The sequence below is a fragment of the Trachypithecus francoisi genome, unplaced genomic scaffold (genome assembly GCF_009764315.1).
Source record: "Trachypithecus francoisi isolate TF-2019V2 unplaced genomic scaffold, Tfra_2.0 Contig01461, whole genome shotgun sequence".
Lineage (NCBI taxonomy): Eukaryota > Metazoa > Chordata > Mammalia > Primates > Cercopithecidae > Trachypithecus > Trachypithecus francoisi.
Genome location: NW_022681433.1, coordinates 12,665,873 through 12,810,051, shown reverse-complemented (window position 1 = coordinate 12,810,051; position 144,179 = coordinate 12,665,873). Strand labels below are relative to the sequence as shown.

Genomic DNA, 144,179 nt, shown 5'->3' with positions numbered 1-144,179 from the left:
AAGTTATTACCAATGTGAGCAGTGCTAACGACTGAATGAAATGAGAGCACATAGCCTCCTTGACATGGTGGGGAAGGATGTCAAAGGAAGGCTCTTAGACATAGAATCAAAATCGAGTCCTGGTGTTTGTCGTATTTCCTTGATGCAGGGATTCTCTCTCTGTAACTACCTATCATTCATTTGCCTCTTTGCTCAGTTCACCACCTGCCAAGGGAACTGCTCCGATGCCGAGTGACCCTCTGATGACACACTTGGGCCACCTCCTCTTTTGCCTGTGTGTTTGCAATATCTAGGTGAGCTTGGCTTTGGTATCATATCTGTTCTGTCATTCCTGCTCCAAAGCATAAGACTCACTCCCAAGAGGGAATTTTTGTATTTGAAAATTCAAGTTGTATGAAATATAAATGTTTCCTCCTTTGTACGTTCTTTAAATTCATGTGTCATATATTACATTTACTAAGAAGTAGAAATACGTGTACTTTCTAAACTGAGAAAACTAGCTGGTGAAAGACAAAACTGACTCTAAACCCATCTGATAGATTCTAAAAGTGAAGGTACTTTAAGTGGCACTACCCTGGCACATGTTCACTTTGGATTGCCAGGTAAACCAGTCCAACAGGTGTTAGGAGACAGATGTTCACCAAATGCTTAGCCCTCAGGGAGAAAACATTAACAAAACTTACAACATAGTTCCCCCGAGTATCAGCAACTGAAGAAAGCATTTTACCATCTACTATCATGATTTCTAAACACAGTTTAAAAAATTTTATTGAATACCTACTATACTGCAAGCAGTACTAGTTATGGTGACAAAAGATAAATAAACCCCTGATGTACAAACTAAACACCTTAATTCATTATTTCATGGTTAAATACATTCTAAAACTAAACTTTTTCCTCCACAAGTCTTCCTTCTCTTTGGGGTTTAAAAGACTCATCCCTGAACTGAACCAAGTCCATCTTCTTAGGAACTCACCGAGTGTAGGGGATTGCCAAGTCCTGTTGACTCTTCTGCCCTCTGCAGTTTCAAAGCTGTCTTTACTTTATCTTTGGCACCATTTTCCTGTAGGCCTATAGAATCTGTCAACTACTGTCATAACATAAAAACTAATCTTCCTGCCACAGTTTTGGGCCTTTCGAATCCATTCTTATTAAACTGCTGCTAAAGTGACCATCTAAAACATAAAAGATGCATGAAATTATTCAATGTCACCTAGGCCTTCAGGATGCAGCCCAACACTCTAGCATAGATCACTCCCTTCTCTTGTCCCATTTTTGTTTTTTCTCTATCATGAGCATTTACGTCCCACGGTGTCCCACTAACCACTGCAATTTATTTACTTTTCGTAGAGAGAGGGTCTTGCTCTGTTGCCCAGGCTGGAGTGCAGTGGTGCGATCATAGCTCATTGCAGCCTCGAACTCCTGGGCTTAAGCAATCCTTCCACCTCAGCCTCCTGAGTAGCTGGGACCACAGTCATGTGCCACCATGCCTGGCTATTTAATATTGTATTTTTTGTGGAGATGGGGTCTTGCTCTGTTGCCCAGGCTGGTCTCAAATGATCCTTCTGCCTTGGCCTCCAAAGTGCCGGGATTACAGGTGTAAGCCGTTGCGCCTGGCCAACCGCTGCAGTTTAAAAAATGCCCCAAGTGTCCTCAGGTGTTGCTGTCCCTCTCACAAGCCCATCCCAGACTGCTCTTCCCCAGCCCCTGCCCATGGCCTTCAATTAATTAACTTTCTCCCCTCCTTTTTTTATTTCAGAAAATTTTAAAAAGTTATAAGATTAGTGCAATAAACACATACATACCCTTTACTTATATTCACCAGTTATTAACATTTTGCTACATTTGTGTTCACTTGCTTTTCCCCATCCCCAAATATTTACTGTGCTGAATCATTTGAGAGTAAGTTGCAGACATTATGACACTTTACTCTTAAATTTTTCAGCACATATCTCCTAAAAACAGGACACTCTCTTACATAACCACAATGATCATACTTAGGAAACTTAATATTGAAATACTAAAATTTAATTTGAATATAGAGCCGATGCTCATATTTCTCCCCAGTTGGCTGACTTCTATTTATCTTTCAAGACTAAGCTCTAGAAAAATGACCTCCCTTCTCCCCACACCCCCTCTCTGTCCACACACAGAATACAGTGGGTATCTCCCTTCTATACTTTTACTACCTTTTAGTATACTTCTATTGAAGCACTTAGAACACACTATCACATTGTCTATTTTCTTTTCTGTAGTATCTGAAACTCAGCTAGACTCATTTTAATTCTTCTTTCACTTCATATACTACCCAGCATTCACTGGTGACTGAATGGATAAATGAATTAATGCATGCATGATGAGACATTGAAGATTCTCATTCCACTCTCTCATAATAACTGGTCATGTGTCTCTCAACAGTCTGGGCAATATATCACGTGTTCTCCATTTCACTTCTAATTTCAAACACTGCTGTGGTGCCCAGGCCTGCGTGGTGGGCTTCTTTCATCTTGTGTGGATGCAACCTCACAGCACCTGCTTCTGGCCTCTGCCCCTGGTTTCTGGCCCCAGGGCTATGCTGGAGCTGTGACACAGGAGTCCCATGGGAACCACGTGGCACTCGGGCATGGACAATCTGGCAACGGGGGACAGTTAAGGCCTATAACCTTGCCCTTGACCACTGAGGGACAGGAGCTCATAGAAAGATGCTTGTCTCATTTTTAGCCCTGGGTGGCCAATTCCGAGAGACACGTTAAAAGGTTCCTCAGAAGCTCCCACAGGATCAAGTAGCAGATATTCATAATGTTTGCTAATTTGAAAGGGACCCTTGGGTTGGCTTTCTCTCCTTCCGGGGGGTCACTCTTCTGTCTTATCAGTCTATTCCTTGGTGTTACATTCCCAAATAAACTCCCTGCCTACCTCCAAGTTGTCTGTACAGGCTTTGCTTTCGGGAGGGCCCAGACTAAGACAATGTGGTAACGTAAAACACCAGCAGCTTGGGAGCCAGAGAGACCTGACTGCTAAACCAAGTTTGCTCATTCACTAGGCCATCACCTTGGGCACATAATTTAACTTCTCTCAGCCTCACTTTCTTCACTTTATAATGAAGATAATACTTTATAGGAGTATGGTAATTACTTCATAGGAGTAATTACCATAATTAGAAATTTACCATATACATATATGAATAGAATACATACAAATTCCTTGAGTAATGATTGACTATAATCAACCACATTGGGTGTCTGTCCAGCTTAGGAGCCATCCTCACTCTTCCATTTCTCTTAAGATTTACGACTCGTCCCAGCCATGCCCACCATCATCGAGCGGGAGTTCGAGGAGTTGGATGCTCAGTCTCGCTGGCAGCCACCGTACTTGGAAATTCGAAATGAGTCCCATGACTATCTTCATAGAGTGGCCAAGTTTCCAGAAAACAGAAATCAAAATAGATCCAGAGATGTAAGCCCATATGATCACAGTCGTGTTAAACTGCAAAATGCTGAGAATGATTATATTAATGCCAGCTTAGTTGACACAGAAGAGGCACAAAGGAGTTACATCTTAACACAGGGTCCACTTCCTAACATGTGCTGCCATTTCTGGCTTACGGTTTGGCAGCAGAAGACCAAAGCAGTTGTCATGCTGAACCACATTGTGGAGAAAGAATCGGTTAAATGTGCACAGTACTGGCCAACAGATGACCAAGAGATGCTGTTTAAAGAAACAGGATTCAGTGTGAAGCTCTTGTCAGAAGATGTGAAGTTGTATTACGCAGTACATCTTCTATGATTAGAAAATATCAATAGTGGTGAAACCAGAACAACATCTCACTTTCATTATACTACCTGGCCAGATTTTGGAGTCCCTTAATCACCACCTTCATTTATCAATTTCTTGGTTAAAGTGAGAGAATCTGGCTCCTTGAACCCTGACCATGAGCCTGCGGTGATCCACTGTAGTGAAGGCACTGGGTGCTCAGCACCTTCTCTCTGGCAGACACTTGTCTTGTTTTGATGGGGAAAGGAGATTATATTAACATTAAAAAAGTGTTATTGAACATGAGAAAATACCGAATGGGTTTTATTCAGACCCCAGATCAACTGAGATTCTCATACATGGCTACAATAGAAGCAGTAAAATGTGTAAAGGGAGATTCTAGTATACAGAAACGGTGGAAAGCACTTTCTAAGTAAAACTTAGCTCCTGCTTTTGATCACTCACCAAACAAAATAACGACTGAAAAATAAAATTGGAACAGAATTGGTCTAGAAGAAGAAAAACTGACAGGTGACCGATGTACAGCAAATGCAAGATACAATGGAGGAGAACAGTGAGAATGCTCCACGGAAACGTATTCGAGAGGGCAGAAAGGCCACCACAGTTCAGAACGTGCGGCAGATGAAACAGAGGCTAAATGAGAATGAATGAAAAAGAAAAAGGCCACGATAGGCACCTAATGTTCATGACTTGAGAATATTCTGGAGCTATAAATTTTGAACCATTGATGTGCAAAGCCAGACCTGAAGCCCACTTCGGACACTAAAGTGAGGCTTGCTAAACCTTTAGATTGCCTCACAGTCATTTGTTTACAAAGTAAACTTTACATACAAGGCATGAGGAGCACCCACCAGCAGAAGACTTTGCAGAACCTTTCATTGGATGTGTTGTTAACTGTTTTTAATGCATGTATGAAATACAGAAATATGTAAAAAAAAAAAAAAAATTAGGAGAGATTCCTTTGTATTGTACTGCCATTCCTACTGTATTTTTATACTTTTTGGCAGCATTAAATATTTTTGTTAAATAGTAAAAAAAAAAATTTACTACTCATCCCATCGGTTTCCTGGGGATGGGTTCATGTACTCACATTTTTACTAGATTTTGTGACTGTCAGCAACCACAATTCTAACTACTGCATTGACTATTACACTAATATACAGAATAAACAATGCCTAGAATTATTTTTAAAAATAATCATCCTAAATGTACAAAAAGACAAAGCACATTTCTATAATATATTGTCTAAATTTCAGGAAGAAACTCTCAACCTTTGAATGAGAGATTTAAGAAAACTAGGTATCAACATCTCATTGGAATATGTTGTTTTGTTTATACCTAAGATTTGCAAAGCTTTGGGACCTCAAAAGTTTTCCTTATTTAAAAACTTTTACTCGTAACCATAGTCTCCATTGTCAAAAAGGAATGTATAAGGATTATTATGCTTGAAATATGAATCTGTATGGATCTTACAAGATACTCCAGGTTGCTTATACGCTTAGTGGGAAATGAGAATTATTCAAAAGAAAAATTCTATTTTCCCAATAGAAGTGTCCAAAAGTTTCAAAGACCTCAGAAAAATCAGCTTTTGGATGCTTGCTGCCACAGCTGTCAATAAGCAGGAAATAGCAGTAAGTCTTCAGAGAGAGAATTCAATTAAAACAAGTCATTGAGGCTGGGCGTGGTGGCTCACGCCTGTAATCCCAACACTTTGGGAGACCGAGGTGGGCAGATCACCTGAGGCTGTGAGTTCGAGACCAGCCTGACCAACATAGCAAAACCTTGTCTCTACTAAAAACACAAAAATTAGCCAGGTGTGGTGGCAAGCAACTGTAATCCCGGCTACTCGAGAGGCTGAGGCAGGAGAATTGCTTGAGCCTGAGAGGTGGAGGTTGCAGTGAGCCGAGATCCTGCCATTGCACTCCAGCCTGGGCAATGAGAGAAACTCTGTCTCAAAAAACAAAAAACAAAACAAGTCACTGATAGTATGACAAAGAGACATCTGCATCCCATGTCTATTGCAGCACTATTCTCAATAACCAAGATATGGAGTCAACCTAGGTGTGCAACAACAGAATAATGAATGAAGAAACTGTGATATATACACACTATGGAGTATTATTCAGCCATAAAAAAGAGTGAAATCCCATCGTTCATGGAATATAGATGAAACTGGAGGACATTATTTTAAGTGAAAAAAGCCAGGAACGGAAAGTTAAACAGTGCATGTTCTCACTCATATGTGAAAGCTAAAAAAAGTTGGTCTCATAGAAGTAAAAAGTAGGACAGAGGATACTAGAGGCTGGGAAGGGAGAGTGACAGAGAGATTTGTTAAAAGATACAAAATTATAGCTAGATAGGAGAAATGAGTTCTAGTGTTCTACAGCACTGTAGAATGACTATAGTTAACAATAATGCAATGTATAGTTTCAAATAGCTAGACGGATATTGTACATTCTCAACACAAAGAAATGATAAACATTTGAGATGGTGGATGTGCTAATTACCCTGATCTGATAACTATAAATTATATGTATGGAAATATAATTATGTGCCCTCAAGAATATGTACAATTGCTATTTGTCAATTTAAAAAATAAATTTAAAAACTGTATCATTGAATCCTTAAGATGCTAAAGTTAATTTACTTATATAACAAATTAAAAAATTATTTCTTATGCTAATGTTTTTCAAAAAGTATAGCTTTTATGACTTTATATAAATATATCTAAAATAATTGTATGATATGTTTTTGTAGTCTAATAAAATTTGCACTGAATTCCAATTTTTTAAGGGTATCTTTTTCCATGTTTTCATCTTTATTTTTATATGGAATTTCTAACTGAAATAAGTTGCTCCTCAAGTTCTAGGAGTTGACCCTAAAAGTAACCAATGTGATCCTCAACACGAGTTCCAGAACTAAAAAGAATGCCTAGTCTATGTTCCTTTGCATTTTTATTTCATTTAAATATCTGTCTACCTGGTCCCCTTGATTAGGGAGCAAGCCTCCGAGGGTCAAGACCATGTTTCACGTCTTTGTGGCCCAGTGCCTAGCACAGAGCTCTGTCCATATCTGCACTCCCAAAAATGTTGACCTAAGACTCTTAGACTTGTAGATTCACCTTGTAGTTAAAAGGGCTTTGGAGGTCATCTAACCCATTCCCTTAACTCTCCATCCTACTTCACCAATAACCAGCTTTTGCAAGACACTTCCAGGGGAACAGTCTATGCTGAGACATATGATTTCATTAACCATCACAAAGCTAATTGTTACCTGATTCTTACTTAAACTTGGTCCAACCTTGCTTCTTTTTAGTCTTTGACTGAATGGCTCTAGTTCTCACCTAAAGAATTATGTGAAATCCAGTTCCAGAAAGAGAGGGGGACGTTGAGAGGAGAGAGCAAGACAGGGCACAGAACAGACTTGAGCCTCAGGTCTATCAATTCGATACGTGTTCACGTGGTTTCTGACTCTAGAACAGTCATACAGTGTCCCCGAGGTTCCTGTGCTTGGCTCCCTCCTTTTTTCACATGTCTGGCATCTCTTGTGTATGCCTGAGAAGGATCCATGCTAAAATTGTAATGACATATATACCTAAATTAGCAGCATACAACTTCCAAAAACTGAGCCTATGCAAGAGCTATTAAAAAAAAAAAAGGATAATGAAGAGAACAGGATTTGAGTTGTTGCTTCTTGTATTTCCCTTGGAGCCTTCCCAGGCAAATATGGATCAGAAAGCTTTTCTTGTCAATTCTAATTTGTGGTAGTCCAGAAATTTAACCCTTGCTACTTTGATCGCCTGATTACATCTTTCAATGGAAAGGTGAAAATGATAAAAGAAAACAATATTCTAGATACTCTGTTCTCTGTAATTTGATGCAATTCAGTTTATATTCACTTGGCAAAAGTGAACAGTGCTGAATTTTAAGAACTAGTGTCTGTATCTTACATCTCATTCGTAGCCAAAAGTGTGGAGTTTAAAACCATTTGCTCACCAAGACCTCAACAGAAATTTTTTAAAAAAAATAATTGAAATGAAAACATAAGTCATATAAAAAAGATTTTTTTTTTTTTTTTTAAGATGAAAAAATGTTCAACCTTACTGGCTTTAGAGAAATAGGCAATAAAATGTCTGGGCTTTTTAGCAGTAATCCTAGTTGTTAGTGAAACACCAAGTCTGTCTCTAACAGCCATGGGCTATGAAACCTTCGTTTTTCCAAAGACATTCTGACAGATACAATCAGACTGTTCAGGTGTCCCACAGATACTGCAAATGTTGATCCTCAGAACCACAGGAGCTTTCTTTCCTTATTCCCCTAGAGCAAGTATGATCCTGAACTTGTTAGAAATGCAAATTCTTGGGCCCCACCCCAGACCTACTGAATCAGAAACTCTGGGAGTAGGGCCCAGAAATGAGCTTTTCACAAGCCTCCAAGGGATTCTGATGCGTGGTAAAATTTGAGGACCACCAATACCTCAACAGGAGATGGATTATAATCTCCTTGGGGACAAGGACCAAGCCTGTTGAAGGTTAACCCTGGCTCGTGACTCATAGTAGGTGTTCAGAATGTGTTGAATGAATAAATGATCTGTACCCTTTTCCAGAAAACTCTGAGTCTATAGTTACTTTCAATTTTAAAAATACCTTTTGAGGACTTCTCTAGAAATAGGTGAGTCCGTTTCTCACACTGCCAAATGTACCTGGGGTGGAGGTTGGGGGTGGAGGAAAAATCACCCCTGTTTGAGAAGCACTGCCTTAGATCATTCCTTACCGAGGTAGGTTAGGCACTGGCCTCATTCCAAGGCCAGTTGCTTCCTGTGCTTCTAGAGTGGCTAGGAAGCACACTGTGGGAGAAGCGGTTCCTCACCATTGACAATGGTCATTGACAAGACCATGGCCTGTTTTACAGGGTGAACTCCCAATCCCAGTACGATGGCCCGAGTTTCAATGCTGGTTTACTAGTTTTGCTCCCTTGGGCAGTGAATTTAAATAACCTGTCAAAAGAATGAAGTGATGGAGGCCAGACTCAAACCAACTGTGTACTCTGTCCACACCTCTTCAGCAATATGGCATATCACAAAGTAGTGTTCAGAGATGTGCGTGTAGTAGGCTGCCTGCTCTAACACATGAGATCTAAATTTAGATAGCCACATAGGGAAATCGGATTTTAAGAAAGCGGATGGAATTCAGCTGCAAATAGATGGACACCTGGAATTCTGGGAAGTTCTAGCTGCTGCTGCTCAACTAAGGCATAACTGAACTCAAGATTTATAAAAATGTATTTCAGCCCAAGTATCTCCATAACTACTAACAAGGGACTGAGGAGGAGACTGTATATTAAAAGGCTAAAAATATCTACACTTGGAAATAGCAGATTGTGAAAGGGTATGTGACTGACAATTATTAAATAATTAAGAGTATGACTAAGATGAATATGCATTCATTCACCAAAATCTCATATTCCCAAAGAGCAGGAAAGGTAGTACAGTGAGATGGATGACGCCTTCACCTGACTCAGATGTCATGTGTTTCTCACCAATGAGACTGGATCAGACCCCCAAGGCACCCCCTCCCAGCATTTACCAGAATGTGTGTGTAAATACAGTGATTTGTATAATTATTTAATTGTTTCTCTTGTATCCTGTACCAATGAGGGTAGAGATTGTATCCCACTTATCACTGCAGCTCCAGGATCCAGTTTCATAAACATTTGTTGAATGAATGAATAAGAAAAGAGGACACCCCCAAAGAGGCTGCAAGGGAAAAAGCTAGAAAGACAGAAGCATGAGGAAAAATTAGGGTCATGTAAGTCAAAGGAGGAAAAAAGTTCCATGGTGGGGTGCTTAGCAGTGTCTAATACCACGAAGGCATGAAGTAGGATAAAGGTTAAAATTTAGCCTTTGGTTTTGGCAAATATGAAGCTTATTGGTAACCTTAGCAAGAACAATTCCATCAGAGAACAGAAGCTAACTGCAGTGGGTTGAGTCATCAAGCAGGCATAAGGAAGTAGGGCTACCCAATTACAAGCTACTCTTTCAGGAAGCTCAAATCTGAAGGTTAGGAGAATTAGGTCAGTAGCTAGGAGGAAATGTGGAGTTGAGGGGCTGTTTTTCCTCCCAAGGGGTATAAAGGTATAACATTAGATGAAACTACTTGAGACAAAGGCCAATATCAATAGAGAAGTTAAAACGCATGCCTCAAGATTCGGGAAGGGATGGGGTTGGGCTTAAAAAGGTAGGAGCCTATTTCTTACCCTAGGAGAAAGAATAAAGAAGAAAGGATAGGTTCCCATGGAGATAAATTTCTAAGTGTTGAGGAAGAGGCTCAGAAAATTCTAGCATGATAGGCTCACTTTTTTCTTTTTCCATGAAGGAGATGGCAAAGTCAACTGACAGGAGAAAGGTGACAATAGTGACGGGTTGAAGAACGATGGACATTTGAAATAACTTCTTAGACCAGTAAAGGCTGGAGTTCATAAATCAGAACTGACTTCACGTTATACATGTTTTTCTCCAGCAGCATAAGATAACAAAGCGAGGTCTGCAGAAATGAAAGAAGGGTCAGACGAGGATAGGTGGAGCTAGTGCAAGGAGGGAAGCACCACGGTGGGAACCAGGTACCCCCTGGATTTATAATTTACACTGAATTCCAACAATAGAAGGGCTCTAAGCAGGAGAGTGACAGATTTCAGAAGACTAAGACACATTTGGTAAGAAAGTTGGAGGAAAACGTGACTCTGGAATCAGGTCGGCCAATAGACGGCAGTATTTTCACAGAGGAGGGGATGGTCAACAGTGACTTTCTAGTCTGAAGCTCAGGAGGAGGAGGCAACTCTACCTGATGGTATGAAGATCATGGAGGTAGCCGAGATCACCTAGCCTGTGTGTGTCGAATGAGAAGAGAAGAAAGACGAGGAGTTCCTGAGGAGCAAAGACTTTAAGTGGGGCTGTGGTGACAACACAAGAAGAGAGGCTTGCAGAGGAGACTGAGCAGCTGTCATGAGAGAGGTAGGATGGTGGACTCGGAGAAGAGGCAGAAGATGTCCTTAAAGGAAAGACACTGCTGCCAAGGAGTCAGCCAGTTGGTGACAAGGAAAGACCTTGTTGCGAGAAAAAAGTCAGTGAAGTCGTAGGAACGGTGACAGATGACACTAGGTTGAAGAGTGGAAACAGAGGGTAGACCCTTCTTCTGAGACACTGAAGAGGCGTAGTTAGAAATAAAGGGGAGTCGCCAGAAAGGGATTTGTGGCTAAGCAAGAAGTTTTCTTTAAGATTGAAGATACGTAAGCATGATTTAAATGCTGCTGGGATGCAGTTCACAGACCTGGAAGACAGAAGAGAAAGCGGGTCATCAAGAGAGTGGAATTTACTGAAATGAGAGAGGAAAATCCCATCCACAGGAAATGCAGACATGAGGGAGGGGCCAGAAGGACAGTGAAACATCAGCAATGGGTCCACCAACCTCTGAGTGAATGTGGAGATATAATCAGGCAAAGGACTGCATCATCTCCTGGTTAATGATGGAGTCAGAGAAAAGAGTGTCTTATATAGAAGTTGTGATATATTTGGCCGGGTGCAGTGGCTCACGCCTGTAATCCAAGCAATCTGGGAGGCCAAGGTGGGCGGATCGCCTGAGGTCAGGAGTTCATGACTGGCCTGGTCAACATGGCAAAATCCCGCCTCTACTAAAAATAAAAGAAAATTAGCCAGGCATGGTGGTGCATGCCTGTAATTCCAGCTACTAGGGAGGCTGAAACAGGAGAATTACTTGAATCCAGGAGTCAGAGGTTGCAGTGAGCCAAGATCACACCACTGCACTCCAGCCTGGGCAATGGAGCTAGACTTGGGTCTCAAAAAAAAAAGTTTATTATCACTGCATAAATTTCTGTATAAGAAATACTCTCTAATATGAAGTGAATTTATATATAAAATTATATAGAACCACTATAAAATACTCAGAGGTTTATAAAATTTATATATAACCTTATGTTTACATATAAAATTCCACGTAAATGACTATAAAATACTTATATGAAAAGTACATGAATTAAATTATATATCAGCTTACTTTTTATATTACAGTAGTTTTGTTACACAGAAGTTCATATAGTGACAATAAATATTTCTCAAGAACGATTTCACATAATAGAAGTGTAAGTTATCCATTTCCAATAGTGAAAAAGAAAAGCAGTCCCACACCAGTGACAGGGCTATGAATCTGAGAGGTACAAAGACTTCATTCTTAGAGACACTGAGGTCAGGGTATGGCCAACACATCTGAAGTTGACAGAATTGGCGCTGGGTTGGTTGGAGGAGGTACAGCATTACTATTACAATGGCAGATGCTTGGCCTTGATAACTAGCAAAGCAGGGGGGAAAATTCTGGTTTTCTCTGTCAGTATCTGAACTAGTGTGTTCCTAAAGGGTGGTGGTGAAGATGGTTTATGGAAGGCACAAGATCAGTAAAGGATTGGCTCCAAGGAGGAAGGAAGTAGACCAAGAGTTAACGACAGTGCCATGTAAAAGCCAGGTCTGGGATGTATGTTCTACATAGTTTGGGGGGTGAAAAAAGTGCCAGCCTATAGAGCACAGGGCTTTAAGCCTCAAGTACTGTTAACAGCAGTTTACTAGTCTACAGCAGGAATTATAACTAGTAATTCTAAGGGCAATTACTCAGGCAAGTTTTATCAGAACAAGGAAGCTCTGCTTCAAGGTCCAATCGATTTCTGCATTTATAGAAGTGTCTAGATATTCTCTGTTCAAACAATGGGGTAAAATCTCCACAAACTTAATTTCTGATAGAGTGTTCCCCATATTGCCTGGCCAGTAGTGATAATATTGCTTGGCTATTATTAATAAAACATTTCTGTGGTTGGGTGCAGTGGCTCACAGCTGTCATCCTGGCACTTTGGGAGGCTGAGGCAGGAGGATCACTTAACTTCAGGAGTTCAAGAGCAGCCTGGACATCACAGCAAGACCCCATCTCCATAAAAAATTTCAAAATTGGCTGGGTGTGGTGGCAGACACCTGTAGTCCCAGCTACTCAGAAAGCTGAGGTGGGAGGAACACTTGAGCCCAAGGAGGTTGAGGCTGCAGTGTGCCGTAACTGTGCTACTGCACTCCAGTCTGGGCAACACGGTGAAAGAGACTCTGTCTCAAAAAAAGAAATACAATAAAAATTAAAAACCCATTTTTTTCTTTTGGTACATTATAGCCATGCACTTCAAAGGCTAGTACAATTATTTTTCTGCAGTTCTATATTTAGATTCCAGCTAAAAGTAACCTAGGACCTTCATGTTAGAGGTGTCTTTGGCAAAACTGTTACATGAGTGAAACGATTAATCAATTGAGGATAAAGATGCCTCACAGCTAATGAAGATGTGGTTTAAGGATTTTATGCACCCAGTTCATTTATTAACAACTTGTTTAAGCTTTATTAGCTGGGTCTCTACTTTATAACTGTGTTCTTTAATTTACAAGACAATAAAAATTAAAATGGTAAATGGAAAACCTATCTTGCTTTTCAATAAATAATTTATTTTAATAACTTCATGGGCATGCGGGCCAAAACATTTTAGCTGTGAAAATAATTTCAATTCACATTTTTTGGAATCAATGCTAAAAGGTGACAATATTCTCAAAGGAGAAGTGGACAAATGTCCAGTTATAGGACATGATTAAGAAACGAACCACGGGCCAGGTGCAGCGGCTCATGCCTGTAATCCCAGCGCTTTGGGAGGCCCAGGTGAGTGGATTGCTTGAGCCCAGGAGTTCAAGACCAGGCTGGGCAACATGGCAAAAACCAGGCTCTACTAAAAATGCAAAAAAAAAAAAAAAAAATTAGCCAGGTGTTGGTGGCTCACACCTGCAGTCCCAGCTACTCGGGAGGCTGAGGCATGAGAATCATTTGAACCCAGGAGGCAGAGGTTGCAGTGAGCCAAGATCGCACCACTGCACGCCAGCCTGGGCAACAGAGAGAGAGACTCAGTCTCAAACAGACAAAAAGAAACCAACCACTGCCCTGTGCTTGGAGAGATCTGTTGATCTTTACCACTAAAGACTGTTGGAAGTAAATTTTAGAAGGTTTATAATACCTAAAAGTAATGACTTCTGTCTTACGAAAGGTTCTGCTGATATTTTTCTGTTGTGGCCAGTAATGGCAATATTCCAGAAGTCATATTTAGGGAATATCTTTAGTGGATTCAGCAGTTTTTCAAATATGTACTTTTATCTCTCCAACATTCATGATTGCAATTTATCAAACTGACCTCATGATATAAACTGTACTCTATAATGCCTCATGGTACAGAAACTGGAGGCAGAACGAGAAGTTGAATGCCTAAGAATCTGTAATTCTAAAACTCAACATAGACCATTCAGCATTAGTGGTTCTAACAATCCCACTGCAAAATGAGCTGATAATGTGGAACACTTTAGTGAACTAAAGCATAAAGAACCGTGTCCACCTAATGCAGCAAATTAAAACACATGATAGCTACAGTTAATGAAGCACATAGTCCTGGCTGGGCACCACGGTGCGTCCTTTACATAGATTCTCTCTTAGATTATTAACCCCATTTTAGAGATAAGAACATTTGGGCTCAGGAAGGTTATGTAAGTTATATAAAAATCACAAAATAAGAGACAGAACTAAGATTTGAATCCAAGTGTGACTGGGTTCATATTAAGCTTTCATTTCTGAATTCATATTAGAGGTCAATAACTCACCTTTGTCCTTTTAAAATAATTTTTGGTTCTGTGACCTATATGGGCAAGCTGTTATTTACAAACAACCCACACATCTAGATGGCCACTGTCTCACCATCCACTTTTACCATCAGGGCTACTAGCGTGCTATCAAGGGGAATGCTGTAATTTTTGAGTTGTAAATCCGAGGGCTTAAGAAAGAAAGAAATTGGAAAAAGCAGGCATTACTCAGGGGCACAGATTGCCAGGCAGATCTGTCATGCTTATGGGTAACCTCCTAGGGCCAAAAATATATGTGCCCAAACTGCCTAAATACTTCCTTTCACTTCATAATACTGCCTGAAATCCTGCCCAATTAGAACTTCATTTGCACTGCTTGTCAATTTTTAACACATAAGCAAATCACCTAGAGATCTTGTTAAAATGCAAATTCTGATTAGGTTAGGTCTGAGTCTGCATGTCTGATATGCTTCCAGAGGACACTGATGGTGCTGGTCCATGGACCGCACTTAGAGTAGCAAAAAAGACGTCTGATATTTACTCTCCGGCTGCCTAGCAGGGTTTCTCATTTAGGTGAGATCTCTTTGTGCATCATGATGGGAGGGATGAGCTGAAAAGCAGCAAATTAAGAGTGAGTTAAGTGTCTGCCTCACTTCCCTATTATCTGTAACAAGTAGGTATGGGCATTGTGGCCAACCAGAAAATTCTTTCCAGGGCCATGACCCTTGAGATGATGTTGCAAAGATGCAAGGACAACTTAGAAATAATTTCCGGCACTGGCAGCGCTGGGTGTCTGTCAGTGGTGCTGGTGGCAGGGTCCTATTCAGCTTGTGGCTTACCTGCCTGGCCCATTTGGTTATGGGCCATTTTCTGAGTACCACTGAGCATCGCCCAGCTGACAAGGGCTTGTACTCCACCCCTGGTGCACAGAAGGGAAGCGTGGCTGCTAGTAAGCTTGGTGCAAAAGTAATTGTGGTTTTGCCATTAATATTTGATACAGTGAGTCGCTACTTTCCTCAGGTGAAACAAGAACTTGAGGGGACACACTCAAGTTCTCATTATACAGTACTAAGGTTCAAAAATCAGCAATTTTATCAAACACACGCTCAACAGCAGTGGTCAGCCAACTTCTTCTGCAAGGGGCCAGAGGGTAGATGTTTTAGAGTTTCTGGGCCCCATACGGTTTCTCTTCCAACTTCTGCCACTGTAGGCCAAAAGCAGCCCTCCACAATCCATACATGAATAGGTGTGTTCCAATAAAACTTTATTTGTGGACCCTGAAATCTGAATTTCATACATTTTTCATGTGTTATGAAATATTCTTCTTTTGATTTTTTTCCCCACCTTTTCAAGTGTAACAACCCTTTTTAGCCTGTAGGCCATATAGAAACAGGCAGTGGGCTGGGTTTGCTGACCCTTGCTCTGAAGCAATGACATCTTGATCCAGTTTATACCCACAAATTTTTCTCCTTCAAACCATGCATTTAATTCTCATCTCTTCTGACCATGACAATAAGACGTTATTCTACATAACAAAGAGATTGTATCCACCCAAGTCGGCATTGAGATCATGTCATTGGCTTCCTCAAAATTTTGATCTTTATAAAAATCAATTAAAGCACCTTAAAAGGTAAGCAGTGATGAAATATATGAAATAATGGGCTAATTAAACATCACCTAAATAGAAACTGTGAGAACCACAGATGCGAAAAGGAACCATGAAGTAACCAACGTGGAGGATATCTTGGTTTAGAGATTTGATGAACACGAGTTTTGATTTCAAAAAATGTGTGCAATACTCAGTGCTTTGGTGGGCAGTTTGCTACGCAAGTTGGTAGAAACATTTATCCTGAAGTCACAGCTCTCTACCAGTCTACATTTTTCTTGAACTAACTACCATTTCAAACCATTTTAGGTAGAGTTTCTAGTTCCAAGTCTCAGGCAAATTGCCCTGGTATTAGCACTGTTCTTTCTGTGGTCACAAGTCAAACTACTGTGGTGAATACAATTAGATGATTTCTTTACTCTTTCCTTTCTCAGCCCCTGTAGTCAATTTCCAGTGCTCCATTCAAAGAAAAACCAAAAATGTCCAGAATATAACCTTATTTTAAAACTTGTTAACCACTGATTTCACTTGTTAACCAAATTTTTCTTTCTTTTTTTTTTTTCTTGAGACTGAGTCTCACTCTGTCGCTAGGCTGGAGTGCAGTGGCATGATCTTTATTCACTGCAAGCTCTGCCTCCTGGGTACTGGTCCAAGCAATTCTCCTGCCTCAGTCTCCCGAGTAGCTGGGAATTAGAGGTGTGTACCCCCAACCCAGCTAATTTTTTTTGTAGTTTTAGTAAAGGCTGGGTTTCACCATGTTGGCCAGGCTAGTCTTGAACTCCTGATCTCGTGATCCGCCCGCCTCGGCCTCCCAAAGTGCTGAGATTACAGGCATGAATCACTGCGCCCAGCCTGTTAACCAAATTTCTAATCACACACACTTGAGGCCCAGTAAATGCCTGCTGAAAAGAGGGTGGTGGTGGTGAGGCAATTGAGGGACTAACATACTGACAGCTGCTGAAATCTTCTACAGCTCTTTCTTGTTAGAACACTCCATCACGGCTCCCAGGCCCACACTACATGAAGGTACTTTTAGCTCCCCTGCTTGCTCTTTACCCAAATATAGTTAGCAAACCCTGGGAACTAAATAGCATTGACACACTTGAAAAAGACAATCGGGCAAATCCCAACTGCTGTGCTCCTGCAGCTAAAGATGAAGACTCGCCCATTGGGCAGGTGCTTAACTGTACCTAGAAAATTAATTTCAGTGGTCCCATGACAACATACGGGCAGTGAAGCTCTAGTGTTCCCCCTGGGTGGAATCTTCCAGGATGTAGAGTTTCCCATCCCAGCTCATCCTCCCATTCTTCCATTCTTCCAGATTCCAGTTCTTCTCTTACCTAGTGTGTAGTGGGCCAAATGGTGGCCCCCCAAAAAGATATGTCCATGTGTTAACCTTGCACCTGTGGATGTGACCTTATTTGGAAAAATGGGGCCAGGTGCAGTGGTGTGCACCTGTAGTCCCAGAACTTTGACAGGCCAAGGTGGGTGGATCGCTGGAGCCCAGGAGTTCAAGACCAGCCCAGGCAGCATATTGAGACCCCTGTCTCTATAAACAATAAAAAAATAGCTAGGTGTGGTGGCATGCACCTGAAGTTCCAGCTACTTGAGAGGCTGAGGCAGAAAGATTGCTCAAGCCCAAAGAGTTCAAGGCTGCAATGAGCTATGATCATGTCACTCCACTCCACCTGGGTGACAGAGTGAGACTCCCTCTCTCGGGAGAAAAGAAAAAAAGGTCTTTGCAAATGTAATAAAGAATCTTAAATAAGATCATCCTGATAGTCCTTACAAAAGAAAGGTACAGGGAACTGTGAGACAGACACAGAGGGGAGGGCCTTACGAAGTGGGAAGCATAGATGCAGTTACAAGTCAAGGAGTGCTAAGGACTGTCTACAACCAGAAGGCAGGAGAGATGTATGGGATGGTTTCTCCCTCAGAGCCTCCAGAACTTCTGGCCTCCAGGACTGTGAAGAATCAATTTCTGTTGTTTTAAGCCACCAAGTTTGTGTGTCATTTGTTATGGCAGTGGTAGTATTAGGACTCTAATACACAGTATAAAAAAATAATCATAGGGCCAGGTGCGGTGGCTCAGATCTATAACGCCAGCACTTTGGGAGGGCAAGATGGGCAGATCACTTGAGGTCAGGAGTTGGAGACCAACCAGGCCAACATGGTGAAACCCTGTCTCTATTAAAAATAAAAATTAGTTGGGCATGGTGGTGTGCACCTGTAATCCCAGCTACTCAGGATGCTGAGGCAGAAGAATTGCTTGAACCCAGGAGGTGTGGGTTGTAGTGAATGCCACCGCATTCCAGCCTGGGCAAAAGAGCTAGACTCCTTCATCCGAGGACATAGCCAAGTCTTGAGAGCTTGTTTGGAGGTTCTAGCAAGGGAGCGCAGCTACTCGTATACCCTTGACCAAAGACCGGTCCTCCTCTAGCGGGGATGGTCGTCCTCTTCGACCGAGCGCACAACTTCGGGAGGGACGCCCATGGAGCGGTGAGGGAGGAAGGGGACACCCGCCTAGCCAGCCAGATCAGCCGAATGAACCCTGGCGATCAATGGGGTGACAGATGTCGCAGCCAGATCGCCCTCCCATCCAGCCAAGTCTTAAGTAGCAAAAAGAAGTTGTTAAACGTCTGTAGTTCTGCATGAAGCAACACAGGCATGTACCTATGAGTACATGATTATAAAAGTCCTGGGACAGGCCCACTTCAAACATGGCCTCTTTCCACCAACTGTGTACTATTTCCCATTCCACAACTAGAGATTATGTCTTTATATTCTGTCAAAAAAGTGAATTTTTGTGGGTAAGACATTATCCTTGTGTTAAACGCACCAGTCTTAGTGTAAATAAGCCTAGCTCCTTTTTCATTTTGGCTATCTAGTATGCATTTGCATATGCTAGGCAGTGTACTAGGCACCTTAAATACATTACCTTGTTTAACCTCTACAGGATTCTGGGAGGTATGCATTATCCCCATTTTATAGATGAGAACACTGAGAAAACGATGTTCATAAATGCCTCACTTTATGAGACATATAAATACGTCTGAGATGACATATTTACTCAGTGGCAGAACCAGGCATCGAGCTACTCTGAGTCTGATTTCCAAAGCCCCTGCTCTTAATCACGTCAACTTCTTTCCTATATTACCTTTCCCAGAGTGCGCTTTCATGGACCAACAGCAGAAAGCGTAAGTTACTAGGCAGCAGAAAACTGTAGAGGTGGGAAAATCAGATAAAATATGTAAAGAAGAAGACTTTAAGACACCAAAACCAAATGTAAATACTTTACCACCTGAATCAGTGCTTGTGTTCATGAGGCTAAAGGTCATGCATTTTATCTCTAGGTCTGGTGATGTCAATCCTGATCTACAGCCAGCAGCAACAGTTCCCTAGTCTGCCTAGAAGTTTGTAAAGGCGTGGGCTTTGGTAGGAGGTAGACGAGAGAAAGCAGAACAGATTATTACAAACCCAGTGCATTCCCCCTTGATGGGTCAACAGCGATTTCTTTGTAACTGAAGGACAGCACACTGGTTGTGATGACTCACGAAAGAGTAGGAGGGAAAAAGAAGTCTGAGGCATTGCCTGGAAGCCTCGCTCTGCTTAAACAAGTACACTAATGGCTCATGCCTGTTACTCTCAGCACTTTGGAAGGCCAAGATGGGTGGATCACTTGAGGCCAGGAGTTTAAGCCCAGCCTGGTCAACATAGCAAGACCTTTTCTCTATTTAAAAAAAAAAAAAAAAGCAAGCAAGTAATAATGATTCAAGTTCTCATTCTCTACAAAATTCACTTATGAATTTCCAAATGCTAGTGAAAATTTTTAGGTATTGCAAAACTGTCTTAATGCATAACTGGATTCTCATTTTACTTAGTCTAAGATGACTTTTTCACCTTGAACCTCTGCATCTTTATGATCACTTAGCTTTCTGACAAGCAATTTCAGTAAGTGTTTATCAATTTGCATCCACACGCTGACACATAGTGGTCTACTTACATATCCTTCACGTAACCATCTTTCTACATGGTACACTTCTGATTTTGTGTGCAGCTTTCTTATTTAAGCACTGTATTAAATGCTCTGCTTCCTACACCCTTAGGAACAATGAGAATAAAAGCACAATTTTGGTTACTTCTTCATATCAAAGGAAGTTCATCTCCCGGTTATTAAAAGCCATTATTAAATGGCCATCTTTTTGTGCCCCTGTGTTAAGCACTCTACCAATACACCATTAAAAAGATAAGGGCCATACTCCATAGAGATGACGGTTCTATATTCTGTATTTTCTGGGGGAGTTCTAATTTCATGCAATTCCTTCTTCTTAAATAAAGGCAATTCTCTAAATATATTACCTAATGTGCTTTCATTTTCATATTCTTGTAAGATTTTTCACATAAATCAATTCTCAAAAAATAGTATCATAGGCCTTTTAAAAATAGTCATGTTCAAAAGTCAGGCTCATGAATAAATGTGTGCATTCATTATATATATTTTCATAAATTCAAATTTAAAAGAATAAGAGTAGCTAGAAGGTGGAAAATCTTATTCTGATTAGGAATGCACAATCACAAGGAAATTTTTGATATATCTAGTCATTCTATTCTGTATTGTTTTATTTTGATTTTGGTAAGACAAAAAACAATGTAGAAAGTTTGACAACTTAAAAAAGTAATATGAGTGTGAGAAAGCCCTCTTCCAGGATTAGCAAAAAATGGCTTTTTTTTTTTTTTTTTTTGAGACGGAGTCTCGCTCTGTTGCCTGGCTAGAGTGCAATGGTGCCATCTTGACTCACTGCAACCTCCGCCTCCCAGGTTCAAGTGATTCTCCTGCCTCAGCCTCCCAAGTAGCTGGGACTACAGGCGTGCACCACCATGCCTGGCTAATTTTTTAATTTTTAGTAGAGATGAGGTTTCACCACGCTGGCCAGGCTGGTCTCGAACTCCTGACCTTGTGATCCGCCTGCCTCAGCCTCCCAAAGTGCTGGGATTACAGGCGTGAGCCACCGCACCCGGCCTAAATGGCCAAGTTTTATTATGGACAATTAAGCTGTAGAATAAAAATCTACTTTTAATAGCTGGCATAGTGCCTAGTGGTTTTGAAGCCACAAGCAGGTTTACAAAAAAACATTTAAATCTATTTGAGTCTACAGAAAACTAAGATTAGCTAAGCAGAAAATGAAAATAGTTCAGGATTAAGGAGTCTTAACAAATGAAGAGTATAGGTATTTTAGAAGTATTACTTTATATTTTTATAGCATCCTAATAGTTAATATTTACATTCCTACAATTTTAATGAGTTTATCTATATTAAAATAATTTAATGGATTAGTATGTTTATATTTGCTTTTAGTAAATTTAGTGTAGGATAAACTCAGCTGTCTACACCCTAAGACTATACCTGAGGCTGTTTCTGTGTCGATATATACCTGAATAGCAGACATTACTTGAGAGGAAATAAAATAGCTTCAGGCCTAATTTTGCAAGTTTATGATGGGAGAGTAAGCACGACTTCAAAGAACTGACTGACTTAAAACTTGAAGAATGAATGTGACGACAGCAAGTATAAAACAATGCCAGGCAGAGGTGGGACTGTTCACAGGTATTAGGGCAAGTGTGTTGATAAATGATCAAAGTAGGAAATACCTTTCTTCCCCTGTACATGTCGGAAAATAACTGCAATAGAATGCAAGGACATCTCAGAGATAAAGTGTTCAACGTAGCTTTTAGAGACCGTTCAGTTACATTTTGTAATGACATCGGAATTGATTGCATTTTGAAGGGAATTCTAAATGCAAAGTCTTCATTTTGTTGACAGAAGCTGGGTTATTTATTATGAAAATCCAAAAATTGAGTAAAATATCTATTTAGGATTATACCAGCAAAGGCAAACTTAGAATTCAAGACTTCACGATCATGGTAGGATTATTTTAACGTAACTCTGCTAATTAACTGAAATTTCCTTTAACTCTCACATCTGCCTTTTACTTCTTAAGACATTTTTCTAGTATTTCACCACAGCAAGATATCAGAAGGGTAAATCTCTTACCAATGAACTTTGCTAATTCTTAGTGACTCCGTGACTCTGGTGTAAGGATCAGGAAAAAAGTGAATGAAATACATTTTAATATATTTCTGCTTTCTCTAATTCCAAAGACCACTCGAAAGAATAAGTTATTTGTGGGTATTATTTAAAACTTGAGATTAAAAGAGACCATGATTAGCCTTCATGGATTTGGCAAAACTTAAGCCATTTCATTAGAAGAGCAAAGCAAGCCTCCCACACTCTTGGCTTATTCTCACAATTATCTAGATATCTAGCAACAAAACTCAAGTAGTTTGTTAACTACAGATGCCAAGGGCTGACAGTTTCACTTTCAGTTTTCAGAATATCTTTTGTTTCAGTGGTGTAAGCACACCACCAGAATCTCTACAAAATAATTAAGTTACAATTGTAACTTCCATCAGATGTAGTACTTAAAGGAATCTAGAAGACACAATTCATTAATTATAGGAATTGGACTGCAAATTCTTCTGGGGGGTCTGAATTTCAAAGGAGGTATCTTTGTAAGTCAGACTCAACTCATTACTCTGTGATGCAGGCTCCTCCAAATGGCAGCAGAAACGTATTACTCTCTAGAAACACTACAGTAGTGCTACAATTTTAGGGTTCTGTAGAGATAAGGACAAATTAACAGAAATACATTCTTAGAAGGACAGTATCATTTAAAATTTAAAAAAAATGTCATAATTGTATACCAGGATAGCTTCTCTATAATACTTTGATTTTCTGATTTTTCGAAATCAAAATTGAACTTTTTAATGTGAAAAAAATGAGTGAATTGCTTCAAAATAGGACATTTCTGTGTATAATTTAAAAATTTTTAAAGTATTTGATTAGTAGACTGATATACTCAAACACTTTTGATAAGCTTTTCATTATGGACAAACCATATAAATTGTAAAAACATTGGAAATTATTCAAAACTTCACATAACCACAGTGACCAAATAAATATTGGAGGGGAAAGAAAAGGAGTCAAATGAATCTAGCACTTTCTTATTTTCTTTCTTTCTTTTTTGTTTTTTTTGGGGAAAGGGTCTTACTGTGCCACCCAGGTGGGAGTGCAATGGCACAATCACGGCTCACTGCAGCCTCAACCTTATGGGCTCAGGTGATCCTCCCACCTCAGCTTCCCAAGTAGCAGGGACCACAGGCATGCGCCAACACGCCTGGCTAATTTTTTTTGGTATTTTTTGTAGAGACGAGGTTTCACCATGTTGCTGAGGCTGATCTAGAACTCCTGGTTTCAAGTGATCTACTCAACTCAGCCTCCCAAAGTGCTGGGATTACAGGTGTGAGCCACCATTCCCGGCCTAATCTAGCATTTTCTAAAAGGAAGGACCCAGGGGTGAACGGCAATATCAGTAATCATGTTCAAGACAATCAGACATGCCGGCTGGGGGTGAATGGAAGGGGAAAATGATGAATAAATTATGAATACACATACGTACACAGTGGATTAGAGATGCCCAAGATGCCAGTGAGATATTAAAAGTTTAACTCAAAAGCCACTTAACATGTGAAATCTTGACAAACACTCCTACCTCCAACTGGAATTAATTTCTCTTCTGGGCTCCCACAGCACTCTGTATTTTTCTTTTTTTTTTGGTTGAGACGGAGTTTCGCTCTGTCGCCCAGGCTGGAGTGCAGTGGCCGGATCTCAACTCACTGCAAGCTCCGCCTCCCGGGTTTACGCCATTCTCCTGCCTCAGCCTCCCGAGTAGCTGGGACTACAGGCGCCCGCCACCTCGCCCGGCTAGTTTTCTGTATTTTTTAGTAGAGACGGGGTTTCACCGTGTTAGCCAGGGTGGTCTCGATCTTCTGACCTCGTGATCCGCCCGTCTCGGCCTCCCAAACTGCTGGGATTACAGGCTTGAGGCACCGCGCCCGGCCAACACTCTGTATTTTTCTAACAGCATAACACTATCTTGTTTGTTGATGTTTCCATGATAGCATTACTATCTTCCCCCTTTATCGCAGCTGTTTGAAGTTCTTTTGCCTCTTCCATCCACTGTTTCCCAATCCCACTCCTTAAAGGCTGGTCTTACTAAGTTTTATATTCCTAGTGCTAACACACTGTCTACACACAGATGATGTTCAATAAATGGTTGCTAAATGAATTCTCTTGTGATAATAGCACTATGGTAACATAATTGATGGTGAAAATTTCTTCTTACTGTTTACTTTCAGCAGAAAGCATTCATTTAATAAACTTTCATTGAGAACATGCTAATTTCCATGACCCTAGTAGGAAATAGGAAAATAAAGATGAATGTAATAAGGTGCCCATTCTACTGAAAGTCTTCACTAGTGCAGAATTATGGATCAAACTTTTCGTGAAATGCCTTCAGTGATAAGAGTTCTAGTATTTGGAATAAAAAATGTTATGGGTTGTGCCAAGATAGCTACATACTTCGTAATTTTGTAGAGGGCTGTCCTTAATACAGAAATGTATACTAACATAGTTGTATGTGGAAATTCTTTTTTTTTTTTTTTTTTTTTTGAGACGGAGTCTCGCTCTGTCGCCCGGACTGGAGTGCAGTGGCCAGATCTCAGCTCACTGCAAGCTCTGCCTCCTGGGTTTACGCCATTCTCCTGCCTCAGCCTCCCGAGTAGCTGGGACTACAGGCGCCAGCCACCTCGCCCGGCTAGTTTTTGTATTTTTAGTAGAGACGGGGTTTCAGCGTATTAGCCAGGATGGTCTCGATCTCCTGACCTCGTGATCCGCCCGTCTCGGCCTCCCAAAGTGCTGGGATTACAGGCTTGAGCCACCGCGCCCGGCTGGAAATTCTTTTTATGATGCTAACTGCATGCTAACCAGACTTTTTAATTTAATACTTGCATTAAATAAACCATGCTAGGAATCTAGGAATCTAGCTTGGTTTATTTTCCATAGAATGTACTCTTTGTAGTATGCATATAGTACATAAAAATTCTATTAATGGCCTGGTACTAAAGATGTGTCTGTTGGGGAATCAGTTATTCTGTATAATTCTATGTTAATTGATACATTAAAATATACCAAAAATGTAAACTCCAAGTAAAAGTATCCGCGTGGTGTGCATATGTTTATTATTTTAAATATCAGCATATACGTTTTCATGCCATAAAGTTATAAAATGAAAAAATAGTAGCCTTTTATATTGCGTTACGTTCATGCTTATTCAGCTAGTAAAAACAAGAAATCAATTAACATATAAACCATGATGGTGGTTAAACTTGCTTTAGTTTGTGTTTTTTAAAATTTGAAAATGATAAATACAGCTCGAAGTCAGCTCATATTTTCAGCAAGTACTGAAGAGGATGTACTGGCCCTATTGACTACACTGACCCCATTAAAATATTTGTGAGTCTAAAGGTTCATATGATGTTCCTTTACTCTAGCAACACGCCATACATGTCTTACATAGGGACTCTGTTCAATTCATTAATACCTCCTGAAGTGCTTAACACTGTGGTTCATTTATAGTAGATACTCAATATATACTTCATTAACTGAATTCTAAGATAAACTGTTACTTACAGAAATTTTCACATAAGGGAGTCTCCGCAGCTGAAGGCAATTTTGAAATCCTGTAAAAGAACCCACTCCTCTCTCCAAGTAATGAAGTTTGTCAGCTTCAAGCCTGTAATAAGGTACTGACTTAAATTTTCTAATACAGTACTACTATGTATCTAATGTGGGGTTAGTCAACGTTAGGAAAAAAACATAAGGAGTCACATTAAAAAACGTGTGCTCAGGGGCATGGTGACGCCCGCCTGTAGTCCAGCTATTCCAGGGCCTGAGGCACGCGGATCCCTTGAGCTCAGGAGTTTGAGGCTGCAGTAAGCTATGATTGTGCAACTGCACTCAGCCTGGGCAAGAGAGTGAGACCCTGTCTCTAAAAAGAAATTCGTTTTAAGTGTGCTCAGGGCACAACAGAAGCCACTGGTAACATGCCATTTCCACTGCGAATATGGTAAGGACAGAATCCCTGTCTCTAGGCCCTCTTCCACTAGTCAATCTCATCATCACCATTCAAGGTCAACACTGGTATTCTCTCGTCTTAGACAAAGTCTTTGGCATTTTCTATACTATACTATGTCTTCCTCTCCCCAAATGCATATACAAATAAAACCTGAATGCTTCTTTCTCCATTTAGTGTAATTTTCTTTTTATAACATAGACCCAGTTTTCAAACCCCACAATGGTGGATTTTATTTGATACACTGTAAAAAGCACTGGATTGAAGTCAAATGGCTTAGGAGACCTAAATTCTAGTCCTGTTTCTACCATGAAAGAGACAAATCACAAGGCTTTGCAGGGCTTCAGCTTCCTTGTGTGTAGAATAAGGAATCATAGAATCATCTCTTTGGTCCTATTGGGCAATGAAAAGCTATGATTCTAAGCCTGTTCCCTTTTCTCACCTAAGAATACAATCTGATACAAAGAGGCCGCAGAATGTGTCAACCCCTCCCTACTGCTTCGAATTCTCTTCCTTTAGGTTCAGGGATAAAGGGATGTTATTTCTTAAGTCTCCCTTTGCTTTCTTCTGCTTGCCTCGTAAATATTTTTCCACCTTGGCAGTCCTACATGTCTTTTCACTCTACATGTCTTCCCTGGGTGATGTGACCCAGCCTGTGGCTTCCACTGCCATCCACACACATTGCTGCCTCTCTTCACATCTGCATCGCAACTATCTCCTGGAAGCTTTCCAAGTGCTGAGCCACAGTCACCTCAACCGGACTGCTGTTCATTCTCCCCCCGGGCCAGCCCCTCCTCTGTGTCTTGGTGAGAAACCTAAGAGACATCCTAAATTCCTCCTTCCACCTCACTCCCCACATCAAATCGATTACCAACTTGTGCTGATTTTATCTCCAAATATTCTCCAGAATGGTCGCTGTCATGGACTGAATATTTGTGTCCCCCCAAATTCGTATGTCCCAATCCCTGATGTGACTGGGTTTAGAGATGCGACCTCTAAGGAGTAATTAAAGTTCAGTGAGGTCAAAGGTGGAGCCCTGATCTGATAGGATCAGTGTCCTTATAAGAAGAGACTAGAGCTGGGCACAGGGGCTCACACCTGTAATCCCAGTATTCTGGGAGGCCGAGGTGGGAGGATCACTTGAGGCCAGGAGTCTGAGACCAGCCTGGGCAACATAGTGAGACCCCAGCTCTACAAGAAAATAAAATAGTCAGACATAATGGTACACACCTGTGGTCCCAGCTCCTCAGGAGGCTGAGGCAGGAAGATGGCTTGAGCCCAGGAATCCGAGGCTGCAGCAAGCTGTGATCACACCACCGTGCTCCAGCCTGGGTGACAGAGACCCAGTCTCTAAAAAAAAAAAAAAAAAGCCATACATAGCCCAGAAAAGCGTCCTCACCAGAACCCAATCCTGATAGGACCTGGAGGACTTCCAGCCTCCACAGCTGTGAGAAAATTTCTGTTGCTTGCGCCGCCCAGTCTGTAGTATTTTGCTGTGGCACCCCAAACTGACTCATCAGGGACCTCCTCTCTGTTACCGCAGGGTAGCTCATGATCCTCTCTTCCTTAGAGTCCAGCCACTCTCTCACATCTGTCTACCTGGAAGTATCACTGTGGGTTAGAGTCAGATCACTGGGGATTAAGTCCTCATTCTGCCACTGTCTGTGTACATTCGAGCAAGTTACTTACTCTCTCTGTGTCAGTGACCTCCCTGTGAAATAAGGCTAATAATAGGGTTGTTTCAACAAGGCGATACATGTATAATGCTTCCAACACAGCTTGGCATATTATAAGCATTCAACGAAAGTGAGCTACTATTATCTCATCCGTTACCAGAATAAGCCACCTAAGCCACAAGGCTGCCCACATCATCCTCATGTTTTAAAACACTTCAGTGGGTTCTCCACCATCAACAGGATAAAGTCCAAGCTTCCTTAGCATTTCTTAGAGGCTCCATATGAATCCACAAGTTCCAATATGGGAACACAGGTGAACTTTCCACTCCAACTTCAGGCTCCTTCATGTCACTCCTCATCCACATGGAGGTCAACAGCACGAGACTCCATGCAGTTCCTGGTAGTTGCTACCCTCAGGCAGACTCTCCCCAGCCCTCCGCCTGCCACATCCTTGCCCTTTGCTTCCCTTGGCCAGCTCCCATTCATTCTCCTCGATTCTGCTTGGGCGTTTCCCTCCCAGGAAGCCTTTATGAACCTTAGTGTGGGTTATGAACCCATCTTTGCTCCTTTCATACCGTTTGCAAGCCTTTATTACTGACACTTAACCATGATCATACTGAAGTGACCTGTTGGTGTGTCTTTGTTCCCCACTAGACAGAAAACTCAAGATCAGAGATCAGTTCTTGTTCTTTCTTTTTTTTTTTGTTTCACAGTGTTTAGCAGCCTGCTATATGGTAAATGTCAGTAAATGTTTCACAAACTGAATGGAATTGAACCCTGGAATCTAGACCATCTTTTCCATACCCATCACTCCTGTCTTAGCTGAAGTCCTTATTTCCCATCTGAAGCAATGCAAAGGATTTCCTAACTCTAATCTCTCTTTTCTCCACACCATCCTTTAAACAGCCGACAGAATGGCCATCCTAAAGCACAAATATCCTATCTTACCTATCCCAGATTCAGAACCTCTCTGGGTTTCTCACCATATAAGAAGAAAGTCTAACCTCTTTAGCAAGGTGCATAGATCTTCAATGGGCTCCACCTCACTTCTCTATATACACCTATATGCTTGCTATGCTACACTTCTTACTGTTGCTGGAACAAGTTCAACGCTTTCAAACCTCCCTGACTCTGCATATGCAGCTCGCTCTGTCAGGTAGGCCCTTCTCTCTTATGCCTGGGATATTCTCATTCATTCCATATGACCTATTTCAGAAGTCACTCCTTTATGAAGCCTTTCTTAGACATCCACTAGGAGAATCACCTGCTTGCTCCTCTCTGTTCCCACAGCACATACAGATAGCTCAGTACTTACCACAACTTATTATAATTTTGTCTGTCTTGCCCGTTTAAATCCAAGGGCAAGGACGGAATCATTCTCGTCTTTGCATGTCCTGGGAACTAAACTGAACCTGAGACATAATAAACACTCAATATGTTTGTAGTTTTTAATAAGTTAATGAATAGAATGGCTAGAAAAAGTGAGAAAAAACTGGCTTATTGTGTAATATACTGTCACACTAAGAATATATACTGAGGACAGAATCACATTGTATCATCACTTTTCACGCTATTAGTCATGATCCATTATGAAAAAGAGAATAGTAAAAAAATCACAGGGCACAATTTTTGTTTCCATCACACACATGTGTACATGTGTATTGGGCTGAAATGTAAAATGCATGTTCCATTGTACAGCGTGGTTTTAAAAGAGGCTTGGAAAACACTGTATATGGTCATTTCTTAGTTTAGTACAATTTATTATTTTCGTAATAACCTCAACTATAATATAAGTCTGCCATGAAGCTTTGTGGGAAGGTTAAATGATGTGAAAATAAATTTGTTAGATACCCTAAGTTCATATCATAGCTTGCTCTGATACTTTACAAAACATTTAACCTTACCCACAAGTTTTAGTTTCCTCATTGAAGTCACCCTAAGGACAGTAATAGGATCTTCCTCATAGAGAATTGTGAGGAATATATAAGAGAATGTATGTAAATACCTGGCATTAGTATTTATTCAATAAATCTTAGCAATGATAATGATGATAACAACATGGTACCTGGCACGTAAGAGAGTTTAAAAACGTTAGTTTCTTCAGTCAAACGTGCTTACATTGATAGTTGATACTAACGGGTTAAGAGGTCATTGCTGGCATAAGACAGATTACAGTGAAATAAAAAATGACTCCTGTTTAAAATGAATGAAGACTTACTTACAAAGTCATGTTCATCTGGTACAATAGTGAAGTGGCTCAATTGGGAGAAAAGGAAAAATAATACAAGTGAATATATAATCTTACTTCAGACAAAAGAAATAGGACACCGGACTATCAGTCTCCTAAACCACAACTTTATTTCTGATACAGAGAGAGTGAGAAAACCAGGGCTTCCCTCAAATAAATTACTTAATCTCTGATTCAGTTTTGCATCTGTAAATATAAATAACTACAATTTCACAGTATTTCCATTTAAAAAGTTCTAGTGCAACATCAGAAACAAGAACTTAGTAGGTGATCAAAAAGAATATAAGTTCTGCTTTGTTAGCCGCCAAAGAGTTGCCTGTTTCTAACCCGCATATTAGCCCTCACTTCTTTTCTCCTAAATCCCTATATTGTATTCATTTAATTTAAAGTGCTGGATGTGGCACTATGAGAAATGAAAAGATATTTGGTAATCTTGTTAAAATCATTAGACATCCCAGGCTATTTGGAATCACCTTAGGCTCACGGTTGGACAGCAGTTATGGCTCATTTTATGTATAAATTCATCCACTGAAGCATGATAATGGAATTCACAAGAGAGCAATTTACCAAAAAAAAAAAAAAGAAATTTATTGATTTATAATGTGAGATATTAATTTAGCCACAAATATTTATTGAGCATCTCCTACATGCCAGGGAATGGACTATTTATGGCAGGAAAACAGATACCAATCATTTGTATCAGGCATTTTTTTTCTAATAGAAAGATATTCTCAGGAGACAATGTATAGCACCATGTCTTGCACATAATAGACATTTAATAACTATTAGTTGAATAAAATTAGAGACTAGAACGACACACAAAGAGGCAAGAAAGAGCAAAGATAAGCCTTTTTGAGAATTTCTATCATGTCTTGCTCAATAGCTTGTCTTTATCCACTGCCTGTATTTTTCCATGTAGCTAATCCCTATTGGTCATTAGAATTGAGACACCCTTTCCTTGAAATCAGCAGCTATAGGAGGCCATTCTTCCTACTGGGCATTTTCTTTTTGGGACAGCGTCTCTCTCTGTCACCTAGGCTGGAGTGCATCATAGCTCACTATAATCTTGAAGTCCTGTGCTCAAGCAATCCTCTTGCCAAAGAGATGGGATTATAGGCATGAGCCACCATGCCAGCCTATTTGGCATTTCTACTATAGACAAAGCAGACTTATAGCAGTAGGTCTACCTGCCTAATACAAAAAGAAAAGAAAAAAAAATAACGCAAAAGAGGGAATCAGATCCAGAAAGTGATTCTTATAACTTAGATTACTTAGAAGAGTAGATCTATAATCTGCTCTAGATCCATTGCATACAGTGGGCCCTTCTTATCATATTCCATAAATAGCACTTTTCTCAGCCCAGCTTTTGATGATAGCTGAACAGACTAACAGTTTGTCTAACAAAGGCTAGAGAAGGGGATAGCAAACAATGGCCCACAGGCTGAATCCTCCCTGCTGCTCATTTTTGTAAAGTTTTATTAGAATACAGTCATTTCCACTCATTTTGACACTGTCAATGGCTGCTTCCGCGCTACAGCAGCAGAGCTGGGTGGTTGGGACGGGGTCATATGGCTAACAAAGACTAAAATACTTATCATCTGACCTTTTACAGAAAGTTTGCTGATCCTTGGAGTGTACAAGTATTCTATATTGCTGATTAACAATAGAACCACAAGTATTAGAAGTTAGACCAGCAGGTGGTAAAGCTGTTCACCTATTAATACAATGGAAACGGGGGTTCCCAATCAGGACTCTTGCTTTGATAGAAGGCCATCTTAACGAGGAGGGAGACACCTGCAGGCAAAGTCAGAATTTTCTGCAGGAAAAGTTTTGAGTCCATTTCCCCTTGTGAACAAGTGCTCAGCTCTGTATTTCATCTTCAGTAACCATGCTTTGATACCTGGTTCTCCTTGGTAAAGACTGCTTTCTTCAGTAAGTCTGAAGACTTTTGGGAAGGTAGGGAGATATGGGAGTAAAGTGTCCCAGGGCTTACTGAAGGAAGTGGTTTATGATTATCTGACAGAATCACTGTATCATGGTAGGGAAGGCAAACAGAATATAATCTGAAAAGAGAGCTAAGGGTGAACAAATGGACGCTAACACTGAACTCAGCATCAGGAAGGTAGCAAAACAAGACACAGTCAAAGAAATGGGGTGACTGAGACCTAAGGAAGCTCTAACGTGGGCTGTTTCTGTGTGCCAGCAGCTGGACACTTCAGCAAGAGGAGATCCAGGAATGCTGGTAAAACCATGGTCTCCACACTTCATTGGAATTAGCACAACTTATCCTTGTTTCTTTCATTTTGCAATCAAAATCTTTAAAAATGATTTTAAAACACATTATTTTAAAAGCTAGAATGAAAATTATGATACCATTTAGGTGGTTTAAAAACCATCCACCAGCTGGGCGCGGTGGCTCATGCCTGTAATCCCAGCACTTTTGGGAGGCCAAAGTGGGCAGATCACAAGGTCAGGAGAGTGAGACTATCCTGGCTGACACGGTGAAACCCCGTCTCTACTAAAAATACAAAAAATTAGCCGGGCATGGTGGCGGGTGCCTGTAGTCCCAGCTACTTGGGAGTCTGAGGCAGGAGAATGGCTTGAACCCAGGAGGTGGAGGTTGCAGTGAGCCGAGATGGCGCCACTGCATTCCAGCCTGGGTGACAGAGCGAGACTCCATCTTAAAAAAAAAAAAATCCACCAAAATGGGAAGAAGTGATGAAAAATTACAGTCCAAGAAGAAGGGGCATAGCTGTTTTAAATCAATTGGTATATTTGTTATCTAATATAATCGCACATAAGGACAGGTATTTAACAAATGTTTCTGCTGAATTTGATGATTCTATTTCCCCTACACCCCATATACAATCCATCAGCACCCCACATCCAACCCACCAGCACCCCACATCCAACCCACCAGTACACCCTCTCAGCATTGACTTCCAAATATAACCTGAATCTAACACATATCCTACCATCTCTGCTGCTACAACTTCAGTCTGAATTCTCATAATCTCTCACTTGTACTACTGTAGATGACTCTGAATGAGTCTTCTTGCTTCCATTCCACACAGCATCCATACGGATCTATTTTTTTAAAAAATTTTTTGTAGAGACAGTGTCTTGCCATGTTGCCTAGGCTGGTCTTGAACTCCTGGCTTCAAAGGATCCTCCCACCTCAATCTCCCAAAGTGATAGGATTACCGGTGTGAACCACCGTGCCTAACCCTGACTGATCTTTCTAAGCATAAATCTAATCATGCCCCTTACTTGATTAAACCCTTCAATGAATTCACATTACAAAAAAACCTGGCCAGGTGTGATGGTTCATGCCTGTAATCTCAGCACTTTGGGAGGCCAAGATGGGAGGATCACTTGAGGTCAGGAGCTCGACACCAGCTTAGACAACATGGTGAAACTCCATCTATACAAAAAATACAATAATTAGCTGGGCATGGTGGTACACCTGTAGTCCCAGCTACTCGGGAGGCTGAGTTGGGAGGATCACTTGAGCCCTGCAGGTCAAGGCAGCAGTGAGCTGTGATTATGCCACTACACTTTAGCCTGGATGAAGTGAGATCCGGTCTCAAAAAAAAAAAAAAAAAAAAAAGAAGCGGGGCAAGGTGGCTCACCCCTGTAATCCCATCACTTTGGGAGGCCAAGGCAGGTGGATTACGAGGTCAAGAGATCGAGACCATCCTGGCCAACATGGTGAAACCCCCATCTCTACTAAAAATACAAAAATTAGCTGGGCATGGTGGCACACACCTGTAGTCCCAGCTACTCGGGAGGCTGAGGCAGGTGAATTGCTTGAACCCGGGAGGTGAAGGTTGCAGTGAGCCAAGATCGCACCACTGCACTCCAGCCTGGTGACAGACAGAGCGAGACTGTCTCAAAAAAAAAAAAAAAGAAAGAAAGAAAGAAAAAAAGAAGAAATCCTCAGTCCAGTCTTAACTACTTGAGAAGCTGAGGGAGGAGGATCCCTTGGACCTAGGAATTTGAGGCTCCTGTGGCCTATGACAGCACCACTGTGCTCCGGTCTGGAGAGAGTGAGACCTTGTCTCTAAAGAAGAAAAAAAAAAAAGAAAGAAAGAATGAATGAATGAACACAAAGAAAGAAGGAAAGGAAAAGAAGAGAGAGAGAGAAAGTAGGAAGGAAAAGAAATAAAATAATAAATAAACCCAAATGCAACTTCTTTACCCTAATCAACAAGAATCAAATAATCTCATGCCAACGTTCTGAACAGCTCCTTCCGTTGTATTCCCAGATTACTCCATCTTTCAGCCACAAGACCTTTGTATCTTCCTTTTACCAGCCAAACACAATCCTACCTCAGAACACGTGCACTTTTTCTTTTCTCTGACTTGAATCTCCTCCACCCATTACATAATCTTAGCTCAAAGAAGCTTTTCTTGACTACTTAGCAAAATTATTTATCCCAGTCATTCTCTGCTACATTATTCCATTTTATTTTCTTCATAGTACATTTCAGTATATAAACATTTCCTTAGAATGTGCTTGTTGTCCTTCCCCAACCTCCTAACATATCTGCATTCCTTGAGGGCAGAGACTGTTTCATTCCTGTGTCATCAGCACCTAAGACAGTTCCTGGAACATACCAAGTACTTAACAAAAATTTGTTTATTGACTAGCTATGACACATTTTACTTATATAGGTTCATTTTCTCAGCAAAATGAACACTTTGAAATGTAATTATTACTGATTTTTGCAGGTATATTCTAATTATTTAAATAAAATATTTACTATTTTGGTCAAACAGAATTTCTACATTATTTTAGCACCCAGGTAGCTTCTAAAAATGCTTACAATTAACACAATTTTATCTAGCAATATGTATTCATCACTAGACAGAATACACTGAACTCTTTTTCACTAATAAAAAGCAATCCAGGCTGGGTGCAGTGGTTCACGCCTGTAATCCTAGCATAGTGGAAGGCCGAGGGGGGAGGATCACTTGACACCAGGAATTCGAGACCAGCCTGGCCAGCATGGCAAAACCCCATCTCTATAAAAAATACAAAAATTAGCTGGGTAGAATAGCAGACATCTATAGTCCCAGATACTCAGGATGCTGAGAGGTAGGAGGACTGCTTGACCCCAGGAGACTGAGGCTGCAATGAGCCGTGATTGCATCACTGCACTCCATCCTGGGCTATAGAATGATACCTTGTCTCAAAAAAAAAAAAAAAAGTTAGCCAGGTATGGTAGCATGCACCTGTAGTCCCAGCTACTCAGGAGGCTAAGGTGGGAGGGTCACCTGAACCTGGGAGGTAGAGACTGCAGTGAGCCCTGGATAGCCCATGCCACTGCACTCCAGCCCTGAGTGACAGAGACTCAGTTTAAAAAAAAAACACACAAAAAACAGAAAACAAAACAAACAAACAAAACCCAATGCATTGTTGAAATGTTAAATCCAGTATAAAGAAAAGTATAGGGGCTGGGCGTGGTGTTTCATGCCTGTAATCCCAGCACTTTGGGAGGCCAAGGTGGGCAGATCACTTAAGGTCAGGAGTTCGAGAACAGCCTGGCTAACATGGTGAAAAATGCAAAATACAAAATAAGCCAGGAATGGTGGTGAATGCCCGTAATCCCAGCTACTCGGGAGGCTAAGTGGGGAGAATCGCCTGAACCTGGGAGGTGGAGGTTGCAGTCAGCCAAGATTGAACTCCAGACTGGGTAACGGAGACTCCATCTCAAAAAAAAAAAAAAAAGAAAAAAGAAAAAGTACACAGTTGATTCTGCAGGGACTTAAAAAAGTATAAATATCTTTTCTAACATCACAAAGCTCTGATGTCTGCAGCTTTATGACTAACTGCTAGCTCACTCCCATGAACACACGTATGTAAACAGGCTCTATACAATCTACAATCCCAGACTAAGGGAAAAAACTGTCCTGTCACTGCGGTTTCCAACCCTTGGCCCATTTCTTTCCTCTTGACCACAAAACGTCTCAGGAGTTGTCTGTTTCCTCTTGATCCACTTATCTTTAGCCGACTCCAATCTGGCATCAGTTCTCAGTACTCTCCACTAAAACTGCTTTTATGAAGGCCATCAATGACGTTCATGTTGCCAAATCCAGCACACACTTCCTGTTTTCTAATTTTTTTTATTTTTTATTTTTCAAGAGACTGGGTCTCGCTCTGTCGCCCAGAGCAAGAATGCATTCCAGGCTGGAATGCAGTGGTGTGATCATAGCTCACTGCAGCCTTAACCTCCCTGAGGTTCAAGAGATCCTTCCACCTCAGCTGGGGCTACAGGCATGCACAGCTATGCCTGGCTAATTACTCAATCTTTAACACAGCTGACAATTCCCTCCTTGAAACACTCTCAACTTTTAAGAAACCCTATTATTTTCCTCCTACATTTTTAGCCAGTTCTTCTATCGGCTTCTCTTTATCTGACCTTTAAATGTTAAGAACATTAAGAAAGACTGAACCTAGATTTTCTTCCCCCTTACTGTACTGCTCCTGGGCGATGTCAGTCCCATTACCTTAGATACTATCTATTGAAACACTGAAATCACTATTTTTTTTTTTTTGAGATGGAGTCTCACTCTGTCGCCCAGGCTGGAGTGCAGTGGTGCGACCTCGGGTCACTGCAAGCTCCATCTCCTAGGCTCAAGCAATTTTCCTGCCTCAGTCTCCTGAGTAGCTGGGATTACAGGTGTGTCACCATACCCAGCTAATTTTTCCATTTTAGTGGAGACAGGGTTTCACCATGTGGCAAAGCTGGTCTCGAACTCCTGACCTCAGGTGATCTGCCCACCTCAGCTTCCCAAAGTGCTGGGATTACAGGTGTAAGCCCACTGCACCTGGCTGAAATAACTATTATATCCCAATCTTTTCCCTATGATTTCTTAATTGATCTACTTGACTTATCCATTTGGACTTTCAATGGGCATCTCAAACTTAATGTGTTCAAAATACACCTCGTGACTTTCCCTCCCAAACCTATCCCTACCTCCCTCAATAACTAATATTATCATTCTTATACTCATATATTGAATAAATGTTTGTTCCCCAAGTATTTGTTGCTGTAAATTTATGAATAATTCTTTTCTCCCTAGTTATTATAATTAAAATGTAATATTTGTTTTCTTTAAAAAGTTTACGGCCGGGCACGGTGGCTCAAGCCTGTAATCCCAGCACTTTGGGAGGCTGAGACGGGTGGATCACGAGGTCAGGAGATCGAGACCATCCTGGCTAACATGGTGAAACCCCATCTCTACTAAAAAAAAAAAAAAAAAATACACACACAAAAAAGTTTACTTTGTAGGATTGTTATTTTTTAAACAGAGACCAACAATAAATAATATAACTTCTCTACTTGATTAAAACTAGGGCTTCCTCTTGTGTCCCTCAGGACTATTTCTTCGTAAAAACAACAGCTAAATCAGTACTGGTGTCAAAGAAATCATAATCTCATAACTTTATAAATATAGTATGTGGCAAGGGATTTTCCCATCTTACACAGTAATAAAATTTTCAGCTGTGCCATGGCTAAAAGTTTACCATCCAAGTTGGAATTTTAAATCAGAAGTAGTCATCTTTCTTTTTTAAGAAATGGAGTCTCACTATGTTGCCCAGGCTGGAGTGCAGTGGCTATATGCAGACCTGACCACAGCATGCTACAGCATCCTAGCCTCAAGCAATTCACCTGCCTCAGCCTGCCAAGTAGCTGGGACTACAGGTCCCTGTCACCATACCCAGCAGAAATATTTAGCTTTCTGAATTTCTCAAGTGTGTGTATGATAAGACTAGTGGGGTCTTTAACCAAGATTCACAGTATTTTTAGTGATTTATTAAATAACTTGGATTTACATCTACCAGAACGTTCTTTGAGGTACAAGTATATCTTTTATATCTCCTAATATAGTTATTACAATGCTAAATACTAAGATGTGATGCTCACACACTACAGAATAGCCAAGCAAATGAACTACTTATTCTCATAGGGCTATTATAATGAACAAACTCTTATATCACTCCATCATTAGCAACAACAACATCATAGGATTTCCTTTTATCTTGAAGAGTCTGGAAAAAGAGTAACAGAGAGATATTTCTGAGGAACAAACTGGTAATGAGGGAGCTACTGTGTCCATTACAACACTCCTTCTAGAGGCTCAATACATAATGACTAATCTCTTGAAAAGAAGCAAATGTGAGAATGGAAGGCTCTTCTCCAAACTATGCAAAATGAATCAATCAGCAGTGAACAAATTTATGAGCAAAACAAATTCCTGTAAAAATTACCATCATATGCTGTCATGCATGTCTGCCAGTCTATTTATTATATTATTTAAGAAACAAACATTTATTGAAGATTTATCATGTGCTCAGCCCTGCCAAAGAGTAAATAAAAAGCATAATATCTATTCTATCTATTCTTACAAAATAACATTAACACAAATAATAGAAAACAAGAAACCATGTTAAAAATATTACATAGCAACACAGAAAGATAATGTATAATTACACATACGCACTCAAGCAAAGATAACATAATTTGTAAATTATGAGGTACAGAATAGTTAGATCCTGAAAATTAAAATAATCAGGAAAAACTTCATGAAGGAGATGAGATCTGGGTTGGATCCCGAAGGATAGGCAGGTGGATCATGTAGAACAGGGGAAAGGAGTTCCTGATCGGGGATACAACATACGTAAAAACTAGGACACAGGGCTGAGCGTGAGATGTTAATGGAACAGTAGAGAAATCTTCCTCTGTGCGGGGCGGGAGGGGGAACAGAATAATGGGAAACTGCATGGTTAAAAGGTTTGATGTTAAGATAGTGCTTGGATACAAAAGGTCTTAAAGTTGAGTCAAAAGAGTACAATGAAAGCATTAGAAATAGAAGATTAAACACAATTAGACTGGGCACGGTGGCTCATGCCTGTAATCCCAGCAAAACTTTGGGAGGCCAAGGTGGGTAGATCACTTGAGGTCAAGAGTTTGAGACCAGCCTGGCCAACATGGTGAAATTAGGCGGGTATGATGGCTCATGCCCGTAGTCCCAGCTACTTAGGAGGCTGAGGCAGGAGAATCGCTTGAACCCAGGAGGCGGAGATTGTAGTGAGCCGACATCGCGCCACTGCACTCCAGCCTGGGTGACAGAGCAAGACTCCGTTTAAAAAAAAATGATAAAAATAAACAACATTTACTATTGTTTTCTGATGATATGTATGGTCTCTAATTGTAAAGCTGAATGCCTAGTTTACCATTCTTTTTTTTTTTTTTGAGACCGAGTCTTGCTCTTATTGCCCAGGTTGGAATGCAATGGCACGATCTCAGCTCACCGTGACCTCTGCCTCCCAGGTTTAAGTGATTCTCCAGCCTCAGCCTCCCGAGTAGCAGGAATTACAGGCATGTGCCACCACGCCCAGCTAATTTTGTATTTTTAGTAGAGATGGGGTTTCTCCACGTTGGTCAGGTTGGTCTTGAACTCCCAACCTCAGGTGATCCACCCGCCTCAGCCTCCCAAAGGGCTGGGATTACAGGTGTAAGCCACCACACCCAGCCTACCATTCTTATTTTATGCATTAGGAAACTAAGGTTCAACAAGATTAAAGCTGTCTAAGGTCACAAATATTGTAAGTGGAGGGGCTAGAATTCAAAATGAGACCTGCTTGACTCCTAAGCCTGTACCATTTCCACTATATTTAGAGTGAAGTAGATGGACTGAAGAAATATTTAGGAGGTGAAATTTCAAAAGTGTACAGTCAGAAGAGAAGACATATATGTAAACCTAAATTTTCACACAATAAAGTGTCAGTAATAAAGGCATAATGCCAAAATGACAGAGGCCGTGCATGGTGGCTCATGCCTGTAATCCCAGCACTTTGGGAGGCTGAGGCAGGAAGATCACTTGAGCCCAGGAGTTTGAAACCAACCTGGGCAACACAGGGAAACCCCATCTCTACTAAAAATACAAAAAATTAGCTGGTAATGGTGGTACACACCTGTAATCCCAGCTACTCAGGAGGCTGAGGCACGAGAGTCGCTTGAACCTGGGAGGCAGAGGTTGCCGTGAGCCAAGATTGTGCCACTGCACTCTAGCCTGGGCAACAGAGTGAGACTCTGTCTCAAAAAAAAAAAAAAAAAAAAGGAAGACTCGAGGACTAGAACCCTGAAATTGGGAATGAGCAGGACTGGCTGAAAATGCTTCTTGCACCTGATATAAATCTTGAAGAAGAATGCTTTAAATAGATACGAAAGGAGAGAGGTGGGCAGTGAGAGGAGACCACCCTAAGTAATCAGAGATTACTTAGGTTGGTTACTCAGGCTGGTCTCTGAATCTGATTATAAATGAAATAGAGATTACCTGGAACAAACGGCTGTAAGGCAGCACAGTCCAACAGCACTTTCTACGATGCAAGTGTTCGATATCTGCACTGTCCAATAAGGTGCAGCTGCTAGTACGTGGCCACTGAGTATTTGGAATGTAGCTAGTACAACTGAGAGGCTGAATTTTAAATTTAATTTAATGAATTTAAACAAATTTATTTTTAGTACAGCATTTTAAACTTTATTTTATTTTTAAATTGTAATCTATTATTTATTTAGAGACTGGGTTATGAGACTGGCTAATTTTTGTATTTTTGTATTTTTGCATTTCACCATGTTGCCCAAGGTAGTCTCAAACTCCTAGGCTCAAGTGATCCACCTGCCTTGGCCTCCCCGCAAAGTGCTGGGATTATAGGTGTGAGTCACCACGCCTGGCCTAAACTTAAATTTAAATAGTCACATGCAGGTAGTGGCTACCATACTGCACATGCAACTGTAAGATGTGAAAGTCAGATGTGAGCAAAGAAATGAGAAGCCGTTCAATGCTGTTCGAGGATGAAATTCAAGGTTGAAATGATCTGAACTTCTGTGTCTCCTCAAATCCATATGTTGACATCTTAATCCCCAATGCAACAGTATTAAGAATTCGGGGCTTTAGGAGGTAATTTGGGTTTGAGGGTGGAGCCCTCATGAATGGGATGAGCACCTGAGGTAGCCTCTTTGACCCTTCCACCATGTGAGGACACACCACGAATGCACCATGTTGGAAGCAGAGAGTGAGCACTCACCAAACACGGAATCTGCCACATCCTGATGTTGGGCTTCCCAGCCTACAGAACTGTGGGCAATAAATGTCTGCTGTTTATAAATTATCCAGTATAAAGTATTTTGTTATAGCAGCCTGAATAGACTACGACAAAGGTGGACTAAGGCAGGAAGCAGGTTAGAAAAGGAGGCAGAGCCTTTTATTTTTTTTCTTTTTTTTCTTTTTTTTTCTTTGAGACAAAGACAAAGCCTCACTCTGCCATCCAGGCTGGAGTACAATGGCACGATCTTGGTTCAACCTCTGCCTCCTGGGTTCAAGCAATTCTCCTGTCTCAGCCTCCCAACAGCTGGGATTACAGGCATGCACCACCACACCTAGCTAAATTTTTGTATTTTTAGTAGAGACGGGGTTTCACCATGTTGTCCAGGCTAGTCTTGAACTCTTGACCTTAAATGATCCACCTGCCTCAGCCTCCCAAAGTGCTGGGATTACAGGTGTGAACCACCGCACCTGGCCGAGGCAGAATCTTTTTACACATAAGCCTGTTCAAGGTTGAATCATACAAAATGTATGATATCCAGTAAGTCTTGATACAAAAAAGAAACACCTGGCAATTTTATATAATATATTGTGCTAAGGAATTTTAAGCACTCTACATTCTGCTCTCTAAGCTCTGTAAAGAGCACCAGGGATTTTTTTTTTTTTTTTTTTTTCTTTTTGAACAGGGTCTTGCTCCGTCAGCCAGCCTGCAGTGCAGTGGCGCAATCTTAGCTCACTGCAACTCTGCCTCTCGGGCTCAGCGATTCTCCCACCTCAGCCTCCCGAGTGGTTGGGACCACAGGCGCATGCGACTACATCCAGCTAATTTTTTGTAGAGATGGTGTTTTGCCATGTTGCCCAGGCTGGTCTTGAACTCCTGGGCTCAATCGATCCTCTCACCTTGGCCCACCACGCATGCCCGGTCGCAACAGGGATTTTAAAATGTAGGACAACCTAGTCAACTCTTATCCTATATTAACAATATAGACAACAAATAACCTCTAAGTAATCTCTATTTCATTTATAATCAGATTCAGAGCTTCCCTTGTGCTTTATAATACTGTTCTATTGTGGGTAGCGCAATAACTAAGGTAATCTGAAAGACCAGTTATAGTATATACTATAATTTACTGCATTCCCATTGCATGGGAGAAAGCAACTATGTTCTTTCCTCTCAATTTTAACAGAAGGAAAATTGTCAAAATTAGCTTATTTAGAATGTCCTATCAGAATTACTTTGATTAAAATATATTTTTAGTCAATAAAATACTTCTCTTTGGTCAATACTTGCCAATATAGAAGTAAATAATATCATCACAAAATTGAAAAAAAAAAAAAACCTTTTTCCCCATATTACATTCATGGGTCTTCTTGAATTCCTGTTATCTAGGTGCTTTCAAAAGTCATATTTCTGACAATATGAAATCACAGCTCCTTTTCTTTGGCATATTTAGTTACTATATTAGGAAAATGTATAACACAGAATTTAGAATGGATAACTATTATATTTTCTTTATTCTTACACTGAGAATGACATGACAGTTACCAGTCTTCCCAAGTAATACAATTTAAGTTAAAGAACATCTACATAGTACAACCAATACCCATTCCCCTATGGTACGTTTGGAAAAAAATAGAAGTATCTTTAGTAGTACTCTTAGAAATTATCCCAGGTTCAGCATATTGGTATTTTATTTCCAGGTTTAAGTTACAGTATTTTGGGCACCCCAAGTTTAATGAACTATTCCCTGCAGAAACCAGAGAAATGAAGTTGTGGCTTAGAATATGCTAGTCTTCAGATAAAATGACCTGGTTAAGACTTTGCTAAAGGTTGTAAAGCATCTTTCTTAAATCTTAAGAAAGTAGGAACAAAGCCACAACTAGGATCATAGCATCAGAAGATGCAAAGTTGCTTTGTCTTCAAACTAAAAAAAATTTTCCATTTTAAAATAATTTTACTGTTTACCTGTGATACTGTTGGAAATGATGAAAAAAAAATTTAAAATTTAGAGTTTAAAAGAAAAAAAAAGCGAATCCCTAGGACATTTCATATTGTACAAAACAACAATTCAAGAATTCAAGCATCGAAAGAAATCATCTCTTATCCGCCAGTCTCTGAAAAGGATTGCCTGTACTAAACTATTCAGTATGGCTTAGTCATTTTTAATGCACCAGAATAGGTAAACATGCCAAGCACCAGCCGGAGTTTTTTTTGCAGACAGATGTGACTCTTACAGGAACAACAGGGATTTCCCACTTTGGGCAGAAAGTAGCATTTAGGTATTCCCCCTCCAGCGCAGTTACAGACCATCCCCCCGCCCCCCAACCCCCCACAGAAGCTGCTCCTGTCCTCTGTGGCACGTTAGCCTCTGATTATCTTTTAATAAACAGTGTGGCATATTAAGTCTCTGTTATGCCCTTCTTTGTATTCCCAGGTTTCACCTCAATGTCAGGATAATAAGAATTTAGTAATGTTTGTTGAATAAATGTAGCAGAAGTTGAAAGAAAAATACTGTTTCTACAGAAAGATATCACTGGCTTTTTGGGGAGCCAGAGCTCATGATGAAGCTAAAGAAAGCCACCTAAGTTCACCTCAATGCTAGGACATTTCTCGATTTTGGAAAATCCAGTCGTTGAACCACCATCTACAGAAACGTGAAAGACTGAAAACTATCGTACTCTAAACATTTTCTAGGAAGTTGATTCTACAACACGTTTTGGTTTTTCGATTTGGCTTCTAATAATTCTTTCAAAGTTTGTGTGACCTAAATTTTTACATTGATCCTTTGAATGGAATACTGTTTCCACATTTTAGAACATTTAAAAAGATATCTACAACCTGAGTCTAGTCATAAAAAAAAATCAGATCCAAAATGTGGAACATTCTACTAAAAAAGGAGTGGGGAGAGGTCTTTATTCTTCCAAAAATATCAATGCCATAAAAGACAAAGAACGGCTATGGAAATGTTACAGATTGAAAGAGACTAAAGTTAAATGCAAGAAGGGAAAAAATGGCATATAGGACCATATTGAATTGACTGACAAAATTGGATTACAATAGTAAAGCATCAATGTTAAACTTGCTGAAGTTGCTAACTGTATTTCCTAGGAATTAGTCACCTAAGAAATTAGGCACACAGATATATAAGTATGTAAGTTACCCTTAAATGGTTTAGACAAAAATGTGCATATATTCATTAACATACGTACCTACATACACGTGTATTAGCGGAAGAGAGCAAGGCACACACGTGCATAAGCGATAAAGCAAATGAGATGAAATCTTTATTTTTAAATTTAATTTTTTAAGTGTCAGCTTTCTAAAATTTTAGATTCAGGGGATACATGCGCAGGTTATTACATGGGTATATAGTATGAAGCTGAGGTATTGGACCTCTAATGTTCTTGTTGCCCAAACAGTGAACACAGTACCCAGCAGGGAGTTTTCCAGCCCTTGCCCCCTCCCTCCTGCCCTCCCTCCTCGCTTTTGGAGTCCCCAGCATCTACTGTTCCCATCTTTATGTCCATGTGTACCCAAGGCTTATCTCCCACTTACAAGTGAGAACATGCAATATTTAGTTTTCTTGTTCTCCGTTAGTTCAGTTAGGATAATTGCCTCCAGTGACATTCCTGTTATGCAAAGGATTTGATTTCATTCTTTTTAACGGCTGTGTAGTATTCCACATTTTCTTTATCCACTCATCAGTTAATGGGCACTTCCATTGCTTTCATGTGTTTGCTATTGTGAATGGTGCTGCGATGCACATCTGAGTGCAGGTGTCTTTCTGGTAGAATGATTGATTTTCCTGTGGGTATATACCCACTAATGGGACTGCTGGCTCAAATGAGTATTTCTATTTTTAGTTGCTCTCCACAGGGGTGGAACTAATTTGCATTCCCACCAATGGCATATAAGTGTTCCCTTTTCTCCACAGCCTTGCCAACATACGTTCTTTTCTGACTTTTTAATGGTAGCCATTTTGAACTGGTGAGAGATGGTGTCTCATTGTGGTTTTGATTTGCATCCAAATAAGACAAAATCTTAATGACAGGTGAATCTAGGTAAAAGGCATACAGATGTTCTTTGTGTTTTTTTTTTCAACTTAAGTTTGAAATTATTTTCAAACGAATAAAAGCAAGCAAAAAAAGGTCATTCTTTAGTAAACTCTTCCAAGATTCCCGCCCCTTCAACAGTTGTTCCTGGTTCTAGTGAGTTTGCCCCCATTTGTTTAGATCTTTGTTGAAATGTAGCCTCAGATAAAAAATTGTATTTTTATTTCCTTTACATATTTCAAACGCTCTAAATTCTTTTTAAAGGAAACTCATTTAAAATACTGCATTTGTTTCTAAATAAAATGGTAGAGGTAACTTGCACCTTTCCAAACAGAAGCAATAGGAGCAACCCAGATGTTCTAGCCATGATCCAAGTCAACCACATTCAATGTAAGAAGTATCTGAAGGCTGTAATGACTTCTGTAAGGCCTACAAAAATGAGTTCAGACACAAGCTCTGCTCGGTAAAAATCTAGTGGCAGACGATATAAACGATGATCTGAGAAAAAGGCAGAATCAACAAAGGTTGTATTTTTATCTATTGTTGTGTAGCCTATTGTTGTGTAGCATGTTGTGTAGCATATTTCCCTAACTCTTAGTAGCTTAAAACAAAACACATTTATTATTTCATAAAGTTTCTGTGGTCAGAAATCCAGAAGCAGCTTAACCGGGTGGATCCGGCTCAGCTGCAGACAAGATGTCTGCTGGGACAGTCGTCCTTGGAGGGCTTTGAGGGCTGCAGGATCCACTTGCAAGATGGCTCCCTCACATGCTGGGCAAGCCACTGCTGGGTGCTGGGAGGAGACCTTAGTTTCTTATCACACGGACCTCTCCACAGGGCTTCTGGAATGTCCTCATGACCTTCCCTACAGTCAGTATTCCAAGACAGGAAAGTGAAAGCCACAATGTCTTTTATGACCTAGCCTCAGAAGTGACATACTGTCATTTACACAGTATTCTACTGGTTGTACAAGCTAATCCTATTTAGTCTGGGAAGGGACTTCAAAAGGGCATGAATAATAAGAAGCAAGAACCCTTAGGGGCCATCTTGGAAGCTGGCTACATAGAAGAGAAAACACCAGGGAAGTGCAAAGAAGGTGCAGTTAAACTCAATTCCTTGGTATATGCCAACAGTAAGAACTATTAGGTGATCTCTGGGGCGTAACCTTTTTAATTTAGTTCTTCATTGAATAATCTGGCCAGTAATTACAATACAAAATATGACACTCTGACAATATTCTCTCCCTCTTATAATCAATTACACACCAGAATAAATATAAAGACTTACAAAGTCACAAGTAATTGTTTGGTATTATTTTTATAATCAGATACTAGGGCCCTACAATTAGCATTCACAAACATCACTCCATGTTGGCCAAGTAAGTCTGTCTTTAGAGTGGTTTACCATACACGCCTTAGCCTGAAGTTACATGTACTTTCCTTAGCCATCAGATGCTCCAAATGCAAAAATGTCTCACCACAGTCACAGAATCATAGAATCCTAAAGTTACCTGGGGTTTTTGAAAATCTCATGGGAACAACTCATGAGAATTAAGGCTTAAGAAAGTGATTTATCAACGGACAAAACCAGCAAGACTTGAGTTTAGAACTTGTAGCGGAGTTGTGACTAGAACCTGTTGAAATAGGCAATGGAGAAATCCAGACCAAAGCGCATTATCTACAACTTTACTATGCAAGTATGCTTAGATACTCCTTAGCAACAGCAGGCCTTGAGTAAATTCTTTCAGAACTGAATACACAAAGGATACAGAATGGAATACACTAACAATGGTGCATGATGTGCTCATTTCTGTATTGGAAACGAATTAATTCCGATCCATCTGTAATTTATTATTGCTCCATGATTAATGGAAGGCATAGGAAAGATGACTGGAATAGTGTAACTGGTACAAACAAGTATTACACTTGATTGAACCTCATTACACTGCAATTGATTATAAAGTATGTGGGTGAACAAATACTGGGTTGGTCAGTGGACCTACATTATAATACTGGTTCTGCTCCTAGGCAGCTGTACGATTTGAATGACTTCTTTATACTTTCATAGTTTCTCTGTTCTTGTCTGTAAAACAAAGGCCTAGAAGATATTATGGGTTGGATTATGTCCCTTCCAAAAGATGCTGAAGTCCTAAACTGCAATACCTGTGAATGTGACTTTATCTGGAAATAGGGTCTTTTGCAAGTGATAAAGATGAGGTCATGGAGTGACCTAATCCAATATGACCAGTGTCCTTATTAAAAAAAGGAAATCTGGATACACACAAACAAGGAGAATATCACATGAACATGAAGACAGAGATCGGGTTGATATACCTACAAGCCAAGGGACACCAAAGGTTTTCAGCAAATCACCAGAAGTTAGAAAGAGACATGGGACAGATTCTCACAGTCCTCAGAAGAAACCCACCATGTCAATACATCATTTTAGACTTCTAGTCTTCAGAACCATGAGACAGTAAGTTTTTGTTGTTCAAGCTACCCAATTTGTGGTACTTTGTTACAGCAGTCCTAGCAAACTAATACAAATGAACTCTTTTTTTTTTTTTTTTTGAGACGGAGTCTCGCTCTGTCGCCCAGGCTGGAGTGCAGTGGCCGGATCTCAGCTCACTGCAAGCTCCGCCTCCCGGGTTTACGCCATTCTCTCGCCTCAGCCTCCCGAGTAGCTGGGACTACAGGCGCCCACCATCTCGCCCGGCTAATTTTTTGTATATTTTAGTAGAGACGGGGTTTCACCGTGTTAGCCAGGATGGTCTCGATCTCCTGACCTCGTGATCCGCCCGTCTCGGCCTCCCAAAGTGCTGGGATTACAGGCTTGAGCCACCGCGCCCGGCCACAAATGAACTCTTAACACTGGGCTAAAAGAGGATGATTCTATGAAACGCTACAAATGTTTGGGAAGATTTCTCATATTCAACTGTTTACAGTATACCACAAGCCTGTCAGTTGAAAATACAAACAGACCCTCATAATCCTCTATACTCATATGCAAGGAATAGCACACTTTTTCTGCAAAAGGTCAGATAGTAAACATTTTAGGCTTTGTGAGACAAACAAGGTCTCTGTTACATTTTTTTTTTTTTTTTACAACTGCTTAAAAATCCCAAAGGACTGCAAGAACAGACCTCAGGCCACATTTGACCCATAGTCTGACCCCTGGTGTGTAGGGTTAACAAGCCTCCTTTCCCTTGGGCTCCTTTTTTTCAGCGTTCCAAGCCAAAGGAAACTATCTTTTTCAAATCCTTTTCTCTCCTAAGTGGGACACCTTACACCAGCCCAGGCATGCTTCCGATAGCCTTAGAGTAGCTGTCCCTTCCTCAGATTACTGTCTAATTGTCCAGAAGTTAGTAACTTTTTCCATTTTTCCTTCAATTCCTTTCCATTAAGAAGGTATGCACCAGCAAATTACTTGTGACTATATCAATGACGTACTCTCAGAAGCACCAGCGTCCCTGCGTTGCTTCTAAACCCGTTCTAAAAGACACATACCCCAAGGTTATCTTGCTTTCTCGTCTCACAAAATGACTTACATCTAGAGATTTAAATAACTAAGGTACTTTTCATATCTACCAGGTACAGTAGATCTGATAATGGCAGAGCTAAGCACATGTACAGAAAGTAGGGCAATGGCCAGACACTCATTTTAAAGCAATGTTACAAGATCGTCACTGTTGCTTTTCATTTTTCTAAATGTGGCCACTGCTGTTTTCTCACTAAAGGAAATGTTTTATGTAAAGTGAATAACAGTACCTGGCATAAAATAGGTGCTCAATAAATGTTAAGGCCTTCTCTCCTTCTTTAACTGGCCTCCTCATTTTTTACAGAGTGAAATAGAAAAACAACATGGAAGATTATCCTGTTGCTTAGGAAAAATAACTAAAGCTTTCTAGACAGAATATACCTGAAAATATACGAAGTGAGGGTAAAAGGGCCAGCTCTAGCTGGCCTATATGCATGTATGTCGGAACAGGACAGAACAGTGTAGGGTAGGGTGAAGAGGACAGAGAAATGGAAGGAAAGGGGCTATAGCCTTGGTGGCAAAATAAAGGATAAGAAGACTATTTTAAAATGGTCTGTTTCAAATGCTGGGTTGTGTAACTTAATTTGATTATTTAATGAGAAACAGCATCTATAATCCATCCCTGATTTTTCTACAACAAAAATTTATTATTTATTTTATATATTTGTGTGTAGATCTTTTATATATAACACATGTATATTTATATATGTATATATTATATATGTATCTACATATATATGTGTGTATACATATACAATACATTGTACGTGTCTGTATGTGTATACATAATTTTTTTAAAAGAATGGAGTCTATGTTGCCCAGGCTGGTCTTGAACTCCTGGGCTCAAGCAATTCTCCACCTCAGCCTCCCAAGTAGCAACAAACAGTTTTGGTTTTGAAAAAATAACAAATGTTAAACACCCATGTGGAAGGGTCGGTACTGGGCCCTGTGTTAGTTTGCTTGGGCTGCCATAACATAACACTACAGGCCAGGCACAATGGCTCATGCCTGTAATCCCTACACTTTACGAGGTCGAGGTGGGTGGATCACCTGAGATCAGGAGTTTGAGACCAGTCTGATCAACATGGAGAAACCCCGTCTCTACTAAAAATACAAAATTAGCCATATGTGGTAGCACATGCCTGTAATCCCAGCTACTTGGGAGGCTGAGGCAGGACAATCACTTGAAACTGGGAGGCGGAGGTTGCGGTGAGTTGAGATTAGGCCATTGTACTCCAGCCTGGGCAACAAGAAACGAAACTCTGTCTCAAAAACAAAAAAAAACAAAAAAAGCCCCAATAACACTACAGACTGGGTAGCTGGACCAACAGAAATTTATTTTCTCACAGTTCTGGAGGCTGGAAGTCTAGGATAAAGTTGTTGGCTGGTTTGGTTTCTCTGAGGCCTTTCTCTTTAACTTGCAGATGGCTGCTTTCTTGAAATGTCTTCACATGGCTCTCCCTCTGTCTGTTTCTGGTATCTCCTCATGTATCCACATTTCCTCTTCTTATCAAGATACTAGTCATATTGGATTAGGGTCCACCATAAAGACCTCATTTAAACTTAATCACCTTTTTATGGTCCAAATACAGTCACATTCCGAGGTCCAGGGGATTAGGGCTTCAACATATGAATTGGGGGTGGGGCACAACTCAGCCCATAACAGGCCTAGACCTTAATTTGTCAACACTCCAGCTGGATTTATAGTATAGTAACTGCATCTGTGCTTATCTAAATGTCATACCCAAATGAAATAATATAGCATGATGATCTGAATTTATTAAAAAGCATTTTTTTCCTATAGAAACCCAAATCTATAAATTATATACAAACTGTGGTGAGTTACTTGATACCTTGCCAGGACTCATCTATGGTGGTAGATAGACCACAAAGATCACCACTGAAAGATCCCTTTCCTAATCATAGTTTCCTCACTGGCTTGCCACAAAACCTAAAATTCTTCTACTCTATTCTTTCATTGGCATTTTATTTCCCCTGAAAATGTAAACAATCTCTGGGAGAGCAATCTATTAAGTGATCATCAGCCACTAACACCTCAGGGTAGAAGAGTTCAGATCACAGTCTTAAAATAAATTCCATCAGTATGAAATTTTCTTTATTACTGCTCTACTACTGGAATGTTAAATCACTGTCTCCTTTAATAATAATTCTGGTGTAGGTCATTTAAATTTTGTTTAAGATAATGAGACAAATAGCAGGTATAAAAACATTTCCTCATCTAATAAAGCAACCTGAGAACAGTAAGAAGAACGTGATGAAATTAACATTTTTGAGTACCTGCTAGGAATCAAGTATTCACTAGATATTTTAGAAATGATCTCGAGGTCAGGAGATCGAGACCATCCTGGCTAATACGGTGAAACCCCGTCTCTACTAAAAATACAAAAACTAGCCGGGCGAGGTGGCGGGCGCCTGTAGTCCCAGCTACTCGGGAGGCTGAGGCAGGAGAATGGCGGAAACCCGGGAGGCGGAGCTTGCAGTGAGCTGAGATCCGGCCACTGCACTCCAGTCCGGGCGACAGAGCGAGACTCCGCCTCAAAAAAAATAAAAAATAAAAAAATAAAAAAAATAAAAAAAATAAAAAGAAATGATCTCAATTCAATCTTAAAAATTATTCTGTATAATAGTATAGGCTGAGTATCCCTAATCCAAAAATCTGAAACTTTTCTTTTTTTTTTTTTCTGAGATGGAGTTTCGCTCTTATTGCCCAAGCTGGAGTGCAATGGCGCAATCTTGACTCACTGCAACCTCCGCCTCCCGGGTTCAAGTGATTAGGGATACTCAACTGGCTAAATATAATGCAAATATTTCAAAATCTGAAAAAACCCAAATCTGAAACACTTCTGGTCCCAAACATTTCAGGCAAGGGACACTCAAGTTGTATTAATCCCATTTTACAGAAGAAGAAACAGGCTCAGATAAATGAACATCTCAGAGCTTGTTGATAGCAAAGGAGAGACTGAAACCCCACCTGGTTCTGTGGCTTACCTGTTGGGGGCCTGTGGTCAAACTACTAGTACTGAGTTTTAGTGTCCTCACTTTAAAAATGAGGGTAATAAGGTACTTACCTACTTGTTACAGCATTGTAGTGAGGTTGAAATGAATTAATCCACATATATTATAGTGGGATAGAATGCAGCAGAAATGATGATGTGTGACTAAGACTACTCCTTAAGAGACCTGCAGTTTTCGCTTTTGCCCTCTTGGAACACTCCTGTTGCCATGTTAAAAAAAAACTCTGGGGAGACTATGAATGAAGAGAGCATACTCGGAGCAGGGGGTGAACAGGACGTGCACATGCACGAGCATACAAGCCAGGTGACACCAGCACCACAGCCTCAGACATGTCACCGCGGACACCAGCACCACGGCCTCAGACATGTCACCGCGGACACCAGCACCACGGCCTCAGACATGTCCCCAAGGCCCACTTAGACCCTTCAGCCTCAGCCCAGCTGCTGACTACAGCCACATGAACAGAACTAGGCGAGACCAGAGGAATCTTCCAGTCACCTACTAGATCATGACAAATAATAAATGTTTTTTAAACCACAAAGATTTGGAGTGGCGTTTGTTACACCAAATTAGATAACCATTACAGTTGGACTAAAAACATGTTCATTTACAATATTAAATTAAAAGTGTAAGAATGAGAGAAAAAGAACACTTCATACTTTAAAAGTTATTTTTTCCTCCAAAAACTTCCAACTTTGAAAAACTGATTTTTATAATGCATAAAAATTAAAATAACCTTAGAATTTATATGAGTAGCACAGCTAGCTGGCTTTATTATCTGTTGTACTCAACACTTCAACAATCACTGAGGTTTTAGAACTCTTCAGATTTAGAACTCTTTCCCTGGCTTTAGTCTGGTTTAAGCTAAATAATTGCTCTTCCTCAAGAACAAATAACCTTATCTCGTTTCGTTTTCCTTGTCTGAAAGAAACACATTAGGAGTCTCCCGTTTTGTTTTACCTTTTTCTGTCACCCAGGCCAGAGGGCAGTGGTGTGATCACAGCTCACTGCAGCCACGACTTCCCCAGGTTCAGATGATCCTCCCACCTCAGCCTCCCAAGGAGCTGGGACCACAGGCACATGCTACCATGTCCAGCTAATTTTTTAATTTTTTTTGGTAGAGATTGAGTTTTGCCTTTTTGCCCCAAGTTGATCTTGAATTCCTGGGCTAAAGCAATAGGCCTGCCCTAGCCTCTCCAAGTGCTAGGATTACCGGTATGAGCCACCGTGCGGCCTTCTATCTTAAATTTTCCTCTGTATTTTTCTCTCTGGCAAATTGTTTAGGGAGTTTCTTTAGTTTATCAGACTAAATCTCAAGGCTTTCCTTCTGATTTTGACATGTAAACAGTCCCTCATTTCTGCTTATCTAGTGATTATTCCCAAATCTGTGTTTACAGTCTAGCTGTCTCTCCTAAGATCAAGACTCGTTTCTCTAACTACTTGATGGCAGAATCTCCTCTTGAAGTCTCTCTCCTCTTGCAAGTATCAAGGAGGCAGTTCAAAACTGAACTGGGCATTGGCTCCACTCCTTCTCCTCTTTACTATTATTCCCTTTCTCTCCTTCTACACGACCACACTAAGCCTTATTTAGGCATCGTTTCTTCTGGGAGACCTTTGTAGAATCTCTGAGGTTATGTCAGGCGCTAAGGTTTTCTTGACATTCTCAGATTGGGTTAGGTGAACTTTTAGCAACTTATCTTTTTACTAAAAACAGTCATCCCTCAGTCTCTGTGGGGAATTGGTTCTAGGACTCCCTAAAGATACCAAAATCTGCATGAGCAGCCCAGGTGAGACCAGCAGAGGCACTTTATAGTCACCTACATGATCGTGACAAATAATAAATCATGTTTAAGCCACAAAGTCCTTTATATAAAATGGTATAGTATTTGCATATAACCTACATGTCTTCCTGTATACTTCAAATCATCTCTAGTTTACAATACCTAATTCGATGAAAATACTAAATAGTTGTTACACTGTATTGTTTAGGGAATGACAAGAAAAAAGTCCACACGCGTTCAGAATAGATGCCTTTTTTTCCCCTCTAATATTATGGATCCACAGTTGATTGAATCCACAGATGTGGAACCCATGGATACCAAGGGCCGACTGTACACATTTTGACAATTATACTTCTCATCTTACCATGCATTCAACAAATCGAACATGTAAAGTGGTGATAATGCTGTGATGAAAAACAAAGCAGGGGAAGAGGCTGCATCCATCCAGTGGAAATGATGCCCTTTTCGATCTGCACAAAGAGAAAAAGCTGCTCTCCAAGTTGGGGGTTGGGTGGGTCAGGTATGTACGTTGGGTCAGGAAGGCATCTGTAGGCACTTATAGATTTGACGCTAACGAGATGGGAAGCCACAGGAAAGTTTTGAAGAAAATAAATGACATGATCTGATTCATGTTTCTATCTGATACACTGGCTGCTAGACGGAGAACAAGCTGTATGGGGGCAAGAGAGGAAGCAGAGACGATAGGAGGATTTTGCCATAATCCAGTGGTCCATAATCCAACGTCCTCCCAAGGAACAGTTTGGCAATGTCTGGTGACATTTCTGGCTGTCACAACTGTTGGGGCGGGCTGCTAATTGCATCTAGCAGGTAGAAGCTAGGGATGCTGCTAAACATCCTACGATGCACAAGACAGCCCTTCACCCCAACATTGCTGGCCCAAAAAGTTGATAGTACCAACGTTGAGAAACTCTGTTATAATCTGTCCTAGAATGTACCCTGGATTGAGATGGTAGTGGTAAGATCTGGAGAAATGCTTAGCTTCTGAATTTTTTTTTTTTTTTGAGATGGAGTCTAGCTCTGTCGCCCCAGGTTGGAGTGCAGTGGTGCAATCTCAGCTCACTGCAAGCTCCGCCTCCCGGGTTCACGCCATTTTCTGGCCTCAGCCTCCCGAGTAGCTGGGACTACAGGTGCCCGCCACCACGCCTGGCTCATTTTTTGTATTTTTAGTAGAGACGGGGTTTCACCGTGTTGGCCAGGATGGTCTCGAGCTCCTGACCTCATGATCTGCCCACCTCGGCCTCCCAAAGTGCTGGGATTACAGGCGTGAGCCACTGCGCCCGGCCTGAAGGTTTTTAAAGTATGGCTGACCATATTCGCTGAGGGATTAAATGTAAGGTATGAGGGGAAAATATTAATCAGACACCAGGGTTTACTGCCTGAGCAATTAGAAGAATGAAGTTCCTCATATGGAGATGAGGAAGAACGTGGAACAGCAGATAAATAGCACGTGCTTGCTTTGCTGGGGCGTGTGCAGAAGAGACTGATGGCACCAATGTGCTCAGTTCTGGATATATTAAACTTGAAATGCCTATTTGGCACCAAGTGAACATATCAGGTAGGCAGATGGATAAATGAGTACGAAGTTCAGGGGAGAAGCTGGGGTGGCAATATGAACTTGGGAGTCTCCACATCTAAATACTATTGAAAGCTATAGAACAGGATAAGGTGATACAGGAACTAAACACAAATCGAGATGAGATCTGAGCCCAGAGGCACTCCGATGTTTAAAAAAAGAGGACACCAAAAGATACTAAGGAGAAGTCAAGAAGCAGCAGAACTGAGAATCTGAGAGAATCATTATACTCATTTGATCGACTGCAATAAATGCTGCTTAGAGGTCAAGCAAAATGAGGACTAAGCAAGGACCACCAGGTCTGGCAACATGGAGGGCAATGCTGATGTGGAAATGAGAGTTTTGGTGGGAAGACAGCAATACAAGTCTCACAGGTCTGAATTCAAGAGAGAGAACAGCAGAGGAAGGGTAGAGGTGGTAGCCATAAACAATGATACATTCTCTTGAGGTCTTTTCTTGCAAAGCTGAATGAAGAAACAGGGTTCCAGAGAGGGATTTTTTTTTCTCTCGTTTTACATATGCAAACATATAAAAAAGCTGAAAGAACTGTTTGACAACCACACTTATTTTTACCACGGATTCAACATTTAATGCCATATTTGTTTTCCCTGTATGTACTGTGTATTGTTTGAAGATAACTTCCCCTGTAAATATACCTCAGATATACCTCCTAAAATAAGTCCATTCTCCTACATAGCCATAGTAACCAGGAACACACCTAGGAAAATAAAAAATTTATTCCCAAATATATTCTATAGCTGGATATATGACAATTTCCCCAATATGTGATTTGCAAACCAGGATCAAGTCAAAGTCCATGAACAGCATTTGGTCGTCATGTGTCTTTGGTCTCTATTAATAATAACGACTTTTTGAAAAGACCTGTCTTATAGAATAAATCTGACTGATTATGTCATTTAACTTGTTTTTCTATTCTAGAAGGATAGTTTTTTTGGGTAGTGAATACATTTATTACTATTGGCACAGTAGTCTAAAATTAACATTTCCCGATTTCCTTATACCTCTCTGCCCTTTCATTTTCAGAAAATCAATTATTCCAAGATTTGTTTTTCATTTATCATCACTTATTAGCTCTGAAGACTCAACCGAGCAACTTTCAGGGTTTATATACTCTATATTCAGAAAAAAACTACTATCATCTCTCATTTACCCTAAGAATTCAGAGGAGAGCCTGTCTTAAAGCTGATCAATAACCAAACCAAACATTTTATTGATCATGACAAATTACATTTGGAAAGCAAAATGAATTTCCTAAAATTTCTTCCCTGATTAGCAAAATAGTGCCTCCTAACACTTGGGGGTGAAAGTTGCTGTCAAATATGCCTACATGACTGGAAATTACGACATCCAAATGAGTTCACTGGGTCTGGTAATAATATGCTCTACACGCTTATGTCTATGTAATAAACAGCTTACATCTGGATGAGAAAATGGATTATACAAATATTTGGGTTTCTACAACTGGTCATTCATCTGTAAGGACTCAAAACAACTTAACATACAAACTGACCTAACAATGCTTATGGTTAGAATTCCAAAGAATGTTTAGGCATTGTCAGGTTATGTTAAAACATCTTCTGTCACAATCTTCAAGTTATTATCTTTTCTATTGTGTTGAGTAGCTATAGAGGACAAATGAATTGTGCACTCCTGAATTCAATGAACATTTCAAGTTTCCTCACTTACACTGTAGTATTTTTTGCTATCTTACAAAAACTAAGATTACTTAGCATATTTTAAGAAATAAATTATAATCATTTTATTTCACTTATTGAACTTCTTTTAAGCTTTGACAATAGAATTTTAATCAAAGCACTGCCACTTGCTTACAAGTGGTTTTCGGCTCCTTTGGGCCTATGGACTATTTCAATGACTTTCACTAGCCATCTAGTCCACCTTATTCTAATTACCACTGCAAAAGAAACCTTCACTTGAATAAATCAGTAGATGGGAATCAGACTTCATGAGGCACCTCCCAAGAGACCAGAAGTAAATATTAACTCATACTAAAATCAAAATTGTAGCTATTATCACTCATGGTTTGGCTCTGTGTCCCCATCCAAATGTCATTTTGAATTGTAATCCCCAAGTATCAAAGGAGAAGCCTGGTGTGAAGGGACTGGATCACTGGGCTGGCCTTCCCCCTTGCTGTTCTGGTGATGGAGTTCTCACAAGGGCTGATGGTTTAAATGCATGGGACTTCCTCCTCCTTGCTCTTGCTCTCTCCTGCCACCATGTAAGATGTGCCTTGTTTCCCTTTCGCCTTCTGCCACAATTGCAAGTTTCCTGAGGCCTCCCCAGCCATGCAGAAGTGTGAGTCAATTAAACCTCTTTTCTTTGTAAATTACCTAGTCTCAGGTAGTTCTTTACAGCAGTGTGAAAATAGACTAATACAATCACCTTATGGTAAGTCTGTCTATAAATCACCTGAACTTTCAGAAACTATCTAGAAGAACATGCAACCAGAGTAGTTCTTGATCATGCTATATAAATTTCTGATTCAGAAATAGAACTAGACAGGAAGGGGCTGGGAGTACAGAATCCTCTGGACATACTCTCATAGCCTGATCTCTAGGTAGGAAATTTTATAATATATATAAAAATACAATTATTTCACAAAATTACCATTAAACAATTTTATTGGGATATTAGACATTACTGAATTACTTGTTCTGTGAGATATAAAGTGAAACTAACACGTTATAAAAGTGTGGTAGTCGGCCCTCAAGATGGCCTCCAACGAATCCTACACCTCTTGGTATTCATACTCTTGTGTAGGTAGGTCTGTGTAACCCACAGAATACAGCACAGTGACAGTAGGTCACTTCTAAGGTTAGGCTGTAAAAGACACTGTGGTTTCTGCCTCTCAGATCACGTGCTCTGGTGCCATGTTGTGAAGACACTCAAGCAGCCTTTAGATGACTGCAACCACATAAGAGGCTCCGAACTGGAGCCACTCAGCTAAACCACTCCCAGATTCCTGACCACATATCATTTCATGCACCATGTATGAAATGACAAATGTTGTTTTAAGCTGTTTGGGAAATAATTTGTTACATAACAAAATATAACTAATACAATAATATATACTGGTCTAACTGAAGTTGTAACTTCATAACTTATTTAGGTACTAAAAATCATAGCAATCCAATGCAAAGTATTAAAAAAAATCCATTAATACCTATTGAGTATTGTTGAAGGCATGAGGAAAGCTCTTTCATACTCCACATAAAATTTCCTTACTGTAATATTCATGGCTGACCTCTACTCTTAACTTCTTTCTAGGATAGGAGGGGCTAAATGATCTGACAGCAAGCTTGGGAGAAAAAATTCAGAGGCTCGGCCAACTTTCTCTCTCCTTTCCATTTGGGATTTGGCTGACTGAAGAGGGTCATTTGTTTTGGCCTGCTCTGTTACACAGTAAATGCAGTGGGACAAGCTCTATTCTTGCTGATAGAAAAACTCTAATTTTAAATCTGCCTAGTTCTTTGGAGCTCATTGTTGCTGCAAATCTCAGCTACCTTTTCCAAACAACTTTTTTCAGTAAACTTACATTTCAATCTTCATCTATCTGATTTAACTGGATCCAAACATAGGCAGATAAAAAAGGTGGGGGCATTACTTATCAACCTCTAAACTAAGTTTAATTTTGTGCCCTCACGGAGTTTATAGTATATTTGAGGTTTAAACTAAAACACCTGAATGGTTTTAAATATAAACTATAAAAAACACATGATTAACAAACAAGTGAAAAACGTGATCACTGGTAAGCGTAAGAAAATCTGAGGGAGAAAAAAGTATAGATGCCCAGGACCCATGCCAAATTCATGGAATCATGCATGGGAGCCAAGCAGCCGCAGTTTTAACAAGTTCCCAATACATAGTTGACCCTTGATCAATGCAGGTTTGTAACTCCCTGGGTCCACTTATAAATGGATGTGATTTTTTTCAATAAGAGTTACACCAAGTGTGCCTGCCTCTCCTCCCTCCCAACATGCTCCTGCTCTTAAGCCTCTGCCATGAGGCTTAAGACAGCAAGAACAACCCATCCTCTTTATTTCAGTAGTTTTGGGGGGTGCAGATGGTTTCTGGTTACATGGATAAGTTTGTTAACGGTGATTTCTGAGATTTTGGTGCAACTGTCACCTGAACAGTGTATACTGTATCCAATATGTAGTCTTTTAACCCCCTTCCAACCTTCCTCCACAACCCAAATCCCCAAAGTCCATTGCATGATTCTTACGCCTCAGTGTTTTCATAGCTTAGCTCCCACTTTTAAGGGAGAACATACCATTTTTGGTTTCCCATTCCTGAGTTACTTCACTTAGAATACTGGCCTCCAGCTCCATCCAAGTTGCTGAAAAAGATATTATTTCATTCCTTCCTATGGCTCAATAGTATTCCATGGTGTACATAAACATTTTCTTTATCCACTCGGCTCCTCTTCTTCAGTCTACTCAATGTGAAGGTGACAAGGACGAAGATCTTTATGATGATCCACTGCCACTTAAGTTTTTTTTGTACTTTTCCTTATTATTTTCCTTATTTACTTTTCCTTATGATTTTCTTTTCTTCTTTCTTTCTTTCTTTCTTTATTTTTTTGAGACGGAGTCTGGGTCTGTCGCCCAGGCTGGAGTGCGGTGGCCGGATCTCAGCTCACTGCAAGCTCCGCCTCCCAGGTTCACGCCATTCTCCTGCCTCTGCCTCCCAAGTAGCTGGGACTATAGGCGCCCGCCTCCTCGCCCGGCTAGTTTTTTGTATTCTTTAGTAGAGACGGGGTTTCACCGTATTAGCCAGGATGGTCTCGATCTCCTGACCTTGTGATCCGCCCGTCTCGTCCTCCCAAAGTGCTGGGATTACAGGCTTGAGCCACCGTGCCCGGCCTCCTTATGATTTTCTTAGTAACTTTTTTTCTGTAACTTCCTTTATTGTAAGAATACAGTATATAATACATATGAAATATAAAATATGTGTTAGTCAACAATATATGCTATCAGCAAGCTTCCGGTCATCAGTGGGCTATTAGCAGCTACATTTTCTGGGCAGTCAAAAGTTATATGCAGATTTTCAACAGCATGGGGAAGGAGGGGGTGGTCCCTAACCCCTGTATTGCTCAAGGGTCAACTGTAATAATACCCACTTAAGAATCCATGGTATATATGGTAAGTGCAACAACTCTAGAAGAGAGTGCTAGGAGCTGGCAAAGGAAAGAGAAAACAGAGTTTAAAGCAATCTGTAAAGGACATGCAGGGTTTAGACGAGGTGGAAGCGTGAGGGAAAACCAACATCTGCTGTGAGGGCATACGAACTGCCAGACATTGTCCTATGTCTTACCTCGTTTAAGAGAATTTCATTTCATACATGGAAAAACTGAAGCTCAGACAGGTTAAATAATTTGCCTGAGGCCACAAAATTAGTTAAATGACAGAAGTGGGATTAGTAGATGTTTTCATTTTATCAGTGAAACTGAGCCTCAGGGAGGTTACATATTTTGTATGAAGTAACAAAACTGGGATTAATATATGGCCAACTTTAAATGAGATCTGTAAAACTAATACCTACACTAAAAAAAAAAAAAAAAAAAAAGAGTGGGAAGGTCTATATTGCTTAGCAAAACAGACATAGGGAAGCAAAAATAAACTTAAAAAATCAGATTAGACCACCAAAAACCAGTCCCCATTTTAACTTATGTGGTCAGAGAACTATATATTAAAGACCACCAAGTGGCTAAAAAATCTCTTTTTAAAAAATGAATCTGTTTTCATTATTCAATAGTTTTTGTCTTAATTGATACATTTACTAAACAATTACTAGCTCCAATTAGCACTCAGTTACAATTCAATCATGAAATTGAACCTCAACTTAGCTGTCAACCTAGTCAAAACAAAGTGATTTTACAGTCATCCTCAGTTGCAGAAGTATAATATTTATGGCTGGAGTCATTTTATTTTTAACTAATTTTTTAAGATTGCTTTATAACAATGCATTGTAAGAGTTCTTTGCGGTCAATACTGCTTTTTTTTTTTTTGAGACGGAGTCTCGCTCTGTTGCCCAGACTGGAGTGCAGTGGTGCAATCTTGGATCTGAGGCTCCTGCCTCAGCTTCCTGAGTAGCTGGGACTACAGGTACGTGCCACCATGCCCAGCTAATTCTTTTTATTTTTAGTAAAGATGGGGTTTCACCATGCTGCCCAGGCTGGTCTCCAACCTTGTGATCCGCCCACCTCAGCCTTCCAAAGTGCTGGGATTACAGCTATTTTAAGGACTTTTTAAAAAGTGAGGCTAAACATTTATTCATCCCTATTCTTCATCTATAGGGACTTGTGCTCTATTTTTCTTTGAAGACCAAAGTAAAAATTCACCTTTGTGAGGGACTGCCTATAATTAAAATTAATCATTTTTTCCTCCATAGCTTCTACAAAACATTGCTTGTACAACTCTATTTAGCACTTATTTCATTCCACCTTGTATGAAAGCTATTTGTTTACAAACATTTCTACTTCTCTTTAGGAATAAGGACTACGCATTATTCACCATTGTATTCTCCCTGCATTTATGGCAGCCCTTTGCACATTCAATACAAGCTTTTCGGCCCTGTGCATCTCTTCATCTGGCTGTTCATCTGTACCCTCTAAAACATCCTTTATAAAAAACAAGTGTAAAAAAAAAAAAAGCCATTGATGAATAGTAGGTTTCTCAATAAGAAAAGCATATCAATTATGCATACATCTGAACTAACAAACATGAAGGAAATAGGCTATTTAATACATTCTGTTTTAAATGTAGGTTTGATCAACCATGTAAATTGAAAATTGGGAGTCACCAAGATAATTCATCAACAAATATGCACTATGTATACTAGACACTACACAGGTGATGGTGAACCAAAGAGATGTCGTCCTTGCTCTCACAGATCTCACAACCTACTATGGGGCCAAAAATATATGTATACATATATACACACACATACACATATATATACATATACACATACACACACACACACGCTATAAGGAAAACAAATAGGTGGTAACAATTAGAGTGGGGGTAGAGGACAGAGGGCTCCTCAAATAGGGTAGACAGCTTGACACAAGACACTCGAGCTAAGACTCCAAGGATGAGAAGAGTCAGTTACGTAAAGAGAAGGGGACTAGCATGGTCAGCAGGTAGCTGAGGCCCTAAAGGGGAGGGTCATGTGCTGCAATGCCAGCTTCAAGTGAACAGTTACTAAAGCATATCTAACCTTCTATGTGAATGTAGTTACTAAAGCATATCCTCCAACTTTCTATTTTTCTTTTGCTATTGTTTCTACTACCACTTCTCCTTTTCTGGTGATAATTATTTTAAATTTTCTGGCTAAATTAAAATGATGGTATGAACTCTGGGGAAACTAAGACTACCTATTTCCAAATAATCCTAAATTCCTTCCAGTCCTCATGACTGATCAATTCATCTTGAAGTGACAACTACGTCCCAATTAGGAAAGAGTGTTTCTTTATATGCACTTAATTTTTTGATTTGGAGGCTTCCTGATTGCTAATCAGCATGTTGTGTGATTACTTCAACAAGTACTTACAGAACGTTATTCTGTCACTGGAAAAACGCTCTGCTGCTTTCTGAAGTTTAGGTTGCTCTACAGTCTAGGAAGAGTGAATGTACCTAAAGCAGTTCCTAATTACTGGACATTCTCAAATCTGCTAGAGCTACACATCAAATTATGAGAATATACTGGATTAGAAATGAGAGGATGTAGGTTTTAGTACCAGGTCAGCCACCTTGTTAAAGCAAATTTGAATAAATGGTTTATTTCTTTTAGGCCTTGTTTTTGTTTTGTTTTGTTTTGTTTTGACAGAGCCTTGTCTCTGTGCTCCACGCTGGAGTGCAGAGGCACGCGATCGGGTCACTGCAGTCTCTACCTCTCAGGTTCAAGCCATTTTCGTGCCTCAGCCTCCTGAGTAGCTGGGATTACAGGCATGTGCCACCACACCCTCGAACTCCTGACCTCAAGTGATCCACTTGCCTCAGCCTCCCAAAGTGCTGGGATTATAGGTGTGAACCACTGTGCCTAGCCTTACACCTTGTTTTCTTACTGGTAAAGCAGAAGTATCTAGAAGTTGCATGCTACACAAATTCAACCATATATGCTTGGCAAAAAATTTTAAAGAAAAATATCAGCTTAAGAGTACTAACAGAGTACATGCCTTGGAATAAGCATGAGCTGGAAAGAACAAACCTGTTGTTCTATCACTCATTTCTGTTCTCACATGCCGCTCATTGTAAATCTTGCTCAGTGGCATGATTTTAGTGTTTAAAGAAGATTTATTTGTTTGTTTAGGACAAAGTCCCTACACATAACCTACTTGCTTCATATACATACATATGTATATTATGTATATACATACATGCTATCAGTGCTCACATGAAAAAACAGCCATTCAGGTGATGTGATTTATCTCATACGCTTACTTTAGAGTCAACAGGGTGTTGACTCCACTATACAATACTGGCATAGAGAACACATAAGTCAAAGTAGACAGGACCCAGCCGTACCACTGGCTAGGGCACAAATACATTCACATATGTGGAGAACGATGTACGTAGAAAGGTCTTCATTGCACAATGCTCTTTAATAAAGATCTGAAAAAAAACACCTAAATGTTCAAAAGGATAGGGTTGGCGAAATAATAGTACATTATAAAATGGAAGATTATGCAGCCATAAAAATAAGGAAATACCTTAAATAATAACAGAACAACTTTTAAGGTTAAGTGAACAAATAAGGTACATAATCATCATGCATGGTATGTACCATTTACATAGAAAAGGGGAAGAAAAATAAAATAAATATAGTAATTTATTTGCTCTAGCATATGTAAAATTTTTCTGAAAAATGTACCAGAAACTGGTAGCACTCGTTGCTTCCTAGGCAGAAAATGACTTCACTGAGTATCCTTTTGTACCTTTTGAATTTTGAACCATGTGAATAAATGTGTTTCCTATGAACAAAATGACAAGTTTAGATCAGCAAGACAGCAGTTTGAGACGAAATGTGATCACACCCTTAGTAGGAAAAACTTTTTGAAGTAGGCGGTACTTCTAAGAGTAAATACCCATACATGGAATGTTGAAACTCTAAGGAACTTTCCTTAAGACAGCCATCTATTCCAAACCTCTCATTTTATAGATCTGTAAACTGAGACCTTAAAAATTCAGTGACTTGCGTAAGGTCACACAGCAGAAGAGATTGGATTAGATGTCAGATATTCCAGTATCAACTTTACACAATTATCATACCATCTTCTCATTTTCCATGGGCAAAACAGAACCAAGTAAGTTTGGGCTACATTACAAGCTGTCATTTTTTTTTTTTTGAGACGGAGTCTCGCTCTGTCGCCCAGGCTGGAGTGCAGTGGTGTGATCTCAGTTCATTGCAATCTCTAACCTCCGGGGTTCAAGCAATTCTCCCTGTCTTAGCCTCCCGAGTAGCTGGGATTACAGGCGCCTTCCACTGTACCCAGTTAATTTTTGTATTTTTTTTTTTTTTTTAGCAGAGACGGGGTTTCACCACCTTGGCCAGGCTGGTCTTGAACTCCTGACCTCATGATCCACCCCCTTCAGCCTCCCAAAGTGCTGGGATTACAGGTGTGAGCCACCACGCCCAGCTGAGTTGTCATGTTTTATCTAAATTTTAGAGCCTAAAGTATAAACCAACCTTAAGCCCTGAAACTACTAATTTCTTATTTGGATCACTATACGGCTAAACTTACAAATGTGCTGTGCATACCTCTATCACTGCATGTATACAATATGATAGATGCACGATATGACAGATACACAATATGATACACGTACTTTTTCTATCCTAATTCAGATTCTAAATATCTGATTTTACTGAAAGAACTAAAATGTCTTCATTTTTTAAATATACACATGCATAGCACAAGTGTGTTGCCAAAAATATGAATACAGGTTTACAATTCCTTAACTAAAACCCAAGGGTTGGATGTGTTTTAGAAATAAGAATTTCATACAATTTTTAAGTGTTACAAGGTATATAAACCAATATATAACATCCCACATACCAGGGGCCAAGGGCAGCACCCCATAATCAAACATATTAATATAGTTTCAGTAAAACACATGGGATAAAGACTATATACAACTTCTCAATAGTTCAGGTCATATTTTGCTACCAAATGAATTTTGTTGCCAAGCTTAAAAAGCTTTTGGTTTTCAGAGCTTTCTGAATGTTAGTCTGAGATGTGGGATTACAGACTGTACTCATAGAGTGCTTCTAGAAAGCACAGCCAGTCACTTCGACTCTCATCTTTTTGATGAGACTAGAAAAATAAATCATAGCAAGTAGCTTTTATATTCCAGGTTTGGGCCAAAGACTTGTACTGTGGTTAAGGAATCTAACTTAGCAGAAGGCGCAAGAGCTGACATCGTGAGTGGCTAAAATGAGGGGGAGAAAAAAAAGAAAATCCTAATCATACAACACTGAACTACTGCAGCTGTTCGTTAGTTATTAATTTAATAAAAGCTTCCTCCCTTTAAACCAGGAGTTTATAACTGGAAATAGGTCAATAAAATTTCTGTCCCACAATGCTCACAAGCGGATGGAGGCAATGAGCTTTAATTCCACTGGAAGGTACTGCACTCTGTCTAGGACCAGGATACGTAGAAAAAAGCATTTCAAATATATAGGAATAAGGAGATAGGTATACACTATTCTCAACTTCGGACCGTTACTCTGTAATATAAACGAAAGGGGTTTGTTTTCTAGTCAATCTCTGCTGATCTCCTGTATCAAAGTTCTTGTGAGTCTTGTACTACCTTTTACAAGGGGAAAAAGCTCTAGAGCGAAAACACAGAACACACTAAAATCCCTTTCTCTTTACAACTCAAGCCCCACCTCCATTTTGTTTCTGTTACTAATTATTTTTCTGAAAAAATATCAAATTCACACTAAAAGACTAAAATTCAACTTTGCAGACAACAATGTTTTAAAAAACATAATTCAGTTTGGTGATGTTGTTTTGCAGTCTTACCATTTTAGCTGTATTTTAACTTAACCAATTGTTCAATTTATGAGTTAATACTCAGCAAGTTTGTTTTTTACAAATAGTGTATTCCATTCTAAAAATGGAAGTAGCAGTGGTGAGCAAGAAAACCACCCTCTGAGTTTTGGCTATTTCAGGAGCAAGCACTACTTTCTCCAATTTTAATCACAATTCATAAAAAAGAAAAACCTAACTAGCTAGATCTTAAATATACAAATACATTAATAATCTAGTAAAGCAACAGATAAAGGTAAACTAACCAGCCTATTTTTGTCTGGAGAAACCCCAACAAACTCTGCTGGATTCCTTGGCCATTTGCATTCAGAAGTACCAAAAACTAAAATCCTTTTTACTAAATAATTTATTCCACACGAGACTTGTTTCCTCCATACCACCCTACCCAAATTATTCCAGAATATACATTATTCCAGAATATAATCATTTAGTTTGAGACTAAAAAACCCCACACTCCAAAATACCAATTGTGGTTAGTCTGTAAAGAAATGGTCTGAAACTACAAAATGTTATCCTAGGACACATAACCAATCGACCAAAAGGACTTCTGGAATATGCTGCCCCCAAGATTTAGAATGCACAGGCAGAAATAGCACACGCGGTCACGATGTCCCTTAAGCCACATGACCTTCCTACGAAAGCAGAGGCTTAAACTTATCAAATGAGAACTCCCCCTTTCTCTGAAGCTAAAACAAGGCAGGGCAGCTGGAATTAGTGCAGCAGGGACAGAACGGCTGCTGACTAGTCAGAACGGGTCGTGGAATGCAAAGTCCCTGTGCTTTCGCTGCTCCCCTTACCGTGAGAAGATCTGGGAGGGAGGAAAGGAGGAGAAACACCCCAGAATCCTGGTAGAAAAGCCCCTGGCCTCGAAGATGGGCTCTAGGGAGACAGGGAGGGGCAGCTCCGTGTGTGATGACCCTTTGTGAACATGCACTCTGTGGCAGCTTCGGCTCCACCGAGGCTTTGGGAGAGCGGACTACGGATGCCCAGCGCGACCCAGCTGTGAAGGCCGCGCCGGCGGAGAGGCTCCATGGCACCCCCGCCAGCTTCGGGAGCCCTTCCCTCTCCCACCTCCGCGGGTCACCCCAGGGCCCAGCGGCTCCCGATCACGCTCGCACGGAACAGCGACGCAGAAGCCGGTCTCTTTCCTCAGCGTAATCCCTCCGCAGCAGGCCGCGCACTAGTTTTAATCACGCCCCACCCCCTGGCCGCTGGCGCCACCTCCGCCACTCGGGCGCTTTCCAGCAGCTTCCAGAAACGTCGCTTCCCCAAACCCAGCCACTCACACATGGCGGGCTCAACAACCACCGGCCCCGCCCCTCCTCGTCGCCGCAGTCGCAACTGCGTCTGCAGCCACAGGGCGGACAGCCACGCCTCTGCGGAGGGCGACCGGAAGTGCTCACGTCTTCACCTTCCCCGCCACGCATCCGTTCTTTCAGGCCCTGCGTGCAGCAGGAAGGAGGACTCTTTTGCTGCGGACTGAAGCCGGAAGCCGCCTTCCTAGTGGAGACGCGAGTGGGGGAGGAGCAGTCCGAGGGGAACGTGGGTTGAACGTTGCAACTAAGGTGGAGATCAAGCTGGAACAAGAGTTCCGATCCACCCGGTACCAAGAAGGGGAGTGCACGCGGCAGGTAACGGAGAAGAGGGAGGGGTTTCTTTCCGCTCTCGAAATTGGGAAAAGAGACAGAGCTGGGATGACCTATGGGGTAGTCGGCGCGCTGAAAGGATGGGCTGGGCAGGGACGAGGTTCAAGTGGGAAAGACTGATGATTAAAGTATAGAGTTGGACTTACAGATCCGTTTGGGCTCAGAGAGGTGAACGCTGAAGAGAAACCAGAGTTTGTTTTCGTTTTCTAACGAGCGTTCAGTTGGGCAGGGTTAATGGACCCTGCGCCTCTTGGGGCTTCTTAGGTTGGGTGTTGAAACTTACCTCCTTTGGTGCTGTTAGTCTCTGATTCAAGATAGTTGGGTTTGGTACCAGACAGGGCTGGATGCAGAAAGCCGACCCTGTTCCTCGGCTTCCAGGTGGGTTGTGGCCTCGCTCTTGACAGTTCACGTGCGGAGCCTACTCGCTCGGCAAGCTCAAATGGGTGGGTATAAGGCCCCTTCTTCGAACAGCTGTTTCCCTGGGTTTCTCCATTTTGCACACAGGAGTGTGAATTAAGTTTAATTGCATACTTTCTGCGATTCCCAGGGCCAGCTTGACACTTTCATTGTGCTATATAACTAGGTTCATGCTTGGCTAATAATTCACATTAAGGCTTCTGGAGTATAAGTGGCCCACAGAAGTATGAAAAGGGGATATTAGAAGAAAGATGCTGGGGGTGAAGTAGAGCTGAGGAAGATAGAACTGGAAAGCTGGGTTGTTTTCACAGTACAATGAGCTTTAGGTCATAGTACTACCTTTAGGTTATATTGGGCTGTTTTGACGGACTTTGCTGTAATCAGGCTGGAGTAAATAGAGAATTTTAAGCTAAGCATTGACAGGCTTAGACTTATCTTATGGGGGCATCATTTTGACAGTGATATGGAAGGGAAAGAGGTAGAGATTTGAGACCTTTCCACAGAACTGTCCACAGAATTTGGTGACTTACTGTGCGAAGAGGGAAATAAGGAATAGGGAACAACTCAGACTTTCTAGCCTGTGTGTTTCGAAGGATGGAGACGCCCACATTTAAGTGAAATATGGGAAGGAGGAGCAGATTGTTTTTGAAGGGAGGAAGAGCAGCTACTTAGGGTCAAATTAAGTTGTAAAACCCACCCCGGGGTTTTGTATGTAAGTCAAATTGAATTGTATTTGAAAGAAGACCTGGGGAGCCCACCTCGTATTTTTTTTATGTCCCCCATATGGCAAATAAACCTCTGGTAGTAAATGAATTTTCTTTTGGGGGATTCTATATATTCAGGATTTCAACCACCAACCTATCTTTTTCCCGCTGAAATGTTGGGTGACGGAATCAGGAGAGCAGATTTGGAGGCTCTTTATATTTTATAATTGAGAGAGACAAAGAGAAAATCATTTGATTTGAGAAAGTTATCTAGGTTCCCTCAGATAGTTGGAAATTTTCATCAAAAATAGTTTATTCAAGGTACATAGCCTACTAGTTTCCTATTTGAGAGTACCGCAGAGTGATAACACGTGTACTGCTTCTCTACGCAGAATGAAGTATAACGTGAGCACCAAATAGTAGCTTTAATTTGTCAGGTGCTAAACTTTTTACATGCTTTATCTCATTTAATTCTTAGAAGAAACTAATTTTGCAAGTAAGTTTCGGAACCAACATCCGCAGGTACAAAGCCTGCAAAGCAGGAACCATGGAAGTTTGACTCCTACATTGTTCCCTTTTGTAAGTAGATTATAAATAGAACCAGCCAAAGGGTAATAAGTTGTCTGTGCCTAAAAGGAAAGAAAAAAGTTAGCATCAGTAGTTCTCACCAGAAGGGGTGATTTTGCCTACCGGGGGACATTTGGCAAGTCGGGAAACTTTTGGCTGTTGGATCTAGAGGGTAAAGGTCAGTGACGCTGCTAAACATCCTCAATGCATAGGACAGCCTTCATAAACAATTATTTGGTCAGTTATCTGTGATGCTGCAGTTGAGAAACGCTGTCTTATGGTTATTTCTTCAGGAATAGAAAATTAAGATTCACTGATACTTTCTTTAAAAAGCAGTTTTATTTTTGAAGTTATTCCTTGGCTTGAAAGGTTTGTGAAGTTTATATAGCTGAACCAGAATAGCATAATTAGCTTTTAAAGTGAATTATGAGCCATCGATTCCCAGGAGATGGGTGTCATAGAATCATGGATTCGGATTTGGGAAAGACTTATGCCTAGAATTATATTACAACATTTCTGCTAAGTGGTAATTCTCCTCTGCCCTAAAGGTCTCCTGTATTTGATTTTCCTATAATTGTAAACCCACAATTAAAATACTCTTAATTATTTTTTGCTTACACTGAGCTCCGGTCTCTCATAATTTTTACTCTATTAAATGTAGTTCTACGCCATGGGACTAAGCTCAAAACAAGCTTGCCACATAATGTAATTTGTACTAGGACGGTGTTTATATTTTTGTTCTGATAACAAAAGAAGTTAAATGTGGTGTAAATTAGATCATTTACAAATAATAATTTGTTAGCAGCTTTTAATAAGTAGTATTGTAGTATTTTTCCCAACTGATGAAGTATTAATGTTCTTGGTAGTTGAAAACAATAGGAATGTATGGAATAGATGGTTCATTGTTTCTTTTGTTCCTGTCAGATAGTGGCACAACGGATCTGGGGTTTTTCTCTGTATAATGCTGGCATATTTGTTTCAAAGTGTACATAGACTCTAAGAAGTTAGGTTTTCAAATTCTGGTCAATATAGTTTGCCTTAAATAGTAGCTACCTCTACTACAGGTTTTATTTAATTTGTTCACAAATGTGTCTGCTATGAAAACTGGTCACTGCCCTCTGTGCACAAATTTGCTAAGTTTGTAAATGTAGGTATCATTTTCACTTCAAGATTATAATTTTAGAATATATTTATTCCAGGACATATAGCCCTCAAAATCTACTTAATATATATGTCTTGTAAAATAGCATGGTTCTTTTTTGTAGTAAATAGAATTTTTATTTAATTGTTTATTGACTTTTTTTTCCAGGGTTCATTGAAAAAATCGTTAGTGATATTGACTTGTCTCAAGTGACATAAATTAGCCAATGACTCGGAATGATGGATTCTCCGAAGATTGGAAATGGTTTGCCAGTGATTGGACCAGGGACTGATATAGGGATATCTTCACTCCACATGGTGGGGTATTTGGGAAAAGTTAGTGAACTTATTTTTTGCCTGAGTGCAAAGTTTTTTTTTTTTTTTCTGTATTTTTGAGACTTAAATTCAATTTTGATGTTACCAGTTAACTTCTAAAAAATTGTGTCTTCCACGGAAATCTTACAGTAATGGCGAAAGACTGTTTTAATGTGTTTACCTCTCGTGTTTTATTGATACATGAAAGTGGAAATAAAACATAGACCTTATGATTTACTGTTCTTTGAAAATATGGTACATAAATTCTCCCTGGTAGTTGATGTTACTTTTTTTCTTGCAAATAAAATTGATGCTATTCTTAACATTTAACATTTAATATTTAAAACCATAACATAATTCTTTTTGGAATAATAGCTGTATTTAAAGGCTTATATGCATTTCTTTTATTTGCCATATTGAAAATATCTTGCCAGGATACTTGTAATAGAAAATTATAATTTTTTCTGGTTACCTTTCCGTCTAACTTTTAATATTTTGATATATTCTAGGAATGTCTATATTTTAATTTGCTTTATTTCTCTTTTAGAATTATGATTCAGCTAAAGTTCCATCAGATGGGTATTGCCCTGCTTGTAGAGAGAAGGGAAAGTTAAAAGCCTTAAAGACTTACCGAATTAGTTTTCAAGAATCTATCTTTTTGTGTGAGGATCTGCAGGTAAAGTATTAATCTTATATAGTATATATAAGATCTTTCTTTTTTTAAAAGTTTACTCATTTTTTGTTTTTTAGGCTGGATTTTTAATATGTAATCTCAGTTTCTAAGTCTGTCTGGTATACAATGTTATTTTTCCACCTACCTTTCCCTGGTTGCATAAAGATCTTTGTTTTTATTGCCGTTTGACTTGAGAGAGGAGAAAATACATTTCACGTTCTTTTTTTTAACCTTTTGGAGGTCCTTGTTAGCTATTAGCATATAGTAGTTACTCTCGCATCTCTTTGGTTTATCTTTGCAACTGATGGGAAAAGTTGTGAATCTCTAATGTACGTGGAAGATTGTTTTGGAAAATGGTTAGTCTAAAACCAATATGTATACTCTGAACCAAATAGAGCATAGAATCTTGTAAATTCTAAAAGACCCTTTTAGAAGCTCTAAATAGCTTTTAAAATTACAGTAATTTGTACCCACTGGTACAGCTTTTATATAGCAGCTCATTAAATTCTATAATACTCCACATTTTATTGTATTTGACAGTTTATGAGATTGTCTCATACACATTTAATTTTCAGAACTTTGCAGGATTTGTATTCCTATTTCATGAATAAGAAAATAGATGGATTTCAGAGGGTTTAGGAACATAAGATCCTGATACAGTGGCAGAGCTGTGGTTGGAATACAGACTTTTAATTTTGGATCTGTTTATTCCAGCAAAAAATTAACAGTTCATCAGAATTACCTAGAGTGCTTTTAATAAATTTCTGAGTATCCACCCCAGATGCTGATTCAGTAGAGTTGGCCCAGAATTCTGTGGTTTTGTAACATTTGAGGATGAGTCTGATCATCAGCCAGCCAGGTTTGGAAAATACTAGACTTAATCACGTGGTTGTTAATAGATACTTATGCTGGGTATAATTTGAAGTAAAGTAATCCCAGGCATGTCTACAAATATAAATTTCTTTATGCATATATTCAATAATTTTTTTATGAGTGTTACTGTTTGGCGTTGTTCCAGATACAATGGTAGGATACAATAATAAAACAAAAATGTCTTGCCCTTAAGGAGGTTATGTCGTAGAGTGGGAAAGACAATAAACAAGTATGTGTTTCTGTGTCATGTGATAAAAAGTGCTGTGGAGAAAAATAAGGCAGTAGGTACTGGAATGCCAAAGTAGGGGGAGTTTGCAATTTTAATTAAGTTGGTGAGGGTAATGCTTCAATGAGAAAGTGAAATTGGAGCAAAAGCCTGAAAGAGGTGAAGAGCAGTGAGCTTGCTAGGCAGGGGAAGCAGGTTCCAGGGAGGCCCTGAGAGAATGGAGGCTGCCTGTGATATTCGTGCTACTGCAATGAAACCAGCAGGGCGATAGAAGGTGGATCAGAAAAATAATGGGGGAGCTGGACCAAGTAGGGTCTTACAGGCCATTGTAAGCTTTCTGGCTTTTACTATGGGTGGAACCAGGAACCATGGCAGAGATGTTGACAGAGGAGTGACATAAGTTGACTTCAGTGTTAAAAGCATTACTGTGGCTGCACTGTTGAAAATACATGTAATGGGCAAGACCTAAAGCAGGGAGATTAGTTATAGTATAATATGAATTATATTTGGTCCTTGCCTCTGGTTTCTGTCACAGAGCTAAAACTCTTGGAATTTCCCCAGTGACAAGAGTGTCCTGTTATTCATAATGAGCCTGTTTGCTAACAATGGGGTTCATACTGATGTGGTGACTTAGGTTGGAGCCGTGGATAGCCTCAGATGGGGCAAGTAGCTGGAAAGCCCACATGGTTAGAGAATTAATGAGTGAGAACTTTTAGCCCCACCCACAGACCTCCAGGAGAGGAGTGGAGGGGCTAGAGATTAAGCTGTATAAAAATACCAAGATTTGGATTCCATGAGTGTCTGGGTTGCTGGAGGGGCCGGTGCCATGTGGGAGGTGGTATGCCTAGAGGAAGGGGGAAGCTTCATACCTCTTCTGCCCCATACCTTGTTCTACTCATTTCTTCATCTATATCCTTTAGGGTAAACCAATAAACGTAAGTGTTTGTTTGAGTTCTGTGAGCCGTCCTTGCAAACTAGTTATGCCCAAGAAGCGGGAGTGGGAACCTTTGTAGCCAGTCAGTCAGATATACTGGTGTTCTGGATGTGGGATTGACATCTGAAGTGGAGGGAGTCATGGAACTGAGCCCTCAACCTGTAGGATCTGACATGGTCTCTAGGTAGATAACATCAAAATGGAATTGGATTATAGGATACCCATTTGGTGTCCTCTGGAGAATTGCTTGGTGTGGGGAAAAAGCCCTCACACCTCTGGTCACAAAAGTGTGCTGGGAGGATAGAATATATGAAAATTGTCAGAATCCACATGGAGTCATTTGGGTTCAAAAAAAAAAAAAAAATTCCTGCCTGGTCAGGCAAGTGGCTGACAACTGTAATCCCAACACTTTGGGAGACTGAGGCAGGCAGGAGGATTGCTTGATCCTAGGAAATGGAGACCAGCCTATGCAACATAGTGTGGCCTTGTCTCTAAAAAAAATTAGCTGGGCATGGTGGTGTGCGTCTGTAGTCCCAGCTACTTGGGAGGGGGACTACAGGTGCACAGTCCCATACCCAGGAGGTCCAGGCTGCAGTGAGCTTTGATTGTGTCACTGCATTCCAGCCGGGATGACAGAGTGTGAGACCCTGTCTCTATTTAAAAAAAAAAAAAAAAAGACAAATAGAGTCAGGAAAGGCTATGAAGAGAGACCTTTCATGCATAAATGCCAAAATATCCCAAAAGACTGCAAAAACCACAGCCTTGCACAAAGACCGTCATCACTTACACAGAAGATACTTCTGCAAGAACATCTGCCCAACAACTGCCTGGTCCACCCGTGGACTGGTGTCATCCTTGTTATTGATCCTTGTAGCCAAGGGTAATTATCTCAAAACAAGTATGTGATCCTCCTCATTTTCCTTTTAAAACCTTTTGTCTTCCCTTACCTCCCTGAACACAGTTTACTATGGCATGTGTATTCCCATTGGAATACTTTATTCCTGAATAAATGTCACTTTCTTTTTAAAAGCTCCTCTCTCTTTCTTTTTATTTAGATTGATAAGTAGAAAGGAAAAAAAGCTTTTTTCCCTTTGGACTAGTCAAAGGCAGTTGCAGTATTCTGGGGTAGAGGGTGGTGGCAGAGGTGTTGAGGCATGGTTGGAGTTTATTTATACTTTGAAGGTAAAGCCAACAGGATTTGCTGAAAGATTGGAATATGGGGTTGGAAAGAGGAATCAAGGATGGTTCCAAGATTTTTGGCTTAAAAAATTAGAAGAATGGAATCGCTAATTACTGAACTGGGAAGACCTGGAAGAGCAAGGTTTTGGGGGGAAGATCAGAACCGTAAGAATAGAGAAGTCCTAGTCCTCAGGAGGAAGGTTTTTGGCTGTTAAAGTTAGATGCACTACATGGATTTTTAGTTTTGTTTGTTTTTTTGTTTTGTTTTGTTTTGAGAGACGGAGTCTTGCTCTGTCACCAGGCTGGGGTGCAGTGGCACGATCTTGGCTCACCGCAACCTCCAACTCCATGGTTCAAGAGATTCTTCTGCCTCAACCTCCTGAGTAGCTGAGATTACAGGCGTGCGCGACCATGCCCAGCTAATTTTTGTATTTTTAGTAGAGATGGGGTTTCACTATGGCCAGGATGATCTTGATCTCCTGACCTCAGGTGATCCACCCGCCTCAGCCTCCCAAAATGCTGGGGTTACAGGTGTGAGCCACCACGCCTGGCCTGGACTTTTGGTTTTGGAAGCATTCTTTTTTAAGTGGTGAGGCAAAAAATACATCATCAAGAATTTTAAGTATATACTTTGGAAATATTAAAAGGAACGTGAGTAATTTATTATTTTTTTTTAATTTCTAGTCAGCAATGAGAGCCCAGTGTACTTTATGAAGTAGATTGCTTTACACCAGGGGTGAGCAAACATTTTGTATGATGCACAAGCAAGGAATGATTTTTATGTTTTTTCAATGGTTAGGAAAGTATCAAAAGAAAAAATGCCAGAAAAAATCAAAAGAAGGGCCGGGTGCGGTGGCGCACACCTGCAATCCCAGCACTTTGGGAGGCTGAGGCGGGTGGATTCTCTTGAGGTCGGGAATTTGAGACCAGCCTGGCCAACATGGTGAAACCCCGTCTCTTCTAAAAATCCAAAATGGCCAGGTATGGTGGCATGTGCCTGTAATCCCAGCTACTTGGGAAGCTGAGGCAGGAGAATCGCTTGAAGCCAGGGGCAGAGGTTACAGTGAGCCAAGATTTGAGCCACTGCACTCCAGCCTGGGTGACAGAGGAGACTGTCTCGAACAACAACAACAAAAAGGAATACCCTTTCATCATAAGTGAAAATTAAATGAAATTCATATTTCAATGTTCATAAATAAAGTTTTACCGGAACATAGCCATGCTCAATCATTTATGTATTGTTCATGGCTTCTTTTGCATACAACAGAGTTGGGTAGTTGTCACAGACTATGCGGCTCATAAAATCTAAATATTTATCATCTAGCCTTTTATCAGTAAACTCTGCTGATCCCTGTATAAGTCCTCTGAATCAAATTATTTCCAAAGAGTTCTGTTATAAAATTCGGAGTTTACCGTGCTATAAATTGCAAAGAACCATTTGGAAAACCCCTTTTAATCAGGTCTTTACATTAAAATGTTCCTTGATTTGTGAAAAACACTAATATTCAAGCCTGGTCCAAAATTATACCAGATTGAAACTTTCAAGTGTTTTTAAACAGTAGGAAGTTTTAACTTTTTTTTTTTTTTCGTGGAGTAGTCTATCATTCAGCGTTTACTTTGGAACATTTTATTAGTCTTTTTAAAAAACCCATGAAATTTATAATAACGTTTTTAAGTCATTAAGGTTAAGTAATCAAAGAAAACATTTTTTTGTTTTCTCCATTTGTAAAATGAATACATTATTATTATAATTTGTCTTTGGCCATACCTTGTTGATAATTACTTGTATAAGAAGAATGATATGTTTTCCTTTCTCCTATTTCACAAGAATAGGTACAGGAATTTGCTTAAGCTACTCCAAAACTCAGTGAAAGAGACAGGATTAGGTATTTTTCAGCATTGGATTTTAAATGATACTAGATGGTTGTGCTGGGCTGAAATACTAATGCTTTGTGTATATTTTTATGACTTTTTTGAAGACAGCTTAAAAGCTTTATTCTAGTTATAAAAATGATACCTGTTCACTGTAAATAGAAACAAGTCAGGTATAAAGAAATACAAATCTTTAGAACATGTGGAAAGAGGCAACAAAATTGTATAAAAAGAAAAAATAAAGATAAAAATCTGAAATCATTAATTTATAAGGGAAAAATCAGGGCAGGGACAAATTATATTCCAGATTGGCCTATGGTGGGAGCACAGATTATATAAAGAAAAGTCAGTGAAGACACTTGCAAAGAGTGTGGGTGGAAATCACTAAGTTTTGCAGTTCTGGGGCCTCTTACGGTTTATTACTGTTTTGTTCTTTTTTTTTTTTTTTAATATACATTCCTTTGGAACCAAAGGTTTATTACTGTTTTGAATAAAGTAGAGGTGTAAGTAGGATGCATATACCATGATCTTGACAGCTTGAGATTCACAAAGTGTTTTCAGCTCAGGATTTTTTTTCTCTTAAAAAAATTTGTTTTGATTTTTAAATTGTAAAAAAAATTATCTTAACCATTTTTAAGTATAGAGTTCAGGAGTATTAGGTATATTCACTTGTGCAGCAGATCTCTGGAACTTTTTTTCATCCTGCAAAACTGAAACTCTGTACCCATTAAACAACTACTTCCCATTTTCCTCTCCCCCAGCTTCTGGCAACCATTCTAGTGTCTGTTTCTTTTTTTTCTTTTGAGACGGAGTCTCGAGTCTTGCTCTGTCGCCCAGGCTGGAGTGCAGTGGTGCAATCTCGGCTCACTGCGACCTCTGCCTGCAGGTTCAAGCAGTTCTCCTCCCTCAGCCTCCTGAGTAGCTGGGACTACAGGGGCATGCCACCATGCCTGGCTAATTTTTTTTTTTTTGTATTTTTAGTAGAGACAGGGTTTCACCATGTTGGCCAGCTGGTCTCGAACTCCTGACCTCAGGTGTTCTTGCCTCAGCCTCCCAAAGTGCTGGGATTACAGGCTTGAGCGACTGTACCCGGCCTCTAGTTTCTTGTTTCTATGAATCTGACTCAGTACCTCATATAAATGGAATCATGCAGTATTTGCCTTTTTTTGTGACTGGCTTATTTCGCTTGACATAATGTCCTCAAGATTCGTCTATGTTGTAGCATGTGATAGGAGTTCCTTACTTTTTGTTTGTTTGTTTGTTTTTTTTTTAAGGCTTAATCTCCAGTGTATTTCTGTTTGTTTATTATACTTTAAGTTCCGGGATACATGTGCAGAACATGCAGGTTTGTTACATAGGTATACACATGCCATGGTGGTTTGCTGCACCCCTCAGCCTGTCATCTACATTAGGTATTTCTCCTAATGCTGTCCCTCCCCTACCCCGCTACCTCCCTACCCCAAGATAGGCGCTGATGTGTGATGTTCCCCTCTCTGTATCCATGTGTTCTCATTGTTCACTTCCCACTTATGAGTGAGAACATGCGGTGTTTGGTTTTCTGTTCCTGTGTTAGTTTGCTGAGAATGATGGTTTCCAGCTTCGTCCATGTCCCTGCAAAGGACAGGAGGAGTTCCTTATTTTTAAGGTTGAATAATATTCCACTGTATGTATATGCCACATTTTCTTTATCCATTCACTTATCTGCAGATGTTTGAGTTGCTTTCACTTTTTGGGTATTGGGAGTAATGCTGCAGTGAATGTGGGTGTGCAGGTATCTCTTCGAGATTCTGCTTTAGAGGGTTTTTTGTATATGTACCTTTTTATGATGCTTTGAATACATATGTGCTGTTTTTAAAGGATTCTCAGTTTTCTGACATATGGTAGGACTTAGGAAGTAATCTCAAAGCATGTTGACAGGTTGTTAGTTGATGGTGACTGCAGCTAGTTGGAAGGTCAGAAGAATCTAGAACTTGTCCATTGATACTAAAGAATTTCATAGTAAGTGCAGTATTATGAGAGTAATGTTCAATTGGTAGCAGATGCTATCTGAGCGGATTTAGTGCATTTCAGTTACCTGTTGGTGTGAAACGAATCACCTTGCAACTTAGTTGCTCAAAAATTTTAATGGTGGCTGGGCATGGTAGCTCATATCTGGAACTCCAGCACTTTGGGAGGCCAAGGCATGCAGATTGCTTGAACTCAGGAGTTTGAGAGCAGCCTGGGCCATGTAGTGAAGCCTTGTCTCTACAGAAAATACCTTGGCAGGTGCCTGTAGTACCAGCTACTTGGGAGGCTGAGGTTGTAGGTTCTTTTGAGCCCAGGAGCCAGAGGTTGCAGTGAGCTGGGATCGTGCCACTATACTCCAGCCTGGATGACAGAGCCAGACCCTGTCTCAAAAAAAAATTTTAGTGGCTTCATTTATTTCACATGATTATGTGAGTTGACTAAGGAATTCTTTCACATCATACCATGTCAGCTGGGACAGCTGAAATGTCCACATGGCTGGCAGTTGGTACTAGCTGGCAGTTGAGCTCAAGTAGTCAGCCAGGGGTCTCAGTTATTTTCCATGAGGTTCTCTCCATGAGGCCAACTGGGCTCTTCACAGTGTGATAACTGGGACTAAGAAGGAGTGTTCCAGAAGAAGGGCTTGTCCTCTTGAGCCAGTGCTTATCAGGCCTCTATGTATATCATGTGTGCTAATGTTCCATCAAAGCTAGTCACATGGCCAAGCCAACTCTGTACAGTGCAGGGACTGGCTGCAGGAGGACATGAATTACCAGGAGGTGTAGTTCTCTAGTTCTTAGGAGGGCCATCAAGATAGTAGTCTACCATACTTGTGTAAAATGAGGCATTAATTTATTATTATTATTACTATTTTAGAGACAGGGTCTTGCTCTATTGCCCAGGCTGGAGCAAGAGAGTGGGGTAATCATAGCTCATTGCAGCCTCCAACTCCTGGGCTTAAGCAGTCCTTCCACCTCAGCCTCCCAAGTAGCTGGGAATACAGGAGTGTACTGCCATGCCCACCTGAAAAATAAGGCATATTTTAAAAGCAGATCTTTTATTGAAAATATTCTGGTAGTTTTTAAACTTAGGAAAGATCCGTTGATTCTTTTAGTGATATGTTTACATTTTTGTTATTTGACTGAAATTGTACTAATGCACAGTAAGATTTGATGAAGTCATTAAAATTCAGCCAGTTGAACTCTAAACCCAATAAAGATGTAAAACAGCAGTGCTCTGAGATGCATATTCAGTTTCAACATACAGGAAACATAGAAATCACTCCATGCACTTTTAATTTGAAAATACTTTTAAAATGTGTAGTATAATGTAGTGTCTGTCCCAAAAGAGTAATATTCATTGTAGAGTGTTTCTTTACATTGTTGAAAATTTTAAATTCACTTAACATTAGATTTTTATTAAAGCAAAAATATGTTTTCCTTATTAGCTTACCCTTGCGTAACTCAGATTAAACCCTTGATTGTTCAAATTAAACTGAAAAATTCTTTTGGAGGCCAAATTTTTGATTAAGTAGTTTGTCTCTAATTTTTTCAAATTTATGTGTATAAATATAACCTGTCATCAAATTAATGCTAAAATTCTATACATGTTTTTCATGATATGAAAACTATAAAACGAAGTTATTTGAATTTTTGTCTTTTTTATCATTTTTATTTTCCAGTGCATCTATCCTTTGGGCTCTAAATCACTTAATAACCTAATTTCTCCTGATTCAGAAGAATGTCACACTCCACATAAGCCTCAGAAAAGGAAAAGTCTGGAAAGCAGCTATAAAGATTCATTTCTTTTAGCAAATTCCAAAAAGACTAGAAATCATATTGTTATTGATGGTGAACAAATTTTGAACAGCAAGCATAATGGAGAAGTATATGATGAAAGCTCATCAAACTTACCTGATAGTAGTGGTCAACAGAATCCAATTAGGACAGCTGATTCCTTGGAGCGAAATGAGATTTTGGAAGCTGATACTGTTGACATGGCTACTACAAAAGATCCTGCTACAGTTGATGTCTCTGGAACTGACGGACCTTCCCCTCAAAATGAAGGATGTCCATCTAAACCGGAAATGCCATTGGAGAGCAAATGTACATCATTTCCCCAGACTTTATGTGTCCAGTGGAAAAATGCTCATGCTCTCTGTTGGTTAGACTGTATCCTGTCAGCTTTGGTGCACTTGGAAGAGTTAAAGAACACCGTGACTGGACTGTGCTCAAAGGAGGAATCTATATTCTGGCGGTTATTTACAAAATATAATCAAGCAAATACACTTCTGTATACCAATCAGTTGAGTGGCATTAAAGGTTGGTACTAATATTTTTATTTACTTATTTATTTATTTGGAGGCAGGGTCTTACTCTGGCACCCAGGCTGGAGTGCAGTGGTGTGATCACGTCTCCTTGCAGCCTTGACTTCCCCTGCTCAAATGAGCCTCCTACCTCAGCCTCCCAAGTAGCTGGAACTACATTCGTGCACCACCATACCCAGCTAAGATAGTGAGATGGGGGCCTCACTATCTTGCCCGGGCTGGACTCGATTTCCTGGGCTCAAGCACCCTTCCTGCCTTGGCCTCCCAAAGTACTGGGATTACAGGCATGAGCCACCATTCCAGCCTATTTGTCTTTACTCCTTAAAAACATTAATGTTGAGTTTTGTCTCCCAGCATGTAGGAAAGATACCGTCCATTGCTTCTGTTTTCTGGAGGCCTGGGAGCAAGCAGCCCAGGAACAGTATCACGAAGCTTGAGATAATACCAGTTACATTATCCTGACAGCCCTAAAGTCAGTCTTTTTTTTTTTTTAAGTTCTGGGGTACATGTGCAGAACGTGCAGTTTTGTCACATAGGTATGCATGTGTCGTGGTTTGTTGAACCCATCAACCTGTCACCTACATTAGGTGTTTCTCCTAATGCTATGTCACCTACATTAGGTGTTTCTCCTAATGCTATCTCTCCCCAACCCCTCCACTCCCCAGCAGGCCCCAGCAGGCCCCAGTGTGTGATGTTCCCCTCCCTGTGTCCATATGTTCTCATTGTACAGCTCCCACTTATAAGTAAGAATATGTGGTGTTTGGTTTTCTGTTCTTGTGTTAGTTTGCTGAGAATGATGGTTTCCAGCTTTATCCATGTCCCTGCAAAGGACATGAACTCATCCTTTTTTATGGCTGCATAGTATTCTGTGGTGTATATGTGCCATAGTTTCTTTATCCAGTCTATCATTGATAGTCATTTGGGTTGGTTCCAAGTCTTCGCTATTGTGATTTTTTTTTTTTTTAAGATGGAGTCTCACTGTTCCTTAGGCTGAAGTGCAATGGCATAATCTCAGCTCACTGCAACCTCCGCCTCCCAGGTTCAAGCAATTCTCCTGCCTCAACCTCAGGAGTAGCTGAGACTACAGGTGCCTGCCACCAGGCCCGGCTAATTTTTGTATTTTTAGTAGAGACACGGTTTCACTATGTTGGTCAGGCTGGTCTTGAACTCCTGACCTCATGATCTGCCTGCCTTGGCCTCCCAAAGTGCTGAGATTACAGGCGTGAGCCACCACACCCGGCCTGGGCAGTCTTTTTCAAAACTGTGAGACTGTGCTTCTATCTTACTTAGCCTGTCAGGATAATGGTGGTTAGTTTTAAGTGTACTGAAAAGCAGAATGAAGAAGTGAATAAAAATCACCCATAATCACACAACCTCCTAAGATCTCTTGTCACCCTAAGGGATATGTTTTTCATTTTATTCTCTGTAAAATAGGATACTTATGAACCCACCTCCCAACGTATGAAGAATTAAGACACTCCCAATAACTTATATTTACTTATGTGTTCCTCTCATCCCATTCTCTACCTCCCCCCATAAGTAATCATCATCTGAGTGTGTTTTATCATTCCATCTTTTCTCAGTTTTTCTTACATGTATATATCTAAACAGTATACAGTAGTCTCCGCTTATCACAGTTGTACTTTTCTTGGTTTCATTTAACCCAAGGTCTGAAAGTAGATGAGTATAGTACAGTCATATATTTTGAGAGAGAGAGAGAGAGAGAGAGACACCACATTCATGTAACTTTCATTACAGTGTATTGTTATAATTGTTCTATTTTATTATTAGTTGTTGTTAATCTTACTATGCCTAATTATAAAACTTGATCATAGGTATGTAGTTATAGGAAAAAGCATAATGTGTAAAGGGTTTAGTTACTATTCAAGGTTTTAGGCATCCACTGGGGTCTTGGAAGGTATTCCTCTCAGATAATGGGGGACAGATAGTACTGAACCCTGTATATATAACGTTTTTCCCTATACCTACATAATTATGATCAAGTTTAATTAAGAATAAATTAAATGTGGGCCAGGTGCAGTGGCTCATCTGTAATCCCAGCACTTTAGTAAGCTGAAGCGGGCAGATCTCCTGAGGTCAAGAGTTCAAGACCAGCCTGGCCAACATGGTGAAACCCCATCTCTACTAAAAAATATAAAAATTGACTAGGCGTGGTAGCACACGCCTGTAGTCCAGCTACTCTGGGAGGCGGAGGCAGGAGAATTGCTTGAACCCAGGAGGCAGAGGTTGAACAATCACTTGAACCTGGGATCACACCACTGCACTCCAGCCTGCCTGGGTGATAGAGTGAGACTCTGTCTCAAAAAAAAAAAAAAAAGTAAAGTAAATGTGGCTCAACATGTTGCTGTCAATTGGAACACTTGTTTCTTTTTTTTTTTTTTTTAAGACGGAGTCTCCCTCTGCCGCCCAGGCTGGAGTGCAGTGGCCAGATCTCAGCTCACTGCAAACTCCGCCTCCCGGGTTTACGCCATTCTCCTGCCTCAGCCTCCGGAGTAGCTGGGACTACAGGCGCCCGCCACCTCGCCCGGCTAGTTTTTTGTATTTTTTTAGTAGAGACGCGGTTTCACCGTGTTAGCCAGGATGGTCTCGATCTCCTGACCTCGTGATCCGCCCGTCTCGGCCTCCCAAAGTGCTGGGATTACAGGCTTGAGCCACCGCACCCAGCCTGGAACACTTGTTTCTTATTGTGTCTTCCACCCACAAATTGAATGCTTTTTCCATCTTAACACTTATCAGGCACTGTGGCCATAAGTTTAGCAGGTGAGATGCAACAGCAAAATTAGCACCAATTTCTTTTTCCTTCTTCACAGTTTCAAGGATAAGAGATTTGTTCTTAGATCTCAGCAACCTCAGCATATGATTTTTTTCTTTAAGTTGAGAACTTTGACCTTTTCACTTAAAAGAAGCATTTTACAGCTTCTCTTTGGCGTATCTGAATTGCCAGTATCACTATGCTTGTGCTTTGGGGCCATTATTAAGTCAAATAAGGGTTCCTTGAACATGAGCACTGCAACACCATGGCAATAGATCGCATCACCCAGATGGTTACTAAGTGAACCACAGGCAGGGAGTGTAGACAGCTTGGATACACTGGACGAGGGAAGATTCACGTTGCCAATGGAAGACAGCAGGACAGCAAGATAGTTCATGATGCTACTCAGAATGGCTTGAAATTTAAAGCTTATAAATTGTTTCTGGAATTTTCCATTTAATATTTTCAGACCATGGTTGACTTCAGGTAACTGAAATCATAGGAAGCAAAACCACGGACGAAGAGGGGCCACTTTGTATTGCCTAATTTAGTTTGTTTTGAACTTTAAACAAGGGGGTTGTACAGTAGGTCTTCTGGGACCTTTTTTTCTTTTTTTTTTTTTTTTTTTTTTTTTTTTTTTTTTTTTTTGAGGCGGAGTCTCGCTTTGTCGCCCGGACTGGAGTGCAGTGGCCGGATCTCAGCTCACTGCAAGCTCCGCCTCCCGGTTTACGCCATTCTCCTGCCTCAGCCTCCGGAGTAGCTGGGACTACAGGCGCCCGCCACCTCGCCCGGCTAGTTTTTTGTATTTTTTTAGTAGAGACGCGGTTTCACCGTGTTAGCCAGGATGGTCTCGATCTCCTGACCTCGTGATCCGCCCGTCTCGGCCTCCCAAAGTGCTGGGATTACAGGCTTGAGCCACCGCACCCAGCCTGGAACACTTGTTTCTTATTGTGTCTTCCACCCACAATTGAATGCTTTTTCCATCTTAACACTTATCAGGCACTGTGGCCATAAGTTTAGCAGGTGAGATGCAACAGCAAAATTAGCACCAATTTCTTTTTCCTTCTTCACAGTTTCAAGGATAAGAGATTTGTTCTTAGATCTCAGCAACCTCAGCATATGATTTTTTTCTTTAAGTTGAGAACTTTGACCTTTTCACTTAAAAGAAGCATTTTACAGCTTCTCTTTGGCGTATCTGAATTGCCAGTATCACTATGCTTGTGCTTTGGGGCCATTATTAAGTCAAATAAGGGTTCCTTGAACATGAGCACTGCAACACCATGGCAATAGATCGCATCACCCAGATGGTTACTAAGTGAACCACAGGCAGGGAGTGTAGACAGCTTGGATACACTGGACGAAGGGAAGATTCACGTTGCCAATGGAAGACAGCAGGACAGCAAGATAGTTCATGATGCTACTCAGAATGGCTTGAAATTTAAAGCTTATAAATTGTTTCTGGAATTTTCCATTTAATATTTTCAGACCATGGTTGACTTCAGGTAACTGAAATCATAGGAAGCAAAACCACGGACGAAGAGGGGCCACTTTGTATTGCCTAATTTAGTTTGTTTTGAACTTTAAACAAGGGGGTTGTACAGTAGGTCTTCTGGGACCTTTTTTTCTTTTTTTTTTTTTTTTTTTTTTTTTTTTTTTTTTTTTTGAGGCGGAGTCTCGCTTTGTCGCCCGGACTGGAGTGCAGTGGCCGGATCTCAGCTCACTGCAAACTCCGCCTCCCGGGTTTACGCCATTCTCCTGCCTCAGCCTCCCAAGTAGCTGGACTACAGGCGCCTGCCACCTCGCCCGGCTAGTTTTTTGTATTTTTAGTAGAGACGGGGTTTCACCGTGTTAGCCAGGATGGTCTCGATCTCCTGACCTCGTGATCCGCCCGTCTCGGCCTCCCAAAGTGCTGGGATTACAGGCTTGAGCCACCGCGCCCGGCCGGGACCTTTTTTTCTTGTAAAAATTTATAGGACTGCTTGTAGTTGTGGCTCATTGATTTTTCATTACTATATAATACTTCCATTTTGTAAATAAAACAGTATATTCATCTACCTGTCAGTGGACAGTTGGGTTTTTTTTTTTTTTTTTTTTGCCATTATAAATGCTGCTGCTGTGACCATTTGTGGGCAAGTCTCCTGAGGCACAGTGTAAGAGTTTCCCTTCTGTATACCAGAGGAATGGAAAATTACAGATTCTCTTGTCCAAATTTACAAGATAATGACAGTAGTTTTCCAAAGTGGTTGTACCAATCAGTTCTCCCATTAACAGTGTATATAAGAGCTCTTCCTGATCCATATATTCTCCTTGGTTTATTTTCACACTTGAGATTTTTGCTCTTTGAGTGATATAAAATCGTCTGTGATCTTTATTTGCCGTTTCCACATTTTGAAAAGGTTGTTGGCTCTCTGTGTATATATTGCTCATATTTGTTCCCTCTTCTGTGAAATGCCTTTTGTATCTTATCCCTGTTTGTTCTATTGATTGTCATGTTTTAATTGATCTGTATGAGTTTGTTCTTGTATCATTGTTGCTAGAGTTACGTCAGAGGTTTTGCTGAATCTGCTCCCAATTTGCAGCTTGTGTTTTTACTTTCTCAAAGCTATCTTGATTTATAGGGAAGTCTTTGTTTTTCCATTTGGAGCTAGTAATGTTTATGGCTTTTTAAAGAAATTATTGCTATTCCCAAGGTCAGAAAATCATTCACCTATATTTTCACTGAAAAGTTATAAAGTTTTGCTTTTGACATTGAAATTCCTCTTTCAGTTGGAATTCATATTGATGTGTGATATGATCCATTTTTTTTCCATTTGCATAGCCAGTTTTTGTAGCTCCACTTTATTTTCTCACGTGATCTGCCATGCCACCTCTGGCATGTATCAACATTTCATGTATGTGTGCAGCTGTTCCTTAACACTCAATTTTATCCTCTTGGTTACTTTGTCTAACCCAGCACTCATACTTTTAAAATTATTACGGCTACCTTGTAGGGCAAGAATCCTTACTTTCATTCAACTTCTTGAAGTGTCTTGATAACATTTTTTCTGATCTTACTTGGCCATATATATTTTGGGGACAGATGTGACATCATACCAAGCTTTCTTTGCTTGACATTGTAGGTATTTTCTTACTCATTAATGTGCTAAAAATTTTGAGTTGGTCTTACAATCTTTTATATGGATCTTGTACATTGTTTCCCTGTTATTAACCATTCAGGCTGTTACTAGTTTTTGCTGTTATAAATTAACACCGGGACAAATATCCATATATCTTTCAAATTCATTACTGACTAGTATCCTAGGAGAGATATTAAAATACGAATATTAAAGGTCTTGCTAAATACAGTTTTCCAGAATGGTTGTACTGATATATAATTCCATTTTCATTATGTAGAAAAAAATACCTCAGTGCTTTCTAACTACCTTTGGTTAGAACATTCAAGACGTTATGGTTTTGGTAAGAAATACTTTGTTTCTTTTTTTTTTTTTGAGATGGAGTCTCGCTCTGTCACCCAGGCTGGAGTGCAGTGGCGCGATCTCGGCTCACTGCAAGCTCCGCCTCCCGGGTTTACGCCATTCTCCTGCCTCAGCCTCCCGAGTAGCTGGGACTACAGGCGCCCGCCATCTCGCCCGGGTTTTCTTTGAACCTTTTTGTATGTGTCAGTCATCTACAGTTTTTTGCAATTTTTAAAATTCAGTTTCTCACAAGCATTTTTGCCTTGACTTTTCTTCTATTTCTGCTTTCTCTAATTACGGGAACCCCAGTGTTAAGTAGGTGACAGTTCAGTTGTTTGTTCCAGAAGAGCAGCAGTTCAATATTGGAATTAACTTTCATTTTATGTTTTTAATCTGTTACTAATTTTTTACAGAATAAATTTAGTTTTTATAATCTGGTTGTTTATATGTTTGAGCTGCATTACTTTGCAATGTAAGTGTTTTTTGGCGTGGTCAAATAACAAAAATTCTGGTTAATGCTTATTTCATATTACAGGAGAATCCAGATATTTTCATTAGGGAAACATATAAGCAGAGTGTGATCAGGCTGTATGAATTATTTATAAGAGATGTGAGTGAAAAGATCTGTTTGTAGCTTAAGAGTAAGTAGAGTCAGATGCATGTGGAGTCTTTTATTCAAAATCATTTTCTTACTAATCTTGGATAGTTTCTTGTCACAGTAATTCCATTTTGAAGATAATAACTATTACCATAAAGAAGTGATCCAAAACATAGATATGTGCCCAAAGGTATTTATCACGATAGTATTTATAATAGTGAAAAAAGAAATAACTAAAATGTTTGGCAATAGGAGAATGATTAATAAAGCAGTGTTTTGGCTGAGTATAGTGGCATGCGCCTATAACGCCCAGCTACTCCGAAGGTTGAGGCTGCAAGATTGCTTGAGCCCAGGAGTTCATGATCAGCCCAGGCAACATAGCAAGACCCTGTCTACAAACACACACACACACACACACACACACACACACACAAGTGCTATGTTTCAGTCACTGTATAATAACTAGCCATTTTTTTGTTGTTGTTCTGTTTTTGTTTTTGTTTTTGTTTTGAGTGTCTCACTTGCCCAGGCTGGAGCACAGTAGTAAGATCACGGCTCACTGCACCCTGTAGAACCCTAACCCTCCTGGGCTCAAGCGATCCTCCTACCTCAGCCTCCTGAGTAGCTGGGACTACAGGTGTGTACCACCATACCCAGCTTTCTTTTTAAGAGATAGGGGTGTCACTCTGTTGCCCAGGCTGGTCAGAGTTTTTAATGAAGCAAATTTGTGTAGACAAAGCAGGATGTGGAACCAAATAAACACTATGTTGCCACTGAAGACTCCTTCAGACCCCTCAAAAATGACATAGAAGGGAACTATACAAGGTATTAGTTTGGGAAATAATTGTAACTTTATTAAGACTCCTTATAAAGTTATCTCTTCCCATGACCTGGCTAAGTTCAATAAAAGTTACGCAGAGTGGAATAAATGAATAAATCATTTGTAGTATAAGTAATTGCTTATACTTTACATAAGGAGGTAACTTCTTTAGCTGTTTTAGATATAAACATAGTATCTGAAAGGTTATTTTGCTAGACCTGTGATTATATGGGTGAGAAAGGCTTTCCCTGAGATTTTACCCATTCGGTAAGTGCTAATGATATTGTGCTGATAACATACATTAAGGGAATATATGGTATACTACAGAGAAAGAATTAAGGAAATTTTGTGTTTTGCTTTTTGTCTCTGTTTGCAGAACTTACTGACTCAGCTTTCATTCTTGGGAATGTCTCAGTTTTCTGTGGCAAGATATACATCGATGAGGAATTGATAATGTTCTTTGTATTTTCTTAGATGGAGATTGTAAAAAACTTACCTCAGAAATATTTGCAGAGATAGAGACCTGTCTGAATGAAGTTAGAGATGAAATTTTTATTAGGCTTCAACCCCAGCTTAGATGCACATTAGGTAAGTAATTGGTATAGCTTGTTTGTATTATACTCATCTACAATGTAGAAATATGTACATCATAAGGAAGTAGAACACTGTTTGATTACCTTGGATGATCATCTTCTTGGGAGAGAGAATCTGAGTGGTCTGACTTAGGAACTACCACTGGGTAGGTTATTGTAGGGCAGAGCCGTTCTATATAAATATGCAGGCTGGTGTCCCACCTCTTGAGAGTGGGTGCTGTTCTCAGAACCAGGAGAATTTTAGGGGGCATATCATGAGTTGCTTCTCTAGTACGTTTCCTAGCAGACAGATCTAGCATTTTTAACCTCAATTGTGCATTAAAAAGTACCGAGGGAATTTAAAAGTAAATGCCAATGCTAGGGGCATTTGAATTAGAATCTCAGGGATGGGGCTCAGGAAATCAGTAATTTTTAGAAACCCCACATGATTGTTACATGTACACAGGGTTTAGAATCTCATCTAAACCAACCATAGTAATTCTTTTTCCCTACCAGTGATTGCTGTAGGAATGGACATGTGGTACAGTTTTGGCCAGTGGATATTAAGAGAAATATGCTGATGGCATTTTGAGAAAGCTTCCTCACCTTTAGAAAGGGCACAAGGATGGGACCTCTTTGTTCTCTTTGACTTTGTTTTTGGCCTGTGGGAGTGGTGTGCAGCAAGTGAGTTAGAGTGTCTGACCAAACCTTTCTAAATTTTTTTAGTATTACAAAAAGGAGCTGTGGGCTTTTTTGTTTGTTTTTGTTTTGAAAGGGCTTTTTGTTTTATTTTCCTTTTATTCTTGTATTAACTCTTCTATTAATGTTAGAGTAGCAGAATACGATACTCCCTCTTAGTAATTACCCATATTATGTAAAATATCAGTGCCTTCTAGTTTTTCTCTCAATGACATTTAACTTATATTAAAAAATGATTTTTATATTTTATAATAAAATCAGTTGTTGCAACTGATTTGTCTAGCATGTACAAAAGACACCATGCTTCCAGATCATTATAAAATATCTTTTATAATATATTGACAATATATTTATAACATTTATATACTTATACAGCCGGGCACAGTGGCTCACACCTGTAATCCCAGCACTTTGGGAGGCCGAGGCAGGCAGATCACCAGGTTAAGAGATCGAGACCATCCTGGCCAACATGGTGAAACCCGGTATCTACTAAAAATACAAAAATTAGCTGGGTGTGGTGGCACGTGCCTATAGTCCCAGCTACCCAGGAGACTGAGGCAGGAGAATCGCTTGAACCTGGGAGACAGGTTTCAGTGAGCCGAGATCGCGCCACTGCACTGCAGCCTGGGGACAGAGTGAGACTCTGTCTCCAAAAAATATATATATATATATGTGTATATATATATATATATATTTTATAATATATCTGGAAGCATGGCGTCTTTTGTACATGCTGGACAGCTTTTGACGTATTTCTTTGACTCATGCTTCTGTCCCCTAATTTTCACTTTTTTCCTACATTTTATTAAAATTGATATATAATTATTGTATATCTGCTTTGTTTTTATGGACTTATACATATATATTCTGTTCTTATAAAAATCTGACTTTTCATATTCCAGATTTCTGACGTTTCCTCCTCTAGGCCTAAAGAACTGTTCTAATTTATGCATCAGATAGACTCTGAGATAGAATGAATGTTCTTTTTTCTTTATATCAAAGTATAATTTACATATGGTGAGACCCTTTTTAAGCGTGTACAGCTCTGTAACCCTCACTACAGTCAAGATGTAGGACTCTGTCACTCTAAAACTTTTCACCAGGCTCCTTGTGGTTAACCAGGTTCATCACCCCCAGCCGCTGATCTGTTGAGCGAATACTGGTTTCGAAGGAGCCTTTTCCATAAGGTCCTAGAGTTTAGATGGAGGGGCTTTTGTGGAGCATTTAGCAGGTACCATTTCCCTTCTAAAGTCCCTCCTTCAGTTCCCAGTTGAATTAAAGAATGATTTCTCCCCCAGCCTGAATCACTACCCTTCTTATCCCAGATAATTATTTTTGGAACGAAGTTACATCTTTTGCTCCACCTCCGCCATGGGCCTGGTTTTCTATGTAACAGAAGGAATTTTTAAATTATTATTTTGTGTAATCATAATAATTGGGCAAGCATACAGCTCTTTCAATGCAGGAGGATTCCTCTCTTGTTTTACTGCCCATTCAAGGATAGGTGCTATATTTTAGCTGAAGATCTTACTAATTAAATATAACTTATTTAACCATGTGTTTTGAGCTCTTTCATGATATTTTAATTCACGGAGAACTTTATGTATTTTCGACCTGAAGATTTTATATTGTGATTATGAAATGTAAATTGTTTGCTTTTCCAATTAATCTTTACTTAGAATGCGGATTTAAAGGGTGGTAATGAATGACAAAATTGTGCTATGTGACGTACTGTTTATGCATATGGTGTTGCATATTTTCATTTCTAGGAGATTTATTTGTATTTCTACTTACAAAAAAGCTTTTTAAAACTTATTTTATGGCTGGGCCCGGTGGCTCACACCTGTATTCCCAGCACTTTGGGAGGCAGAGGCAGGTGGATCACCTGAGGTCAAGATCAGCCTGACCAACATGGTGAAACCCTCTCTCTACTAAAAATACAAAAAATTAGCCAGGCGTGGTGTAGGAGCCTGTAATCCCTGCTACTCGGGGGGGCCGAGGCAGGAGAATTGCTTGAACCCAGGAGGCAGTGGTTGCGGTGAGCCAAGATTGCGCCACTGCACTCCAGCCTGAGCAACAAGTGCGAAACTCCGTCTCAAAAATAAAAAAATAAAAAATAAAAAATTTTTAAATGTTTTTATTCAAAAGTAGCAGTGAGACTGTCCCACAAAGGTGACGAAAATAGCCTTTGTAACTACTGATATTTATAGAATATGCTTAGGGTTAGGGTATAACTTGCTTGTATTATACTCATCTACCATGTAGAAATATGTACATCATAAGGAAGTAGAACACTGTTTGATTACCTTGGATGATCATCTTCTTGGGAGAGAGAATCTGAGTGGTCTGACTTAGAAATCTCCCACTGGGTAGGTTATTGTAGGGCAGAGCCGTTCTATATAAATATGCAGGCTGGTGTCCCACCTCTTGAGAGTGGGTGCGGTTCTCAGAACCAGGAGAATATTTAGGGGGCAAGTTGTTACTTGCTTCTTTAGTACTTTTCCCAGTAGACAAATCTACCATTTTTAACCTCAAGTGTGCGTTAAAAAGCACCAAGGGAATTTAAAAGTAAATACCAATCATAGAGACATTTGAATTAGAATCTCAGGGATGGGGCTCAGGAAATCAGTAATTTTTAGAAACCCCACATGATTATTACCTAGGTAATAACACCTACTGTCTGCCTTGTGGTCCTGCCAAGGTTACTGTTCCAGGCAACTGTAGTTCCAGACTAGGGGGAGAACTGGACCGTGGAAGTGAGGCTCTGTCCAGGTTAGGGAAGGCATGGAAGGACTCAGTCTCTTGGGCCAGATCAGTAAGGCAGCATCTAAGCTCCTCTGAGAATAGGAAGGAGAGAAACCAATTGGAAAAAGAATGTAAGAGAAGCATGTAGATTCTGCTACTTACCTTACTTTCCAGTCTCAAAGCTGGAAGCCAGCATTCACTGTTCAGTTATTTTCAATGACAACAAGATTCAAATCTTCAATCATAAAGTTGTTAAAGGAAAGGATTAGACTGAAAAGTTAAGAAGAACGGTAGATGAAAAGTCCAGAGAGTTGAGGCTGGTCATTTAACCATTGTGTGGCCCTGCCCTTTCCACAGGTGGAACAAGATGATCAGAATAGAAATGGCCAATTCTGATGTGTTTCTACAGTGTTTCACTGGTTACATTTTTTTAACATCTATGGCAAACCATTTCCATAATTTTTTTTCCTTTTTTTTTTTTTTAGAGACGGGTGTCGCTCTGTCACTCAGGCTGGTATGCAGCGGCATGATCATAGCTCACTGCAGCCTCAAATTCCTGGGTTCAAATGAGCCTCCTGCCTTAGCCTCCTGAGTAGCTTGGACTACAGGTGTGTGGCACCACTCTCAGCTAATTTATTTCATTTTATTTTTTGTAGAGACAGTGCCTCGCTATATTGGCCAGGCTGGTCTCGAACGTCATGGAAACTGGTTTTAGGTTCCTAGAGGCTGGCAGCAATTCTTGGAGGTAACTTAATGCAAGCAGTCCTCCTGCCTTGGCCTCCCAGTGTGCTGGGATTACAAGGTGTGAGCCACCACACCTCATCAATTTTTGTTTTAATATACTCTAAGGCTATTATAGTTCCGAGATTTTTTTTTTTTTTTCCTGAGAAATCTAGAAAGATGGAAGACAGTATGGGTCTTTTGTGTCTTTTTGTCTTAAGACATTTTCGTAAATGTCTGCCAAGGAAAAGGAAAGAGATCGAAGTGTTAATCAAATATTTATGATGGACATTTTTAGAGAAATGCTTTATAAACTTCCCCTCTCCTAGCTCTGGGTGACTTATTCTGTCATACTGTATTAACACATATTCATGCTGTAAATATAGTAAGAAAAGACAGTAGTTCATAATTTTGGTTTAATTTTTGCCATTATTGATTATGAGCAGTAATTTTTCCTTTTCTTTTTGAAGGTGATATGGAAAGCCCCGTGTTTGCATTTCCCCTGCTCTTAAAACTAGAACCCCACATTGAGAAGCTCTTCCTATATTCTTTTTCTTGGGACTTTGAATGTTCGCAGTGTGGACACCAGTATCAGAAAAGGTTAGTTTCTTTTGTTTTTTTAAAATGGGTCCTTCTAGTTTCTCTACCACTAAGGTTAAGAGAACAATTTGAGCACCAGACACTGCAGTTTGCTTGCTTCTTTAAACTGGAAGGGTCAAAACCTCATGGTTTGATAGACTGGTAGTAGGAGATTTCTTAAGGAGTTCTTCAGTGGGAAATAGGGACGATGAGAGGAATAGTACACCTCCCTTCTCCAGAGTCCTTGCTGAGTAAGAACACCTCTCAGAATGCCGTGAAACTATAGGCATTTTTGTTTATTCCTCTATTAGAGACGAGGGGTTTTGCTTGTTTACTTTAGGTTTCTAACATTATAGACACTGATTTTAGACTCTTGGAGGCTAGCAGCAATTCTCAGAGGTAATGCAAACTTCCTCATTTCTTCCCATAGTCCTGTGAAAGACCAACCACCTCCAGAAGCCTTACACGTGAACTGTCTCAGCCATACTTTCTACTTTTCCTAATGCCTCTCAGCGGCGTATTAGAAAGGCCATGATTGATGTACCTGTTACCTTCAGGCTTTGCATGAGGTGTATATGAAACATAATGAATTTCATGTTTAGGCCCAGGTCCCATCTCCAGGGTATCTCTTTATCTTGGAGACACTTCTGGTCCCATACATTTCAGATAAGAGATATTCAACCTGTACCTACCACGAAAGGAGAGGAATAGGTTTTAGAAGAGGAGTCAGGGAGGCAAGGTATTAAGATGACCAAACTGGCTCAATTGGTCATGCATTCAAATTATTACAACAGAAATAACTCTTTCCCCTTTTTTTTTTTTTGAGATAGAGTCTCACTCCCGTCGCGCAGGCTGGACTGCAGCAGTGCGATCTTGGCTCACTGCAGCCTCCACCTCCTGGGTTCAAGCGATTCTCCTTCCTCAGCTTCCTGAGTAGCTGGAATTACAGGTGTGTGCCACCAAGCCTGGCTAATTTTTGTGTTTTTAGTAGAGACAGGGTTTCACCATGTTGCCCAGGCTGGTCTTAAACTCCTGACCTCAAGTGATCCAGCTGCCTCAGCCTCCCAAATTACTGGGATTACAGGTGTGAGCCACCATGCCCAGCCACACTTTTCTTTAACTTAACTGCTTAAGTTAGAAAACTTGAAGTCTCTTTAAGTTACTAAAGTAAAATGTGATATAAAAATATTACTTTTGAAGGCTGGGCATGGTGGCTCACGTCTGTAATCCCAGCACTTTGAGAGGCCGAGGCAGGTAGATCATGAGGTCAGGAGTTTGATACCAACCTGGCCAACATGGTGAAACCCCGTCTCTACTAAAAATACAAAAAGTAGCCAGGCATGGTGGTTGGATGCCTGTAGTCCCAGCTACTTGGGAGGCTGAGGCAGGAGAATAAGTTGAAACCCAAAGGCGGAGGTTGCAGTAAGCTGAGATCGCGCCACTGTACTCCAGCCTGGGCAGCAAGAGCGACACTCTGTCTCAAAAAAAAAAAAAAAAGAAAAAAAAATTACTTAGATATTCGTTATCTAAATATGAAATGTTTTTTAGGTATTTAAGGAGTAGTCAAGGAGAGTTCAGTCTGGGAGGATGCTCCAGGGAATGCAGGCAACAAAATGTTTGTTTGTTTGTTTTTAACTGGTTAGATCTACTAGAACAGGGTAAGAGAGGCCACAGAGTAGACACCATGAGCAAAGCTAACCCTCCTGAGTTGAAAAAAATTATGGACAAGAAGTTATCTTGAAAATAACTGTTGGGGCCGGGCGCGGTGGCTCAAGCCTGTAATCCCAGCACTTTGGGAGGCCGAGACGGGTGAATCACGAGGTCAGGAGATCGAGACCATCCTGGCTAACATGGTGAAACCCCGTCTCAACTAAAAAATACAAAAAATTAGCCGGGCGAGGTGGCAGTCGCCTGTAGTCCCAGCTACTCGGGAGGCTGAGGCAGGAGAATGGCGTGAACCCGGGAGGTGGAGCTTGCAGTGAGCTGAGATCCGGCCACAGCACTCCAGCCTGGGCAGCAGAGCGAGACTCCGTCTCAAAAGAAAAAAAAAAAAAAAAAAGAAAATAACTGTTGGCCGACATATCCAAGGAATATCGCAAGGATTTGGTCCCTTTACGCATCCTGAGATAGATGAATGTGTGGAGATGGCAGCTGATAGGCAACAGAGTGATACTGGCATGGTGGTGATACAGGGAAATCGTTTGATCATGTTAGAAGCCATGGAACAAAGATATATCATGGCTGCTCTGCAGAAAAATCCATGTCCCCTCTCCAAAGGGCCTGTTTTACTCTGATGTAAAAATTGGGTCAGATACATTTTCATATTAAGCTTTTTGTTAAGTAAACTTTTGTAATAGTCCCCCAAACCCCCACTAGAACAGGGTGAGTATTAACATTTTATTCATACCTAGGACATAAATAATTTAGTGTAAGCAAGTGAGTATGAGAACACATCTGTTTCCAGTCTTCTGTCATTGATTTATGTAAATTACCTGGTTTTCTCCTCACAGTAACTCAGTGAGGAAGATCCTAGTGTCCTCATTTGGCAGTTGTGGATATGACAGCTTGAAAGGGGTTAGATTGATTCCCAAGATGACACACTGTAAGTGGCAGAGTCAGGAGACACACTTAGGCTTTTCTGGCCTCTAAGACTTTCTTGCTGACTGTGCTATACTCCTTGATCACTACCTGGGTTTTAAATAATATAAATAAGCTTGCTGATTAAAATCAGCTTAATTGTAGCTCTTCTGGAATCCATATCTTAGTTGTTTGACAGTTTTTGGTTGAGTATGTTCTGTGTGCTAGGAACTCAGGCACTGGAAATAGTGTATCTTTGCCAAATTTACTATTTAGGTAGTGAGATAATATATGACCACATAATAGAGGTCCGGAGAGTTCGTAATTAATCTGATCTTTGGGCTGCTGAACATTAACTTTGAATGCAAGATGTTAAATGCAGTTTAGGGATAGATAGCACAAACTGAGAGCTCAAGGGAGGGAAGCCACTAGCTGCTTCGGTTTGTGTTTTTGTTTTTTAAAAATAATCTTACTTTGTTCTAAAAATGAAAGTAGTTATAGAGGAAAAGCTAAAATGAAGTGACATTATCTTAAATATGTCTTAATATGTCATCACTTAAAACTTACTTCCACTTAATCTGAAGGAGAACTATCCAGCAAATTCCTCTGTTTTTGTGAAGCTGTTTTTAGTGCCAGTGTAAGGGCTTTTTACTCAACTTGGAAAGTGTAACCCAGAGGCAGTTAAAAACAGTCTTCAGAGGCAGATCTCAGGTCTGTTATTTATCACTACACTCTATGTGTCGCCTTCCCCATCTGTAAAATGGGGATAAGAATGGCACCTGCCTCTGAGAGTTGTTTGGAGGATGAGTGTCCAGTGCCATGCCCTCCTCGCATAGGAAGTGTTCAGAAACGTCAGATGTCTTACGGAGAATTAACACTTACTTGCTGAGACAGTCTCCTTTTTATAAACTAAAACATAGGAGCCTTTACATAACAATTGTCTTTGAAAATTTAAGAATTTGGGCCGGGCGCGGTGGCTCAAGCCTGTAATCCCAGCACTTTGGGAGGCCGAGACGGGCGAATCACGAGGTCAGGAGATCGAAACCATCCTGGCTAACACGGTGAAACCCCATCTCTACTAAAAATACAAAAAAATTAGCCAGGCGAGGTGGCAGTCACCTGTAGTCCCAGCTACTAGGGAGGCTGAGGCAGGAGAATGGCGTGAACCCGGGAGGCGGAGCTTGCAGTGAGCTGAGATCCGGCCACTGCACTCCAGCCTGGGGTCAGAGCAAGACTCTGTCTCAAAAAAAAAAAAAAAAGAGAATTTAGCAGAAATACAGTCAGTGCATTTGTTGATATCTTTATGTTGCTTTTCTTTTAAAATGTTAACTTCTCTGAGTACTAATCTGTTTTTAACAGACTGCTTTCTCTCAGGATTTGTCAGTATTTGCTATTGTTTAGAAAGGAAGCTTGTGTCTCTTAAGTAATACGTAACTGCTCTTTAAGTTACAAGTATTTGTATTAAAGTGGATGCAGTTGAGGTTTAGTGTACATCTTTAAAGGTCATCTTTTTTTGTTTTTTATTATTATACTTTAAGTTCTAGGGTACATGTGCACAATGTGCAGGTTTGTTACATATGTATACATGTGCCAAGCTTTCAAGTATTCAGACTAAAGTGCAAATTTAGAACTTGTATAACCTATGAAAACAAAATTTGTTCACAGTGCTTTTTTTTTTTTTAGGATTAAAAGAAGTTAAGTTGTATGTATTCCTGATTTTATGTTTGGAAACTCCCCTTTTCATTTTTGGTTGTCTGTAATGGCTAGCCAGTTTGAGTTACTTGAGTAAGGGGTGAGCTCTAATAAATTTGACAACCTTAGAATAGAGGGCTATTTTGTCCCCCTCGGGACATTTGGCAACATCTGGAGACAACTGGAGGCCGTTACTGGCATCTGGTGAGTAGAGGCCAGGGATGATGCTTAACCTCCTACAGTGCACAGGACAGTGCTTCACAGCAAAGACTGGTGAAAAATGTCAGTGGTGTTGTTGAGGAACCCTGTCTTTTTTTCTTGCTTCATCTCATAGTTGAAAGCTATGGGAAATTAACATGGAGTATCTTCATAGAGCTTCTTTACTAGGGGTAGTAGGGAGGAACATTGCCATATTAACATGATTTGGGGAATTAAGAAAGTATGAATCATGAAAAAGGGGAGGAATACTTTTAGACATTGGTTTAAATTAATGTAAATGCATTTAACATTAATGAATTTATTATGTCATTTTTTTATAGGCATATGAAGAGTCTGGTCACCTTTACAAATGTCATCCCTGAGTGGCACCCACTTAATGCTGCCCATTTTGGTCCATGTAACAATTGCAACAGTAAATCACAAATAAGAAAAATGGTATTGGAAAAGTGAGTTAAAATTGTCTTATAATTTTTAGTACAAAATGAAGGTGGATTTACATTTTTCTTTTTGTAGGATTGAAAATGGTGACAGTAATCTACCTTTGTGAAATCTGAGTTAACATATATTTCTGGCCGGGCGCGGTGGCTCACGCCTGTAATCCCAGCATTTTGGGAGGCCGAGGCAGGTGGATCACAAGGTCAGGAGATCGAGACCATCCTGGCTAAGACGGTGAAACCCCGTCTCTGTTAAAAATACAAAAAATTAGCCGGGCGTGTTGGCAGGCGCCTGTAGTCCCAGCTACTTGGGAGGCTGAGACAGGAGAATGGCGTGAACCTGGGAGGCGGAGCTTGCAGTGAGCCGAGATCACGCCACTGCACTCCAGCCTGGGTGATGAGCAAGACTCCATCTCAAAAAAAAAAAAAAAAAACACCATATATTTCTGGATTGCCAACTGCCTCGCTCTGTCTGGCCAGTGAGCCCACTGTCACAGGTGAAGCCACTGAAGAGCCGATGTAGGCTGACTCTCTGGCCCCACTCTCCTAGTTAAAAAATACATATGCTGCAAGGCATATGTGTCTTTCCTAGTGTCTTTCCTTCTTTTTGCCTTTTTTCTCCCTTTAAGGATATCAAGCTTCAGTTTTTCTCTCCTCTGCCAAGTGTATGGAGTTTCTAGAATTCTGGGATTTCCTTAATCAGATTTCAAGAACTAAGATGATTCAAAGATGAGCCAGAGGCTCATCTTTCTGAATTTCCATCTTCTCCTAGATCTCAGCACGCTAATTCCTTGTCATCTTGTAAGCTATCTGGTGGCCTTGGGCAGATATGTTTTCATTATATTTTGCCAGCTTTGCTGTTTGTCCTCAGTTGGGGAGGTTGGTCAGCATTACCTTTTCCAGTGTTACCAGAGCACCATCTCTTTAAACTCACAGGTCAGTTCCATCTCAGGCAGTTTGCCTCTCTCTCATTAATGCACTCACACATGTACACAACCTCTTTACTCTTCATTTTCAGTCTAATTGTACATTAAGGAAGTGTTTTGAGGTCTAATTTGATGTAATAAAGAACCAGGAACATTAACCTTTATGCCCTTGAATGTGCCAGAAACCCCTCAGAATCTTTCCTAAAGGTTTATTCTCATTGAAGTAATAAATTCTCAGTTCATTAGTGCTCACAGTCTCAAAAGGAAAAAAGGGCAGTATTCCCCTGTCCCCTCCCCCAGGTATCTACTTTAAACCTTCAAATTAAGGTAGTATTTACTTTGACATTTCAAATTGATGTGCCTATTCTACCATAATGCAGTCTGTTCTCCTTTTATAGTAGTTGAGACTAGGGTTCTCACACCAATACCTGGGCCCCATCTCTGTCTAGCCTTTCCCTGTCCTTCCAATGCAATTGTGTATTTGGCTAAGTCAGTACTCGGTGTTTGCATTGTTATTAATATACGTATATTATTCCCTCTTCAGCCAAGCAGTATACATAGGTAGGTTTCACTTTTACAATTCTTTATTTTTCTGGGAATTATTTGCCTTATTTTCATTTGTTTTATTATGTACTGAGTTTTTGCCAAATACTTTAAAGACTTATTAATAAATTTCCAATACTCAGATGCTTCACAGTTTTTTACCCCTGTTCCCCTCCCCTTTTTTTCCTGGAAACTCTTTCCTGTCACCTTTCACTCTTTGCTGCAGTCCGTGCTGGTTCCTCTCTGGGCCTGGGGCATAGGGTGCTCTTTATTATGTACACACTTCCAGTCACTATCCTAGTTTTTAGCCCAAGGCCTCATCCCCACATTCTACCACGTCTGTTGCCCATAAATATCCAGGCTTTTAGGGGTTCTCTGGGAAAAATAAGCTCTCCTTTGTCATCAGCATACGCACTCCACAGTACTCATGTCTTCACTTTGTCCATTCCGCTGGGTAAGGTGCCACTTCTCTGTTTGCTTTCTGTCCTCTATTTATTGACTTCTTATTTGCTTATTTTCCTTTCTTTGACCTTTTGGACTCATATCTTTTTTGCTCCTCACTATTATTTGATAGCATTTTCACTATTATTTGATAGCACTTGTGTAGGAGGGCGAAGTGGGAAGGAAGAGGAGGTGTCTGTGTCTGAAGATTACAGAAGTCTATAATCGGCCTTGGCTGCCAGGTGTCAGTTTTGAGATGTAAATGTTGATGATGTGAGGGGAAGACAAGCAGAGCATGGGATCTGCCATCCTGCCCTAGACCATGGGTCTGCTTTAGGCTGCTTGGTGGATATGATTTCATCTAGCTGTTCATACCTGCTTTTTCCCATGCCCCAGCACTGAACATAGACTCGTACCATTGTTTTGTTTAATCTGTTAATTGGTTGCCTTGCAGCATATGTATTTTTTAACTATACAAATCAGTTGCTTTCCTTAAAGATTCACGTTCTGATCTGGAAATGGATTCATTAGGTAAAACAGTTTTTTAATGGAAAACGTGTTTTGAGTTCCAGTGGGCCAATTTATGAGTAGAATTTATAATGTGGACGTTTCCTGTTTTCTTCAAAAGTAAATTGAACTAGTATGTGAAGTTTCACTTAAATTTTAAATAACAAGGTCTTTATATAAGTCCTTTGTGTTTTTTTTTATTTTGAAATTTGTATAACTTGATTTGTTTGTATCTAATCGAATTTAGAAACAAATTTAATATAGTTTTTAGGGATAACCTAAAAGTGATTGGGTTCATCATGGTATCATATGTAATTAAAACATATAGGATTCTAAAAACTAATCAAGTTCCTTGGACACCTTATCTCAGATAACCCACATCTCTAATGTCTCGCCACTGGGAAAAGAGTCCATTGATAGATAAATCAGGTGAATTATGCCTAGCCTGCCCAAATCTGCTACTTTTCTTTAAGTAAGTTGTTTAGGAGTTACATTCAGACCATGGTGACATGGAGCACCAAGAACTTAGAATCAGATTTCATTTTACTTGACAAACTCTTCAAAGGTTACTGCCACAATGTCTCTGAGTGCAAGACCGTGGCTGCGCTTTGTGGGACAGGGATGCAATGTTTCTCTGCTATCTTTGGGTAACAGAGGTTAACACAGCTCCCTTGTGCTTTCTTTCTCTCTTTTCTATTTTCTTTTCTTTTCCTGAGGGTAGATCTTTAAATAGGAGGAGTTTAACCACATGTTGTTAGGTGAATGCAAATGGATCTTAGCCTGAAGTCTCTCGTTCACTCTTGGTTCCAGTTTGGTTAATTCCTTTCATCCAATTTTCCAGTGGTTGAGGGAGAACCTAACTTGCTGTCTTAGACTCTGAGCATCATTCTTCATTGACACTTCAGGCATTGTGGATAGGAAGAAGTCTGAGAACAAAACCGAGGGATAAAGTTTAGTAGAGATGGGGTTTCACCATGTTGGCTAATTTGGTCTCGAACTCCTGACCTCAGGTAATCCACCCGCCTTGGCCCCCCACAGTGAGGCTGGAAATAAGACACGCTGGAATTGTAGGTAGGACACTAGAGTCTAGGGAAATCAAAGAGGAATATGAACAGAAAAAGGAAGGGGAAGGATATCATTTGATTGACTCCAAGATACTACTGTTTGTAAGTTGCACCTTTTAAAAAATATGCCATTAAGAAAGGCTAGCTGGACACGATGCCTCACGCCTGTAGTCCCAGCACTTTGGGAGACCGAGGCAGGCGAATCTCCTGAGACTAGGAATTTGAGACCATCCTGGCCAATGTGGTGAAACCCCATCTCTACTAAAAATACAAAAATCAGCTTGGTATGGTGGCACATGCCTATAGTCCCAGCTATTCAGGAGGCTGAGACATGAGTATTGCTTCAACTGGGGAGGCAGAGGTTGCAGTAAACAGAGATTGTGCTACTGCATTCCAGCCTGGGCAACAGAGGGAGACTGTCTCAAAGAAAAAAAAAGACAGAAATGCTGCCTAATTGTGTCCCATCAATGATAAGGTGTATTCCGACTTCAGAGATGTTAACATACAGGAAAAAATTTGGAATTCATTTGGCATTTGGAACTTGTAAAGTTTCGGCCGGGCATGGTGGCTTACGCCTGTAATCACTTTGGGAGGCTGAGGCGGGTGGATTACCTGAGGTCCGGAGTTCGAGACCAATCTGGCCAACATGGTGAAACCCCATCTCTACTAAAAATACAAACATTAGCGAGGCGTGGTAGGCATGTGCCTGTAGTCCCAGCTACTCGGGAGACTGAGGCAGGAGAATCGCTTGTTACACAGGGAGCGGAGGTTGCGGTGAGCTGAGATTGTGCCACTGGACTCAGACTTGGGCAACAGAGAGAGACTCCATCTGAAAAACAAACAAACAAAAAAACAAAGTTTCATAGTTAGGTAAAGTAGTATGGAGGCCACCTAAGATTTTTGACATGGTAGTAAAACTCTACATTATGGCTGTATTCTGCATCATTTCCGTTCTGCATCATGTCACCCCACATCAGGCCCTGGATAGCTTTGGTGTACTGGTCCATCTTGTGGCAGTAAGGCTAGTGTAATTAAGAGGATATTTTAAAACCTAACATATAATTGCTCCAGTTGTCTCTTTTTTTGCTGGTGAAGAAAAGCAAATTTCTATCCTATCTGAATCTCATAGAAGACTTTGGAGGTTTCTGACAAGTCATTTCTTACTACCTAGAGGAATGTACTTGTACTCAGCTAGAGTCTGAGTATCTTCGACATCCAGGGAATTGGGCTAGGCATGGTGGCTTATGCCTGTAATCCCAGCATTTTGGGAGGCCAAGGCAGGCAGATCACTTGAAGTCAGGAGTTCGAGACCAGCCTGGCCAACATGGTGAAACCCTGTCTCTACTAAAAATAGTAGTGTGTGGTGTGGTGGCGCGTGCCTGTAATCCAGCTACTCAGGAGGCTGTGGTGGGAGAATCACCTGAGCCCAGAAGGCAGAGATTGCAGTGAGCTATCATGCCACTGCACTCCAACCTGGGTGACAGAGCTAGTGTCCATCTCAAATAATAATAATAATAGTAATAATCAGGTGTCTAAAGCCTACATATCCCGCTATGAGGATACATCTCAAGTTTTCCTGTGGTTCATTGATTCAGACATGCAGTTCACATTTTAGCCTGTCTGAAAAGGTAATACGTGAAATTGATGCCATGATATAGTTTAAGTGGCAGCATGTTTTCATAGTGGTACATTTGATAATTAGTGAAATCTTAGATTTGATGAAATATGATTTCATCAAAGTGGGAAAGTTTAGTGTTATAGACCGTTTGCAGGACTTCTTATTTTATAGGTACTTAAATTTTGAGGACTTGATTATTCTCTAACAAAATGATTGACAAGGATTAATTTATAAATTATCCCTTGTCAGTCTGAATAATCTGCAGTTTGGACATTGATTCAAGTTCATTTGGGCTGAATAAATTTTGATAAACTAAGTAAGCTTTGACAGCTGTTTAAATATTGGGAATAGGCCGGGCGCGGTGGCTCAAGCCTGTAATCGCAGCACTTTGGGAGGCCGAGACGGGCGGATCACGAGGTCAGGAGATCGAGACCATCCTGGCTAACACGGTGAAACCCCGTCTCTACTAAAAATACAAAACATTAGCCGGGCGAGGTGGCGGGCGCCTGTAGTCCCAGCTATTCGGGAGGCTGAGGCAGGAGAATGGCGTGAACCCGGGAGGCGGAGCTTGCAGTGAGCTGAGATCCGGCCACTGCACTCCAGTCTGGGCGACAGAGCGAGACTCCGTCTCAGAAAAAAATATAAATAAATAAATAAATAAATAAATAAATAAAGGGAATAGGGCTATTCAACGTTTTTCTTACATCCTAAGAGCTTTGTTAAATTTAGTTATTTGAGACCCACTGGGTTCTATTTTCTGGTTCAGCATGTTGCTGTAATGGTAAAATATAATTTTGAAATTACAGTTGTCTTGAAGTTAATAATAAATTGACCAATATGTTGTATTTTTTCTCTACTTAGTTACAAATTGAACTTTTCCTAAGTAGAACTTTTAATTTGACAGACCCCCTTTGCTTCCTGAGATAACTGAAATAGGCCAAATTAATGCTTATTTGAATATCTTAGGTTTGTTGCTTTCTTTCACATATTACCTACACCGCTTAACAAAAGCAATTAATCTGAGCACTTGATACCAAAGAAAATTCTAAAAGGTCTGGATTTTTTCCTTGGATTTTACAAAGTAGCTACCATGAGATCTTTAAGCCAAAGCCGCATTGCTGCTTACAGAGCAATTTTTGTTTAATGGTCTGTATTAGAGTCGTACTGCATGATGACTTCCAACTGTCTGGGATACCATTCTGAAAAGGGTTTAGTGTTACATACTTCTTAGAGAGAGTTCTCCATTTCTAATTAAGGCACACATCTGGAGGTGCTCAAGAAAAATTAGTGCAGTTCGCCTTGGAAGGGTTATGTGTGACTAGTTCACTTCAGACATCTTTTGTATAACCAGACACATGGCATTAAATTTGTTTAACTTCTCTTGCTTTTCTCTCCCACAGAGTATCTCCCATATTCATGTTGCACTTTGTAGAAGGCTTACCACAGAATGACTTGCAGCACTACACATTTCATTTTGAAGGCTGTCCTTATCAAATAACTTCTGTAATTCAGTATCGAGCAAATAATCATTTTATAACATGGATTTTAGATGCTGATGGTAAGTGTTTAGAGGTTTTCTTTTAAGATAATTGGCATGGAAACTAAATTCTAGCATGTGAGGACTTTTTGGTTTTGTTTTTTAAAAAAAGACAAACTTTGCTGTGACTCTTTCTCTCTCCTTTCTAGCCTTTGCCTTCTGCCCCTCCTCACACCTATTAAATGTGGTGGTTTTAGTATCCTTTCTCATTCTTTCCTTTCCTTACATCATGTATTATAGGTAAACACATGTGCATGTGCATATTTCTTTTTTAGACAAAGGATGAGCTTACTAATGTTTGCTTAGTTTGTTTTCCTACTTAACATCTTTGCTTTTATTTTTTAGACATATATTTCTAAGACTATTAAACATGAGACTTATGTAGCCCTTCTGTCATTGTGGAATACAGTTTACTAACAGCTACCTTCAAGATAAAGACTTTATTTAAGTCATTAAACTCCTCAGTAGAAAGCTAAGTAAGCACAGTTCATGGATTTTGGGAATTTTCGCCTTGCATTTGTCTGATGTGGTAAAATATTGAGTTTGTTTTCTCATAATGTTCACTTTGTCTTAGACAAGATAATTCAGTCCCCGTAAAGGGTTGGATCAAGCCATTGATTAGGGCTCACTTTGATATAGCCATTTTCTGTTGTTTGGACACTCTTTCATACTTGCTGTTTTTCCTGGGGATGGTTTGAATGGATGACACAATACTGTATTATAAAAGCACTTTACAAACTGTAACTTATATTATAAATGTAATTATTACCTTAAGGTTTTACCCTGTTTCAGATTTGAGTGGAAGTAGTTCTTCACAATACAAACCAACTTATTTTAACTTTTTTTGCATTTCAAAGAATGATCCATCCACTTCAGGTGCAGCATGGTTTCCAACCTGGATGGCATGGAAGAATCATTTAGTTAGCTTCTAAAAATGTCCAGGCTGTACCCTGGAGACCAGCCTTGGGGATTAGGCCCAAATATCAATATTGGGTGTTTTTGGTGTTTGTTTTTGGCCGACCAGTCCTTCCTTCCTTCCTCCCTCCCTACCTTCCCTTCCCTTCCTTCCCTTCCCTTCCCTCCCCTCCCTCCCTCCTTCCTTCCTTCCTTCCTTCCTCTGTCTCATTCTCTCTCTCTGTCTCCTTCTTTGCTCCTTCTTTCCTTCTCTCCTAATTTTCTTCTTTATTTTATTTTATTTGAGACAAGGTCTCACTATATTGCCTAGGCTGTTCTCAAACTCCTGAGCTCAAGTGATCCTCCTACCTCAGCCTCCTGAGTAGCTAGGACTACAGGCGCATGCTATGGTAATACTGTTTTAAACGTTGTTTTCAAGGCTCCCCAGTTAATTCCAGTGTGCGTCATGCGGTAGAGAACCACTGACACAGGCAAACAGAAGATACATAAAGTTTTCTATTTAACGGGTAGGTGCAGGTAGTAGATAAGAGTGTAGCCACATAAACCACGTGCTTAATGAACGGTTTTGTTTTGTGTATATGTGAGGGATTAGCAGATCTCTGAGTATATTTTGTTTTCCCTTTTGAAACTTATCAGAGAATTCATTTGTCTGTTACGTGACTAATGCTTTCGTTTACTTTTTTTTAATATCATGTTTTTTTCTGAGATGGAGTTTTGCTCTTGTTGCCCAGGCTGGAGTGCATTGGCACAATCTTGACTCACCGTCACCTCTGCATCCTGGGTTCAAGTGATTCTCTTGCCTCAGCCTCCTGAGTAGCTGGAATACAGGCATGCACCACCATGCCCGGTTAATTTTGTATTTTTAGTAGAGATGGGGCTTCTCCATGTTGGTCAGGTTGGTCTCGAACTCCCGACCTCAGGTGACCCATCCACCTCGGCCTCCCAGAATGCTGGGATTACAGGCATGAGCCACCACACCCAACCATATCTTATATTTTAATAAATATTTTAATTTGATCTGTAAATTTTTCTCTTTAGGGAATGTGGTTTAAGTCTGTGTTGAGTCCTAGACCTTTGTTGTTCTCAGATAGTCACTAGTGATACCTTAACATTAACCAACCTGTTGGCAACTAAATTGGCCTGAATTGACAATTAAGGAAAGGTCTCTTTCTCCTTTCTTCATCTTCTCGTTCCTTAAGATTAGTTCTTTGTAGGAAGCCTTTGAAGCCTGGTGGCAAGTACCCTATTTCCCTCACAATCTTAAGGTCTTTCTCAGCATTAAAAAGTGACTATGGGAGATATGTCAAACGAGTTTTCTATGTGTGCTCTGAGAAATCTTTTTTCAAAAAAGGATAGATGCACATGTGTAAGGAAAAGAGAAACTGAGCGCACTTTCAATATTTAAGATTAAGTGTCTCTAAACATGTTTTGCAACATAAAATGATGACCACTGTGTTGGTCATCACTTCTCTACTCCTAAAACAATGTTTTCTAAAAGAATATACTCCTTAGAAAAAATATAGTACTTTGGGTGCGCACTGTTGTAATCCAGGGAATAGGAAATGTTTTGTAGTAAGTACGATGGTGTTTGACATCACAATTTATTAATTTATCACATTTGGTTTCATAGAAACAGAGTAAGCTGCGTATTTGCTGTGCCACAATTGCCATGACATTACACTTCTTGTATCTATTTCTGTTTCATAGACGTGTAGATATTGATACATACAGTGGAAGTGTGGATTGTTTTGATAAGTTTCTAATGAAAGTACAGATATTTGTTGATTATTAAAAGTTGTCACTCATCCAAGCCTGTGGTTAGCTTTTCCCAAATTATCATGTGGTAGTAAGTAAACTGTAAAGAAATATACCTTCCCTTATCCCACACCACCTGTTAGCACCTCGCCGCCTGCCTTTACTTCTCAGCCGTACTTTTTGTATTTTTTTGTTGTAGTGGTAAAATATATGTAACATAAAATTTACCATTTTAATATTTGTAAGTATACAGTTCATTGGCGTTGAATACATTGTGTGCAACCACAATGCTGTGCAGCCACCATCACCATCAGGACTCTTTCATCAACCCAAACAGAAACTACTCATTACACAATAACGCCGCATCCTCCCACCCCAAACCCCTGGTAACCACTATTCTACTTTCTGTCTCTGTGAATGTGTCTCTTCTAGATACCTCATAGAAGTGGAATCATATGTTATTTGTCCTTTTGTGTCTGGCTTATTATACTCAGAATATTTTCAAGATTCATTTGTATTGTGGCATGGAGCAGAATGTCATTCCTTTCTAAGGCTGAATAGTATTTTATGTGTTATTCATTTATCTGTTACGGACATTTGACTTATTGTGAATAATGCTGCTCTGAACATTGCTGGACAAGGAATTGAAAATCCCTGCTTTTCGTTCTTTTTGGTATCTACCTACAAGAGGAATTGCAGGGTCTTAATGGTAATTCTGTGTTTAACTTTTGCCAGACTGTTTCCACAGCAGTTGTACCATTTTACATCCCCACCACCATTACACAAGGATTCCAGTTTCTTCACATCCTTGCCAACATTTGCTATTTTCTGTTTTTTTTGTTGTTGTTGTTTTTATTTAATAATATCCATCCTAATGGATGTCCTTTTTTTTTTTTTTTTTTTTTAAAGGAATGGTTACCTTCTTACTCCTCATTCATGCTTTAGTTGACTACATAAGGACCCCTGTCCCTACTGCACCACTGAAATTGTGCAGGCAAAAATAACTGCCAGCGACCACACTGCTATAAGTAATGGACTTTTCCCAAGTTTTGTATTAATATTTCAATATTTGGCAGTGCATCCTACTCCTAGTTTTTAAACTCTTCCCTTGTCATCCATCATCTCATTCTCTCTTGACAAATGTGAAAATGGAAGCTCCAAAATAAGAATTAAAATGAATATTGATCCTTCAGGTAACAAGCTTCATTTATCCTGAAAATTTATATATATGAAACATTCTGTTTACTGATGTTATTGGACAAATTAGGTGAAATTCTAAGTTCCAAAAGTTAAATATACTCTAAGGACTTTAACATGGCAGATGATGGTGACAAGGTCAAGACCATGTTTTAGAGTCTTCTCCTTTGGTGGGTATTCAGTGATACAACAGTTGAAAAGGCTAGAAGAAAGTTAACCTAGGATGGTGGTTTTTGGATATCTAACCTTCACTTCTTTCCCATCCTCCAGGAAGTTGGCTGGAATGTGATGACTTAAAAGGCCCATGTTCTGAAAGGCACAAGAAATTTGAAGTTCCTGCTTCAGAGATACATATTGTTATCTGGGAAAGAAAAACATCCCAAGTGACAGATAAAGAAGCTGCCTGCCTTCCACTTAAAAAGACTAATGACCAACACGCCCTCGGTAATGAGAAACCAGTATCTTCAACATCGTGTTCTGTGGGTGATGCTGCCTCAGCTGAAACAGCCCCCGTAACTCACCCTAAAGATACATCAGTTGCCCCTCATACTTTTTCACAGGACACAGTTGTAACTCATGGAGATTGTTTACTTTCAGGTCCTAAAGGTTTGGTTGACAATAATATTTTACCTTTGACACTTGAAGAAACTATCCAGAAAACAACCTCAGTTTCACAGTTAAATTCTGAAGCTTTCCTGTTAGAAAGTAAACCTGTAGCAGAAAATACAGGGATTCTCGAAACAAATACTTTGCAATCACAGGAATCACTAATGGCTTCTTCAGTATCAGCTCCATGTCATGGAAAGCTTATCCCAGACCAATTTGTGGACATAAGTTTTCCATCCCAAGTTGTAAATACAAACATGCAGTCAGTACAGCTGAATACAAAAGATACTGTAAATACCAAATCTGTGAATAATACTGATGCTGCTGGTCTTATACAGGGAGTGAAGTCAGTAGAAATTGAGAAGGACGCTCAGTTACAACAATTCCTGACACCAAAAACTGAACAATTAAAACCAGAACATGTCACATCTCAGGTATCTAATTTGAAGAAAAAAGAAACTATAGCAGATTCTCAAACCACAACATCTAAGTCATTACAGAATCAGTCTCTGAAAGAAAATCAGAAGAAGCCATTTGTGGGAAGTTGGGTTAAAGGCTTAATAAGCAGGGGTGCTTCTTTTATGCCACTCTGTGTTTCAGCTCATAATAGAAACACTATAACTGATTTACAACCTTCAGTTAAAGGGGTAAATAATTTTGGTGGCTTTAAAACTAAAGGTATAAACCAGAAGGCCCGCCACGTATCCAAGAAAGCGCATGGGAGTGCAAGTAAGCCTCCTCCCATCAGTAAGCCACCACCAGGCCCTCCATCGTCTAATGGCACAGCTGCCCACCCACATGCTCATGCTGCTTCAGAAGTTTTGGAAAAGTCTGGAAGCACCTCGTGTGGAGCTCAACTCAACCACAGTTCTCAAGGAAATAGTCTTTCTCCAGCAAACCATGAAGATTTGGTGGAAGGTCAGATTCATAAACTCCGTCTAAAACTTCGTAAAAAGCTAAAGGCAGAAAAGAAGAAATTAGCTGCTCTTATGTCTTCCCCGCAAAGCAGAACAGTTCCAAGTGAAAATCTAGAACAGGTGCCCCAGGGTGGGTCTCCAAATGATTGTGAATCAATAGAGGACTTGTTAAATGAGCTACCATATCCAGTTGATACTGCCAGTGAGTCTGCATGCACCAGTGTTGCTGGTGTTTCCCTGTACGGTAGTCAAACTCATGAAGAAATTTTAGCAGAATTATTGTCTCCTACAACTGTTCCAACAGAGCTGTCAGAAAATGGGGAAGGTGACTTTAGGTATTTGGGAATGGGAGATGGTCATATCCCACCACCAGTACCAAGTGAATTAAATGATGTTTCCCAGAACACACATCTGAGACAGGACCATAATTATTGTAGCCCCACCAAGAAAAATCCATGTGAAGTTCAGCCAGACTCTCTGACACATAATGCCTGCGTTAGAACATTAAACTTGGAGAGTCCCATGAAGACTGATATTTTCGATGAGTTTTTTTCCTCCTCAGCATTAAATCCTTTAGCAAATGACACATTAGACCTACCTCATTTTGATGAATATCTGTTTGAGAATTATTGAATTAATGCTTGTTAACTTTTTTTCATATAATATTTATTCTTAGAAGAACTTACTGTGTGTTCAGGTAGTGTTTATACACTGGACTTGTGTAATTACTTGTGTAATAACGATGAACAAAATGCAAGGTTTGACCTTTGGTTCTGCCCATGAAGCATGTAATCTGTCTTACAAATTAAAATCATTTAATATGTTCTCCTTTTTGGTTTTATTTTGTTCTTGTTGAGAGTATGAGAATTTCAAAATGTTAAAGGTGAAAAGTGGCATCAGTTTCTGACAGTTTGTACAGTTGGATGCATTAAACTTTTAGATTTGAAGTTTTGGTTATGTTCATGTTATGAGTGATCTTTGGGGTGGTGGTTCTTCCTCTGGAAACCTGTTGCTGGTTGGCACCTTTGCCCGCGGTGCCCGAGTTCTTGTCCTGCATCCAGGTATGCAGACGAAGGGTGAAGTAGATGAAGAGGAGCTTTATTTAGTGTTGGAACAGCTCAGAAGGGGACTCACAGTGGGTAGCTCCCCTCTGCAGGCAGGCGAGTCATCCCTCAAGTGTTCAGCTCTTAGCAGAGAAAAGGCCCTGGAGAGAATAACTCTTCTCAGCTCTCAGCAGAGAAAAAGCCCCGGGAAAGGTAGCTTGTGTTCACAGGCAGGTTGTCCAGAGGTCTGCTGCTGTCAGGAGAGAGGAGGCCATGGAAAGGATAGCTTCTCTCCATAGGCAGGTGGTTCTGCTGTCTCTGCAGGTCTCTGAAGCTCTTAGCAGAGAGGGTATGTCCTCCCTGTTGCTGGTCATCCCACCCTCTGCTCAGCTCTGGCTGAGCGCAGGGCTTTTTATGGGCCTCCGAGGGTAGGAAGTACATACTGACTGGCCCATGGGTGGCCACAGATGAGTCTGGAAAGGGCACCAGTTCCCACTCCTATAGGTGGGACTGGCAGCCTGGTCCCCAGCCCTCAGGCCCTCCCTGTTCGTGACTTCTAGGTTTCCCCCATTGCTTTGATCCAGGAGCTGCTGCCAACAGCAGGGAGAAGCCAAGCAGCGGGGACACGCACTTCCCAACCTGCAAAAGCAGGCTCCCAGAAGTGCAGGGATGCCCGAGTCTGCAACCGCACCCAGGAGGGCGGGCATCCTGCCTGCTCCAGGGAACAGGCAGCACCAGCCATGCCTGGCTGCTGCAGCTGGAATGATAGGCTGGCTGGAGCACCTGCCACCATCATTAATTCAAGAGTTTATGCAAATTTAAGTTGTATACGGTATATGAATGTATGAGTTTTCCTTATGGTTGTGTGGCCTTCTATAAGAGCCTACACCTGTTAGTTACACCCGTAGAGTGCTGTGGAATGTAAACTTTCCCTATATCACTTATCTCCTTTATCTCTTCATACAGAGGAGGGCAGGAAACCTTATTACTTGAACTTTAGTAGTGTTAAGTGATCAATAAATGTATAATAACAAAAAAGTTACCTATTTTTGTGATGATGTACAAAAAGTTTACATGTTATCACAAATACCATCTTTCTTCCCAAGACATTTACTTCTGTAACCAAAGTGGGACACCATCTAACAGTTCTATTTTGGGAGACAATAATAACCAGTGCTTATAAGGCTTGTTATATGTTGGTTGTTAGATGTTATTTCATTTAGACCTCAACATTCTTGTGAGTGACATACTTTTATTACATCTTACAGATAAGGAGACTATACTTATTCAGTTGTGGAGCTGAGATTGAGTAGAGTGGCTACCATAGCATTTGAGTGCTGAGCTTACCAATATATGTTCCACTCCTCAAGCTTCATTTAAAGTAGGATGCCCAAACAGCACCACTGCCCTAGAGATTTGAGTTAACAGCAGTACTTACTGAGGTTTAAGGCTGGCAGCCAGTGTCCTTGCGGTAAAATTATTTGCTAGGGACTCAATACTTCATAATTTATTTGTCAAATTTACTCCTAAGCTTTTGTGTTGTTTTACTTTTTTTTTTCTGACAAAAGTAGTGCATATTGTCAAGGAAAAACTAGGAAAATACAAAAAAAAAAAAAAGATGTTTGACCATGCATTTTAATACTTAGTGATAGTGACAAGAAACATTTTCCTATTTTATGCATATAGACTTTAAATAAAAGTGAGATCCTATCGTATCTGTTTTTATGGATAATCATTGTTTCACTAATGTTTTACAATTCTGAGGTGATTTATACTGTCTTGCCATTGTTCATTGCAGCAGGTATCCTTGTTGATAAATTTTTGCATGGATCCAAGTTTTGTTTTCCAGGAGTGGAGTTGCTTGGTCAAAGGAAATGCACATTTAAGGTTTTTTGATGATTGCATGACTGACTTCCCTGGGCCCTCGCCAACACTAGGTAGTAGTATTGAGAGGAGAGGGGAACCAACCCTGGCTGCTCCATGATTACCAGTGAACCTGAACATTTTCTGTAACTATTGTCCACTTGAGTTTTTTTTTTTTTTGGGGGGGGGTGTAGGGGAGAGTTTAAGAATTGCCCATCCTTTGCTTATACTAATTATCTTTTCAACAAATATTTCTGAATTACTGCTAAGGACCAAGCACTGTTATAAACCTGAGATAAGGCAGTACACTAGAAGGAATCCTTGCTCCTTTTGAGTTTGCCTTCCAAAGATGGAGATCAATATATAACGTTAGATGGTAATAGGAGATACAGTTGACTTGTGTCGTTTTTAGTAGTTACGGTCAATAAAGTCGCCTTGAACACTGAATTAGCATAAACTGAAATACTGTTCCCGGGAGAAACAGGTTCCTGCTGCCCTGTGGTCATGACATTTTTGTCAAACAATCACTATATAAGCTTTTTTGTTTCTGTTTAAAGACATGTTACTTGATCTCTATGGTTCTTTACATGAACATGGCCAACAGCACTGTAACTCAGCCTGAACAAAGCTTATCTAACACATGATGTTCTCCATAAGGCACATCATAGCCTCCTGTGCTTAGGAACACTAAACGGCACTTCAGCACTGCACTTGAGGACATTTTAAACAGTGAAATCAAAAAGCACACACACACAAAAAATGCAATACCAAAAAACACTAAATAGCCACCCCCCTCCCCCGCAAAATACACTTGTTTACAGTGTGAACTGAAAGAGGAAGGTGGAGTATTGACTTGTTTGACCTCAGGTGGAAATGTGCATGTCATGTGACTCAAATTTTTCTCTGTTCTGTGCATGCATGTCCACAAATGACCACAAGAAGCACTGAAAGCACTGATTTTTAGGGTTACAAATTAATTTTAGCAAGTAAATGAATTCACAAATATGGAATCTGTGAGTAACGAGGACTGATTCTTTTATGTCAGATGGCACTAAATACTATAGAGAAGAGGAGTGGATGAGAGGGAGAAGTATTTTAGACTAGGTAGACTTGGAAGGTTTCTTGGAGGTGGGTGACGTTTGAGAAGAGGCTTCAATAAAGTTACGGAGTTCACCATGTGATTGCAGGAATAGTGTTCCAGGAGAGCAAAAGTCATGAAGAGTGTTAGGCATGTGTCTGGTCTGGTTGGGCTGCTATAACAAAATACCTTAGACTGGGTAAAAATGTATAAATAATAGAAGTGTATTGCTTACAGTTCTGGAAGCTGGGAAGTCCAAGATCAAGGTGTCAGCACATTCTGGTGAAAGCTGCTCTGCTTCCTGGCTGGTTCCACTCACTGTGTCCTCACATGGCATAAGAGGGGCACAGAGCTCTTAATGTAACCGTCTCTCCAATGGCCCCATCTCTTAGTACTGTTGGATTGGGGATTTAGACTTCACTAATTTTGGGGGAACACAAACATTGAGACCACAGCAGCATGACTGAGGACAAGGAAGAGGCCAGTGTGGTTGAGCAGAGTGATCAGGGAGGGAGAGTTAGGACATGAGTAAAGAGGCTGGCAGACACCAGATCTTATATGGCTTTGTAGGCCATAGTGAGGACTTTGTCTAAGCTGAGAAGAATAACCTCAGGAAAGTTTCATGCAAGAGGGTAACACGGTCTGGTCTGGGTTTTAAAAGGATCACTGAAATGGGGAGACTGTCTGCAGATGGTCTGAATAGGAGTCCTAGTCTCTTACAATGTCCTTGGAGTTTAGGGTGGTAACTGGAGGTGTTCAACAGTAGTTGGATCATTGTTGCATTTCAAAAGTAGAGCCAACACGATGTGTGCATTTTCTGTGAGGTAGAAGAGTCAAAATGAATTCCAGGTTTTATTGACTGAGCAAATGTGCTATTTCCTGAGATGGGTCAGATTTGGGAAGGAGAATTTAAAGGGGATAAGATAATCCCATTTGGAGTGTGTTAAGTGTGAGATTCCTATTCGACTTCCAAGTGGAGATGATTTAATAGGAAGATAGATCTGCAACACTAGAGGTCAGCGGAGAGGGACACATTGGAGATAGCCATTTGGGAATTAGGAATGCGTGGATCATGGTATAGGATGGGGTCATTAGGGACTTAAAACAGCTCTGGAGAACAAAAATGGTGCCTTGATCTTGGACTTCCTGGTTTATAGAACTGTGAGCAACATATATATGTGTGTGTGTGTATATGTGTATATATATACACATATGTATATATATGTGTGTGTGTGTATATATATATATTTTTTTGAGATAGAGTCTTGCTCTGTCATCCAGGCTGGAGTGCAATGGCATGATCTCGGCTCACTGCAACCTCCACTTCATGATTCAAGCAATTCTGGTGCCTAAGCCTCCCAAGTGGTTGGGACTACAGGCGTACAACACCACGCCCGACTAATTTCTGAATTTTTTGTAGAGACGGGGTTTTGCCATGTTGGCCAGGCTGGTCTCAAACTCCTGACCTTAAGTGATCTGCCCACCTTGGCCTCCCAAAGTGCTCGGATTATAGGCATGAGCCACCATGCCCAGCCTAAATTTATAAATTACCCAGTCTGAGATATTTTGTGATAGCAGCCCAAGCAGACCAAGGCAAAGGCCAAGCACACCTGCTCCTCCTGACTTCTGCTCTTGTGGAATGTTTTTCCTTTAGTCACACGGTTGCCTGCCTAGCTTCATTCAATAGGAGTGTGGTGCCCTGAAAATACAAGGAAGAATGCTTTTCTTTTCCTTTTTTTAATGGAAGGGATGATTATCTGCCAGATGCTGCTGAAGAAGAGTAATAGGAGGACTGAGAATTGGCCACTGGCTCTGGCAATAGGGAAGTCCCCGCTAACTCCACATGAACGGTTTCACATGAACAAGTGTGAGTGGGTTCAAGAGAAGGGATGGTGAGAAAGTAGAGCTATGGATTCACTCTTGAAACATTTTCTGGTGCCTCCTGGGGCAATGTGAGGTCAAGGTTTTTGTTACTGTTCTGAAGATGGGAGAGGCTGATGCATGAATGTTGTAGGTGAGAGAAGGGGCACTTGTGGGAGCAAACTTCTCCATGGATGGGATCCAGTGTCTAAGAGGAGGTGGTGTGACCCTAAGAGCTAGAAAAATTATTTTATAATAGGAAAGACAAAGTACTTAGGCTCAGATGCTAGGAGATTTGCTGATAAAAGAATGAGAAAGGTATCTTCTGATTATTAGGGAAATAAATGGATCATCAGCTGAGGGTATGAGGGGAGGAGGAGTTGAACATGGAGGAAGACAGGTATGAAACACTGGTCTCAGAATGGAGAGCTAATTGAATAGGGACATGCAGTGGGCTTGCTAAGCTGTGCAGAGAGTCCATGGGAAGTTTATGGTCATCAATTTAATGGAGACCAGCTAAGATGGTGGTTTATTTTTCTCCAGTGGTATTTAACTGCTCAGGTACAGGAGAGAGAGAGTAAGTGTGAAGTTCGTTTCAGCCAGCGTTGAGAAATTGTCAGGCAAATGGGACAAGGAGATAGAGGAGAAAAGGAATTAAAGCTTCCTGCAAGGGTAATGATTGTAGGGATGGATAAGTAAGGAACATGGGAAGTGGCTGTCTGCCGAGTGGTGGCAGAACTCAGTGGATTGGAGCAAGGTTCAAAGAATGGCAGAGAGGCACCTTTGGAGGAAGTAAGCTGGCTAGAAAGTAGTGTGCTTGAAATTAAACTTCCAGAGATAGCAAGGTTACAGGTGATGACAAAGTCGGAAGTACGACAAGGAAACTGCAGGGCCACAGTTGGCAAGAATTTATGGAAAATGAGGAGAAAGAGGCACCAAGAGGTCGGGATGGCACATGGATTATGTCTGTACAAGGCAAAGTCATCTAAATGGCAGCAGTGGCCCTGGCAGAAATATACAGTGAACCAGAGCAAAAACCCTCAAGGACAGGCAGAATGCCATGAAAACAGCAGATGACAGCCAAAGGAGCAGGGCAGGGGTTCAGTCCAAAGTGCTTCAGAGCCACTGGAGGGTTGAGAGGGCAGGGGAGGGAGTGGCTGAAATGGCGACAGGGAAGAGCCTCTCTGATCTCCAGGCCCAACAGTACATGGAATGTGAGAGATAAGACAGTCACCACTGGCCAGGGCTGTAGAGGGACATTCAGCGAATATTCAGGTTCCACTTAGCACGAGGGCAGGGAAGGAACTGTTGGCAGAAAATATCTGGGACAGTGGGATTAAGGACAGACCACACATTCCAAAAGGCACCATGGGAGGGTCAGGGGGCGAGGTTAGGTCTAGGCTTCAATTTCTGGGAGGTTCAGTCTTCACAAGGTGACAGAGATCAACAAGAGTGCAGCTTAGGCCAGGTGCAGTGGCTCATGCCTGTAGTCTCAGCACTTTGGGAGGCCAAGGCAGGCGGATTGCTTGAAGCCAGGAGTTGGAGACCAGTCTGACCAACATGGCGAAACCCCATCGCTACGAAAAATGCAAAAATCAACCGGGTGTGGTGGCGCATGCCTGTAGTCCCAGCTACTCGGGAGGCTGAGGCAAGAGAATCACTTGAACCTGGGAGGCGGAGGTGGCAGTGAGCTGAGATCGTGCCACTGCACTCCAGCCTGGGTGACAGAGTGAGACCCTGTCTCAAAAACAACAACAACAACAAAGAAAAGAGTGCAGCTTATGACGGGTCTCCTCGGGAGAGGGTTTTTGGGATTCACCTGCCTCTCAAAGTGCTGGGACGATGGGCGTGAGCCACCACACCCAGGCGGGGGAGGCTGAGTTCTCATTGTTGTATCTCTCTTGGGATTGGCCTCCTGGGCAGTTTAAAAGGCAAGGCAAGGAATCTTTTGAAGAAAGAGACTGGGCGCAGGGTGTGTCTGAACAAGAAGTGTGAGAAGCTCTGTGGGCCTACCTTCAGACTTGGGGTCCTTGAAATGGGATCTCATTTATGCCAGCTCTAGGTGTAATGATAATAAATCTTCTCTGTCATTTGGCAATTTTGGTTTATGCTTGATCATCATTTTTAATGTTTCAACATGTAGAAGGTTAATATTATTTTACATTCTTTTCCTTCTGGCATCATGTTTTTTAGCAAGATTGTTTCCACCACAAAAAATATGTATCTTCCAATGAAACTACGTTTCTTTTTTTTCCTTTGCTTTCTCTTTTGGTGTATGAATCTTTAATTATTTGTAATGTATTTTGATGTGTAACATTGAAGTTTCTATTTTGTACTATTTTTTCCCCAAATAGTAAACTTATTGTTCAAATAGTTATTGAACAACCTTCACTATTCTTTAACCATTTAGAATACACCATTCACATATCTTTCATACTACGTTTAATAACTTTTTTAAATTTAAAAACATTTCTTCTACTGATGTATTTATTTTGAGACCAGGTTATGAAACTGGCTAATTTTTGTGTTTTTGGTAAATACTGAAATTCATTATGTTGCCAAGGCTGGTCTCGAACTCCTGGGCTCAAGCAATCTGCCCGCCTTGGCCTCTCAAAGTGCTGGGATTACAAGTGTGACCCAGCACACCCAGCTAACAAATGTTATTTGTTATTGCATTTAATTCCCATAGTACGTTGAAATTATCAGGGAAAATTTTTCAGTGATCTATTATTGAATGCCAAATTAAAAGTGTAAATACAATGATTCAATAACAATTTTTCAGAAGAAAAAAGGCCAGGAGGAAGGTCTATTAAGTTTTACCCAAACTTTCATCCACCTAACATATCACGGTCATGCACTGTCAGGAAAAGAGTAAGAAAAGTAAAAGATACAATTGATCATAGAGTTTTGCTGGATACTATAGAAGAAATCAACACAAAATGGAACAGCCTCTTCAAGCTTAGAGTCAGAGGCTGTAATCCAAAAGACTATAGTCAGAGGCCATAGGGCCAAAAGACATGCGTTATGGCATTGGAGGAAGAGGATGCTCTGGGAGTTCATGGTAGAAGAGGCGGAACCAATCTGGTGGATTACAGAAAGTATCCCAAAGTTACAGTAAACTAACGACTAAATTCTGAGCTGTTTTCAGAGGCAATGCCTGTTTGGGCATCCCTGCCACGTGTAAAGAGTCACCCATGGTTCGTGGACTCTGAACAGGCCTGCGCAGTGAACATATCTGGCACTGTTTCTCTGTCTGTTTTAGCTATATTGAGTAAAATTTAAAGAGACCATTAGTTTGCTCCTGCCCTAGGCCCAAAGAACAGACGAAACCTGAGTGGCTTCACTTGTCCTAGGTGCTATGTACTCAAATTGAACTTTGAAACAGGTCGGTTTTTCAAAAAAAGCGTGAGATTCACAGCAACCAATTAGAAGAGGCCTGGTCAACCTGGGCCAGCATGATGAGGCTCTTCTGCTTTAATCCTACAAGGAAAGAAACTCTGAAATGACCAATCTACTTTTATTCTTGGTTTCTGCTTTCTTTGGTCTATTTCTGCCTATGACTATCTCCTCTGCTCAGCTCATTGAAGTACCCTTCTATTTATAGATGGGATGCTGCCCAACTCATGTATCGCTAGTAAAAGCCAATTAAAGTATGACACTCGATGTGTTGGAATTCTGCTGTTTTGACAGCTTTTCAAAAACACCAAGAGGTTCACATCCCTACTCCCCCAGCCAGTGTTCCCTCAGGGAACCACGGAAGAAGCAAGGGTGGCTGAAAGCCCGTTGGGATGTTTCTAAGTACCGCACATCCATGAAAAGGCACTTACTAACATTTGCAGGACAGCAAAGCACTGCAGTGACGATAAATCTGGTATTGGAGAAGTTCAAAATAATCAGTAGATTAACACAGAAGCCAGAGCTCCTAGGGAGAAAAGGAACCCTATGGAATACTTCAAATCTGAAAGCAAACACTCATTTCCTGTTTAGGTAGTGCAAGCATGTAAAAGCTCGGTAAAGTATCCTCCTTGCCAGCTTTCTCTTTCTCACAAGCCTTTTTACTGGGCTGGGAGGCTGACAGTATCTAAATATGCTGAGGAGGTTCAAGTGTCTCCACAACTCACTTGAGAGTGAATGTTCCCCTCGGCCCTAAGGCAATATAAACCAGCCCTGTTCAGCAGGATAGCAAAATGTTTGCAGTTGTAAACTGGTGTCCCATTGGTTGTGGTGCTTGTGGTGTAAAGAATCCCTGTGCTTGGTAATTAATAGAGAAATTCTATATTTTAAACTTCAGTTCTATATTGGCTCTTATCCATGGCAGATTTTCACCTATGTGATTATTTATGTATTTATTTTGAGCCAGAGTCTCCCTTTGTCACCCAGGCTGGAGTGCAGTGGCGCGATCTTGGCTCACTGCAGCCTCCGCCTCTTGGGCTCAAGCAATTCTGCCTCAGCCTCCCGAGTAGCTGGGACTACAGGTACACGCTGCCACGCCTGGCTAATTTTTTGTATTTTAGTAGAGACGGTTTCACCGTGTTGCGCAGGCAGGTCTTGAATTTCTGAGCTTAGGCAATCCGCCCGCCTTGGCCTCCCAAAGTGCAGGTATTACAGGTGTGAGCCACTGTGCCTGGCCCTATGTGATATTTATTATAGTGAATTCCAATGATTAGACCTAATATATCATTTAATTAAGTATAAACCATCATTATGCTCATATTCACACATATGATAATATGCTCAGTTTATTGTTAAGGTAATTCAGAATCTCCTTATTTTGAAGTGTTCATTTGATATACCTGTTTGGGAATAACTAGTTTGTCATCTTTGACAGACAGTAATTTTTGTTGTTTTGCTTTTACTAGAAAAGCATGGTGAAAAATGGCTCCATTTCTGTGAGAGGTAACTAAAATATGGCAATTTGCTGGGTGTCATTAAAGTAACTCACAAGGAAAAAAATGCAAATTGGTATCTGCTGATGGAATAAATCTCTGTGGAAGTGACTCTGAAAGGATCAATATATTAAAGCCCTTCCCAGCTGGTCATTCCAGATTGTAACAATAAAGCATAAAGTGTTAAAACCTCAAGGTAGGTTTTTTTTTTTGTCCCCTTTATTATTAATTTTATAGACCTACTTAATTACTAAGCCAAAAAAAAAAAAAAATCAAACTTGTTTCTCTTTGTGACTTTTCAATAGCATTAAACTATTCTGGTTTTTAATTTTTGTGTTACCTTAAAGTCTCCAGTTCAGCAATTTTTCTGTACCTAAACACTTCGGATTTGACATGCTTTGTGGCCTTTATCAGTAGTTAGAATGTAAATCCAATAAATCAAGTAAAAGCCAGGTCTTCAAAACCTGGGGGCCAAGAACTCTGCTTTAGAGGGCCCGTGACTCTTGGACACTGTGAACAAAATCTCATCTCTGAATATGGATATTTTAGGGAGAGGGTCTTTAGGTTGTCATTTGGATTTTCACAGGGCTCCATGTACCCATAAGGTAGTCTCTTGGGCAATTTGACTTCAATAAATGAAGTTTAACTTAAACCTAAAATGAAATCTCACTGAAAAACAGAAACCAATGAAAGATGCTTTTTTATCCATTAAAAACAAAACAAAACAAAAAACACCTCAAAGCCAAAGATTCTTTCTGAAATTAGGTTCTAGGTTCCAGAGCAACTCCATGGTAGGGAATCAGCCACATGTAAGGTAAGCTAAGAGTTTGGACAATTTGTAGTATCGTAGGTTTCTTTAAGACCCTTTCAGATTTTGAATTCCTATTAGTAGCGTCAGCCAGGATCTAAATGTGAGCATCACCATAGACACTTCCCTCCTGCTGCAGTCCCCAAGACTTGCCCAAATTTCCCTTGAATTTCACCCACACTGCCTTCTCCAGGCCCACTGGAGTCCAGAGCCTCGTTGCACCTCCTTGGAAATATAATTTCCTCCTAACTAGTCTCTGATCTACTATTTCCCGTACACTGTTGCCACACCAATCACCTAAAATAATATATTTCATTCTGCCCTGAAATAGAAACCTCTAATAAGTTACTCCCTTCCTTTATGGGGTAAAGTAAGCCACATCCTAGGTATTCAAGGACCTTCCAGGAGGTAAGAACATTTCCCCTGCACCTTCTTGAAGTACACTTGTCCTATGTCATGGTTATGTTCATTTCTTACCCCCTACTCTCCTTTTGTCTTGAATTTTCCTTGGCCTTAAGTGGCTCTCGCCTGCCTGTCCACATCTCTCAGGGTTGTTTCAAATCTTCCTTGAAGACTCGCAGCCCCAGTCTATGTTGGCCGCTTACTTTGCGGCCTGTGAACATGATTCTGTGGCTGACTTGCTGACACTCCATCAGATGCATTTTTATCTGGTTGTCCATCTGTGAACCATACCCTGAGAAGGCAGAGAGTGCCTCTGCACTGAGCATGTGCTAGGGGACAGGTCTGTGCTAGAGGGGCAAGCACTGTGAATGAAGAACCTGTCCCTACTCTCAAGGAGTTCGTCTCTCAGTGCAGGTGACAAGCATCTCACTATTTCCGGGGGTTGTGGTGACTGCTGGGAGAAGGGGTGTCTACGTCAGATCAAAGCGGCATCAGGGGAGGTTCCCTGAGAAGGTGATGCCTCAGTGGATGTCCCCCAGGTAAGTGGGGCAGAGGTGGAGAAGGGCAGAGCAAGGAGAGGCATCTAAGTGGGGCGTGTAAGCCTGCGTGGGTCATTCGGGGAACCCTTGGTAACTGCATGTAACTGTGTGAAGCTTTCATAAAGGAACATGGTTGGAGACTAGGGTGTGGACCATACAAGTCCTTTTGCTAAGCTCAAGAATTTGAAATGTATCCTGAAGGAAATCCCTTGGAGCCTAAACATGATCATTTATAACAGAAGATGATCTCTGCCCCCAAGGAGCTTGTCACCTAGGGTAAATATATTCAGCTTCAAAGTGGAAGGGCATGTTTTCTAAGTCCCTGTAATTGTAGTGATAGCAAATATTATGCCCTGCATCTTGAAATGTCAAACTAGGTTTGAACAGTACATACATTATCTTATGACCTAACTTCTCCTCATTGTGTTGTTTCCACTATAACCTACTCAGAAGTGTAGATAGGACGTTTGGAATCTGATGGGCATCAGAAAGATTCCTACCTAGGAACTGTTTTTTTTTTTCTCTGAGACAGAGCCTTGCTGTGTCATCCAGGCTGGAGTGCAGCGGCACGATCTCAGCTCACTGCAACCTCCACCTCCCAAGTTCAAGTGATTCTCCTGCCTCAGCCTCCCGCTGGGACTACAGGTGTGCATCACCATGCCTGGTTAATTTTTTTTTTTTTTTAGATGGCGTCTCACTCTGTCGCCCAGGCTGGAGTGCAGTGGCGCGATCTCAGCTCACTGCAAGCTCTGCCTGAGTTCACGCCATTCTCCTGCCTTGGCCTCCTGAGTAGCTGAGACTGCAGGCACCCACCACCACGACCGTCCAACTGCCTGTATTTTCTAGTAGAGACGGGGTTTCACCATGTTAGCCAGCATGGTCTCGATCTTCTGACCTCGTGACCTGCTGGCCTCGGCCTCCCAAAGTGCTGGGATTACAAGTGTGAGTCACTGCGCCCGGCCTGCCTGTTTAATTTTTATATTTGTAATAGAGGCAGGGTTTCACTATGTTAGCCAGGCTGGTCTTGAACTCCTGACCTGGTGATCCACCCACCTCGGCCTCCCAAAGTACTGGGATTACAGGTGTGAGCCACCGCTTCCGGCCTCCAAGAAAATTTTTGAGAGCTACTTTTTCTGTTGCCTGGAATTCCACCATAAGCACAACGTTGTGTCTCCTTCTCCAGGGCTACTAACTAAACAACAGAGGGTATTGTGTTATCAACAATTATTTGATTGATAACTATCAGCAAACAGTTGCCAAGGCATTCCCTTAAAGACAACCTAGTGACTCTGTTAACTACTCTTTCTTCCAGGCCTCTAAGTTCTGTTGGAGGTAAGTAGATCCCAGAAACAAAGCACCTACCATAAGACCTGAATCTTACTAGAAATAAATTAAATCATCATGTGACCATATTATGTGTGTTTCTGTCTTTACTTAAAGTCTTATGTGAATCTTCTGCTTGAAAAATATGTGTCCTCTGTTAGAGCAGAGATGAAAATATGTCATTCAAGAGCTTGTAACAGGAATCCGTACAATTTCTGCTAGAGTCTAATTTCAGGGTTAATTCTGTCAGCAATCTAAGGTAAACATTAACATTTTCCCCTAGATTTAAATCCGTTGTCCAAAAGCTGTAACAGATCTTAACTGAATAAATAGTTTCTTAAGATGGTAAGCTTCCATATGCTTTAAAATGACTCCTCTACACGTTTTCATCTGGAAGGCTGCTCATGCTTTTGGAAGCAAAGAAGGCAATCTGAAATAACTACAGTTGCTTTTCGGTGGTGCCAGATTTTTCTGAGAGTCACCAATGGAATTTGTAAAATCACAGGTCAATGAGCAATTGAGTTGATGTTTTGCTATTTCAAAGACTGCCCTTTGTGCGCATTGTTGGGAAGGTCTCCTGAAGCACACGTGCAAGTTTCCCTTGGATAAGTGGTAGGAATAAAATCGCCAAACCATGGCTTGCAGTGCAGACACAGCCTTTCCCTTGGGCCCAGCCAGTGGGCACCACACATTAAGAGGATATTTGTCTGTCCTTGTCCTAGACACGTTGTAGCGTCATGCTCCTATTCGATTAAAAATCTCACTATTGCAGTTTTAAAATGAACCATCTCGTAAACGTTGTCTCGGGAAAAGAAGCACTGGCCGTCCCTGGGTGGGCTCGAACCACCAACCTTTCGGTTAACAGCCGAACGCGCTAACCGATTGCGCCACAGAGACCCAGTTACTCAGACCTCGCCGCGGTGTGTACAGATTTCCGCGGAGCCGGCAGCCGCTTTCGCCACCCTCGGCGTCGCCACCCCAAGCACTGGCAGAGCAGCGGCGGGGCGCGCCGAGGAGGCGGCGGAAGCGGCCGAGGTGCCCGGCGGCCATCGCGAGGGGAGAGGCCGAGCCCCGGCGCGAGGGAGGGGGCGGGTGAGGCCGCGTGACCCCGGGCTTCTCTGGGGACGAAGCGCGCCCCTCGTGGCTGCAGCGGCCAGTGGCCCGCAGCCGGCCCGGACTCGGCAATGGCTGCGCGCTGTGCCTGCTCTGCGGCGGGCACCCGGCCGGCAGGGCGCGCCACCGGTAACCGGGGACCCAGGGGAGAACCTGGCAAAGGGAGTAGGTCACACGGACAGAATACGACACGCTTGGAGGGAAGAACCACGTGCTGTACAGGTTGAAAGGATGGAGCGTTACGTCCGCTTAGGCCCCAGACTTCGGGGGCCTAACCCTTTTTCTGGGTTGCTGCTACTGTCCCTTCTCCTTAGACAGTTTTTCATCTCATCACCTCTCACCCCATAAAATGCAACGAACATAGATAGGTTGTGTATCGGTGTATACTGTATGTGTATCTGTGCTCCGTACATAAAAAGAATAAAGATTTTTGCCACCTCCTAAGAACCAATTCGCACCCCATTTTGGGGGATATGGCCTCCGTTGAGAATGCATGGTTTAGGGGACATCAAAAAAGCCTTATAGAGGGAGTGACAATTAAGATTTTTCAAACCTTCCAGTTTGAAATGGCCATTGAAGGCTTCTCCCTTTCCCTGACTTCTGAATTTTTTTTTTTTTTTTGAAACAGAGTCTTGCCCTGTTGCTGGAGTGCAACGCCGCGATCTTGGCTCATTGCAACCTCCGCCTCCCGGGCTCGAGCGATTCTCCTGCCTCAGCCTCCCTAGTAGTTGGGATTACAGGCGCCTGCCAGCCACCACGCCCAGCTAATTTTTGTGTTTTTAGTAGAGACGGGGTTTCGCCATGCTGACCAGGCTGGTCTCGAACTCCTGACCTAGTGATCCACCCGTCTCGGCCTCCCAAAGTGCTGGGATTACATTACAGGCGTGAGCCACCGCGCTCGGCCAATATTTTTAGGCGCACAGTTCAGTGGCACTAAGTGCATTCACATGGTTATGCAACTGTCACCGGCATCCATTTCCAGAACCTTTTCATCTTCGGAAACAGAAACTTCCTACCCATTACCCAGTAACTCACGATTCCCCTCCTCCAGCCGGAACAATCACCATTCTACTTTCTGTCCCTATGAATTTGTCTCCTCTTAGGGACCTCATGTAAATTGAGTCATACGGTGTTTGCCGGTGGCTGGCTTATTTCACTTACCATACGTCTTCAAGGTCCATCCATGTGGTAGGCTGTGTCAGGATTTCCTTCCTGGATAAGGCTGAATAAACTGCATTGCATGCAGGTATCACATTTTCCTTTTCCATTCATTCCTCCGTGAATATTTTGGGAGCTTCCACCTGCAGCTATGAACGTGGGTGTACAAATAACTGAGCTCCCCACTTTCAGTTCTTTTGGGAATATACCCAGAGATGGAATAGCTGGATCACATGGTTTTGCATTGGCTGTACCATTTTACATTCGCACCAACAGTGTACAAGGGTCCCTATTCCTATTCCTCCTCATCCTTTTTATTTTTTGTAAATAACAGGCATCCTGATGGGTATGAAATATCATCTCATTGTGGTTTTGCTCTGCATTTCTCTAATGATTAGTGGTGTTGGGCATCTTTTCCAGAAACCACTAATCTGAATTCTGTGGCCCTTTGTTTACCCACTTCCTCCCAGCAAGAGCCAGCTCTGCTTCAGCCAGGAGGAAGCTGAGACTGATGGAGGGAAAGGGCCCAGGGGGCTTGCAGAGTGGGGCCTGCGCCATGCAGCGAGAGGAGAAGAAGGCGGAATCTTTGAGTAGGACTACCTGGAGATCCTGGCTTCACAAGGTCCTTGCTTGTGTGCTGGGCAACTTTTGGAGCTAGTTATCTTTATCTTAGCTCTTGAGGGATATTTAGGCATGTGGTGCTTGTGAGCAGCCAATCTGTGAAGAAGGAATTGATGGTCTCCACCTTGGAAATATTGGAACAGATAATGCCGTCCATATTGCAGTTTTAGAAGTTAACTTAAAGTTGTGCTATTTTAATGGGATTTTGGATGCATTTTCAGTTTCTTCTGAAGAACTGCTGGAATTTCTTATGTTAAGTGTTTAGATGATGATCTCTTTTTTTTTGATTCCTTTTTTAAAAAGCAACAACAAAATCTTTCAAATGTATAAGAAATAGACCTTTATTTTTCTGTAACCTCCACGACATTTCTGTTTTGATTCCCTATTCTTTTGCTACTGTAAACACAATCTCAGGCAATTCAACATCCTGTTTGTGCCTTTCCCTGGAGTCATTTCCAAGTGCTAAGGTTTTGGTCCATGAGTCGCATGGGCACACTCGTGGCTGGAGAGGGAGTTTTGCTCCCGGTGAAGGTCTTGGTGGCTCTCCTATGCCTTGATTGAGGGAAAGGAATCGTATGTGAAGTTAGCTTTGTTGTATCAGATATTCCGTAAAGCCATTTCTGGAACAGTCCCCTCTCTTTATCGGACCCCAAGCTTCTCTGTCCTCATCAAGCCCACCTTTATGCTTTCACTTCACCAGACTTCATGTCCAGACTGTGGAATGAACAAGTGGTTATAAGGTTTTAGAGGCGCCTGTAGGACTAGATGAAAGGGAAAAAAAGGAAATAACTTTTAAGCATGCTCTTGATTCCTTAAATCCCATCTGAAAGTCTTAAGGATGTCTTTTCAGTCATATTTATTCGACAATATTATCTAATTTTCTCTACTAGCCGAAGCTCAGAGGTCTTTCTTCTTCCATATTCACATGGCTGCAATGGTTTTCTGAAAGGAAGATGGCTTTACTAGAGCAGCAACATTTAAGTAATCACAGGTACTTATCAAACTACAAAACAGGGATTCCAGGAACTGGGTGTTTCTGTTCGTAAAATTACACTCTCGTGTACATGCTCCCACTAAAACGTAAGTTCGCTGAGGATGGAGGTTTTGGTCTCTTTGCTCCCTGCTGTAACCCCAACACTGTAGCAGGGCCCAGCACATAGCAGGCATGCAGGGACTATGCACTGAATCAATGAGCAAGTGAAAACCAGGACCATGAAGTAAACTGGACAAAATAAAGTGTGATAGAAAAGCTGAATTCCTAATGCATAAGGAGCACTTATCAACTGATATTTACGAAGTCTTTCTACAATTCAATTAAAGACAACATAAATAAAAATGGGGATAGGAACAGAAAATTCCCCCAAAGAAAAAAATATATACATGGTACAGCCATGTGGAAAGCAGTATGGAGTTCTCAAAAATATTAAAATAGAACCATCATATAATCCAGCAATCCCACCTCTGGGTATATTTCTAAAGGAAATGAAATCAGTACGCCAAAGAGATGTCTGCACTCCCATGTTGATTGCAGTGTTAGTCACAACAGCCAAGATATGGAATGAACCCATCAGTAGATGAAAGGATAAAGGACATGTGATACATATATGCAATGAAGTAGTATTCAGCCTTAAAAAAGAAGAAAATCCTGTCATTTGCAACAACATGGGTGAGCCTAAAGAACATACTAAACGAAATAAGCCAGGCATAGAAAGACAAATGCTGCATAATCTCACTTATGTGTGGAATCGAAAAAAGTTAAATTAAAAAAAAAAAAAGTCAAGCAGAGAATAGAATGGTGGTTGCCAGGGACTCTGGGAAGTAGCAGGGGTCGGGGTGGAGGGGAGGGGATGGGGAGAAGTTGGTCAAAAGGTACAAAGTTTCAGGTACAAAAGGTACAAAGACAGGTGTAAGTTCTGGGGATCTATTGCACAGCATGGTGACTGTAGTTAATACTACATTGCATGCTTAAAAATGGCTCACCAAAAATGTTCTCACCAAAAAAATGATGTTTGGATATGTTAAACAGTTTGATTTAATCATTTTGATGCGTGTGTGTGTGTGTATACATCAAAACATCATATTATATACCATATACAATTAATATATACAATTTTTGTCAAAGAAAAAAGGCACATGACCAATATAATCATAAAAGTTTAGTCTAACTAGTAATAAAAATCAAAATTAAATGAAATAAAAAATTTCTTTCCCCAAATCACAAAAGAGAAAGAAAGGTAATACTAAAGTACAGTGAGGGTGTATTGAGAAGACCGCTCTCACACAGGACCAATGAGAATAAATTGGAAAGCAATGTGGTAATATACATATTAAACAATGTGTATGCCCTCTTGTTTTAGAAACTCTATGTTAGAAATCCATCCTAAGAAAATAACCACGGATGTGATCAAAATTTTAAATAGAGCATCACAGTATTATTTATAATAATTATAAATAGGAAACAACCTGAATGTCCAGCAACAGGCAAAAATGATCAATAAATTGTGGCATATTTAAGCTGGGCATGGTGGCTCATGCCTGTAATCCCAGCACTTTGGGAGGCTGAGGCAGGAGGATCTCTTGAGGCCAGGAGTTTGAAACCAGTCTGGGCAACATAGTGAGACCCAGTCTCTACAAAATATTTTTAAAAATTAGGTGGGGCATGGTGGCTCATGCCTATAATCCCAGCACTTTGGGAGGCCGAGGTGAGCAGATCACCAGAGGTGAGGAGTTCGAAATTAGCCTGGCCAGCATGGCATAACCCCATCTCTACAAACAATACAAAAATTAGCCAGGGTGGGTGATGCATGCCTGTAGTCCCAGCTACTCAGGAGACTGAAGCAGGAGAATCGCTTGAACCTGGGAGACGGAGGTTGCAGTCAGCCAATATCATGCCACTGCACTCCAGCCTGGGCGGGACCCTGTCTCAAAAAAAAAAAAAAAAAAGGAAAGAAAGAAAGAAAGAAAGAAAAAATTAGCTGGGCATGGTGCTATACGCCTGTAGTCCCAGCTATTCCAGAGGCTGAAGTTGGGGGATCGCTTGAGTCCAAGAATTTAAGGCTGCAGCGAGCTATGATTGCGCCACTCCACTCCAGCCTGAGTGAGAGAGCAAGACCCTGTCTTAAAAAAAAAGTGATATATTTTAAAAATAGAATATATTACTTATATAGACATCAAAAACTATTTTCAAGGGATATTTAAAAACACAGGATCATGATAAAATGTAAAGTTCAAAGGTAAGATGGAGAACGGAGAACTGTGTGGCACTGTATAATCTGACAGTTCGTAGTTGCATACTCCTTTCCGTGTGCTGGTGCTGCTAGAACACTTTGTACGCATCACCTCATTTAAGCTCAGCATCCCTAGGTGGCAGATATTATTATGATATTCCAATTTTGTCTCACGTTGTATATGCGATGTGAGCCCCAATATGGGAGGTGTGTGTGCACATGTGCAGTATTTGGAAAGTTCTGTGAAATATGATTAGTAGTAATCTCTGGGTGGTGATTTTTATTCCTTTTCCAGTATGTTCTCTAGAGTTTGCTGCAAGCAATCTTTTGCAGGGCTGGGGTTGAGAGGCGGCAGCAGTTTCCCTAAATTACAGATAGAGGGAGGTAGGTGGTTATGCTTGGCCAGATCTCTGTCTAGGGGTAGAGGAGTGCCCGTGTGTGGGGAGGGACACCGGGGGGCTTTGCCAGACACAGTGGAACTATCACGCTGGTCTCTCTTCTCAACTCTTTCACTCACCTGAGAAAAGGGTGTTTATGGGCCACGCACACTTCTGTGGGGGAATTTTACAAGGTGTGAATCGTCAGTGATGAAGGTGCTTTCATTCAAAAAGAGCTGGAGTGCCTGAGATGAGAGAAAGCTTCCACCCTTTTAAAACATTTTTTAAAAATCTATTTGCACTGATTTTTTTTTTTCCTTTTTATAGGTTGTTTTCATTTGGGTGGGATAACTCAATCTACAGGAGAATATTAAGACTTTTTTAATTTTAAAAAGTATACTTTCAAATACTTAATACATTTCGTGTTAAATGACAGCCAGCAGATATTGACTGAATTGAGCTGATGCTTCAGGGATCTCCCTTCCATTTAAGACTCTCCGAGAGACTATTCCTGACTGCAGGTCACTGTATTATTTTTAAATTTTAAATTTTTACTTATTTTATTTTATATATATTTTTTGAGACAGAGTCTCACTCTGTTGCCCAGGCTGGAGTGCAGTGGCATAATCTCAGCTCACTGCAACCTCCACCTCCTGGGCTCAAGCGATTCTCCTGCCTCAGCCTCTTGAGTAGCTGGGATTACAGGGGCAGACCACCACACCCAGTTAATTTTTGTATATTTAGTGGAGTCAGGGGTTCGCCATGTTGGCCAGGCTGGTCTCAAACTCCTGACCTCAAGTGATCCTTCCGCCTCGGTCTCCCAAAATGCTGGGATTATAGGCCTGAGCCACCCACTCAGTCTACTTTATTAATCCACTTATGGAAACAGGATATACACAAAAATGTTTCAAGGCAGTAAGTGCCACCGCATGGCACCGATGGTAAATGCTTCACAAATTTGAGTCGGGAACAATCATTGGTCTCACTAGTAATCAAAATCCAAATTAAATGAAATAAAAAATGTATTTCCCCAAATGACAAAGGAGAAAGAAAGGTAATACGAACACGTAGTCAGGCTGTAGTGAGAGGGCCTCTCCCACACAGGACCAGTGAGTACAGAGCCATTGGAGAGGATGCTTTTCTTTTTCTTCTTCTTTTTTTTAAAGTCAGGGTCTTGCTGTTTTACCCAGGCTGGGTACCGTGGTGCCATCCTAGCTCACTGAAGCCTCAGACTCCTGGGCTCAAGGGATCCTCCTGCCTCAGCCTCCTGAGTAGCGGGGACCACAAGTGAGAGGATCCTTTAGTGATGTCGAGGAGAAGGAACAGAGGCGTGGATGGGTGGGCACAGGCGCAGGAGCACAGCTGAAGCAGAGCATTACAAAGGGTGGAGCCTGATGTAAAGAAACCTAATCGGCGACACAGCATGGAGGCTCTTGAATACTAGGCTGGAAACTGCATTAGGAACAGTGCTCATAATTGCAGACAATTTTACACGGCCTAGATAGTCATCAAAGGATGATGTATAAACAACTATGGCATATTTATACAATGTGCCAACAGGATGCACTGAACGTTTTGAATAACAGAGAGACTTGATAATGGCAAGGTTCTGAGGAGGTTAATCAGGATGCAAAAAAAAAGCAAACAACTAGTAAAGCTGACTTGATGACAAACACTATCAAAAGGAGAAAAGCTACTGGTTACCTCCAGGGAGCTGGTGAGGGAGGCTGGGTGGGAGAATCTACCCTTCTGAATTCTGAGTGCACCTCCAGTGTGGTCCTCAGAAAGCAAGGGCTTCCAGGCTACAATCAGATTCCGACATCCCTGTTAATTCCACCGATTCCACACCAAGTCAGATTTATGACTTACTGTGGGGTTTTAAAAACCAAATTGCAGGGATGCTAGCCTATCACAGCTTATCTTAGACATTGTCCACTAAGGTTTACAAAGTGCTGCGTGTTCCCTCGGTATCCTAATCAGGGAGCCCCGTCAGATCTGCTCCTTCCTGTGGGGTAGGGAAGGCTTACCATCTCACACAGATAGCTGGTCATAGGTCCAGCAGAAGTTTACAACAGAAAATGAGGAAAGCCATGTGATTAACCACTGCCAGACTGTTTGGGTTACAAACAGCAGTTTCTTAGGCATTGCCTGGGACATGCAATCATTTCTGTTACACAGTCTGTGGTAGTTAAAATGCTGCATGATGAAAGCTTTCTGATTTGGATGCATTATTAGGTGAGCCATTTCATCTGCAATTTGGTTCTACCATTTTCATTTAACAAATGTAAAAAGCTTTATTAAGCTCTTACAAAGTTATGCTGGGCAAATATGCAAAAGTCCAGATCACCTACCGCAGGAACTAATCTAGCTTCCTTTCTGGGCACCCTGTTGTTTTGGACTGGGCAGTTCCTTCCTGTGTAGAACCATCTAGGGCTGTATAGGTCATTCTGACACCTGGGTACCTCTCCCCACTCATAAATGGAACAATCAGAAACGGCCCTTCTGTTTCCAAACTCCCTTTAAAGTACCTGTTCTGAAAACATGGTCCAGGGACCCCGATTGTCCCTGAGACCTTTGAGGGGATTGTCAGGGTTAAAACTAAGGTCCTAATAATACTAAGATGTTATCTGTCTTTTTTCACTCTCACTTTCTCACATGTGAACAGTGGCATTTTCCAGGTGACAGAGTGTACGATAATGAACCTAACCGAATGCAGAAGCAAACAGGAGAAACTAGTTTTTTCAATCAAACCAGACATGAAAGAGATTTGCAAAAATGAAAAAACAATGCCATCTTCCTCATGGTATTTTTGTTTTAGAAAATAGAGTTATTTTTCTGCCCACAAGAGAAAGCAGGAAAGATCTAAAATTGACACTCTAACATCACAATGAAAAGAACTAGAGAGGCAAGAGCAAACACATTCAAAAGCTAGCAGAAGGCAAGAAATAACTAAGATCAGAGCAGAACTGAAGGAGATAGAGACACAAAAAACCCTCCAAAAAATCAATGAATCCAGGAGTTGGTTTTTTGAAAAGATCAACAAAATTGACAGACCGCTAGCAAGACTAATAAAGAAGAAAAGAGAGAGGAATCAAATAGATGCAATAAAAAATGATAAAGGGGATATCACCACTGACCCCACAGAAATACAAACTACCATCAGAGAATACTATAAACACCTCTACGCAAATCAACTAGAAAATCTAGAAGAAATGGATAATTTCCTGGACACTTACACTCTCCCAAGACTAAACCAGGAAGAAGTTGAATCCCTGAATAGACCAATAGCAGGCTCTGAAATTGAGGCAACAATTAATAGCCTACCCACCAAAAAAAGTCCAGGACCAGATGGATTCACAGCTGAATTCTACCAGAGGTACAAGGAGGAGCTGGTACCATTCCTTCTGAAACTATTGCAATCAATAGAAAAAGAGGGAATCCTCCCTAACTCATTTTATGAGGCCAACATCATCCTGATACCAAAGCCTGGCAGAGACACAACAAAAAAAGAGAATTTTAGACCAATATCCCTGATGAACATCGAGGCAAAAATCCTCAATAAAATACTGGCACACCGGATTCAGCAGCACATCAAAAAGCTTATCCACCATGATCAAGTGGGCTTCATCCCTGGGATGCAAGGCTGGTTCAACATTCGCAAATCAATAAACCTAATCCAGCATATAAACAGAACCAAAGTCAAGAACCACATGATTATCTCAATAGATGCAGAAAAGGCTTTTGACAAAATTCAACAGCCCTTCATGCTAAAAACACTCAATAAATTCGGTATTGATGGAACGTACCTCAAAATAATAAGAGCTATTTATGACAAACCCACAGCTAATATCATACTGAATGGGCAAAAACTGGAAAAATTCCCTTTGAAAACTGATACAAGACAGGGATGCCCTCTCTCACCACTCCTATTCAACATAGTGTTGGAAGTTCTGGCTAGGGCAATCAGGCAAGAGAAAGAAATCAAGGGTATTCAGTTAGGAAAAGAAGAAGTCAATTGTCCCTGTTTGCAGATGACATGATTGTATATTTAGAAAACCCCATCGTCTCAGCCCAAAAGCTCCTGAAGCTGATAAGCAACTTCAGCAAAGTCTCAGGATACAAAATTAATGTGCAAAAATCACAAGCATTCTTATACACCAGTAACAGACAAGCAGAGAGACAAATCAGGAATGAACTTCCATTCACAATTGCTTCAAAGAGAATAAAATACCTAGGAATCCAACTTACAAGGGATGTAAAGGACCTCTTCAAGGAGAACTACAAACCACTGCTCAGTGAAATCAAAGAGGACACAAACAAATGGAAGAACATACCATGCTCATGGATAGGAAGAATCACTATCGTGAAAATGGCCATACTGCCCAAGGTGATTTATAGATTCAATGCCATCCCCATCAAGCTACCAATGAGTTTCTTCACAGAATTGGAAAAAACTGCTTCAAAGTTCATATGGAACCAAAAAAGAGCCCGCATTTCCAAGACAATCCTAAGTCAAAAGGACAAAGCTGGAGGTGTCACGCTACCTGACTTCAAACTATAGTACAAGGCTACAGTAACCAAAACAGCATGGTACTGGTACCAAAACAGAGATATAGACCAATGGAACAGAACAGAGTCCTCAGAAATAATACCACACATCTACAGCCCTCTGATCTTTGACAAACCTGAGAGAAACAAGAAATGGGGAAAGGATTCCCTATTTAATAAATGGTGCTGGGAAAATTGGCTAGCCATAAGTAGAAAGCTGAAACTGGATCCTTTCCTTACTCCTTATACGAAGATTAATTCAAGATGGATTAGAGACTTAAATGTTAGACCTAATACCATAAAAACCCTAGAAGAAAATCTAGGTAGTACCATTCAGAACATAGGCATGGGCAAGGACTTCATGTCTAAAACACCAAAAGCAACGGCAGCAAAAGCCAAAATTGACAAATGGGATCTCATTAAACTAAAGAGCTTCTGCACAGCAAAAGAAACTACCATCAGAGTGAACAGGCAACCTACAGAATGGGAGAAAATTTTTGCAATCTACTCATCTGACAAAGGGCTAATATCCAGAATCTACAAAGAACTCAAACAAATATACAAGAAAAAAACAAACAACCCCATCAAAAAGGGGGGAAAGGATATGAACAGACATTTCTCAAAAGAAGACATCCATACAGCCAATAGACACATGAAAAAATGCTCATCATCACTCGCCATCAGAGAAATGCAAATCAAAACCACAATGAGATACCATCTCACACCAGTTAGAATGGCAATCATTAAAAAATCAGGAAACAACAGTTGTTGGAGAGGATGTGGAGAAATAGGAACACTTTTACACTGTTGGTGGGATTGTAAACTAGTTCAACCATTATGGAAAACAGTATGGCGATTCCTCAAGGATCTAGAACTAGAGGTACCATGTGACCCAGCCATCCACTACTGGGTATATACCCAAAGGATTATAAATTATTCTACTACAAAGACACATGCACACGTATGTTTATTGCGGCACTATTCACAATAGCAAAGACTTGGAATCAACCCAAATGTCCATCTGTGACAGACTGGATTAAGAAAATGTGGCACATATACACCATGGAATACTATGCAGCCATAAAAAAGGATGAGCTTGCGTCCTTTGTAGGGACATGGATGCAGCTGGAAACCATCATTCTTAGCAAACTATCACAAGAGAAAACCAAACACCGCATGTTCTCACTCATAGGTGGGAACTGAACAATGAGATCACTTGGACCCGGGAAGGGGAACATCACACACTGGGTCCTATCATGGGGAGGGGGGAGGGGGGAGGGATTGCATGGGGAGTTATACAAGATGTAAATGATGAATTGATGGGTGCTGACGAGTTGATGGGTGCAGCACACCAACATGGCACAAGTGTACGTATGTAACAAACCTGCACGTTATGCACATGTACCCTAGAACTTAAAGTATAATAAAAAACAAAAAAACAAACAAAAAAAAAAGAGGAAAAAAAAAGAAAATAGAGTTATTTTTCATAGAAATGTTTTTGAGTTTATCAGTAATAGGTTTATTATTATAATTAAAAAATGAAATATACATACATATATTTTAAAGTTCTCAGTTTTAATTTCTAATACAGTAAGTATTGATAGGTGTGCCCCACATTAATAAAAGCTCTTGGGGTCCTCAGTACTTTTTTTTAAGAGTTGTCAAGGGGTCCTGTGACCAAAAATAGGAGAGCCACTGCCCTAGAAGAACAGCCCCAGCCTGGGTCAGGAACAACTGGGACAGAACCTACCTGCTCCTAGTGGATTGCAATATGGTAAGATTTAACCCTCAAGGTTTCAACTCTTGGCAAGAGTCCATGAGGGGCCATGGTTTGCCCTGAGCATTGCTTTCTGGTAACAGTAACAAGCTCCTTAGGCTGGTGAGCCAAGCCAGCCCGACACTGGCCATGGACATCTTAGTGGGCTGCTTGTTCTAGTGTGAGTTTGCATTTTATGGGAAATGTAATCTGCTGTAAGGCTCTTCTTATTTGAGGAAATCACAAGTTCTCAGAATGTTTGTTTCCCTTGGTTGGGGCCTCTATAACTAAATTATAAAACAGAGACAATGGTTAAATAATGCAAGATTTGACAGAAACCACAGAGGATTCAGGGTTTAATTTGAGTGAGGCAAAGTGGGGATGAAGATGAGTAGTCCTGGAGACAAGAAAAAGATTGGAAGAAGCTGGGCACGGTGGCTCACGCCTGTAATCCCAGTACTTTGCGAGGCCAAGGTGGGCGGATCACTTGAGGCCAGGAGTTCGAGACCAGCCTGGCTAACATAGTGAAAACCCATCTCTACTGAAAATACAAAAATTAGCTGGGCGTGTTGGTGTGTGCCTGTCGTCATAGCTACTCAGGAGACTGAGGCACGAGAATTGCTTGAACCCAGGAGGTAGAGGTTGCAGTGAGCAGAGATCATGCCACTGCACTCCAGCCTAGGCAACAGGGTGAGACTCTGTCTTCTTCTTTTTGGGATGGAGTCTGTTGCCCAGGCTGGAGTGCAGTGACACGATCTCGGCTTACTGCAACCTCTAGCTGAAGGTTGCTTACTGCAACCTTCTTACTGAAGCCTCCTAGCTTCAAGCGAGTCTCCCGTCTAAGCCTCCGGAGTAGCTGGGATTACAGGCATATGCCACCACGCCCGGCTAATTTTTATATTTTTAGTAGAGATAGGGTTTCCCCATGTTGGTCAGGCTGGCCTCGAACTCCTGACCTCAAGATCTACCTGCCTCAGCCTCCCAAAGTGCTGGAATTACAGGCATGAGCCACCATGCCCGGCTGAAACTCTGTCTTTAGAAAAAAAAAAAAAAAAAAGAGAGAGAGAGAGAAAAAAAGATTGGATGAAACAACAGAGTGGGGAGGACCTGTGAGCTTGGTATCTTGGTGAAGGTAGGGCTTTACTGGGGGCCTTAGAGAGGATCCAATAAAGGTTCCCAATCGTGGTAGTGACCTAAAGAAAAAGCATTTTGACATCTTTCATTTCGTAATAGACAGTCACAGTTTACAAGACCCTTTCCATAAATTCCTTATGACATCCATACTACAGCCCAGAGGCAAGTTGTACACTCTCTCCTCTCACAAATACAAAAACTCAGCCTCTAGAGGCCGGTGACCTGCTCAGGGTGATGTGCAACTCAGGGATGAGAGAGTCAAGGCTCCCAGCTCAATGCTTATCCCTCATAGGCACGTTGCCTCTCAGTGCCCAGTATAAAACTTGGTACAAGAAATCAAGTTGCATAAGTCAGTGGAATTTCCTAAATGACCACATTGTAGATGGTGTATGCTGTGGGCAGAGCAAGGGCTGCTGTTTCTTGGGCAAAACAATCAGTCCCCTTCCCCCCCAAAATAAATGAATGCCAATGATGTGACTTTATTTTATGTTTATTATTATTACTATTTTTGAGATGGAGTCTCACTCTGTCACCCAGGCTGGAGTGCAATGGCATGGTCTCAGCTCATTGCAACCTCTGCCTCCTGGGTTCAAGCGATTCTCCCACCTCAGTCTCCCGAGTAGCTAGGACTACAAGTGCATGCCACCGTACCCGGCTAATTTTTGTGTGTTTTTTGTTTGTTTGTTTGTTTTTGGGTTTTTTTGTTTGTTTGTTTGTTTAGTAGAGATGGGGTTTCACTATGTTGGTCAGGCTCGTCTCGAACTCCTGACCTCATGATCCACCTGCCTTGGCCTCCCAAAATGCTGGGATTACAAACATGAGCCACCGCACCCGGCAATGTGACTTTAACTGTAATTACAGAATGTAGGACTTACCTCCCACTATTGTTATGGCCCAATATTCTCTTAGATAATGTTTGGGGCACTAGCTTACATGCAACACTGCCCAGAGGTTAAGGCTGTAGCTTTGCAGGCAGACTGACCATATTAAAATTTGATCACAGCACTTGCTAAGCCTGTGGACTTGGGGACGCTTCTTTATTTCTCTGCTTTAGTTTCCTCCTCCGTAAAACACAGATGATGCTGTTAACACACCCAAGTCCTAGAGTTGTTATATGAATTAGAGAAGATAGGCAAATACATCTCTCACAAGAGAGACTTGCATCCAGTAAGCGCCACTAAGTGTTTGCTCTTATTGTACAGTGGCTCCAAGTGCTTCTGTCTTGGATTGTTTCTGACCAGGTGGCTATGTCTCCTAGGAACTTACCAATCCTGTGGAGTCTTAATAAGCACGTCTTTGATGCCTACGGTGCGACTGAATTTCCAGGCTTCATTACTGGAGACACAATCATCCTATTTGCTTTTTTCCATTTGTTTTTAATAAAGTAGTACACGTGTGTAGCACCAGATCAAACAGTACCGAGCAAATTACATTGGAAGAGAATGGCCTCCCAGCTCTCCTGAAATCCGACAACTTTTTTGTTTTTCTTCTAACTGTTTCTTTATACAGCCCTTTTTATGGTTACCTTCCTAACTCTAGAATAAATATACTTACCTCTGTTTATTCACTTAGAAACATTAGACGTTATCTTTCAACTGCTCAGTATGAAGCTTTAGTTTTCAGCACCCCAGGCCACCACCCTCTTTCCAGGACTTACTACTTACACTGGTGGTAGGTGGAATTTTGAAATTCATCAGCATTCTTTTGTGATTGTGTGTTCCAGTTTTACAGCAACCCCTACTTGTTGCGTGAGTACAATAGAACTGGGAGGCTCATAACTTAGCCTGCAGGACTTTCACTTAAAGCCTGGCCCTCAGGGTGATGTTACCCACCTCATTGTGCCTGGCTCAAGAGTTTAGTCCCTCAGTTGCCTGGTTGTATAGTTTGGATGTTCAGCACCTCCAAATCTCACGTTGAAATGTGATCTCCAAAGTTGGACGTGGGGGCTGGTGGGAGGTGTCTGGGTCATCGGGTGGGTCCCTCTTGAATGGCTTAGTGCCATCCCCATCGTAACGAGTGAGTTCTTGCTCTAGCAGTTCACATAAGAGCTGGTTTTTTAAAGGAGCCTGGCACCTTCCACTCTTTCTCTTGCTCCTCTTCTTCCCTTTGTCATTAAAAGCTTCCTGAGGCCCCACCAGAAGCCTTGCAGATGCTGGTGCCATGCTTGGACCTCCTGTAGAACTGTGAACCAAATAAACTCTTTCCTATACATCACCCAGTGTCAGGCATTCCTTTATGGCAATGCAAAACAGACTCACACATCTGGTAAGCCTCAATTGTCTGCTTCTAGATAAGACGGGAAGAGTGGGGAGCTGGTGAGGGTTTCCACTGCATTGTCTATTTTCAGGCATGGTGTCTCCACTGGGTAGGCTTCACATTCAGAGCTCTGGGTAAGGTGGGTAGGAAGAGGGTTGCAGGCTGTCCACAGACGGGACTGAAGAAGGCTGAATCCTTCAGTGCCAACCTGTGAACCAGAGTCTTAGCTCTCTTTGAATATTTTGCTCAGCATCTTTGGGTTTTGTTTTATTTTGCCTAGGGGTAAATACTGATTGCCTGTTCTCTGGACAGGAATGGAGAAGATGGTGCCAGCAGGGTTGCTGTTCATATGCAGACATCCATGCAATCACTCTCTTTTCAGCACACTTCTGACTTCTGCCCTGGGTTCAGTTGCTGACTCTGAGCCCAGAAACCTTCTAGGGCTCTGTTAGGTAGATTGGCTTCCACCATCTTTGCAACAACCACAGAACATTCTAGACTGTTTTCTCTTTGGGCTTTGTTAGTCAGCGTGCTTCAGTCTGTCTCACATGTTCTAAATATTTATAGATCTCTCTCTTTTGTTGGAGTGGCAGAAAATGCTAGTTGACCACCCAATATTCAAATTATCCTGACTCCTTAATAACAGAATACCATTGGATGTGGTGGGTAAATAATACACCCCAACTTTCCTTGCAGAGAGGGGTGGCCAATGAGATGGAAATGAAAGTCACTGGGAAAGACTCCCAATAAATCTCTTTAAACAAGACAGACTGAAGCAAGTTGACTAATGAAACCCAAAGCTAGCAGTTGTTTTTGTTTATCTTTGCCTCGTTCTTCTTCTTCCTGTGGGATAAAGGGCAGTAATGTCTGGATATTTTAAGTTCTAGGGTACATGTGCACAACGTGCAGGTTTGTTACATAGGTATACATGTGCCATGTTGGTTTGCTGCACCCATCAACTGCTCATTTACATTAGGTATTTCTCCCAATGCTATCCCTCCCCCAGCCCCCCAATTCCCAACAAGCCCTGGGGTGTGATGTTGCCTGTCCTCTGTCCAAGTGATCTCATTGTTCAGTTCCCACCTATGAGTGAGAACATGCAGTGTTTGGTTTTCTGTCCTTGTGATAGTTTGCTGAGAATGATGGTTTCCAGCTTCATTCATGTCCCTGCAAAGGAGATGAACTCATCCTTTTTTATGGCTGCATAGTACTCCACGGTGTATATGTGCCACATTTTTAAAATCTAGTGTATCATTGATGGATATTTTGGTTGGTTCCAAGTCTTTGCTATTGTGAATAGTGCTGCAATAAACATACGTGTGCATGTGTCTTTATAGCAGCATGATTTATAATCCTTTGGGTATATTCCCAGTAATGGGATTACTGGGTCAAATGGTATTTCTAGTTCTAGATCCTTGAGGGATTGCCACACTGTCTTCCACAGTGGCTGAACTAATGTACACTCCTACCAACAGTGTAGAAGTGTTCCTATTTCTCCACATCCTCTCCAGAATCTGTTGTTTCCTGACTTTTTAATGATTGTCATTTTAACTGGCGTGAGCTGGTACCTCATTGTGGTTTTGATTTGCATTTCTCTGATGGCCAGTGATGATGAGCATTTTTCGTGTGTCTGTTGGCTGCATAAATGTCTTCTTTTGAGAAGTGTCTGTTCATATCCTTCAACCACTTTTTGATGGGGTCGTTTTTTTCTTGTAAATTTAAGTTCTTTGTAGATTCTGGATATTAGCCCTTTGTCAGATTGGTAGGTTGCAAAAATTTTCTCCCATTCTGTAGGTTGCCTGTTCACTCTGATGATAGTTTCTTTTGCTGTGCAGAAGCTCTTCAGTTTAATTAGATCCCAGTTGTCTATTTTGGCTTTTGTTGCAATTGCTTTTGGTGTTTTAGTCACGAAGTTGTTGCCCAGGCCTATGTCCTGAATGGTATTGCCTAGGTTATCTTCTAGGGTTTTTCTGGTTTTAGGTCTAACATTTAAGTCTTTAATCTATCTTGAATTAATTTTTGTATAAGGTGTAAGGAAGGGATCCAGTTTCAGCTTTCTACATATGGCTAGCCAGTTTCCCCAGCACCATTTATTAAATAGGGAATCTTTTACCCATTTCTTGAGCTACAGATATTTTGAGTTTGGTTACCACAGTATTATCTAGTGGAAGTTGACTTATACGGTATGTAATAGGATAAATATATGTGCATAACAGAATATTAAGTGTTTGTGTTTCAAAGCTGAGGGGAAAATGTTGAAAGTGTTCACACATTATAAAAAGAGATTAGCTAAAAGTGCTTCATTAACCACACTTTGGGGAAACCAGTTCTGAGATTCTTCTCCGTTACTCTGACAGGTTGGACCCTCTGGGGAGCAGACCTCAAGAAGAAGTTATGAGTGCAAGAGGTGTGTTGGGAAGCGATGGTTGTAAAAGAATCCTGCAGTAGCACCAGGCATATGTCTGTCCAGGGAGAGGAGGACTCTCACTCTCTACCAGCATCTCTCCTAAGTCCCCTTCTGATACAGGAGTGGGGCAAAGAAGTGCTGGGAAGGGCAGTGCATGGTCCCTGGCTAGGACTCCACCCCCTGGGGCCTGTGCCCTAGGACCTAGGTAGGGACAGGCACTCCTGCCTTCCCGCCCAACGGTTGCATTTCCCAAGACCATCCTGGCCTGCCACGCCCCCATCTGCCTATTAAACTCCCCGACCTTCCCCAAACCCTAGCAGGCAGACACACATCGGTGGAAGAAGACAGGAGGGGCTGGACATTGAGAGGACGTGGAGGGGAGCAGACCTGCACACCAGCGACCAGCCAAAGGAGGCAGAGTGTGGCTGGGGCAGTCGGAGGGAAGCCTGGGCTGCTGACTCCAGAGGAAAGCCATCTCCCTTCTGGCTCCCCACTCTGCTGGAAGATACTTTCACTCAATAAAACCTTGCACTCATTCTCCACACCCACGTGTGATCCAATTCTTCCCGTACACCAAGGCAAGAACCGGGGATACAGAAAGCCCTCTGTCCTTGTGATAAGGTAGAGGGTCTAACTGAGCTGATTAACACAAGCTGCCTATAGACAGCAAAACTGAAAGAGCACACAGTAGCACACACCCACTGGGGTTTCAGGAGCTGTAAACATCCACCGCTAGACA

General features: G+C 40.9%; 1 protein-coding gene, 1 non-coding gene and 1 pseudogene across 3 annotated transcripts; 2 read left to right on the top strand and 1 right to left on the bottom strand.

Annotated features, from left to right (window-relative positions):
* The first annotated feature begins 3,245 nt into the window (after nucleotides 1-3,245).
* LOC117097783 lies at nucleotides 3,246-4,446 on the top strand (annotated as a pseudogene).
* A 61,638-nt stretch (nucleotides 4,447-66,084) lies between these two features.
* USPL1 (ubiquitin specific peptidase like 1) lies at nucleotides 66,085-111,866 on the top strand. Of its 2 annotated transcripts, XM_033236068.1 has the most exons (9): nucleotides 66,085-67,887; nucleotides 70,900-71,066; nucleotides 71,593-71,721; nucleotides 80,488-81,127; nucleotides 89,253-89,366; nucleotides 93,985-94,114; nucleotides 98,902-99,027; nucleotides 105,515-105,672; nucleotides 109,789-111,866. In XM_033236068.1, exons 2-9 carry the CDS (start codon nucleotides 70,968-70,970, stop codon nucleotides 111,672-111,674), a joined length of 3,282 nt encoding a protein of 1,093 aa, XP_033091959.1. In that variant the 5' UTR covers nucleotides 66,085-67,887; nucleotides 70,900-70,967; the 3' UTR covers nucleotides 111,675-111,866. The 2 variants fall into 2 exon arrangements, with proteins under 2 accessions (XP_033091959.1, XP_033091968.1); XM_033236077.1 differs by lacking the exon at nucleotides 70,900-71,066 and having other exon boundaries at nucleotides 67,515-67,887.
* A 13,800-nt stretch (nucleotides 111,867-125,666) lies between these two features.
* On the bottom strand, nucleotides 125,667-125,740 carry TRNAN-GUU. The gene has a single exon. It is a non-coding gene; the product is annotated as a tRNA-Asn (tRNA).
* Between the last annotated feature and the right edge of the window lie 18,439 nt (nucleotides 125,741-144,179).

Coding starts and splice junctions, on each gene's coding strand:
- USPL1 (XM_033236068.1), top strand. CDS start 70,968: ATGATGGATTCTCCGAAGATTGGAAATGGTTTGCCAGTGATTGGACCA. Junction 89,367..93,984: donor CCAGCTTAGATGCACATTAG/GTAAGTAATTGG, acceptor TTCTTTTTGAAG/GTGATATGGAAAGCCCCGTG. Junction 105,673..109,788: donor ATGGATTTTAGATGCTGATG/GTAAGTGTTTAG, acceptor CCCATCCTCCAG/GAAGTTGGCTGGAATGTGAT.